This window comes from Lissotriton vulgaris, chromosome 7, assembly GCF_964263255.1.
Source record: "Lissotriton vulgaris chromosome 7, aLisVul1.2, whole genome shotgun sequence".
Taxonomy (NCBI): Eukaryota; Metazoa; Chordata; class Amphibia; order Caudata; family Salamandridae; genus Lissotriton; species Lissotriton vulgaris.
Window position 1 is genome coordinate 182,236,460 of NC_141695.1, and position 144,179 is coordinate 182,380,638.

A 144,179-nucleotide genomic window follows, 5' to 3' on the forward strand; every position below is an offset into this window, starting at 1 on the left:
GGAACAAACATCCAAATGGACACATAGCCTGCATAGTTGCACATACATACCACAGACTAACACAGACACATACACACCCCACATGCCAACAGCAATGGAGCACAACAAATACAAAAGCCAAAGTGGGCTGCACCTAAATGGAAGGCCATGGAGACACACAACAAGCATGTGTACATCACTTGCAAGGCAAGGAACAGAGAACAACACCCTCAGACCATCAAAGCACACATGGCTGATACAGTCAGTGAAGTCAAACCACAGACATCACAGTGCAACAACACAGGGAGACAGCAAGGCAAACCACGTGCAGGCACAAGGATGAAAGGAAGGCCCTGAAGTTAAACTGTGAACAGTCACACGGGTATACAACTACTTCACTGGAGTACACCAGCAGCACAACACACAGGGCCCATTGACACACTCCTTGACGGCCAAACACCAGTAGAAATGTACACACATACCCCCCTCCCACCAGCAGCACACAACACCAGTGGAAAACACACTGAAGCCAGTCTATGCAAAGACAAACAATCACACACCCTGGGGGTAGCCACAAACAGCACACACACACAAGGATGCCAGAGCAAATGTCTGCACAAAAACAACAGACAAACACATAACCCAACAGAAACACACACATAACCACAACAAGTACAGACATGCCCGGTGCAGCTAAACTGTGGAAAGGCAACGGGAGCACAGGCACAACAGGAGTGCACAACCTCATCAAACTGGTACAATGCACAGACAACATACCACAACACACACAAGAAGTGCACCATCACAGAACAACACAGCCACATCAAACAAACAACCGATGCACAGGCAAGAAAATTCATATAGTACACACAGCAGGACATCAGGGGATGCACACCAGGCAACGACAAGGCAACATACACACAAAGCACTGCATGCACAACAAGCAATGTGTGCACACCAAGCATACCAGCCACACACAGAAATGAGTGACAGAACATCAACCCACACAACACCAATCAGCACAGCACAAAGACAACAGCACACCCAGGAAGTAAAGCAATACCACAGCCAACACACATACATCCAACACAACACCAACAGAAAGTATGGGATAAAAAAATGGAAACAACTTGACCAGAGTACTGGGCAGCACACATAGTTGAACTGCATATGAGCAATCAAGACTGCCAAGCATTACAGGAACATCACATACAACCCATTGGGGTAATGCCCTGAGTGACACATTGATCCTGGCCAAAGAACTACACCACACAGCACAGTGTCACAAAGGAAGTGATGGGCAGGCACACACACATGTAAACCAAAGGGACAGTTGAAATCAAAGTGAAGTGTACTGCATGTAAGTAGAGGACATGGCAGGAGTGTACCATACACAAATAGAGGGAGTGCAGACCCACAATGGTTAGGAATCTGAAGCACAGATAGGCAATGGTATGACACCACACACAACTTGTACAACAAAACAAGAAACAGAGGGTCTAAGGGACGTTTATAGACCTGCCCAGGTTATCATCCCCTATTAGCCAAATTGAAAAACCAAATGAACCTGGAGGTCTGCTAAGGAGTAAAATGAAAGACAGGGTTTCGACCCGCAATCACTAATAGACCATGCGTGTGACCACTAAATGGGATGTGTGCAGTGCAAAAAATAATATAAGTGTAGCGGTAGTGATTAAAAATAGAATAGAGGACAAACAGCGAAAATACTTTATTAGCTGTTAGTCTCTTTCCAATTAAAACCAAGAACACCGCAAAAAAACAGTTTCAACAAATAACTGCATAGGGGCCGACATGTTTCTGCCAAAGAGGGGACAAGCTCCCAAGGCTTTCTTCAGGGCCTCTGTTCTAAATAATTGTTGTCACTGCTTGTACGTGCTACATATGAATAACCCATATATTAAACTATGAATAAATCAAACCATAAAGGATATGCGTTACTATTCCTCCATGTCAAATGGCACATTGTTCACCTACAACAAATAAAAATGGTATAAGTGCATTGGGTATAACATTCTTCTAAATTACAAATTAAACATAACTCTCAAAGTTCATTACTCACCCATAATGACAGGGGATAGGACCTCAACTCACCTGTACCAGGCTCAGGATAGAGGAGGCCACGCGCTGTGGAGGCAAGGAATGGGATGCTTGATATAAAGGGAGGACAGCTAGTGCTACACATTTTCACATAAAAAATACACCTCTCATTTTACACCTAGCTTCCACCCCTCTAGTACTACAGCTTTGTATCAGGCTCACCCACGAGCCGTCTGAATTAGCAATTACTCCTTTCCTTTTACTTAAAAAGAGATTCATATGGAAAGTATAAGTATAAGTGTTACCCTACTATTATTACTAGTAGTCGTTACTGTTTCTAGACTCAGCAAGCCCAGACCTTACTCACCTCTCTGTCGTTACCTCAGACTGGACCTGAGTATGGGGGTGGCAACGGGGAGAGGAAGGCAAGTCTTTCTTAAACTTATCTATGTAAAAATGTAAAAATAGATAAGTTTAAGAAAGACTTGGCAAAGTTCCAACTGGATAGGGTTTATCCCTGCACCAGCGATAACTATAAAGCACCGGAGTTCAGAAAAAATGGCAGGGCTTTTGGGTCCAACTATTCTGGCTCTAGTACTGACTCTGGGAGCGACTCTGACACAGCTGGCCCTTCATCATACATGGGTAGAGGACAAGGTCGACCAAACCGATATCAGAATTACAGAGGGCAACAGAATTCACAGGCCCAACCATGGTGGCCACCAGCACCTTGGGGACCGGCTGGCAATTTTCAGTATCCCTTCCAGCCTCCAATGGGCCCATTCCCAGGTTATCAAAACTACAATAATCAACCTTTTTTAGGGTTTGGCCAACGAAGACCCAGAGGCAAAAAAAGAAACATACAAACGCAGGAACACTGGGAAGATTCGGCAGGACCACACACGGGGACACGCAGTCAGACAAGGGGGAACCCACGCTAGTGAGAGAACACATCGAACCCAGCCTAGTAGTTAATCTCAGTAGCAAAACTCTGTCTACTATTGAGGAGGTGGTTCTCAATAAGGGTTTAGGGTATGTTATCACCAACAATGGCGACCCCTTTAGACTACAGGTGGAATTAGCCCAGTTTTTTCGCAAACTACGTTTGCATTACTTTTTCAGAGAGAAAGCTAACATTGACAATGAGGTGAATGATGACAACACGGGGTTGAGGACTAAATCCTCCTTTTTACTTCCAGTACATTCTGTACCGCCACAAGTAGCGACCTTTGAGAAGGCCGTTAAAGATGATGTAGACAAACTTTGGAATACACAGAGTAGTACTTTCAAGAATCTGTCCAGAGTGGAAGAACAGGCCTTACAATCCTTGGCACAAGATCCCCTGATCACTATAAAACCCGCTGACAAAGGTGGATCTATTGTCAGGATCCCGTAGCAGCGCCTACATGATCTTTAAACTACATGCCCCATAATGCCCTGCGTGTTTCCATGTCTTATAAATCGGGGCGGGCTCAGGAGTCCTTGTGCCTGATTTTGAACTGTGTATAGGTTATGGAGTTTTGCCGCTGCTGAAGGAAGAACTCTTTTCTGAGCCCTGCACCCTTTTTGGTTTTCACAGAGATTTCCTCTTTGTTTAGTGCTGTGTAACTGCTCGGGCTTCTCGAGCGAGGTGCTAGCCAAGCACCTTTCCTGTAGACTTTGCTTCCGTGTCCTGGCTCTCTGCGTGTCGCCGAGTCGGCTGGTGAGTAGGCTGTTCACCGGCTGCGACGCGGAGCTGCGGTGACGAGGACGTTGAATACTACATAAGCGTGAGTTATAACGCTGTGCGCCTGAGACCTGCATACTTTTGGGGTTTTCTTGCTTCTGCCTTTTGGAATCATTTATTTAGAGAGCGGAACGTCGTGGCTTCACTGCACATTACCGCTATGAAGTCCTGTTGTGCTGGGAAAAGTTAGGATGTAACCTGTATAAGTGCCAAAGCAGAGAGTGGTAGAAGGATATACACTTTACCGTGTTTGGAGATGGGATTCTTGTTTGTTTACTTACTCTGCTATAAGACATATATCTGTACTTTGCAGCGAAAGATAGTAGTAGGAGGCTACATCTTACCGTTTATTTTCCATTTACTTTACTGTTTTGTTTTGGGTGAAGGAACCCATTTCTACTGCTTTTGGATTTAATTATTCATGGAAAAGAGGAGGAGGATTTCTCTTTCATTCATGAGAATAGTGCTACGGTGCATCTTCACTGTATAAACAATATACTAGGGGGTGCGTTATTGTTCCCATTTAATGTTCTTTCTTTTAGCATTGCACATCCATGTATGAATCTGAGGATTAACTTGTCCTTTCTGTCATCAGGGATCAGGATCATATGTGTGTTTATACCTACTGCAGCAGGAAGGCACCTTTGGGTGTTCTGAATCAGGTGATTAGTGAGGCATTAGCGAGAATGAAACGAGAGTAGCATTTCAGATGGTGATGTTAACCGCAGTGTGTTTTTTCTTTCAGCTATCCCTTCCCTGCTGTTCCCTTCCGTCCCTCCCTGTTTTCTTTATTTCCCTCGCCTGATCACTCGAACACCCTGTGTTCGTACAGTAAAAGTAGTATTACAAAATAATACTGTAAAAGCATCGATATAGTTTCTTAGCCATAAGATGGTTAAAATGAATAAAATATATACATTCATATATACATTGGCTAACGTTCTCAACTGGTGCTTCTAACTACACCTACCCCAGTGTACCTGACCTACGCCTAACACGTGGAAGGGAGTAAGTAACAGTTTAAGTTAAGTTGGTTTTGCCAAGGGTTTGCTTCAAGAATTCTCTCTAAGGATTTAGTCAGCACCATACCTCTGGAATAGAATGTTGGAGGTCTGGTATCTCCTCTCAGGACTCGATATTCCAGTCACCCGCAAGGGTAGGCTGGAAACGCCGGAGCTGGATTTTCTCGGCAGGAGAAAAGACAGCGTCTTTCTCAGCGCGTCAAAGAAGAGGGGCAGCGTCCGTGGGCTTCTCGCATCTGCTGGGATTTCTGCAAGGGGACAGCTGATCTGCTCCAGTATTCACCACCACCGCGTGCTTGCTTAAGGCAACGTGGATATTATTTATACCTGGAAGGTGCCGAGTTTGACGTAAGTTTTTGGACATAAGACGTCAATAAAGATGTCACTAAGACCTGGTCGTTCTTACAATGCTCGCAGGAGTTCTATTACAAATCAAAACAAAGCAAGCAGGGCTTTCCCAGGTTGCTGGAGGTTTGGTGTGTCGAAAGAACTCAGTGTGCTATCTAGGAATCTAAGGAAGTGACTTCTGCTGTGTCATGGACTGTCATGGACTGCAGAGGCGACTTGCTGAAATATGGCTCTGATTATTATGCCAGTATAGGGATATGTATTGATTATAGCCATATAGGGGCATAAGGTCACAATATTGATCGCGGTTCTAGATGAAACACATCACCCACTCCACGAATTTATGTCCATCAAATTACTAAAACTAAAGCAATAAGATGTGCGTGTATTCCTACCCACCCCAAAATACATTTTGCATTTGAAATGGTGTATATGAAATACATGAAAATAGAGGTACTGTACGTTATAAGCAGAGTAAACATTCAAAAAAACTATGCATATATATTCAGTTGAACGATCATGGGAAATGTACACATGAAATATCTCTAAATACAGAAGAGAAGGGCGAGACTATTTCATCACATATAAAAACAAAGTAGTAAAATGTGCTAGATGCTGATGTCTCTTGATCTACTAAAAATAGAAGCTCTGTTCTTTATGAATAGCTCTACTTTAAGCAAAGTATTTGTGCCAGAAAAAAAGGTAAATATTTTGAAAAATGTTAGATTCCACAAAAAAATTAATTTCATGGTGAGCAGGGAAATAGAGTTCCAAACGCTTTTCAGTAGCTTTTGTTTATCAAAGCTGAAGGCCGAATTCAGAGTTCATGGGAACGCTGTGCCCCGGATTGTTTTCCAAAATTCATTGTTTCTGTTCAGCGGAGAACATCATATCAGACAGGCTCTCAAAGAATAGGTCTACATATTCAGGTGACAGTTCGACCAGGTTCGATAGTGCAGTAACCTGGCAGTTGTGAGAGTGATTGCTATCATCGATGTCTGGATCAGCATTGCTCACAGAAGGTCGTATCTGGGTGATGATGCTTTCAAATCTTGCTTCACTGCCACCACCTAATCGTAGCGCAGGAGTCTCAACGAGTGCCGTCATCAGGATTGGTAGCCGTTGGGGACAACACGATGCATGAGCCGTTACAGGACTTAGCAAAGTATCTATATCCATTGGTACTGCTGATGGTAGTGCAAGACAGGTGTCTAACACGCATTCTTCTCCGCATAGCATACATCGAAGCACAGGTAAGATGCAGGTCTGCCATATAGGTCTGAATGAAAGAAACCAGGTCATGTTCAGATCTCTCAGCCGGGCCAATCCAAGGACCTTAGTTATGCGGTCCCGGTAGCGCATTGCTAGGATTGTTTCTTTCATCCTTGCCGGAGTAATGTCTGTGTTTTGGCTTGCCATATCGGAGCAGAAGGGTCAAAAATAAATTGCCTGCTACAAGTCCCAAATGTAGTGGTAGGCCGCCAAAGACTGAATGGACAAAATTGGGAATAATGCCCAAAACTGATTTGAATGGTGTTAACAGTCCCGAAAAAATTGTCTTAAATACGTTTGAGATACCACTGGCATCCAACATATTTAGGATTTGGCTGAGCATTTCTGTGAAATGCACCGGGCAATTTGTTGATAAAAGTTCATGTATCTCCGATGTTGTCCTTGCAACTTGGAGATCATACGTTTCTTTTGATGACGTGATGGGCACTGTTGTCTGCAAAAGCACAGACTTCATTCTGCTTAAAGTATCAATTTGTATAGAAGAGATATTCAAAGGAGGCCAAATCGGAGTCTCGGAGTCTCCAGGGCCGTTTGGAAACAAAGCTTGCATACAGCAAGTGACCATGGAAGTCATGCTGACGAGATATGTTTTCCCAGGCACCAAGCCACAACAGCTGTGGTCCGTTATTAGAATGTAACTCCCGTTAAAAAGCTGCCTAAAGAAAGGCTCTATCTGCGTTGCAGGTGTGACGTGCTGGTGGCATGAAAGGTTGTTTGAAGTCCCTTCACAGGCCCCATGTAAATTAATACCCTGGCACAAAAGTATACCGCTTAGTGAATGTTTGCAATTTTCACCACTAAGAAATACATTTTTGTTGTTGTCACTGTAGCATGTGTGTGTATATGGTAATTTCTATGATGACTTAATGTACCCTTTACCCAACCTTTCATACTGGCCTGCCGGTATATACTCAAGGCAATTTTTAAACCGGAAAGTTGTTATCGGAATTGTGATAATCCAGTGTATTATCCATTCAATGACAGGTCTTTCTGACATTGTCAATGGTAATCTCTCAAGTTTTTCGATGGTCAGGATTGTATAGTCTGCTCCTTTCTGTGCCAAACTGATTTGATTATCAGTGAGGTTAAAGATAGAAAACAATGACGTTGTGTTGATTAAACGCCATGGCACATAGCCTGAACGAAGATTTTGCAACGTCCAGCCTAGCTGTACAATAGAACGTAATTGGGACTGGCCATGTTGTAACATTAGCAAGTCTTGACCTATTATATCGATGGCAGATGATACAATACTGTCCAGTGAATGTATTCTGGAGGACAGAGTCATTAACCCATTGTCCACAACAGAAAGTGATTTTTCCAAATTATTACGATCAATTTCTCGTATTTCTTCTGCTGTTTCAATTTGCATTTGAATTACTTTCCATGCCTCGTTGTATGCCGCATATACACTTGCCGCTATGAAACGTTTTTGACGCTGTTTGCGTGGTCCCATAATAAAATCACGCAAGTCAGCACCGTCTTTCAGTAAAGATAAGTGTTGCTTAATTTCTGCCAGTGTGGATGTTTCTAGCCATTCATGTCACAGTTTCCCTACACTGTATGTTGTTACTATCCCTGGATGTTGTCTCTGGGAGTATCTAGCGTCTGATCTGGTCATTTTCAACCCCTGTGTTTTGTTCAGGAATCTATCTTGACAGTTATTATTGTCTTCTGGCCAGATTAACCACTTTTTCCAATCAGGATGTGTTCTGTTTTGATGTCAAATTTGGTATACGTCTAGTTCAACATCTGTGGTAGCATTATCAGGTATTGGCTTTGAAATAGACGGTTTGTTTAGGTCCTTAATCTTAGCTAGGCCAAGACAGGTTGTCTGTTGAATTGTGTCATTTAAGAACATTATTTGTTCTGGGATCATGCAAACTCGAAATAATGCTTCTAGGCCTTGTACCTGCCAATCTTTTGTACCCCCGATTTTTTTTGTTTCAATGTTGTTTTTCCAGAAGTCAAAACCAAATGTAATCATTTTTTCATAAAATGCTTCTGAATATATCAATTTAGTATTTGTCAGCATGGTTTTTGTCCCTGTTTTATCCAACAGTTTAAATAAAATGTTTCTGCATTACTTGTGTTAAACCCTGAGAAGTATTGGAATTTCTCATAGAAAGTTTTTAAACTGCTTTTAGGTGGAGTAGCACAATGTTCCCATTGGTTATATTTAAAAAAAATTCTAGGTTGAGCAGATTTATGCAAATACTGGTCTGCGTAATGAGTGAAACAGTACGTTTGTTCATAGTTAGATGAACCTTGCAAATAATCATGTTCTGTAAACTTTGCTGACAACACTAAATCCGACATCATATTATTTATACTTTCAAAATCCCAATCATCAGAGAATGTACTTGGTTTTACAAAGTCACTTAATGAAACCTTAAACTGATGAGGATATTTCAACAGTTCGACCGGGCCATATATTTCGTAATCTGTTTTGTCCCAAACTACCCCGCCGGGTATTGGAATGGCTGTGACATTCACTGATGATAGTTCTCTTTTCTCGATGTGAGATGATTTGTGGGGCTTTAGAACTAAGTTGATGTTCTGACTTGCTGTGTCCATTGAACTGTAATAAATTTTCCTAAAATTAAAACCAAAATTAGGCATAGTAGGAGTATAAGTACCCCTGATACATCCAATGCTCAACCAATGGTGCATTCATGAGAAAGTTCATACACTGGACCTGATGTGGACGTCAGTCCCGATGCTAGGCCCTATTACTATATCTCCCTGCATATGGTCGGACCATCACCTGTTACAGGGTAGAATAGTATTTCCAGGACAAAGCGCACCGCACACCGCTGAGTGGCAGGTCGTGAGAAGGTGGAACACAATCAACACCGACACACTTATCTCCACTCTAGAGAGACTACCACCTCACCTTAATAGACAGCCAGAGGATGACACTGAGACAGCCAGTCTCAAACTATCTCAAAAACTGGAAAGCGTCATTGAGGTGGTGGCACCTGCACGAAGTGTTAAAATTGGAGATAAGGAGAAAAGTGCACCATGGTTCAATGAGGCACTAAGGCTATTGAAACGCTCCCTGCGTCGTACAGAGAGAGCCTGGCGCAAGGGGTATGACTCTGACAGTTGAACATTATATGCCAAAGAGCTAACCATATACAAACAAGCTATTAGGGCTAGGAAGGTTGAGTTTTATGAAGATAGAATTGCAACCTCTCCTAATCCCCAGAAAGAAATTTTTAAAGTTCTGTCTGAATTGAGGAAAAAGAAGGAACAGCCCCCCTCCTTCTCACAAGAAGACTGCCAAAAATTTCAGTCTTTTTTTACCACTAAGATTGTTGATCTTCTGTCCGAAATTAAGATGACCCCCAGACTGGACTGTCCCGATACTCCGACCAAAACGACCCCAACAGTCACTCAGCCCCTTACCTCAATACCCTTACTCACTAAGGAAACTATCAGAACAGTGATGGGCCGAGTTAAATCAGGTTCACCGGCGGACCCGTGTCCCCCAAGGGTCTTTAAACAAGCATGGTTAGGGCTAGAGGATGACATACTATCACTCCTGAATAGCTCACTCATAACTGGACAGGTTCCATCCAACTTCAAGGAGGCTCGCCTGATCCCCCTCCTGAAAAAGGCAGGGGCTGATACTAAGATCCTGAAAAACTACAGGCCCATTTCACAGCTACCGTTCCTAGCAAAAATCTTGGAACAACACGTATTGCCCACTCTCTCTCAACATCTAGAAAATAACTCTCTACTAGAGCCCAACCAGGCTGGTTTCAGGGCCCACCATAGCACAGAATTGGTCATGCTTTCCGTGCTGGACGACCTGAGACTTAAAGCGGACAGGAAGGACCCATGTGCCCTGGTGCTGTTAGACCTCTCCGCGGCATTCGATACGGTCAGGCATGACCTATTGTTGTCGCAGATGTGGGATCTCGGTATTCAGGGCACCGCCCATTCCTGGCTGACATCCTTCCTAGAGTCACGGGTCTAGAGAGTGCAATTGGCTAACCTGGTATCAGAGGCAGTAGGTATCACATGCGGAGTCCCTCAGGGCTCGGCATTATCACCTATATTGTTCAATGCCTACCTGCAACCTCTAATCTCAACATTAAATCAGATGGACTGCAGTATATACAACTATGCCGACGATACGCAGATTAATATTCAAATTGACAACTGTCCAATGGCATACCAGAGAATGCAGAACATCCTAAAATTCACTGTGAACTGGATGACGACCAACTCATTAAAAATAAATCCCGATAAGACTGAGGTGTCGGCGATCACAACGGCATCCAGCCCCTGGAACAATCTCCTCTGGCCTACCAAATTAGGGCCATCCCCAATACCAGCTAAAGCAGTGAAAAGCTTGGGCCTGAATATTGATGCAAACCTCACCATGTCTGCCCAAGTCTCAGCCGTAGTGGGTACTTGTGTGTGGCAAATGAGGCAATTGCGCAAACTATCCCCGATCCTGACGGTAGACACGCTTAGAAAAGCAGTATCAGCACTGATCCTGGCACGTCTGGATTATGGCAACGTTCTGTATGACAATATCTCTCAAAAATTGTCGAGTAGACTTCAGATAGTCATGAACGATGCCGCCAGACTGATCTTCAATAAACCTAGGACGACTCAGGCTACTCCCCTCCTCCATAAACTCCATTGGCTGCCGGTGAAACAACGGGCCAAATTCAAGGGCCTATGCATTACGCATAAAGCACTGTACGGACAAGCCCCAAAATATATCAAGAAACGTCTAGTTCCATACGCCCCAAGCAGGAATTTACGATCAGCAGACGCTGCTTTACTGATTTTTCCGCGCTTCAAACTTTCCTCCTTTGGAGGGCGAACTTTCTCCCATACAATCCCCAGTGCATGGAACAAACTGCCAGAGAGCCTGCGCAAAGAATCAAATCTTTTATCTTTCAGAAAAAAGCTAAAAACAGTGTTGTTTCAGGAGGCTTGGGGTACTGCCTAACTCTCTTCCCTCTAGCATGGTGCTCACTCTCTGCAAAGCGCTTAGAGACCCCTGGGTGATAAGGCGCTATAGAAATCTAATATAAAAATACAAATACAAATACAAATTCAGAAATGTTTCCTTGAGTTGATGAAAGAGTTCTGTTGCCTTTTCTTTGAAAGTCTTTGTTTCTGGCGTCACTTCAAGGTCGCTTTGATCTTCAGAAAAGTTATCGAAATTGATGAAGTAGCCAGATGCAGTTCTATCGATTGTAGGAATAGCATTTCCCATTTGCTTTTCATAAGCACATTCTGATGCCACATCATTGTAGACTGGTTTTTCACGACAAACTGATTCAATTTGAGTTCCAAGAGGCACGAGTTCCATGGCATTGTTGCATAGTCCTGCTTTGTGCACTGCAGGCTTATCAAATGTGATTAGTCTTTCAGTTTGAACCTCTTGGATTGTTGCAAATTTGGGTATTCTGTTATTTCTTGGGAGTCCACTTGGCCTACTATTTATTATAGGCCACATGCTTGTGGTTTCACCAGGTCGATGGATACAACTCGGTTCTCCTTTTTACCAGCAAGGGGCGGTAGTACTACTGATCTTGTTCCGTTGATACTTAAGACAGGTACTGCTTTTCTGTAAGAAGGCCCAAATTCCTTCTTCACCGCTATTTTTTCTCTGACCAGATCCCCAATCTTTGGAATCCAGACAGGTCTTGCTGGGACAGGTGGTGTGTCTTCAGTGGTTGTTGGCTGTTGCTTTAACTTTATGTTGCTTAAGGATTTTCTTGTTTCATTTAAGTCCTGTAAAACAGCCAAACGATCTTTGATTTCAAAGTCTTTATTTTCATATTTTACCACTGAAGCCTGACTATCAAGGTCCTGAACATACATTCTAGTTCCGAACAATAGTTTGTACGGGCTGAAACCTTTTAGAGAATTTCTTGGCAAGTTATTAAGACTACGTTGGACACTTGTTAAATGTTTGGCCCACCCATCACCCGAACCCAATACCTTTGCTGTTATAGATTGCTTTATGTCTCTGTTTTTTCTTTCCACTACCCCATTACCCTCAGGATGGAAGAGACAAGAGAACCGCAATCCAATGCCCATGCTGGTCATGGCCTCCTTATAAGCTCGAGAGCTAAAAGCAGGACCCTGGTCAGAATGAAGCATGGCTCTTGCGTATGTGCCGATAAAGACTTGCAAATCTTTTATAACAGTTCTGGCGTCAGCCGAGCGCTGGGGCCACATTTTTTAAGTGAGTTTTAGTCTTAAACATTATGGGGCGCATTCTTGCATATAGACAGCATTACTCTGTCCATAAAGGGTATCTGGGCTACAGGTTGGACCGGTTCACAACTGCGATCTCTGCTGCAGTCTTGGCAATTTTTTGCAAATATTTGATGTTGCAGATCAAATATTTCCCCGGCCACCAGTACTCTGATTGTAATTCAGTCAGAGATTCCTTCATCTGTTTATGCCTAGGACCTTCACCCATGTGTGCGTCACCTATTAATAAGACTCTCCGATTAGTGATTGGAATTACCCTATCCCCCACTCCAGGGATTCGAGCAAAAGGAACGGAGTTTGCATCAATTACGTATGTAAAATCGAGTGGATAGTTCACAGGTAGTGCTGCACAGTCGCCTTTTAAAGACGTTTTGACTGCCAGCATGGTTTCCCCGTCTATGTATTTTTCTGAACGCTTTTTTGTGGCTACGGATGCCGGTTTATTTGTTGAGCTGTGGCTGTATTAGCCAATGAATTCCCTGCAACGTGAACGCTATCACTCTGATGACTCAGTGCGTGTACCACGTGAGTCTTTTGTAGTTCTTTCTGTAAAAGAACTACTTGTTTCCAAAGCATTTTATAATTGATTGTGGCACCTGTGTCGTCTTTGTAATCGTTCTGAACCCAGTTCTGCAATTCATTATTGTAAGAATTGACGCAAGAATTCGAATCGCACACGATTAGTGTCGGGAATTCTCGATCAGCATTTTCAAGCGCCAACTTCAAAGATCTGATTTCAGCTCGTTCAGCTGAACAGTTTCTCAGTGATTCAGTTTTTGTTATTCTCGGTCTGAATTTACCGCAGAGCCAGCGACCTTTAATAATCGCACAGGCTGAATCGTACGTTTTATCTTCTACATTGTAATGCTGTATGAATCTATCTGTATATATTATACAGGAGTACTGTTGGAGAGGCAACATTTCGAATGGCAGAGGATATTCTTTTTCATATTTTAAATCATTCAGGTTTTTCATGTTCCGGACAAAATAGTATGTCACTTTCTCTGTTTCAAGAGAACTTTTCCACTGGATCTATTTTGGATCTAATGCCACTGTTGGCAGGTTGATTGGGCTGAATAGTGCCTCAAAGGCTGATTCTGCTGTAAAAACAGTTATTCTTTTCCCTTGAGCCAGTGCTCGTTCTCTTGCTACAGCAGTCTGTACTGCCTTCACAGTATTTTCTGTGAGACTGAATGTTTTCTCTGTTTTTGTGTACAAATGTGATTTGTAAGCTATTTGTACCGTTTCTCCCTCATTAGAGGTCAGGTACGTGAATCTGCATCTTCCTGGGATGACCCGATTAACAAGGTTTCGTGTATTGTCACATGTTTCTAATTTTGTTTTAGCTAACATGTCTGTTTGCAGTGATCTCAAAATTTCTGTGTGTCTTTGAGTCCAGTTCATTGGTTTAAAATCAGGTTTTATTAATTCGTAGAGAGGTTTAACCCTTTCTGCATAGTTTAATATGTTAGTTCTTTCCAAAATTCAGGAAGCCTAGAATCGATTGTAAGTTCTTCAGCGTTTTTGGTGCTTGGAGTACAGCACACTTCTCCAAAAAGTTGTCTGCCAGGCTTTTGCCTTCACTTGATAATTCGTATCCTAAAAATAGGACTGTTAGATGAGCAATTTGTGACTTTTTAAAGTTGAATTTGTAACCCTCTGCTGCGAACCCAAGTATTATGGTGTTCACCTTTTTCAAGTGAGTATCCAAGTCGTCGTCTGTAAGATAGATGTCATCGACATAAGATAATGCCTCATCATCATACTTTTGTAGTAACTCTGTTACTCTGGCTGAGAATAATCCTGGGCTATTCTTGAACCCCTGTGGGAGCCTACAGAAATTTTTCTGTGACCCCATTATTGAGAAAGCGGTTAAGTACCTGCTTTCTGGTGCAATATTTTGACAAAAGAACCCATTAGATATGTCTAATGCCGTTTTGTATTTTTTACGAACTATGTTATTCATCAGTGCCGCACTGTGCAAATTCTGTACCGCAAATGTTTTGCAACACGAGTTAAGGTGTCTGTAGTCCAAGACTAGACAATATGAATTGTCTGGTTTGGAGACAGGAAACCAAGGGTTGTTCATTTGAGAGGTGCATGTTTCAATCACCCCTTGGTATTCAAGTTGATCTAAAATCTCCCTGACCTGTTTTTTAGCTTCTTGCTTAATTGGATACAGCCTTTGTGCAGTTGGTTGACTTTTTAACTGGATTTTGTGAGGAGGGGAGTCTTCGTCCCATCCTACATGATTCTTGTATAATGCAGGTGCTTGAGCTACTGCCCATTTCCTTGCATATACATATTTAGTGTGAATTGGAAAGGGATTCGAGAAGGCAGGCATAATCATTTCTTCGCCATGAGGGCACTCCCTGACAAACTCTGGGGGCCAATCTTTCTCAGCTAACAGGATGTCATAGCCTTTTGAGAGGTTATCCCAAAATAGACCCCTTATTTTCCTAGTCTTATCTCCCTCTATACGCAGTGTTATTTCGTATATCTTATGAGGTTCGCTAACTCTAGTGTCTGCAGTTTCTACTTGAATGTATTTATTTATTTATTTTATTTATTTATTTAGCTGTTTTATAACGCGCTCTGTTACTACCAGAGTATCCTGGTGCGAAAAAGGAAAAACAAGCAGGTGGCCAAAATGAAACAGAAGAAAATTTAAAAAGTCTAATAAGCAGATCTGAAAAGATGCATCTTCAGTGCCTTCTTAAAAGGAACAAAATTCTGGATCAATCTCAAGGATAAAGGCAGAGTGTTCCAGGCCGAAGCTGCAAGAACGGCAATTGACTTGCCTCCAAGGCGCACTCGCCGAAAGCGGGGTACACTCAGAAAATTGCAATCAGCCGAGCGTAAAGAACGAGTGGGGGTGTAGCGGCTGAATCTTTTCCTCAGATAGGAAGGCCCAAGATCATTGACTGCTTTAAATGCTAGTGTTAGGATTTTAAAAGTAATCCTTTGAGCCACCGGCTCCACTGTCTCCAGATGACTCATCAGGATCTTGCGAGCTATGCTGATTTTGGCTGCACTGTTTAGCATTGTCTATGTCCACTCTCCGTTTTTCAGCTGTGTCCTCAGTATTCTCGGCATGTTCGATTACTCTAATACTGGCTACCTTCTTTCTTGGAAATTGTAACTTTTTACTTTGAGCAGGTTCCTTGTCTTTGGACTTGGTGTGCTCTTCTGGGTCTGACCATCCTCTTCTTTCCGATTTCTGCGAAAAAGATCGAGAGGGACGTGTATCAATACTTTGATATCTATCAGGTTTTTTCAAGTTATCCCTATTTCTAAGGTTATATCTTTTTTCAGAGTTCTCCCTTATGGGGAGACTGGTGTTCTCGATTCAGAGTTCTTTCCCTCCGCTGAGGAGACCTTCCTCTGGACTGGAAAACTTTTTCTTTGGGAGTGGATTGTTTATTTCCATCCCAGCTCTTTTTAGAAGTGTTTAGATTATTTTTAATAAATAATTTTTCAGGATTTTCGAGTAGTTGGAGTTTTACTGGTTTCCCTCCCAAGCTGTCTCTACCTAATTCTTTATAACATTTTTCTATTATTCTGGCAAGCTCAATTGGTTGATCTGTTATATCTGTTTCTTTCAATTTCTGGTGGATCGCCACAGATGCTGCTTCTCCTTTTATGTTGGCTAGTCATATAGCCGAGACCTGCTTGAAGTCTTTCAGTAATTTCATACCCAGAGTTAAAGCCGGTTCTGGACCGTATTCATTCTGAATTTGTTTCAGCACATCAGGTATTACCACCATGGATGGAACACCATGTGTTTTTGTGTAGATGGAAGCAAAGACTGTACCCCAAGTGTCACAGTCCTCCACATGTGGTGCAATCCCCATTGGAAGGCAGATAGTCAGAATTCTGTGTTTCTCAATAGGGGTAGTATTCGGGAATACTGCCTCTATTTGAGTAATTTTCTGTGCTAACCAGAAAGGAATTTGTTCCCGTTTTATTGGTGTTTTACCAAGACATGATTGTATGTTCTGTGGTGTAATTTTATTTTTATTAAATTTATTTTGCTGTGGAATATTAACAGCTGTTTGGACTGTTGCAGTCCGCATTACATATTGGACTAACTGTCTGTGTATTTTAATTAATATTTTTAGCTGTGCTAAAAGTTCTTCTTTTGACATTTTTTCAATGTCTGGATGTGGTGTGTAGCTGGCTAGAACCGGCCACGTTGCTCCTGGTCTACCTAGTGGACCGAGCCTGGTGATGTGATCATTGTGTTTTAGGGCGCCTTTAAACCAGAGCAGGTGCTCTTGGTATTTTAATGGGATTTCAATCTCCTCGAAAGGAGCGTACTCTTCCGGTGGTTCCTCTATTTTGTAATAGTGAAACTCGTGTGTTGTAGCGTTTGCCGCTGGAAAGTTTATCCATGAATAGAATACCTCTGTCTGCCGATATTCGTGTGCCTCTATCACGAAAATGACTGTACCACCTCGTGGTCTCAGTCCGTTTTCTATAAGTTTTAAAGTTATAGTTTTTCTTATGTTTATCGGAATGATGATAGCATCCTGGTCAGTCTGTAGGAAACTCGTGTCTTCCTCTATTAGTCGGCCCGCTAGTCTAGCTGCTTCCCTTTCTTCTTCACTGTCTGACATTTTACTGTCAAAAAGGTCTTTTGTTTGCAGATCAGGTTTCAAGGAGACAAAGATTAGGTGCTCAATATTTTGGAACACTGTATCCTTCAACGTTGAATAAACCAGAAACTCTACATAAGAATCTCTTCCTACTAAGTTCAGGCGGATTTTAACCTTTCACCCACTCCAGACGTCTAATGGAGTATTTACGGGAGAAAGGGTCTGTGTGAAAAAGCACGACTGAGTTACTCTAACGTCTTGCATAAGTTTTATCGCCTTACCAAACGTTGGGCGCCATGTAGTGTACTTCCTATTTTCCCTATAGGCCCTGCGCATTGGAATAACATAAACAGCAGTGTAGACGTAGGACTGCGGTCTTCTAGGTCTCTACTGACTATGTTAGACTTAATTGGGTTTGTACCAGCTAGCTCAGAGGTCACTGGAAACTTTCTTGACTGAATAGGAAGTGATCAGCTTCTTTGGCTCAGACAAGAAGGGATTCAGTTTTCCAACAACCGCATTAACATGACAACTTTGCTCCTCAGAATAAGAGTCAATCTCTAGAGTCGTGTGAAACAATAGACAGCTATTTCACTCAGTCAGTTGTGCAGAATTACTTTCACCAGGATGCAGAGAATAGAGAGACGGGCGTTGTCAATAAAAGGTATTATTTATTGAACAGTCTTCCTTCTCATGCAAGAGAAATGAATTGCCACAATTGCACGACTTGGTATTATAAAAAGTGCGAACAGTAAAAGTAGTATTACGAAATAATACTGTAAAAGCATCAATATGGTTTCTTAGCCATAAAATGGTTAAAATGAATAAAATATATACATTCATATATACATTGGCTAACGTTCTCAACTGGTGCTTCTAACTACGCCTACCCCAGTGTACCTGACCTACGCCTAACACATGGAAGGGAGTAAGTAACAGTTTAAGTTAAGTTGGTTTTGCCAAGGGTTTGCTTCAAGAATTCTCTCTAAGGATTTAGTCAGCACCATAACTCTGGAATAGAATGTTGGAGGTCTGGTATCTCCTCTCAGGACTCGATATTCCAGTCACCCGCAAGGGTAGGCTTGAAACGCCGTAGCTGGATTTTCTCGGCAGGAGAAAAGACAGCGTCTTTCTCAGCGCGTCAAAGAGGAGGGGCAGCGTCCGTGGGCTTCTCGCATTTGCTGGGCTTTCTGCAAGGGGACATCTGATCTGCTCCAGTATTCACCACCACCGCGTGCTTGCTTAAGACAACGTGGGTATTATTTATACCTGGAAGGTGCCGAGTTTGACGTAAGTTTTTGGACATAAGACGTCAATAAAGATGTCACTAAGAACTGGTCGTTCTTACAGTGCTCGCAGGAGTTCTATTACAAATCAAAACAAAGCAAGCAGGGTTTTTCCCACGTTGCTGGAGGTTTGGTGTGTCGAAAGAACTGGGTGTGCTATCTAGGAATCTAAGGAAGTGACTTCTGCTGTGTCATGGACTGTCATGGACTGCAGAGGCGACTTGCTGAAATATGGCTCTGAATATTATGCCAGTATAGGGATATGTATTGATTATAGCCGTATAGGGGCATAAGGTCACAATATTGATTGGGGTTCTAGATGAAACACATCAGTATAAGTGCCAAAGCGGAGAGTGGTAGAAGGATCTACACTTTACCGTGTTTGGAGATGGGATACTTGTTTGTTTACTTACTCTGCTAGAAGACATATATCTGTAGGAGGCTACATCTTACCGTTTGTTTTCCATTTACTTTACTGTTTTGTTTTGGGTGAAGGAACCCATTTCTACTGCTTTTGGATTTAATTCTTCACGGAAAAGAGGAGGAGGATTTCTCTTTCATTCATGAGAATAGTGCTACGGTGCATCTTCACTGTATAAACAATATACTAGGGGGTGCGTTATTGTTCCCATTTAATGTTCTTTTTTTTAGCATTGCACATCCATGTATGAATCTGAGGATTAATTTGTCCTTTCTGTCATCAGGGATCAGGATCATATGTGTGTTTATACCTACTGCAGCAGGAAGGCACCTTTGGGTGTTCTGAATCAGGTGATTAGTGAGGCATTAGCGAGAATGAAACGAGAGTAGCAGATGGTGATGTTAACCGCAGTGTATTTTTTCTTTCAGCTATCCCTTGCCTGCTGTTCCCTTCCGTCCCTCCCTGTTTTCTTTATTTCCCTCGCCTGATCACTCGAACACCCTGTGTATTTCATTATCAGGGTGTGGGGGAGGTCAGGAGGTGGGGCCAGCATTGCTGTGATTGGACCCTGCGGAGTGCATCCTGACATCTATAGTCATCCAAGCCACAGAGACATACAGAGAGGAATGCCTCCGACAGCTAGGCGACACCAGCTCTTATGTTCCCCTTAACATGGATCCTACGGACAGACTGGCAAATGAAATTAAGAACATGGTTGATGAAGCCCTCAATGAAGGGTGGATCACCAACCAAGAGTCACAGTTCCTACAAGCACAGAATCCCATTGTGCTTTATTTTTATACCTTGCCTAAAGTTCTAAGGTCCAAAGACCACCACCGGGCAGACCAATAATATTGGGTCAAGGCTCAATTTTGGAGCCCCTTTCAGCTTTCGTAGACTTCTTTCTAAGGCCACTAGTGCAGACAATGCCCACATACTTGAAAGACACTAAGGACGTCTTATGAGTAATCCCGGAGATCGACTTCAATGCTGAGACAGACCATCTTGTCTCGTTTGATGTCGAATCTCTCTATACCTCCATCCCCCAGGATGAGACCCTTGATACCATCACGTCCATGCTGGAGGGCACCAATTTGTAGTCGATCACGCCAGTCCCTTTCATCATGGCTCTAGCAAGAATTGCCATGAAGGAAAATTTCTTCAAGTACGAAAATACTATCTATTTGCAGGTATCAGGTACCAGCATGGGAAGTATTTTTGCACCCAGCCTGGCGAACCTCTACGTTCACACCTTTGAACAGGAACATGTTTTGACCACCACTAATCCATTCTATCCACACATTCAATGGTGGAAGCGATATATAGATGATATCCTCGTGGTGTGGCGAGGTGATAAGGAATCTATTTTATCGTTTCAGCAGTGGTTAAACACTCGTAACCAGTTCCTGCGGTTTACCGTTGAGAGCAGTAAAGAGAGAATATCCTTTTTAGACTTGTCTATTTATGTGACCCCAACGGGTCTGGAGACTGAGTTGTTCAGAAAATCAATGGCCAGAAACTCGTTACTACTGTACGAGAGCCAACATCCAAAAGCCCTTAGGGACAACCTGCCTTATGGGTAGTTTTTACAAGTACGGCGAAACTGTTCCACACCTGAAACTATTAACAAGCATGATGAGAGGCTCTCTAGCCAACTAATAGCTAGGAACTGCCCGAAACGGTTGATTAAACGCTCCTGGAAGAGAGCAGCAAACAATCATCGTGAGGCACTCTTAGAAGTCGCACCTGCACAGGCCCCCCTCGAGCGTCTAACATTTGTCAGTACGTTCAATATGAAATCTAATCAAGTCCAACGCATTGTACGACCCCACTGGCGAGTTCTAAACTGCAGCAATGATAAAATTGAACCACTGCTGTTTGCTTTTAAACGGTCCAGCAGTCTGCGGGACCGTTTAATACACACCTGACCTAGGGAAACCCCTAGGAGAGCTATAGGAACACTATGTGATTTAGCGGCAGTGACCAGACACCATCCGTATGGAAACTGCTCTGTTTGTCCCCAGACCTCTAAGGTTACCCAGATTGACATAGGGACAGATCGTCCCTGGATCCTGAAAGAGTTTTCAAACTGTAACAGTTCACATGTTATTTATCTACTCACATGCCCATGCCTAGAGAAATACATAGGCATGACTACCAGGAAGGTCCGCACCAGGATGCAAAGCTAACAAAACATTTCATAGAACGAAACCATTGCTAAACTGATTTCAAATGGACGTTTTGGAGAACCCTTACATACCTTCATACATTGGTGATGTATCTAAGTATCTGTTTGCTAAAGAACAGAAATGGATATATAAATTATCTACAGACACCCGTGGCCTGAACAACGAGATACCCTGGACCACGCTCTGAGGGGGCTGTTTACAAACCTCTAGGCGCAGATCCAGTTTATTTCACTCAGTTTTTAATGAAGGAATATCTCTCCTCATGCAGTCTGTGGACTGTTTTGCTCTGAAACTATGTAGATATTGCAAACATGGGTTGAGAGACATTATGGGCCCCTAGGGGTTGTTGAAATGGCTTTTCCACCTTTTGAGCAGCCTAGTTGCATGTGACATATTGCATAAACTCTGTTATCCAACTCTTATTTATAATTATCGCTAGGACTACGACTGGGGACTATATGACGTCATAATGTAGTCTGCGAGATATCGCGAGACTTGGTTTTGAGCCCCTACACTACTTGATGCGGTGCAGATTTAGTGTTAGAAATTAATACACAATATCCCAATCCAGCACAATGCGCACAGGGCACTATCAATATAACTTTGTTTTTAACATATCAGTTGCCAGATATTATGAGCCGAGCAGGCAGCCTCTGATAAATCCTATGGTGACCGATAGTCCTGTGAACTACAATTTCGCCGATTATGACGTCATTATGTAGTTCTATATTTCCCTCGAGATCTTACCAAGACCTGATACATAATAAAGACACTAAGTGCGCATTAACACTAAGGTGCTAGTCATTTAATTTTTATTTCAAATACATCTATCAGATGTCCAGAGTCCAGCAGGCAGCCTCTGATATACACTTTCTATTGATCGTGAGCACGGTGAACTACAATTTCTTCTGGGATGACGTCATTCTGTAGTTTGACTTGTCCCGCGAGATCTTACCAAGATCTTCCTTCTCATTACGAGACTACGCGGTAAAAACACTGATTCCCGAAGATGGAGTAAGCGTATTTTTGCCCGTATTAGACCGCAGGTAATAGGTTCCTTTCTAAACAGAATTAAAACTCGACCTGAACCCCTGTGACCGTGATACAAGATAGTATCTGTTTTGAACAATCGAGTTTAGTACATTCTCATTGGCTGAAGCTTTGGTACAACTCGATCTATAAATAAGACTCGTCTTCCTCTCCACGTTGCCTCCCCCATACTCAGGTCCAGTCTGAGGTAACGACGGAGAGGTGAGTAAGGTCTGGGCTTGCTAAGGCTATGCTTCTGAGTCTAGAAACAGCAACGACTACTAGTAATAATAGCAGGGTTACACTTATACTTATACTTTCCATATGAATCTCTTTTTAAGTAAAAGGAAGGAGTAATTGCTAATTCAGACGGCTCATGGGTGAGCCTGATAGAGAGCTGTAGTACTAAAGGGGTGTAAGCTAGGTGTAAAATGAGAGGTGTATTTTTGATGTGAAAAGGTGTAGCACTAGCTGTCCTCCCTTTATATCAAGCACCCTATTCCTTGCCTCCACAGCGCGTGGCCTCCTCTATCCTGAGCCTGGTCCAGGTGAGGTGAGGTCCTATCCCCTGTCATTATGGGTGAGTAATGAACTTTGAGAATTATGTTTAATTTGTAATTTAGAAGAATGTTATACCCAATGCACTTATACCATTTTTATTTGTTGTAGGTGAACAATATACCATTTGACATGGAGGAATAGTAACGCATATCCTTTATGGTTTGATTTATTCACAGTTTAATATACGGTTTATTCATATGTAGCACGTACAAGCAGTGACAAAAATTATTTAGAACAGAGGCCCTGAAGAAAGCCTTGGGAGCTTGTCCCCTCTTTGGCAGAAACATGTCGGCCCCTATGCAGTTATTTGTTGAAACTGTTTTTTTTGCGCTGGTTTTAATTGGAAAGAGACTAACGGCTATTAAAGTATTTTCGCTGTTTGTCCTCTATTCTATTTTTAATCACTACTACTACACTTATATTATTTTTTGCACTGCACACATCCCATTTTGTGGTCACACACATGGTCCATTAGTGATTGTGGGTCGAAACCCTGTCTTTCATGTTGGGTATGGAAACTGTCTCAATGATCTAGAGACGACCTTCCCAACTTCTGTATGACCATATGATAATATTGATCACTAACAAGACTTTGATGGGAACCAATTTCTGGACATTGGATCTCACCTACTATTACTGGTGGTTGTGTGTGTTGGGTTTGAGTACTTCTCGCAAGACTTTAAGGTATTTTACCTGGCACTTAATCACTTGGCTCTGAGTCTTATTGTTTTTGAGTACATTTTATTCCTTAGCAGACCCCCTGGTTCATTTGGTTTTTCACCACACACAACATGCCACACTGGAGTCAAGAAGGCACCATGTGACAACAAGGCATGAGAAAACACAACCACAATGGCAGTTTGGAGCAGCAGGTCTGCACAGTCACCACAAACAGTAACAAGACACATGGGTGATCAAAAAAACACAACACTGATTTGCCAGTCACACACTCTGCATACTCACACGAGACAAAAACAACAAGTAGGAGTCAGACAGAACTGCACGGACACACCAACACACTGCACAGTGCACAACATACAACTCACACATGTGCATACAACCACATCAACAGGGCTGAACAATCAAAACAACAGGCATACAATATCTGGGTGACACATGTGTAGTTGACAATGCAGTGGCATGCACACATCAACACTTCCGACAAACTCACCCCCTGTACACGTCACACTTCCTGACCATCCAAGAGCACACATGGAAAGTAAGCCATTGGACTAGGATGACTGGTTATCACAAGCTGACCACGCACATACACCACTGGGCACACATAAAGGAAGAATACACATACATGATGACCCTAGCCAGCCTACCTGCAATACTGTGGATATACTCCCACTCTGAGCTGGCAGTGCACCCCAACCTGACATGTGTACAACATAGCCAACATGAACAAATTAAGAAAACGACAACTGATTTCTATTAAAAATTGACATCATTGCCCCACAAGTATCTAAGTCAGGAAGCACTGACATCTGTGTCACCCCTGTACAAAATAGAGTAAGTGAGCCAAAACATAGAATATGTTGAGGTGCCACACAGACTATGTGGCACAGTAAACCACATACACAAAGAAAAATAACTTTATTCAGTAAGGACGCTGACAAAATAGACAATAGGGGCAACTGTCTAGATTCACATATTGAACAGATAGGCACCATGAGAAGAGAAGAGCAAGGCACAAAATGCAGAGTATGTCCATGAGAAGCGGCACAGGCAGGGGCAAAACAGCAGTGAACAACAAGGCCAGTGGCCAGTTCAGGGTGCAGAGTATGTCCATGAGAAGTTGCACAGGCAAGGGCAAAACAGCAGTGAACAACAAGGCCAGTGGCCAGGGCTAAGTGCAGAGTATGTCCATGAGAAGCTGCACAGGAAGGGGCAACACAGCAGTGATCAACAAGACCAGTGGCCAGTTCAGGGTACAGAGTATGTCCATGAGAAGCTGCAAGGGCAACACAGCAGTGAACAACGAGGCCAGTGGCCAGGGCTAAGTGCTGAGTATGCCCATGACAAGCTGTACAGGCAGGGGAAAAACAGCAGTGATCAACAAGGCAAGTTGCCAGCTCTGGGTGCAGGGTATGTCCATGAGTGGCTGCACAGGCAAGGGCAAAACAGCAGTGAACAACGCCAGTGACCAGTTCAGGGTGCAAAGTATGTCCATGAGAAGCTGCATAGGCAGGGGCAAAACAGCAGTGAACAAAAAGGCCAGTGGCCAGTTCAGGGTGCAGAGTATGTCCAAGAGAAGGTGCACAGGGAGGGGCAAAACAGCAGTGAACAACAAGGCCAGTGGCCAGTTCAGGGTGCAGAGTATGTCCATGAGAAGCTGCACAGGCAAGGGCAAAACAGCAGTGAATAACAAGGCCAGTAGCCAGGGCGAAGCACAGAGTATTTCTACGAGAAGCTGCACAGGCAAGGGCAAAACAGCAGTGAACAACAAGGCCAGTGGCGAAGTCTAAGTGCAAAGTATGTCCATGAGAAGCTGCATAGGCAGGGGCAAAACAGCAGTGAACAAAAAGGCCAGTGGCCAGTTTAGGGTGCAGAGTATGTCCATGAGAAGCTGCACAGGGAGGGGCAAAACAGCAGTGAACAATAAGGCCAGTGGCCAGTTCAGGGTGCAGAGTATGTCCATGAGAAGCTGCACAGGCTAGGGCAAAACAGCAGTGAACAACACGGCCAGTGGACAGGGCTAAGTGCAGAGTATGTCCATGACAAGCGGCACAGGCAGGGACAAAACAGCAGTGATCAACAAGGCAAGTGGCCAGCTCAGGATGCAGGGTATGTCCAGGAAAGGTTGCATAGGCAGGGGCAAAACAGCAATGAACAACAAGTCCAGTGGCCAGTTCAGGGTGCAGAGTATGTCCAAGAGAAGGTGCACAGGGAGGGGCAAAACAGCAGTAAACAACAAGGCCAGTGGCCAGTTCAGGGGGCAGAGTATGTCCATGAGAAGCTGCACAGGCAAGGGCAAAACAGCAGTGAACAACAAGGCCAGTAGCCAGGGCGAAGCACAGAGTATGTCTACGAGAAGCTGCACAGGCAAGGGCAAAACAGCAGTGAACAACAAGGCCAGTGGCGAGGTCTATGTGCAGAGTATGTCCACGAGAAGCTGCACAGGCAAGGGCAAAACAGAAGTGAACAACAAGGCCAGTGGCCAGGGCTAAGTGCAGAGTATGTCCACGAGAAGCTGCATAGGCAAGGGGAAAGCAGCAGTGAACAACAAGGCCAGTGGCCAGGGCTAAGTGCAGAGTATGTCCATGAGAAGCTGCACAGGGAATACTTGAACACAGCTAAGAGCAACAAGGCCAGTGGCAGAAATGAAGTGCAGGGTATGTCCAGGAGAGGCTGCACAGGGAATGTGAGTGACTGTACCTTTTCATGGTCAGCAACACAGTCGGGGGTAACAATGTGCAGTACAGGCCCACCTGTGTGAGATACAGGTGTGTGAGGGTGACTACCACTCAGACTTGGCTGTCAGGTGTTATGTTATATAGATATTTGTAGCGCGCGCAACTACTCATGAGTACCCTGGCATGGAGCAATACCACATAGACATCGAGAGAAATGACATTTTAGTAAGCCTGATTGAGTAAGTGGGTTTTAAGGAGATTTTTAAAGCAGCTAAGGTCTCTGGTGTGTCTGAGTGAGAGTGGGAGGGAGTTCCAGAGGGTGGCTGCTTTCACCGAAAACGATTGACCGCCCAGCCTGTTTCGCCGGAAGCGGGGGATTACCACCAGACTTTGGGAGGCCGACCTAAGGCTTCGGCTGGGGATGTGGAAAGCCACTCTTTTCTTAAGATAGGCGGGCCAGTATCATGCAGGGCTCTATGAGTGAGAACCAGAGCCTTGAATTGAACTCTTTGGGCCACCGGCAGCCAGTGGAGTGCGGCCATTTGCGATCTTATGCTGATACGTCTGGGAATTCCCAGCAGAAGTCTTGCAGCCGCATTCTGGATGAGTTGCAGCTTGTTCAACAGAAAGGAGGGAGAGCCCAAATAAAGAGCGTTAGCATAGACTAGGCGGGACAGTATGAGGGCTCTAGCGACCGTCTCTTTGGCCGGCTGGGGCAGTAAAGGAAAGAATCTGCCCTGGGATTTAAGGGCCCCAAAGCAGATACCCATCAGTCTTTTTATGTGCTCTGAGAACCTTATTTCATCGTTAAACCAAATGCCCATATTCTTGGCTGGGCTGCCTTCAGAGAGGGGACGGGGGAAATCAGGAGGCCATATTAATTCTGTAAACTGGGTAGGAAATTGGCCATATAGCATTATCTCAGATTTTCCCTCGTTACATTTAAGTTTGGCTTGGGCCAGCCAGGTAAATGCGGCCGCAAGGCATCTTTGGCCTCATCCGTTTCTACTTTTGAGTTACCCCAGGTGAACAGGAGCTGGGTGTCATTGTCGTAAGCCATAATTTTTGCACCCAGCTCCTCAGCCAGGTAGATCAGCGGGGTCATATAGATGTTGAAAAGAAGTGGGCTCAATGTTGAGCCCTGTGGGACCCCTGTCTGAACTGACCTGGCTGAGGAGGAGTACGGGGGCATCCAGACTTGCTGGGAGCGGGAATCCAAAAAAGACTCCAGCCATCACCACACAGCCCCAGTAAGGCCGATAGAGGCAAGGCGAGCCAGGAGGAGTTGGTGGGGGACCGTATCAAAGGCGGCAGAGAGGTCCAATAAAATTAGCGCCGCTCTGCCACCCTTGTCCATACACTCCCTAATGGCTTCCACCACCTCTACCTAGGCCGTCTCCGTGCTAAAGGAGGCCCTGAAACCAGACTGAGACGGGTGAAGCGCCCCAGAATCTTCCACAAAGGCGTTCAGCTGCTGAAAAACAACCTTTTCGCAGACTTTGGCCAGTGCCGGAAGCAAGGAGATGGGACGATAGTTGGCTACAATGAGGGGATCCGCCAATGGCTTCTTCAAGGGAGGAAGGAGTTTAGCTTGCTTCCACTGCCTAGGCACCACTGCAGATTGCAGTGACCAATTGACCATAGCTGTAACTTCAGACCCAACACAATCTGCTACTCCCGCTAAAACTCTTGCAGGGCAAGGGTCCGAGGGGGAGCCTGATTTGAGAGATCTCAAAAGAGCAAGAATGTCCGACTGATCAACTTTATCAAATTGGGCAAGGCAACTGCTAGAAAAAGGACCGGGCGTCTCAACCAGAGGGCGTGAGGCGGCATCGCTCAAGGCTAGTCCCTCCTCAATGAGCTTGATCTTATTAATGAAAAAGGAGGAGAGCTCCTCACACCAGCCAGCGGATACCGGGATCGTTTTTTGCTCCGCCAGAGGCGACAGAAAAGTTTGGACTATGGCGAAGATCTCCTTGTCATTATTATCTGCCTTCATAATTCTAGTCGCGAAATAGGCACTTTTCGCAGTCTTAACTGCGGTATAGTATTCTCTTTGGGATGAGCGGAGGTCAGCTTTGGCTTGCGGGGAATAGGCAGCCCTCCAAAGCCGCTCAAGCTTCTTACATGTCCTCTTTAGCTCTTTAAGCACTGGCGTGTACCAAGGTTGGGAGGGCAGCACACGCCGGGGGATTTTTGATGCGGGTTTGGAAATGGCCTCAACCCCCAGACTGACCAGGGCGTTGAAGAGGTCAACTTGCCCCTCTAAATTACTAGTGAGAGCCATCTGGGAGTGCGTAAGGGCTTCAACCAACCCAGGAATGTTAATTTTTCATGCTAAGGGACCTGCCAGAGGAGGGGGGTGGCGAGATGGCAGTACCGTGGCCCAAGAGAAGTTGATCACAGTGTGGTCTGACCAGGTGACCGGCTGGGGGTCTTTAATGACCAGTGCAAAATTGGAGCATACCAGATCTAACACATGCCCGCGGGAGTGCGTGGGTTTGGAGATCCACTGTTTCAACTGAGTTATCCCCAGGAGGTCTTGAATGCCCAGTGTTTCCGGGGAATTGGGGGAATCTAAATGTATATTAAAATCTCCAAGAAGGAGAAATTTCGGAAAGCGTAACACCCGTTCCGCCAGTGCATCTCCTAGGGAGCTAAGAAAAGAACCAATCTGCCCCGGCGGTCTATAGATCAGGGTTCCCCCTAAGTCAGAGGTCTTCAATCTGTGGGGCGCGACCCACAGGGGGGTCATGGTGTCCTCGAAAGGGGGTCGCAGATTCTGTAAAGGGCAGTTCCTGGCGTTGGGCTGATCGAGGGTGCTCACGGCGCAGGCCTAATTCACACCGAGGTGTAAAAAACATCCAAGCCTCATTAACAAGTAAAAGGTCTTTTAAAGACCTGTCGAGTACTCGGGTGTGGCTGTGTGTGTGTCCCTGAAGCTGTTTCAGCCGGGCTCACATACACGAGCTGGGCAGGAGGGGGTGGGGGGGGTTGGGGCCTGGGGTGTGCATCATGCAAAGCATTATCCTGTATTTAAAGGTAAGCTTTAACAGTTTGGGATAATCTTTATCCTTCTGTGCTGAATTACTGAATTGTTCAATTAGTCACTCTTCCTCCACATAACCAGGGTTGGTGCCTCAATATAGCGGGGTAGGGCAGCAGACTACAGGCGCTATCTAGTGGTGGTGCCAAATAACAGCAAAAGTCCCCAAAAAAATACGAACACATTTTCCTTGTATTAAAAGGTTTTCAGTGGCAAAACAGAATTTTTCCTCGATTGCTGAAAATTCTTGTATTGTAGCATATTTAAAGTTATAGTAAGGTCAAAGGGTAACTAAAAAAAAAATCAAAGAATGTTGGATCTGAAAAGGATATTCTAAGTAAGTATATTTTGCAGCACGTCTGGTAGATAATAGCAATAGTACGTAATTTCATGGAAAAAATTAATGGACTACAAATTGAGAGGGGGGGGGGGCCTGGGGGAGCAGGCTGTAGTGTAGCCCTTTGAGTTCAATGGATGTTGCGCGCCTGGAGCTGCGGGTCCTGTGACACGTGACACCCGCCCAGCAGGGATGCACAGAGATGCCTTCCCATGAGCGGGAAAGAAGAAGGAAGAAGACGCAGAGAGGTACTGACCCCCCATGAGAGAGGCACAGAAAAGGTAGGTGGATGAATGATGGGTGGATGGATGGATGTAAGGATGAAGGATGGATGGATGTGTGAAAAGGTGGGTGGATGAAAGGGTGGGTGGATGGATGAAAGGATGGATGGATGGATGAAAGAGAGGATGGATGGATGAAAGGATGGATGGATGAAAGGGTGGATGGATGGAAGGGTGGATGGATGGAAGGGTGGATGGATGGAAGAATGAAGGGTGTATGGATGGATAAAAGGTTGCATGGATGAATAATGGATGGATGTGTGAAAAGATGGGTGGATGAATGATGGGTGAATGGATGGATGAAAGGGTGGATGAATGAAGGATGGTTGTATGGATGGAAGGATGAAAGGGTGGATGGGAGATGGATAGATGGATGAAGGATAGATGTAAGGATGTAAGGATGAAAGGGTGGACGGATGAAAGGGTGGATGGATGGATGAAAGGGTGGATGGATGGAAAGATGAAAGGGTAGATGGCTGAAGGATGTATGGATGGATAAAAGGTTGCATGGATGAATGATGACTGGATGGATGTGTAAAAAGATGGGCGGATGAATGATGGATGAATGGATGGATGAAAGGGTGGATGGATGAATGATGGATGTATGGATGGAAGGATGAAAAGGTGGATGGATGAAGGATAGATGGATGAAGGATAGATGTATGGATGGAAGGATGAAAGGGTGGACGGATGAAGGATGGATGGATGGATGGATGGATGGATGAAAGGGTGGATGGATGTATGGATGGATAAAAGGTTGCATGGATGAATGATGCATGGATGGATGTGTGAAAAGGTGGGGGATGAATGATGGGTGAATGGATGGATGAAAGGGTGGGTGGATGGATGTATGGATGAAAGGGTGGATGGATGAAGGATGGATGTATGGATGGGAGGATGAAAGGGTGGATGGATGTATGGATGGATAAAAGGTTGCATGGATGAATGATGGATGGATGTGTGAAAAGGTGGCTGGATGAATGATGGGTGGATGGATGGAAGGGTGGATGGGTAAAGGATGGATGTATGGATGGAAGGATGAAAGGGTGAATGGATGAAGGATGGATGTATGGATGGAAGGATGAACGGGTGGATGGATGGATGTGTGAAATTGTGGGTGGATGAATGATGGACGGATGTGATGAGGTCTAACAGGCGCATTTATGGTTGTCAAAAGTTGATGATGAGGAGTACCAGTTTCTAGAAACTTTTGTTGGAAGGGGGTCCTTACGCCTAAAAAGGTTTTACAAGGGGGTCTCGGCATCACAAAGTTTGAAGACCTCTGCCCTAAGGTAAAATGAGGAGTGAGGATAAGAGAGAAGTCGAAGGCTTCTCCCTCCAGCACACTATTAGATTTGTCACAGGAAAATGCCCACGCTTCCCTGAACACTACTGCGGTGCCGCCCCCTCTACCTGAGGTGCGTTCGGCCCTAGCCAGGCGGTAGCCACGTGGGACCGCCAGTTGTACCACTGGAGCGCAAGATGCACTGAGCCACGTTTCCGTGACAAACAGGATGTCCAGGATGTTATCCCCAATGAGCTCAAAGATGTTATCGTCGTGTTTCACCATCGAGTGGGCATTGATGAGAGCAGCCTTAATTCATAACTCGTTCTGGGCTTTGGACGGTGGACATGTTAATAGGGGAGGGATGTGAAAGTTGCAGTCCAGGCATTCCCACACCATATCAGAGCTCGGAATGCACCTTTTCAGACCCGTATGTGAAACTGGGTTCAGGGAAAGCAGGGCTTCACGACTGTAGACAATGGAGCTCAGGATACTTGCGTCAGAAGAAGCAGCCTGACCGGCCCTGGGCTCGGTCCAGGCGCGGACGGGCGCAGACGGGCTTACCTTAGGCACACCTTCGGCGTGCCATCGTCGTGCCTGCTGCGCCCGAACGCTGCGCCTCGGCCAACACATTGTGATAAATATGGGGGTAGGAGGAGGCGCAGGCTCCTGTCTTCGCCCTCAGGCTTGCTGGGATGTCCCTGATTGGTCCGCCTACCTCCCCATGAGCTCTCCACTCAATCGGCACTCAGCCGTGGTGGACCGGAGCTCGGGATTCGGCGACCAAAGAGCTAGTGGAACAGAGGAGCAGCATGACTCGCTGACGTCCTCGCAGATGTGGCAAATGAACAGAGCGTGTGACAAGGCTCACGATATCTAGCAATTATGCAGTAAAATCACAGCTAAGGGTGAGGGGCAGCCTGGATTTTAAAACTTCTGACTGGACTGGGAGCTGGCTGTGTCTCAGTGACTGTTAGGGCACTTGACCAGGGAGAGAGCGAACTAGCTGAGGTAGAGCTATCAGTGGCTTGGCAAGCCGGAGGGCTTCTTGGATCAGGTGGTGTAGTGGCACGTGGAGGCGGAATTATGTGGCTGGGAGATTGTAGAGGGGTGCCTTTCCACTTCTTGGGGAGTCTAAATGACCTGGCTGACCATGTATCAATGGGAAGTGGTGTGGACACAACAGGAAATCTCACCACCAAAGCTGCATCAGGTGCAGACTCTGGCACCCCCTCTGGTGATGTGCTGGACCCAGCCGTACGCTTTGCCTGGCTTCGTCTCTGCCCCCCCCTTCCCCTGTTTACTAGGTGTCACCCCTACAGTGCCCTCCTTCCCCTGCTTCACTGGGCTTGGAATGGGAGTCAAGGTGGTGGGTGATTCTGCCTTGGAGCCCTTCCTAGGTGTACCCTTGGCATGCACCACCTCCTTGGTGGGCACAGACACTGTATTTTTCTCTTTGCGAGATGCTTTAGGGACAGGAGAGTTCTTGGCTTGGGATGTCTCTGAGGCACATGTGCCTGAGGTCTGCTGCTTTGTTTTTAGCCCCTGGTGTCGCCTGATGGGCTCTTCTCTCTGCGCTCTGGGGTGGCTTTGGTCTTCTGTGGGGATGGTGTCTGCGCCCGGGACTGCTTGGGTTGCTTCTACTGTGTGCTTCGTGTGGCGTATTGTGACTTTGATGTATGTGGACCGTGGTCACTATTGTCAGACGTGGCCACTGCCAGGGGGGGGGGGGTGGACAAAGGAACCAAAGCTGGACTGTGAGTATGTGCCTGTTGAAGGGCATATGTCACTGTGGAGTTTGTTGCAGAGCATCCTAAGTTACAGACACGCGGGACGCTTTATCCGGCAGTGTTAATAGGAGACGCACGTTTGAACTACGGCGGGTTCCAACATTTGAAGGCTCCTATCTTATTTTATCTTCAAGTTTTCACCTACATTGCCCGCATAGGAAGTCAGGAAGTTAAAAACACAGAGACTGCCTTCTGTCGGGTTTACCTAATATTAATACTATCTCTATATATGAGCTATACATACCGCGTGTCAAGATTACAACATTAATTGACTACGACATTTTTTAAACATTGTAAGCGGGAGGATATTTCGCTGGACGAATATCTTCTCGGCGTGAAAGGAGGCTGAATACCCCTTATTCTGACCCTTATGGTTTTATCGAGAATTATTGGGAAACAACTATCTCTACTGTCCTGATGAAGGTGGTTTAACTTTGCACTCACCACCGAAACGCGTCGATGCATAAGGAGTAATACATGGTCAAGAAAGAGAGGAAAATTCAGTATTATTGTATGAATTTAGTCCTCAACCTGTACCTCCTTTGTTTACTGGAATGTTTCATTAATTGACTGTATACGTTTTCCGTCTTGTTTGTTTCCCATTTTTTAACAAATATAGTGTATACCAATAAATTGTTTAGATTAATTTTATTTGAGTGTTTTCACTTGTTTTTAATTTTGTTCACATTGCTTCCTGCTTGTCCATGTGTTATGTATTGATGTACTTTTATTTGTTTGGTCCGTAAGAACTAGCTGTTCTATGTTCATTCGCCCAAAGGGAATCTCCTTTTTGACTTATAACTGTGGAGGACAAAGCCTGGACAGTCCGGTGCAGCCACCCACATCTGAATGTATGCCCTCCATGAAAGCAACCACCTGGGCCAATTTTTTGTTGTAGTCAATGAAGGCATTCAAAAATTGCATCATGCCACCACAATCAAGGTTCCCATTGGCTCTAGGGCATGCTCCATGGTGGTGACACACCACTGGGGCCCGGTGTGCGCTACTGCGAATTAGGTGGCATTTTCCTATGTCTCCATGCCTATCACTACTGCACTTGTGTGAATGGGGGTGCAGGTGACACACCACTATGGCCAGGCAGTACCTACTGTGATTTGAGTGGCGGATGCATGCCCACTGCTATTTGGGCATGTCTCTATGGCTATCACTACCACACTTCTGTATGGACGATTGTTGGTGACACACCACTGGGGCCAGGCGTAGCTACAGGGATGTGGGTAGCGGAGCATGGCAACCTCCATTTTTCCATATATCCATGCCTATCGCTGCCACACTTGTATGAATGGGGGGTGCTAGTGAAACACCGCTGGGGCCAGGCGGTAGCTACCGCGATTTGGGTTGCGGAACATGCCAGCCGCCATTTTCCCATGTCTCCATGCCCATCACTGCCGCACTTGTGTGAATGGGGGGTGCTGGTGACATATTGCTGGGGCCAGGCGGTAGCTACCGTGATTTGGGTGGCGGAGCATGGCAACCTCCATTTTCCCATGTCTCCATGCCTATCGCTACTGCACTTGTGTGAATGGGGGGGTGCTGGTGACACAACGCTGGGGCCAGGCGGTAGCTACCGCAATTTGGGTGACGGAGCATGCCCCACCATTTGGGCATGTCTCTATGTATATCACTACCACACTTGTGCATTGGGGATTGTTGGTGACACACAGCTGGGGCCAGGCATAGGTACCGCGATTAGGGTGGCGGAGCATGGCAACTGCCATTTGGGCATGTCTCTATGGCTATCACTACCGCACTTGTGTATTGGGGATTGTTGGTGACACACCGCTGGGTCAGGCAGTAGCTACCAAGATACAGGTGCCATACAATGGCAATGGCCAACTGGCAAACATCAACAGTGCACAGTGCCCACATGGTCAATGGCACATCATTGTGCACACGATGCCAATGTTGCATTGACTTCACTGGTGACTACACATGCCATGTTTGTGTATGTTTTTTCGTAGATTGGCCTGTACTCCCTCACATGTCACTTATGAATTTGATGGTTTTGTAGGAAGAACAATGTTGTTCTGGACTCTACAATGTGTGCACATGTCAATGTGTTGAGGTGCACTGACAATCACAGCAATGCTCGTCTCAAAAAATGATGTACTTTTTTGCATGGCCTCGTGTCTGCACACGCACACAATCGTCATTTCTGCGCCAACTGTGGTCATTGTGCTGTGGATGTGTGCCAGGTTGATATGACGCATTGAGGTGTGACAGGTACAGCAGCTAGGTATGCGACAGTGGGGTTGATTTGTTTTGCTTGGGACTATGCTCCCAGGCGTGCCCATGTGAAATGTGGCCATATCCCTATGTGCATTCACATTGACCAAGGTGGTGTTTGAGGTACTTGTTTTGTGTAATTTGACAGGTGCCCTTTGTGTAGCTGAAGGTGTCCCTACATGCAAGCTGGTCTGTAGCTCAATTTTGATGGCAGTCATTGTTGTCCAGAATGTGAGATGCTGTACTCATCTCATGATGTATTGCATTGACATGTGTCCACTTTCATCTCAACTAGTAGGAGGCCAAATCTGATTCGTCACTTGACAGTGCAGGACGACATGAAGGATGTGGCGATCATCTGGAAATTCCGTCTGGATAGAGCCACCCTAAAAACCCTTTGTGATTTTTGGAGCCTCACCTGCAGCCTCGCCATACATATCCAACAGCTTTCACCCCAACTTATAAGGTGATGGCAGGCCTGCATTTTTTTGCCGCTGGATCGTTCCAGCAGACAGTGGCCAGCGCTGGTGGGATGTCACAACCAATGTTCAGTATGCTGCTGCAAGATGTTCTGTCGGACATGATGAAATACAAGGACAGATATATCCATTTCCCCAGGGGTGATGAATTGCAAGCTGTGAACAGAGACTTCTATCCCCTTGAGCACATCCTCAATGCTGTTGGTGCCATTGATTGTACCCATGTCGTTCTTGTGCCACCACAGGCAAGTGAGCACATTTACACGATTTGCAAACAATACCACTCCATAAATGTGCAAGTAGTGTGTCTGGCAGAGATGATCATCTCCCACATGTGTACCAGATTCCCAAGCTCAGCCCATGACTCCTACATCTTGTGTAACAGCATTGTGCCCCTGCTGATGGCTAATCTGCTTCCTGTGCATGCATGGATTGTGGATGTGTATGCCTAGTCATATGGCATGCTGGGTGTGGTGACATGCTGTCCTCTGCCTCAGCGACATTGAAATATCTATTTGTGTTTGTCATACATAGATGACTCCGCATATCCAACCGTCCCTGGTTGCTGAGATTACTGCGGAATACCAGGACCCTGGTGAAGTCCGCTACAATGAGGCCCATGGGAGGACACATTGTATGGTGGAGCGTACTTTTGGTCTGCTCAAGTTACGTTTCCGCTGCCTGGACAAGACCGGAGGTGCACTGGCATACACGCCCAGGAAGGTGTGTCAGATTGTAGTTGCATGCTACATGCTCCACAACCTAGTCATTCGCAAGGAGATTCCCCTGCTCCTGGATGATGATGAGGACCCAAGGCCCCCCCCTGTAAACCAACCTGTGTCCAGTGATGAGGACAGTGAAGAGGAGGAAGGTGTTGACCTTGAGTCTAACGACCCCTACCAGTTCATTAAACTTGTCCTCCAACTCTTTAACAGAAGATTTGGAGAGCTCAATGCACTTTTCAGTGTGAATTGTCTTCTTGAGGGAGGGATTTACCATGGATATCATTTTCTGCTGGATAGGCTTGTCGGAACACTTACATATATATTGGTCTCTGACCAATTGCTCTGCTAATGCCTCATACTGACAATCAGCCCCCAATTTACAGAGAGCACACACAAAAGCATAAACATCTTCTCCAGATCACTGATTCCTTTGGAAGAACTTGTGTCTAATGACAACCAAGGTGGGCTGTACGTCAAAATGCAATTTCAATTTCTTTACTGCCTCAATGTATTCATCAATGTCTTCTTCCTCCAGGTCTCGTACTAAAGGTGGCAAATTGTTGAATACTGATGCACCCTCAAAACCTAAGGAGTGAAGCAGGAGCTATTGCTTCCTTGTTGCCCTGTAACAAGATGCTCCAATAGCTCCCAAGTAAGCCACAAATGCATTGTACCAATTTTTCCATTTTCTGGGTGGGTTTCCAGCCACCTCGATAAAGGGGGATGGGGGAGAAACAGACTGCATGGTGAGTAAGTATATGACTTAGCTGACACAATACCACAAGAGGCAATAGAAGTAAAATACAACCACCAGAACGGAGGCATTAGCTATTGTTGAAAACCTAAAAAATCAAATCAAATTTAAAAAAAAACAGAAAAGCGAACAAATTATTTATAAGATGTGCATGCCACCATGAGCTGCATGCACAGGAAATGTAAACAAACAGGAATGTGTCCCAAAATAAGCAAGAACTCACACCATAATTGTTGTCTGAGTAAAAAATCTGCCCTGAGTTAAAGTTCCGGTAGAACAAGCCTGGTGTGCGTGTCACAGTTGTGAAGCTTGCGTTCCATGCACATCCTGAGATAGAAGGACCCAATAAGTGACACAAAGGGTGTGCATGTCGCCGTTGATGAAAATAAGGTGCAGCATGTGGAAGTGCAAAGTATGACATGCCAGGTGTGCGTGTTACCATAGGTGTGGAAAGCTTGCTTTCTGAAGCGCACACAAAGATAAACTGTGATTGACCAAAATAACAAGAGCTCGGCCTGAGGAAACAATGCATCACTGAGGAATCTCCACTGATGCGCAAGGTGTGCACGTCACTGAAATTTGAGGCTGATTAGCAGATGGTAAGCTTGCTGGAATGCAAGCTGACCCACAAGGTGTGCATGTCACCGCTGTAAGCTGTGTCTAATCTGCCAGGCACGGTCGAAAATTGGAGAACCAAAATGGGCACGATACTGGCTATGCTGCAAGCATAACGTGCATAATGACATCACATATTTCCTCGTTCTAGGCTTGATTCCTGCCTGACAAGCACCTGACCAAGAAATGGCACCTTGGGTGACACGAAGTTGCTTTCCAAATACCTGGCCCCAGCTTGAAGGAAGCTGTTGCTTGGACTGCTGCTTAGGGGGAGGACAAGCAGGGAGACAGCTCCTTGGAATGTCCACCTCTGACATGCTACCAAACTTGTGCCGATAGGAAAGCGGAAGGTCGCAAAAACCACAGGAGGGTTGCGAGGTTTTAGAAGTTCCAAAGTGAAATAGACAAAAATGGTTGTCCAGATCTCGAAGGTCTTTATGGGTTCTGCAGTCCACTGCCGCTTGTGGCCACAATAAATGTAGTGAGGAATTCTCTGGAAACAGGCAGGTGCCAGCAAAACAGCTTTATTGGTGACAGGGACTCCGCATCAGCCAACAGAGGAGATAACTCAAAATAACTGACTTCTACATTCAATAAAACGAGTTCAAGTATCTGTTGTGGAATGCACACACGCAAGGGGTGAGTATTCCACAACAGAGAAGAATAAAGTGAGAGAAGCCACTACAAATTGTTAATGAAGACGCCAAATTACAAGCTGGGACACTCAACAAAGCTAAGATGGCTAAAAAAAACACAAATGGATGGTTCTGAAAATCTACGAAGATTGGGGCCCACAACCATACCCCATCAATTCATTATTTTCTGCTTTTATTCTGCCTGGGAGTCTTCCCATCAAAAGAACAGGTTCCAGCCAGGAAACAAACTTGGCTGAACCCTTAGGGGTCCATTAGCATGTCGAGGGGATCGCCACTGTCCGCATGGCGGCGGCGATCCGTCTGACATTTGTGCCCGCCCGCATGCCATTTCCCCCGCCATATTACTATGGCGGGGGACCCCGGTGGACAGAAAGACATTGGGGGCCCATAGCGGGTCCCCAGGGATTCTGGGGGGTGGGGGTGTATATGGGGGTACCTATGGTACCCCCTGCATTTCAAGGTACAACGTGGCAGGCACCGCGCAGTCCGTTATCCGTTACTGATGTTTTACATTTCGCACATTTCTGTCTTTTTTAATGATCCTAATTATTCAGCAATTAAAAATTATTTACATTGGGTGAAAATTCATTTGTTCTGCAAGGTACAGGTGTTTTGCGCCTTCACTGCCTTCTGGACCTTGAACTCAGCTTTCAAGTGACTGATCATCATTTGAAGAGAGTTTTATATAGGGGTGGGCGTAGTACGCGTAGTCCCGCTACGCGAAGCTACGCAAAGACGTTCTCGCACTACGCGAGCTTCGCTAGCATGCGTAGTAGCTTGTTGGACCCGTTCGCAAGATGTTTTTCTTGCTCGGAGTGCGTTGTGCGTGTTCGGGGCGCTGTCGGCGTGCTCCGGGGATTGCAGCGCGCAAGCTTACCCAGGCGGTGGGCTATGGGCGCGGCCATCTTGTTTTTTTCAATTGTCCCGCCCGCTTGCGTTGCCTTATTTCCTGTTCCAGGTCGCGCATAACGTGTTCGCATTTTGCAAGTCATGTTCGGGAACGCATCCACTTGTTTGCGCCGACAAAGTGCATGTTAGCGAGAAATATCGCGCAAACTTACCCTCGTAGTCGCAATGGGCGCAGCCATCTTGTTTTTCACACTCTATGCTATGGTTCTGGGCCTTGTTTTCTGACCAGCTTTTATCTCTGCAATCTTTACTTCTTTTCACAGTTTTTCTGACTTTTTTTTACTTATCATCTATCTCTCTCTGTCCCTAAGTTTATATTTTGCATTTTATTTCTACTTTTATAACTTTTTTTTCACTTTTCTACTGTTTTAGTTTACTTCTTTCTTTAAGGAGCTACTTCTTCCCCCTAAGTTTTTTTCCTTTTGTTCTAACTTTTCTTTTCCGCCTCCACCCCAGAACCATGGCAGAGGGCAGCAGCAGTACCGGCTCGAAGGGCAAGGCGCCTGTGCCCAAGAGCCGGCTGCCTTGCGGCAGAATGCGACCTGCAGGGGTGCAGGCCCGGCAACTTTTCGGGAAAGCAGAGGTGGCCGCCCTTGTTTTTTTCATCCAGTGCCACCTCCCCTTGACCTTGGTAGCAGGCGGCAGGCCAGGCTACCTCACAGTGGAGCGTCACCGCCGGTGGGCGAAGGTGCGCCGGGCAGTCTTCCGCTGCTCGGGTATCCGGCGCACCCACCAGCAGCTGTCCCACCGGTGGGCAGACATTCTTTACCGGGAGCAGGATCTGTTGGACCTGCTAGGTGTCGAGGTCATGGGGCTTGGCTAGCAGTATAAGTATTGTGTATAATTCTTGGACGAATAAGTAATATGATTACTGGTGCACTTAGTTACATTGCAGATCAATTCCGTTTCAAATCTTCTGTGATTGTATGACCCAGGTGCTGCTCGGCACTTCTCTTACTTGTTTGTAACTTTGCGCTAGCTTGGGCTGATTATTGTTGTTAGAGTTTACTTTAAAGAACTGAAGTTAGTTAATGCTTTTGTTAGAGTCTAGTCCTTCCATTGTCCTTCAGTGAAATAGTGGTGGATGGATATAGGTTTACTTAGTATTAGTTCATATTTTTTTACGGTCTGCATGACGCCTCGTCTGTCAATGAATGCTTAGTTAGTTCTTACCCCCAGCCCTCAGTAGAACCTTTTTGTAGTTTGTTTACTAAGTGGTAGGCGTAGTTAGCAGCAATAGCATTGTCAGTCAGTAGCAGAAGAACATATGACGCAACCAACCAACAATTTGTTGTATGCACAAATGTATGCTTGGGTCCTCCATCTCATCTATGCATTTTTGCTGGCAAAAATAACATGGAAATGCCGACTTACTGAACAATTGGACCGTCTGGAATAGGTGGTGTAGGTCAGGTGGTACTGGCTTTGTTAGTTAGTATTCTGCAATCAGAATGATTATGGAACATTTGATTAGTGTTCTATAAGTAGACCGTCCGTGAATCCTGCAAGCTAGTAGTCATTTAGATAGGTCAATTTTATTGCAATTGTTGTTTCCTAAAATGTTTGAGCGTTTTTTTTTAAAGATGTATTTGTTTCACAGCACTCAATGTTTTTCTCTTTCTGTACTATTTCTTACATGATCAGCACCCAGGAGCAAGAAGACGGGGTCCGAGTTGGCGGGACAACCCCAAGAGCGCTCCTCTACCGAGGATCCTGCTGCTGGCCCAAGTAAGTTCTACAGTGCTTCTATTATTAATAATTATATTTCCCTAACTTTTTAACGCACCTTATTTTTTCCAACCTATTAATTAGGCTTCCTTCCTAATTCAATTTTAACAAAAGCTTCTTTGATCTTCATTATGTTTTCCAAATTTGGGGTATCCATCCCTGCCTTTCAGTTCCTTCAAACTGCCTCTGATATGACTCTCTGTGCCTCTACTATTATACTGTCTGTAGCTAAGCTTACCCTGTTGGGCACTCTTTAGTTAAGGTATTCTTTTGAATAAGGCTGTGATAGAATAGGTGTAGCCACTGGGTCCACTCCTGTGTTTTGCATTGTCCTCTGTATTCTCTAGGCTTTGTCAATTCCCATCAACAAAATGCACAACCAGATATTTGTCTAGTATTTTTTGTTAGGTTAGTATACTACTACTACTCTTGAGGGTATTCTCTGCACAGCCACATACAGAACTATACACAAGAAAATAGGATGTTGGAGATAGGGAGGTTGGACCTTACTTACTCCTCAGTCACAGAACTCAGAAGAACCCACAATTCACTGACCGACTACCTATAGTGTCTCAGTCATTAGTCATTTCTCCCACTCCCGAGTACCCACACGAAGATGGTGATACCCAATGATTTTATTACACAAACCAGAACATAAGTAACACTCTTTCACTCACTCACTCACTCTTGTAAGTCCACAACACCACAGACACTCAAGATATACCACTTTATTTTTTTTAATAACAACAAGCTTTGTAAGTTGTTCCATGAAATACATCCAGTTCAACCATGCAAAATAAAGAATATGAAAACTATACATTTGTACAACTAGTGTACGATAGGGAACTGTGGGAATTGTGGGAAACCCCTCACCGTTGAACGTATACGGGTTACACATGCATCTTTCGTAAGCTCTGCAAATCTCTGGTTCGTAGAAGGCCATCTTCTCATCTGCCTATTATGAGAAAAATGGTGCACGTTAGACAGTATGAAATAGAATTATGCAAGCTTTTTGCAGTCATGCCAAAAAGTGTAACATTATGGATAAGAAATAGGGACTAACCAAACTCCATACAAAAACATGCCTTGTTTTTCAACCTCTTCAGTTGTATGCAACACTCACGTGGTTTCAAAGGCATCTTACTGCGCAACAAGCTGCGAGGTAACATGCGCAAAACAGTAGACATGGTTACAGGGCTCAGGCTAACTTTCCAAAGACTAGAGCAGGAGTAGAGATGAGATGAGCCTAGGGACCATATAATAAATTAAAACTAATGTCTGTCTACTGACTCTGCTGTAGTATGCAATTTGGACTAGTGATGATTTATGTTGTACTTAACTGTTTTTTCAATCTTCCTTCCTGGTGAAAAACTAGTAAAATAGGGGGGGGGTGTGCAGGCATCTAAAAAGGTCTACTTGTTTTTATAGGTGCACAACCACTACCAACAACCAGGGCTGATGGGCCCAGCGGCGATGCAAATGTTACCATCCAGGAGGGGACAGGAGCTGCGGCACCTGCAGGAGCACCAGTGGGGGAGGAAACATCAGCGGTGGGCGGTGGTAAGTTATATTCATTACTTATTCGCATTACTAGGTGGAAGGGGAACATTTCCCTCACTGTACTCTGAGACTTATTATGTAAGTATGAACTTGAAGTTGTACTGGAGAATATACAACGGTTGAATGAGACACCCTTTACTTGGCATTACCAATCCATTAGCAATAGCATTACAAGCGTGAGTTGAGTACACAAGGCCTCTTCTATCAAACTTCAACTCAGCTGTGAAAGTTATGGAGAAGACTAAAAGTCAGATCAGATGACCTTGATGGATGTGTTGAACAAAATGGGAAAGAAGTGAACTAGGGTGGAAAGAGGAAGGACGAAAGAGATGTAATACGGATACCATAGAAGGATACTTTGGAAGCAGCATGCAGGTGGCTGATAGGAATCCGTTGCATGGGTTGTTGAAGGATGGGTGGAAGGTGAAAAAAGATGCCTGCCTGGGTGGGCGACACAATATGGGTGGATAGATATAGTGGATAGCAAAAATCATCAGCGGTGTTTGTGTGAAACCCAAAGCCAAGGCAAGGAAGGAGTGGACGCATGGGTGGTTGTTGGTGAAAGTGAAACCAACTAAGGTTTGTAGAGCAATAATAAAGAATGATAGACATTTACTTTTAACCCCTTCCGTGCGGCCGCGATTTTTCCCGTGTGCGGCCGCCGGCCGAACACGGGCGGGCCATGACGAACCCCAGCCGTCATCAGCACACGAGCACTGTAGTGCATGACGGCTGGGGTTCGTCACCAGCATGGAAGGGGTTAATGGATGGATACCCCCTGGATGTGTTGTATTCATCTTCGGTGGAGACTGTCACTGGAAGCAGGGTCTTACTTTGAAAATAATATAAAAGGAGATACGAAAAAGACTGGTGTTATTCTGTGTACTGAAGTCCACCCATAGTACTAGGGCAAGTATAATGCTGGAAAAAACTCCAACAAATGTTACAGGCCGGGGAAGCAGGAGGATAGAGACTTAAAGTGACCATCAATTTTATGTACTGTGCCTGCTAGTGCTACTGTGCCACTGTGTTGAATACATTTTGTATTACTGATTTGCTAAGAGTTTTGGTTACAATTCTGTTTCTTTCTTTATAGATACTCCTTCTCAAAAACCATCCCGGAAGGAGTTGGCAGCCAGGGCCCGGTAAAAGAAACAGCAGGCCATCGTGGAAGAATACCGCCAGCTGGTGGCTCAGGCCGAGGAGGAGGCGGCGGCAGAGCTGCTGCCTCTTTCAATGCCCCGGGCCCCATGCAGGCCCCGCCTGCAGGAGCACGGCACCGTGGTCAGGCAGCCGCCCCTACCGGCATTTATCAACATCAGCCCCGCCCCCACATCATGGATGCAAATGTAGGTGCCCATGCATTTTGGCAACAAATTCTCCTCTGGGTGGCAAAGCTCAAGGATCAATTAGAGGAGCGTGTGAAGATATTAGTGGACAAACACCTCAAAGCCCGCCGATTGTAATGGACCCTAGTCATTTGCCCCTTTTTTATTACTTTTGTAGGTGGGTGGGAATTGGGTGTTGGGATTTTTTCTGGGACATTCTTTGGATTTGGACATTGGTTGGGGTTAGGGAGAGGGGTGGGTGAGGTGTGGGATAGGATATTTTTTATGACATGAATAAATGTTATTTATTTTAAACGTACACATATGATGTTAATGTTTTGTGGTGGGGTTACTGTTTCACGAATTAATGTACGTCACAAGGTTTACTTGCACATGCAGGGCAGCGGCCAGTGTTTGATTTAAATAATTTATTAATTGCCCACATTTGTAACATGCAGACAGATAAATGCGGTACCCCTCACTGTGTTAAATTTGTCCTATTAGTACTACCAGTCTCTCCTCCATTATACCTCCCAGCAATCTTATCTTACCTGTGATTGATGATGATTAAGTTCGGCACTGCAAGGGCTGCATGGTTTCCCAAGACAATGGAGAAGATGCGGTGGTTGTGTGATGGTAGTAGTAGACACTAGCATTAGCATTTGCAAACAAAAACAAAGAGACAGTCATTTGCCTGAGAGACAATGTGGGAGTGGTAGAAAAGTACAGTACATAAAAAGACTGACAAAAAACAATATTGCAACGGCTAAACTAAAAGAAAACAATGTTGTAGGAGAGTTCCAAGTACAAGAAGATAAGAAAGAAGTTCAACTGTAGTTGTGTTGAAGGAGTCACTTAAACACAATCCTAATTCGTAAACTTTAATGCTGCAAAATTAAATTCAAACAATGCCGGCAATTAATGAAATGTATTCGGTGGGTCCCTTTGGAAAATTAATTGGCTTCTACATACACAGAGCTTGGGTGGGCAAGCAGAAGAAGATCCTGGCCCTGCCTCGTTGACATTTAATTAGTGTTGCTTTCACCACATCTGCCCCAGCAAGCGTGTGATCAATTGTTGGTGTAGATTTAATGTAGTCACATCACACCTCAATATAAAACCACACAGCCCGGGAAGAGGGTTAGGGTTTATTGGGTGGATGGGAACGGGGGTTTTGGGAACAGTTAGACAAAGAAAAACAGTACGCATGGAGACAACAAAAGCAAAACAGTGAAGACGATGATTGATGATCCACTACTCAATATATCTAAAGAAAAGGTAGAAAAAGGAAATGCATGCACGATGAAGATAATAACGTGATGGTTAATAATAATGAGTGGTACTTAACTACTACTACACAATTCAACAGTACAAGGAAGTATTTCTTATATATGACATTTGCCTCGGCTCTATACCCTCAGAGAAACCCTGGCCAATACCTGCGGTAGCGGGGTGAAAGCTAGCAAAGAAAATTAGGAAATAGTTTTAGGGAGCAGCCAATTTCCAAACAAAGTCACACAAGCGTAAAATAAATGAAGAGGAAAAAGGAATCAAATAAAATACGAAAATGAAACTAAAGTTACTGTATTATCCAGGTCCAAATGTGTAGTTGTATCTCGTCATTCATCTTGGTCCTCCCTTCCATGGACTCTCTAAATATCATTCTTGGGTGCCACTGGCTGGATGATGAGGATTGGTAAGGTAAGTGTGAGTTGTTGCTCCAAGCATAATAGCACTGGGTAAAAGGCTGGGCTGTAAATGTTGAAGGAAAAAGAAAAGGGGTATTACAAAATAACGGAATGAAAAAATAAAATTCAATTACGGTGTAGTGCAAAAAGACAAGACTCGTGAGAGAGAAGATGTTCAGACTGAGGCAGCTTGGATACATTGTGTCTAACTCTACTCTACTAGTTGCACAGCATTAATCTAGAAGGACAACAAGATAGGAGCCAGCACAGAACATGCCCACGACACCAGGCCGTGAGTCCGTGACCCAAACTCCATTTAACTTAATTTTTCACAGAGCCAGACGAAAGGCATATACAGCAATCTAGTATTTTCCAAATCAAGTGACCAAATCAATGCGCCATTATCAGTCATCAATCATACCGCTATTCTACTCCACCACTGCACACACATGTAGCCTAGGTCTGCTGTGGTTCTTGTTGATTGGTTGTGTTTACCTTGTATTCCACTTCCTGAAACATATTCCATCAATCATCTCAGATCCAACTGACAGACAGGCAGCGTGCAAAAATAGTATGGTGGTCATCATCATCATCAGGTGTGGCACGTGTACGTGTTGTCCAACAGACCAACAGCAACTCAGTCTGTAGTGAGTGACTACGATTAAGTAAGTCCATACTGCACCTGCAGTAGTAGGAGTACAATTGGTTAATACTATTAAACAACATGGAAACATTGACTATCACTTGAGTACCACATGTTCTTGGTTATTATCCAACTAATAGTATACTTCTACTTCATGCACATTTGCTCAGTCAGCAAGCAATGCATGGCAACATTCATTTCATATACCTGACTTGCTCTTCTCTTCGGTTGTCAGATCAAAGATGCTGCCGAGCCTTCTGAAAGTGATGACGAGTTTACTTTAGTTTTGGATGCCTGCTCAAGTTCTGCCATTGAAGAGTTGTGTATGCCCGCAGACAGAGGTGGTAACCTTAAGACAGTGATGAGTTTCAGATTGGAAACAAAACAGAAGATGGCTATTGTCACATACGTTTCACTTGTTATGGAGGGACTGTTAGAGGCTACATTATTGTACTATTCTCCATCTCCATCCAATGTATGGCAAGATGGAAATGCATTTAGGGCGAGTACGGAAGATGGAGCCGGACTCTGAGGAGTGGAGTGGACAGTTAAATGCAGAAACGTGCAATTCCAATAGGTAAATAAAAATAAGAGACGGTGGTGATGAATTTGTTGCGGTTGGATTTGAACCAGAAAGACAGATATACACACAAATAAAGGAAGGGAGAAAGTAACAATTTGAAAGCCTAGTTGTCAGGGAAGAGGAGCTCGTCCTCAAACCCTGTGGTTCGGACAGAAGTAGGTCATGTAACCCACTAGTTATGTCTTCGGACTCGCTCTCCTCTTCCTACTGTGATTAAGGTATTTTGTAGTCTGGTGGTACGAAGTGCTGATTCATTTTGATCATGTTTAACCTCTCCACGCTTTTTTGCGAGAGAATGTTCCTTGTCACAGTTATACCAGCAGCACTGAAAACACGCTCAGAAGAGACACTTGCAACAGGGCAAGCCAGATTCTTTATCGCCAGCCTGCTGAGCACTGGCCATTGGCTTCTTTTCCCAAACCAATACACCAATGGGCTTTGCTCCACGAACATCTCTGTTGTGTCATCCAGATAGGCCTGGACCATCCGCTCAATGTTCTGTGGTGCTCCAATTTGCTTGGCCTCTTTTGGCTTTGCGACAGCAACAGACTTACCCTTCCCTTTCTGTAGAAACCAAGTAGCTATTTTTTTGGTTGTGTCTGATGGATCAGATCCTGTTGGTGCTGTTGTTGTTGTAGTGTTGATAACTGCTGAGAAGCAAACGCACTGCCCTCATGCTCTGACGAAGAACTTGACTCTGGAGGATGCCCTGTAGTACTTGCACTGTCCTCGGCTGGAACTGTCAGGCCTCTAATTGAGAGCCATTCGTTTTCTAAATCAGTGGCTTCCTCAGCTATTAAAGTGTTGTACTTGGCAACAGCCCCTTCTGAAAAAGGAATTACTCCGTTACTGTTCAGAAATAATTTGCACCATGGATCCAAAATTGTGGCAGTAATGTAATGTCGATGCAACCAAATCTTATTTTGACTCCTTGTATTGTCAGATAAGCGGGCGGCTAAGGCGTTTGCCAAATAACATGCGTCAAGTTTTTTTCCCACACCTTCGTATGTTTCAGACACCTCCTTCAGCTCTTGCTCTAGCATGTACAACAATGGGATAGCTTGGCCCATAGTACAGTCCTCCCTGCTGACTGCACGTGTGAAGACTTCAAAAGGAAATAGCATCTCTGTCAGGCATTTATCGAGGTCCCATTGCCACATCTCAACGGTCATGGCTTTAACAGTAGGATCCCCTAATCTTCATGTAATGACATAAGCATTAAGCGGTATGTACTGCTCAAACAGATGATCAAGCATGTAATGAGTTGAGTTCCAACGTGTTGGGACCTCCTGGATGAGTGCTCTGACTGGCATTTTATGCTCACGTTGAATGACCCGTATCTGCTTGCGGGCTTTAAAAGAATGGTTGAAATGCGTGCATGTTCTTCTGCAGGTGGTCAGTAAGTTGCTGACTTTGCTTTCATTTTTCAGAAAGTCTTGAACAACAATGTTAAAGCAGTGTGCCAAACACGGGACCATGAAATAGCCACCATCTTTCATGGCCTTAACTCAATTACTGCCATTGTCGGTGGCAACAAAGCCAATGTTAAGGCTTCTTGGTCGCAGCCATTCAAAGACCTTGCTGTTCAACTCAGCCGAAATGTTTGCAGCAGTATGAGATTTCTCCATTGCAAACATGGCTACAGTTGCATGTCTGCGAGTCTCATTAAAAATCTCAACAGTGTCAACGCCTGCAGATAGCTTCTCTCTAACACCTAAAAAAGCGATCTAGTGTGTAGTGATGCACATGTAATCAGTGGCTTGGTAACTGATCCACATGTCTGTTGTCAGGTGGATACTATGAACCGCACTCTGATGTAAGGCTTTTCCAAGCAATTCCAGCACGTCGTGGTGTAGTGCTGGAACAGCAACTCTGGCAAAATAGTAGCGGCTGGGAACGTTCCATTTTGGGCAGATGGTTGTCACAAATTCCCGAAAACCCACCCCTTCAACAAAAGAAAAAGGGAGAGGGTCCAGTGCTAACATTTTAGCAAGCTTAGCTTTGTACAAACATGCTAATGGGTGGTTGGGCTCGTACTTTCCCTCCTGCCTAAACATGCTAATAATGGTACGCTGCTTGGTATTTCTTTTGCTTATGCTCGATGCAGCACTTTGCATCGCATACTTCACAGTAGTACTCCTTGGTGTCTCCGGCTGACTCTTACTCTGGTGCCACTGAGATGTTGCTGATGCGGAGGATGTGGGCTGTACCACTGCAGTGCTGGGGACAGGGGTACTTTGTGTACCACTACCAGATAGAATGTCTCCCTCTTCTTCCTGTTTGACCGTGAATGGACCTTCTACTACTTCCCCACCAACATTAATGGTTCCTGCTTTTATGCTACGAAGGTGATCCTCCCACTTGATTGCATGGTGTTTTTTCAAACAGGTCATTTGTCTCCGGTACCATAGTTTTAACCAAGCTTACAACGGCTAACAGAGGAATGACAAATGGAGCATATAGCAATGTTTTCCTCATTTGCGCTAACTGTAAAGCAGTCCCACACTGGGGAGCTTAACTTTTGTGTCCTGCTAGAGGTGCCACTTCCAATGCCAGATGAACTGGAGGGTGTGTGTTGAATTTCAATATGTGGCTGCGCAGTAGTATCACTACCTACTTCTGCTGAGGTGGGGCTTGTGCTGGATGTAGGACGCTGCCGGCCCTTTGCTAATGTAAAAATGGAAGCTGGAGGTCGTTTTGGTGTTGCCTGTGTTGGAGGTATGCGTGCTACATCCCTACTAGTTGCAGCCATTCGGGATAGGGTCAAAATGTTGGTCTCCATGTTCTCGGGCCGGGGAGTAATGCTTGTGATGACTGGGTCTGACTCATCATCATCATCATTATCCTAAAACAGCATACTACTACTACCACCACCACAGCTGCCAGCCACATGGGCACTCATCACAGGCACATGGGTAAAGCCCAGAAAACAATAAACTCAAGCAGGTCTATATATCCCTATATGGCCAGAAAAAGGAGGATGTCTTTTCCACATCAGAGCTTAATTCAAAAAAGAAAATCCCCATGGCTAAAAGGTTGGAAACTTACACAACAACAACACATACAAAGGCATTTATTATAACACACACTCCCAAAAAGTTAACTACACCCCAAACACCACATTTGGAAATTCAATTCAATGCCATCCATGCCCTAAATGATGTTAAATTCAACAGACAAAATGGAAACTGCTACATCAAGCACCCCGCTGACTACCTCTGGGACTCTAGGCCTATTGGCAGAATAGTCCACAAGTTTGGAGGGCTATGGCAAAAGCACGAAGGAAGGTCACACAGAATGGCTGCCACCAGATGGCCTGGCCACCCCCAACATGAAAAGACAGAGAAGACAGACAATACATGCCTATGGCAAAAGGACAATGCTTGGCTTCACAAAATGGCCACCCAGCCACTCACATGGTCAGCCCACCCTCAAACAACAAAGTACATAGAGAACAGAAACAGGAAGTGGTCCATGCACCAAAAACTACAACCAAATGACAACCTGAGGAGTTTTTTTAGCAAAATGAACAGAATCAACATTTTCGAGAAGGTTTTATGCAACTCGAGACATATTGCTCGCGAGTCATTATCGCGTGCCCGTGCACACAAATTGAGCCCGCGAAGAAGACAAAAACTGTAAGGTTGTGTTGTCGTACTGTGCAAAGTTACCAAAACTACGCGTGCTGAATTCTTAGGGTTACCTACTGGCAGAAAGTGCCATATTATTTACCACACACCCTAAACCTGAAATTCAACACCAAAAACAGATTTTGAAAATCAATCCAAAGCCATCCATGCCATACATGTTACAAAATAAAGATACACCACAAAAACAGTTGATTCACTTTCATGCACCCATGATGAATCCAGTAGTACCTCTGGGCTACTGCCAGAGTAAGCCACAAGCTTGGAGGCCTATGGTAAAAGCACAGTGGCTGGAAACACAAAATGGCCACCACCAACTGGCCAGGCCACCCACAGAAAGTAAATACAATGAACTCAAGCAGGCCTACACTAACTACATGAACTATTAGGGTTAGCTATTGGCTGAAAAAAGCCAACATTTCATTACACACAAAAACTGAAATTCCACTACAACAGAGTTTGCAATTGAATCCAATGCCATCCATGATGTTGAAAAACTTGAAAATTAACAGACATCACAGAAACATGGTTGGACCCATGGGTACCTCTAGGCCTACCGGATGAAATTTCAAAGAAATACAACTTGGCCCCTCATGAAAGTACAGGCCTCCCTCAATAATAATTTTTAACAAGGATTGAAAAGCCCAGAAAACTGTACTTAAAAGCCAAAAGCAAACAAACATGTTCACCAATTCTCCAACTTACTTCTAAAAGAAAATTTCAAATCCAAAAGTATTAAATAAATGCAATCAAATGTTGTGATGCAGCAGACATACACAAAAAGTGATCCTTCCTGCTCCAAATCCAAATGAAAGTGAACAATACATGGACAAAGCACTGGGAGGAGCCTGGTGGACAGGAACAGGAAGTTGGAGACTCAGGGGCACTTCCTTACTCTTGAAAATAAGAGTAGAAACAAAAAGAGGACTCCTTGCACAAAAAATACAGCTAAATGACAATCTGAGGGGTTTTCCTGAGCAAAATGATAATTTTTGAGAAGGTTTTATCATGCTCGAGAGATAATCTGTGCAAGATTGCATTTTCTGCGTGTTCGGAAACTCGATCTTACCAACATGGCGCCGCAAGGAAGATTGCGCGTCCTAATGACGTGATCGCGCGTCTAAATGACATGATCGCGTTCGCACAGTCGGGCGGGATTGTGCAGCCGCATTCCAAACATCGTGGTGCACGCGACCAGGAGAGAAAATCAAGAAGACAAACACAGAACCACGTTAAGTCATTACTGCACATGCGAGAACGCTAGAGGAAGAAAAACTACTACGCTATGCTGTAGATTGCGAAGTAGGCGACAACTTTGCGCTCACTGCGAAGTGCGAAGTTGTCGCTACTTCGTAGACTCTGCAAACGGAGCGTAGTACATCGTCAAGGGTTAGTTTTATTGTGATCTGCAGGATAGTGGTCACTGGGACCTGTTTCCTTCTGGATAACCCACGGTTCTGCTTGTATCTCAAGTACTCTTGGTGACTTATTTTGTGCTAGAAGTATGAGGCACAGCCACTTTTTTTATGTTACATTTATTTTGCAAAGTGGACCTTGCTATTGTTGGAGAACTCCAGCTTGATCCCGTTACTATGGCCACCATTGATGATTCCGGAGCTGACACCTTCTTTTTGGATGCTCATCTGAAGATAGAATATATCTGATCCATCTGTTTGGTTTTGCCTCCTTGAGAGGGCTGATTGCTGTAGGCCTTTCCTTGTCATTTGTGCTGCTTTTTGACGCTGACTAGTTAGCCCTCGCCAAAGAATCAGTTGTTCCGATGACAAGAGGAGGTCTCTTTGGAGAGGTCTATAGACTCGACCTACTCTGAGGTTGAGGGTCATTCAGTACTATCATTAAATGGTTATCATTGCAATTCATTTGTAGATTTGTGGTTGCACAGTTCCTGGCTAAAGCTGGAGTTGTATTTCATTTAGTACCGCATCTAGTTTGTAGTGTAGTTCCTATATTCCCAATAGGCTCTGCGCATCAAAATAATATATCCGATAGATTAGACTTAGGATTGAGGTCGACTAGGTCTCTATTGAATATATTAGACTTAATTGTGAGTGCCAGCTAGCTCAGAGGTCACTTGAAACATTCTTGAATAAACAAGAAGGGATTCGTTTCTGACAACCGCATAAACATGACAACTTTGTTTCCCCAACATAAAAAGTATCTTCAGAGTCGTGGAAACAATAGATAGATATTTTACTCAGTCAATCGTGCATGCTTCGTTTCACCAGAGGTGCAGAGAAATAGAGAGACGGGCGTTTTCAATAAAAGGTATTTATTGAACAGTCTTCTTTCTCATGCAGAAGAAATGAACTGCTACAATCGTAATACTGGCTGCAAAGTATAATGCGTACAGCAAGAAGAGTATTATAAAATAATACTGTAAAAGCATGGTTTCTAAGCCATAAAATAAATGGAATGCATACATGAATAAATAAAGAATAAAAGTACTCAGCTGGTGCTTCTAAAATATGCCTACCTAACCTAAGTTTAGTATGAGGGAAGTAGTAAGTGAGGTGTAGCATAAATCTAGCATTCTTTTTGCCAAGAATCTATTCAAGATTTCTCTTAGGGTCTAATCAGCTCCGTATCTTGGTTTAGAATGAAGGAGGTCTGGTATCTCTCTGTCTCAGGACTCAATTTCCCAACAACCCGCAAGGGTAGCTTGGAAACACTGGAGCTGGATTTCTCGGCAAGAGAAAAGACAGCGTCTCTCTCAGTGCGTCTGCTGGAGGGTCAGCTTCCTTCGGCACTTGCTGTAGCGAGCTGCGTCGGGCAAGTAGATAGTCGAACTGCTCCAAACCACCGTGTGTTTGCTATAGCAAGTGTGGGCATATTTATACCTTGAAGGTGCCGAGTTTGGCGTAAGGCTGGACATAATAATGTCATCAAATAGTCTCAGTTCTTTGAAAACTCCATGAGTTCTTGGACAAATCAATATTCAAGCAAGGGGAAGTCCCTGACTGCTGAAGGTGATTTTTCCAAAAAATCGTTGTGGATTTTCGGAACTAGTGGAAGTAGCCATGCCGTATTTGGACTGCATGAGCTTTATCTGAATATGGTTATGACTTCTATGCCTATATTAGGATCGGGTGATTTATACCTATATAAGGGCATGAATTGGGAAAATTACACTAGGTTCCTAAAATTCTATAGAACAAGTTATGCATGTAAGGTGGATAAATTGTCAACCAATGTCCTGCAGGTACCAGCCACGGACAAATGTGCTGCATCTGCTTGTGCTCACTGTATCAAATTAATTAAGGCCGTTATTTTGGTATCGATTGCATTGACATAAATTCCCAATGTATTAAGTAAATTGACCCGCAGGTCTACTTTGTTTGACTGATACGTTAGAACGCCTACTGCTACTTGGAATCAATTTAGCAGAACATCCCTAGTCCCCTGCGTTTCAACTATTTGATGCTGCTGTATTGGGGAGTTTTGAGTGTTGTTTACTATTACACTAGTTTCAGCCAGATCTGGAGACGGATCCCAAGAGACATAAGTATGTGCTATTGTACCTGTTTCTACCAGACTAATTTCATGCAATTGGGGACTACCTTCCAAGGGAGAGGCAAATGAAATGGAGGTCGAGGCCAGCCTGCCCAACAACCATCTAGAGTCATTTATAGGTTAGTTAAGTGAATGCACCTGGGCCAAGATGCACCTGTTTGCTTGTCACTTGATCGAATGGAGCGCTAAACTACTCCTATATAGCTGCTGGTAATAATGAAGCATGGTTGACTTTGGCTTTAACTACATGCACTCTCTTTTCAATGGGAAGTGCGACCAAAGTACAATTTTTATTGACCTGATTAATACTGGAGGATTCATTCGATTGCCCCCCAGGTTGTTCATCTGAGTTTCGAATGTGCACACGTGACCTAATCTTGTCACTGGGATTACTGTATATGGGGGCTTGCTTTGAATGTACTTGCTCACTTCTCTTTTGATTTATCACTTCTTACTGCCCATTCTTCCATTTGGAATGATGATGATTTTATTTTGCTTTCCAATTTAATCTTCTGCACTTAGTTACCCTGGTTACCTTTGAAGGAGCGGTTATTTCTTCTGGTAATTTCTCAATGCAAAACCCTCATGCTACCTCTAATTTACCGCTCAAAAGGTGTTGGGCCCTTCACACCATGTATTACCTTCAGGAGACTTTAAATAAAGATGAACAGTCAAAAATGCAATTAATATTTTAAGCCAATAAAGAGAGTTGTTGAGTATTTAAAGGGTTTTATTTTCTAGTCAAAAGTAAATTTTTCCTAGACCCTTTATTCATTAGTAAAATATCAATCAGGTTACAGAATTTGGAAAACAGGAAAAATAGCATTAATACAGAACATATTACAGTCTGCATATAATTATTACATATAGGAAAGAAAATGTAGCACAAAATGTCAATCAAAACTCTTAAAGAGTTTCTAAGAAAATATAGTCTTGCAAGGCTAATCAAAAATCAAATAGTTTGCAAAAATCTCCCATTAAGAGAAAAAAATGCATAAGTCAAATAAATCTTTTCAGACCTAATTAATTAGTCAAAGCATAAACTTAAAGTTTAGCATCTAAATCTAAAAAGCCTTTCTATCTGTTGCTGTTCTTCTGCATCTGTCTGTGTCTAAAGAGCAAGCAGGGAGGGAGACAGTCCGCCCTTCACCAGTCCTCAAAGGAATGTGCCCTGCAGTGCCAAGATATGAAGTGGAAGCAAGAAACCTCCCCCTGACTCTCCTCGGACGCCCATGCACCCATGACGATCTCGTACCTAACCCATAGGATGTCTGGCCTAATCTGTTCCTTCTCTCAAGAGCTCACACACCCCCCTAATGAGCCTAGAAGCCAGCTGAGCAGAGAAAAGCCAACCCCCATCCAGAGAGGTCAATATTTATACTTTAATTTTTGGCAATCCACACAAAAATGTTGCATCTCAGGAAAACCTGTACGTGATTGGTCAGCAATGATGGCATGACGTCTCACTTTCCTGACTCATTCTAAAAACCTGGCCATGCCAGTTTTTAACAAAAGAAGCATACATAATAAATACATTTCATAAGTTTGCAACAATTGTTAGGGAAAATGTTTCCATAGTTTTCCTTCCTTCCTGTCACAGAGCAGCAGGACGGATACTTTTATCAAACTGGTACATTGGCACAATCACAAGAATGTACAGTTCAAGGTGTCCTTGACTTCTTCGTGGTTTGAGGAAAGCTGCCACAGTCTGCGCATGCTCTCTCCTCTTTTAATGCAAGCCATAGCCTTGCTGGATTCACAGGCAGCCATTTAATGGTAGGCCAAAAATAAAACAAACACAAAGATAATATTAATTTCATGTAAATCAGACCATTATGTTTCCCAAATCCATACTAATACCCCTTATAAATGTTTACCTAGCCAAGCTATTAGTTTCAAGCAGCTTTTCTATTATTTATGACAACATGCAAAAATGTGCAATGTGCAAAATAGCATTTTCATGCTGTAGTGTAAATTTTAAAAGCACACACAGTTTATATAGCGCACACAGTTAATACAACACACACAGCAACATGCTTTAGTGTTTTAGATAGCTTTTCATGCAAAAAGCATTTAGCCCCCTGTGTAGTGTTTGGTGCATTATTAATTCACACACATTATAAAAAGAGGTGTTATTAACTGAAAATATTTATCAAAATATGCAACAAGTCAAAGTCTTTTAAGACAGGAATGGTGTATTTATATTAGAAGGGATGAGCTGGGAAGAGAGAAACATATTCTATTAATCTTCAAAGCTAAAAAGAACACTTTTCTCTACATTGCAAAAACACATGTTAATTCAGCAAAAGCATTTTGGACTGAATAGGCCTCACTTTCATGTTTTTCATGTGCCATGGTTTTAACTTGCACCAAAATGTGTGTGGCAATTTAAATGCAGTCTGTCTGAAGCACAAAAAATAAAACAATGCCTGACTGCAGATGAAATCTGCTCCATCACCTTCACATTGTATTTCATAAGAGGGAGTGGGGTGTGGCTGAAGGGGAGCTTGCAGACCTTAGACTTCTTTATTGTATGAAAATTGTTTTTTTTAAAATAACTAAATGCATTTGACAGCCCCCAGCTTAGCTTGATAGGACTGTTCCACTGCAGCAGGTGAAAATAAGGGCCCCTGCTCCTGCTGTAACATTAGCGGCGGAACTTCTGGAATGCTGTTACTTTTAGCCGCATGTGTGCACCTCTGCTTACGCCCAGTGGTTTTCAGTGCCACTAGTGTTTTTCCCCAACCTCATTAGACCATGCCTGGTGGGTTGGGTTTGACCCCACCAAGCACGTTTGAGTATCAAGGGAGCGTGGGAGAGAGGGCCTCTACTCCCAAAGATGCACCTCTCTCCATCCCTCTAATTCTTTAGATGAGGTTTGGCTGTTGCACTTGCATGTATCTTACTGGGATTGCAGAAGGGGGCAACTTTTCTGTTGAGCATGAGTCGTAAGCCATAAATTGCATGCCACTAAATAGATAGGCATGTATAGTTCTTGGCAATAGCCACACTCTATAGTTGAAACTGATACTGTGAGCCTAGAAAAAAGCTTAGGGTGCCTTCATGGAGCAAAGGTCTTGGTTTTAATGGAGCAGCGACTATCTTTGCAATATGCAGTGCTTTGTATGGTTTGGAGTTGGAGACTATTTGGAGTCTACTCTTAGATCTTGTGTGGCACGCCCATAAAGGACATGAGCATATGTGGGCCTTCAACTTCAACTTACAACTATCCTGCTGGCTTGCAGGCGGTGCTCTATCCTGTTGGCAATGAAATTCTAGTTGCCCCCTAGTGGTCCCCAAGAGCCAAAAGGCTGGGGCATGGAGAGGGGCTTGATCGTAAAGTCCCTCCGGCCTCCATGTACTAGCAGTGCTTGTAGTGGCCACGGCTGTGGCATCGCTGGCAGCAGCTTGAGTGGGAGGGACAGTGTAGGCAAAACGTATCCTGCATGTCAGCAATCCATTCATCTGCCTCTGATTTGAAAGTGTAGGTTTACGCCAACGGGCCTTTAAGTGTGGGTAGTCACAACACTTAGTTAAAGTAAAGGCTGCAGACAGATATTTTATTACAAGAAATATCACAGATGAACATTGTTATCTAAGGGTGCAGTTTGGGTACCCCCTTGGACAATCACTTGCAGTTCAAAATTTGCATAGTGATAATCCTTGTTAGGCCGTATTAACTGGGGTTGCCAATTACTTTGCTAAGTGTAAGTTTGTATATATTTGTTCTTCTTCGGCTGTTGATGATTGTTGCTGGCTCATGTGAAAGACAGGAGGCCTCAGTTTATTATTGCGATAACTCAATAATGAACATTGTAGTCTTGATTGGTTCATTGGGAAACAATATGTCAGATGCCGCAGGTCTGATATGTTTATTATTAAACATTACAAAGGGAGTAGGCCTGGCCTACTTATTGTGAAATACATTTATTAACTCCAATAGCCCTTTACAAGTGAATGGTTTTGACCCTGTATTGAAGGCTGTAGACTGACAGGTCCTTGTAAAAAAACGTGCCTTACCTACTTACATAAAGGGCCGTTGGGCCAAACCTCTTCTATCTGTTCAAGTGCCATTCGTATTTTGCTTATCTGCATTACAGCATACTGCATGGGGCAATCATTTTGCCCATTTCTGCAATTGGCAGTGAGTAACAGCATTTGTCCTGATCATATGTTCACATCTATATGAAAATGAGGGCACTTCTTTTTCTGGGTTGGTGACCAATTAGTTAGTTTTCTGTGTTTTTGTTTCATAGGTCAGCTTTCATTTCATTCATTCTTTTTCATGAGCATCCTGCAGCTCACCCACACTCCTAGTGGCTGCTTGCTTGCCCCAAAATTTAATTTGCTGCATCCGCTGTTGTCACTATTTGTAATAAGGTTGCCCATCTTGAAATGGTATTTTCTATAGTGTATCATTGTTTTATAGTTCCAAGATGGTCAACATATTTAGAATTGTTATGTTGGTAAACTTGGCTTACTATGGCGTTAGCATTTTAAGATTGTATTGTGCACCTTGTGTCATTGTGTTTACTGCTCCAGGGTGGCCAACACATTGCTACTTAATGTGGCATCTATGTTTAAAATGTAAAACAGTTGTACACTGTGTACAATACCATTGAAAGATGACCACCTCTTCCTATGTTCAATATTATGTTTGCTTTTTCTCACCAAGTTTAGGAGGTGGTATGTTTTCACTTTTCTACGTGCGCTCTTTTTATTTATCATGTATGTGGGCATTTGTCAGTATGTTTTATTGTGGATGGATAATTGTCTAAATGCAAGAATGACCCATAGGATGGATGAATCCATCTATCGAGTTGAGGAATGAGTGACAGAGTGCATTCATGACGATTTAGTGTGTTCCTAATATACATCAGTGACAGAAGAGAAACTTTCAGTTATAAGCCAGACCTATTAGCAGTGCCAGTATGTGTTTCTTTTTAGCAATCTCCTTCTCACGTCAATTCTTATGGTGCATAAAATATAGAAAATGATTCATCAGCCTTTGGCTCAGCATCAGTTGCGGTTTAATCGAATACCCACATATGTACTACAATGTGTTGTATAGTAGAGCCAGGTTGTGCCTTTGAAAACGTTCTCAGAGCAAACACATATCATAAATATAGGTTTCCGACAAACATGCTGGGCCCAGTAGCAAAATATTTGGATAATGGAAAATCTAACAACACACAAAATCTAACAATATAAACATTCTTTTCTTTTCAGGGAGTTCCCTCATTTGTGAGATGTGCGCAAGCACCAACAAATACAGTTGCTCTGGCGGGTCTTTCCCGTGCCCCCCAGAAGTCACTCACTGCAGCAGTGGCCTGCGGAAAAGATCAGCAGGTACTTGTCCATGGATGCATGGTTGACTTTTGTGTTCATTGCCGACCCAGGCACGTCTTATACATTGTGCCCAGGGGGCTTACCAGGCATGTGCGCCCGCTTCGAGCTCCCCCCAGGCACAATGGTACTACAGAAGGAGGGGCAGACGCTTGTGTGCCCCCTTCGGAAATACAGATAGTGCTGGTGCACAAGTTGCTCCAGTGCTATCATGAGAGGGCATTTTCACATTTGCATGGGGAAGTGGCTCCATGTAAATGAGGGAATCACTTTACCTCTGCGCCAGTGCTGTATTGGGAAGAAATAGGGTCCCATGGACCTCCACAGGCATTACCCTAAATGCGGGTGCAGTTAATAACTGCACACGACTGCTAGGGGATCTCTAATCTCCCCTGCAAGTGTAGGTGGGTGGCTGCCTGCACTGTGAAACTCGGGAAGCTTTTAAACATCCGATCTGTATTTAAATTGAATGTGCTGCATTAGGGCAGCGCAAGTTTGTGGTTGCTCTGGGGGCAGCACATTAATTCTAATATGGCGCACTTTCCTTATTTGCTCAAGGCGCAGTTCAGAACAGCGCGAAAAAAGTAAGAACATGCTCAATTTACTGAAAACTTGTGTAATTTAGGTAATTTTCCATTGTGCATACTTTGCAAAAAGACAGAGGAAACACCATTGTGTAATTTAATACATTTTCTGGCGTGGAAGCTGTTCGAGCATAAAAGGTCTCGTGGGGGACAGATTCTGGCAGGAAATGTGCCATAAGAGAAATTTCCAATATGAACCGTTCTGTTTGTCAGTGACTTTTGAATGTAAAGAATGTTAAGTGTTCACTCAAAATAACCCAAGTGCATTTTGTGTACATAACGTGCTATTTTTCACAATTTTCTGACATTTCACATCGTTTTGGATTTACAATGAAGAGATTTTGTCGCCTTTGGTGTAGAATTTCAGGAAGAGGGACATTTGGCAGGATATTGGTAAAGTACTGGAACATTGTTGAGACAGTCAGGTCAAACTTAAGGATGGGCTTGTCCGTTAACAGCAATTAAACCTAAATGCATTCGAACTTGGTTTAAAGCGCATAGCTGAGAAGATATTCTGGAAATTAGGTTAGAAAGACCATTTACAAAATGCAAGAAGAAGTTGGTGAACAATGCAGTTGGAGACCATCTAAGGGTCTTGTGCTGCGCGTAATGGGGGTGAAAAGTGTGGGTTACTTACCCACACTCTAGTAGCTCAATATTTAGATTAAATTGTATGGCCATTTTTTTGTATTGCACATCAATCAGTTGTTCCTTCTTCTATTTACGACATCATTTTAACCTCTGGAACATTTATAGAACTTTCTTGTCATGCCAGGAGCACATTTTGCTGCTGTTAGAAATCAGAGGAGTAGCTGTTTGTTTCAACAACACACTTTGAACTGAGAGAAGCAAGTGCATAATGTACTGAAGGGCTAGAGAAAGGAATGAAGGGATTCTAATAACAGTCTAAAAATCACCCTGGGTGCCACAGTGTCATTGGAAGATAGAGTGCCTGTGTTTGTGTAGGTGTTAGATCTTTAGCTGTTTGTTTCTGCAATTTCCTTTTCTTTTAACCATAAAATGTGTTCTTTTCACGTAGGGACCAAAGTCGTTTTAACTGCATTCAAGGGTTGCGTGCACCCCGACAAACAGGCCACCTGTGGAAAAGAAATTGTGATCAGGGGTGCTGGCGTTCTTTTGCAGATCACACGAACGTGCTGCGACTCAGAAAAATGTAACAATCAAGAATATAAGGGTAAGGAACATGCCTGATCTGCCATCCAACATGTGACCGGGCTCTTGAAAATTAAAAAGGTTTAAAAATGTTTAAAGGGGACCTCTATTTGTAAAATTTGTACTTATAAAGCCAGCATAGTAGCCTTACCAACACATACTTTTAGATATAAATTGGCTGCTATTTGGAAGCCCAAGGAAAGCAATCCACCTACCATCAATGAAGAATCCAGGAGTGAATTCAATCCATAGACTAATTACTGGATGAATTTGCAGTTATTTGGAAAATCTTAATAGGACTGTCAAAGAAGAACTGCACATGCACAAATTAATGGACAAGTAATCAGCTGAAAGCAGCCTGTGCAGAATGCTGCTGACATTTGCAGGGCTGCATAAGGCAGACTTTTGTGACTGACTTTTTGAGGTGACAGGATTTCCACAATGTGACCAGTGATAGAGTGCTTTGCTCCATGAAAATTCTGGTACAAATTCCGGTTTGACAAGCACTTTCTGATAAATCTTTAGTTCCTACTGAGGCTGGCATCAAACATCAATACAATTCAATAACGTCAAACACTTTTGGCTCCACACGTAAGACAGAGAGTGGTTAAGTTTCAAAAGCATAAAGGTTTATCAAAGGGGTAGCAAAGTTGTAAACTAATAATCAAATTCGTTTTTAATAAATACAGAAATGTGTTAGTCAATATATTCAAAGCAAATCAAAGATCCTGAACAAACACTATTATGTGTCTCGAAGGCAAATTAAGCAAGGCCAGTTCTACCAACAAGAGACCACCCTACCTTGCTAAGTCAGTGAAATGTTCTGCTAGGATGTCAAGAAAAAGGGATCTGCTGTAAAGGCAGGTGAAAGGGCATCTGTTTATGCACCTGAATCTCTGTCTACATTACATTAGTTTAAACCACACAGTTCTAACACTTGGTAGACCTACCCATGATTTATTATTTTCAACAGCTATGCACAATGATCCAACTCTAAACGTACTTTGGACTTACAGCTTACTGCAACATAATGAGATACGGTGCACATACGTGTGTTCTGAACAGATTGTGTAAACACAACTTTTCACATAGAAACAGAAAACAAAAGTGACACCATTTGAGATTAATGGTTCAGTTTCTCCTCAAAAAAAGAAAGCTGCACAACATGGAATAAGATGGCAGCCAGGCACTGCACTAACCCTTTTAAAATGAGATCTACATTAGCAGTGGTCAGTCTAAACATGAATAGTACACACCTAGTACATTTGTGTGTTACATGTTATTATCAGTATGAATTGCAAAACATTAAATAGTGAAAAGATCGTCTTCACAAGCACAGAAACAGCAGTAGGTTTAGTCTTGTCAGATTCTGACCCTCCACACTTGCTAATCCTGGGGCCCTGGTTCCCCCACTGGGCATGGATAGGGCTCCACACTTTGTAAGATAAAGGGAAAGGTGGTTGTTCAAAGAGAGCAAGTGGGATATAGAGTTTCAAATAAATAAGCAGAAGGCTTGCTAGAGAAAATGAAGTAAAGCCACACAGGATAAAACAGAATGAAATCGACAGAGAGACATTAAGTCGAAACAGGAGATACTGGAGATGAAGCTTGCTAATGTTATAGAATTGAGACAGTATGAGCTTCCATCTGCCACTGTAGCTCCTTCCAGGAAGAGATGCACCTCAGACTAGTACCCCTCCATGACCAAGTTCATGGATGATTTTTTTTTAACTGCCACCTTACCTGTGTCCGTTATGTGTAGATGTGCCCAACACTCCAATGTTCTAATCAGTATTGAAACAATATAAAGGTCATAAGAAGATGATGAATGTGTATTGAAAAACATTTATTATTGGAATTTTTAAAGTTTGGGTGGTATGTGAAGAGAAATAAACTGATATTCTTCCATGGATTGCTTAATTTGATGTGCAATTCTGCTAAGTATGCTCAGAAAATCTTTGTCATGATTGATTCACAGAGCAGTGGCATTACATTATTTACAGCACATTTTAATAAGTGAGTTGTGAACAGGGAGGCCAGAAGATGCAACCTTGGTGAAAAGAACATGTGGCAAAAGGCAGAAATGTCAATAATGAAAACAGTAAGATGGACAGCCTTGAAAGTGTATGAAACATATTTGCTAATGGACGCACTGTCAGGTCCTTTGTTTGTCTACTCAATAAAAAGATGTATGAAAAAAGAATGAAAACAGTAATTCTCTTATTTAAGTTTTTAAAAAAATGTGAATGGTGGAGGTAGGAAGGAAGCACGTCAGCTCAAAACGGATAGAAAATTTGTTGTGGGGCACAGGGTCACTTAAATATAATGTCCCAAATATTCCCCCACCTGTATAGATTTCAGACAAGCACATTTATCACAGTTGTGCTAGAAGCCCCTCTGAGGAAATAGAGCTGGCTGTGAATGACTTAGATAGGAGGACAGGTACTAAACCTGAAACCCCAACCAGAAGCCAGGAATACCATGAGCCTATGTTTGTAAAGGGCTCACTTGTAACACCACCACTCCCTGTCCAACTATGTCTATTTCAGAAACAGTAGGCCAGTCAAATAATTTCCTCCTAATCCCTTGGCACATAATCATTGATGAGCTGAAGATGAATGATGAGTTCAGGCCAGCTGCTATTGCCCTAAAATAAGGTCTAGGTCTGGAATGCCTGCTGGGCAAGGGTCTTAGAAGTGGAGGTAGTGCTAACTATAGCACAAGCTGCCATAAGAAGCCACTTGATTTGTGATTCCGCCAAGTGAGGCGGAACTGCCTTGGTAGGTCTGGGCATGACAGGAGCACTACCTCAGGTGCCTTCATATATGGTGAAGGAAGTGAAATGCTAGCAGTAGATCCTACAAGAATGTAAGCCATTGATGTAAGTTGAAAGTCCTGCCAAAGTAGAATTCACGAAAACTTCCCTAGAATGTACCAGCTCAAGCCCAATAGTGGAAGCCTGTGGATTCATAATGGTTACGTATATGGAATACGCTCTAGTGAGATAGCATATCCTAACCTATACCACGCAAAAGCACGTTCTTCTGTGGTCACCAGAGAAGCCTGTGGAGCCCAGACACAATAATGTGATGCACTTCACCCTGACTAAAAAGAGGCTGGCCTATTAAAATAAACGCAAAGCACAGCGGAAAGCCAGGCGCCAGGACTGAGCAGAGGAGTTCTCGAACAGCATTTAAACATAGCGATACCGGACCTGTGTGAAGTCAAGATTTCCTTATTTCTTTGGGGAGTATCACCGAACCAACGCGGTGGTAATTAGTTGCGAACTACCTAATTGCGAGTGCGGACCAAACGTCGCACCGACATTTATGCACCACTAAAGGGTGCCCAAAGAAATTAATTCTTAATCGACGTGCACTTTGAAAGCATACCCCTTCCCCCATCATCACGTCCTGATGAAGACCCGTTGTTGAGGATTTAAAAACCACCCGTTATTTGTTTGGGTCGAAACGTCGACGACATCCCCCCCTTGGGAGCCTGCACCTATTGACCCCTGTCCCGTGCCCCTTTTCCCATAATCCCTTTGCCAATTGTGCAAACTAAGGACTGCGGAATTGTATATATTTTACAAGCGAGTAAAAAAGAAGTACATTTTTTACAAGCATAATCCAGGGCAGGCTCATTCTCATTGTATATAAATGACTCACACTATATTCTTCTGATCACTCTGATCATTCACTTGAGCACATTCTTTACTCTTTCTCTGTGCACGTTTTCCTTTGAAAAAGAACATATCTAATGTTTTATTGCTATTGTAAATATATGTATCAAGATGTGTTGATTTTTGAAATTTTGGTATATTGTACATTAAATAGATTGACCTGATTGGATTGGATTTTTCCTCAGTTCTGAAGGTTTTTCTTTTTGGCACTCACTGTAGGATTTTGTGTATAGATGGGCGATTATCACTTTTTGTTCTAACGATATAGATTCAGTCTTTTCTAAAGAAGAAAGATTCAACGAATACTAGAAATATTTCAATGTTCATAATTGTGTCAAGGACCAACTGTTGTCTATACTATTGAATACCCGGGTCCTTTGACTGTACTGGGTCAACCCCTGTTTTTGTAACAATATTAAAATAAAGAAGCATTTGATGTGTCAAACTTCTTGCCCTGACCACTAAACTACTAAAGGGGGATACAAACTTTAGAGGGCCTCTTATTTGTACATCTTTGCACCAGCTCAAAACAAGTGAATCACTTAGAAACAAACTTCTAGCGAGTTGCTATTTTCCTACCCCCGTTGGGGACACAATGTGTACTCTTAGAACTTGCTTTTCTGGTGTGACCTGTGAGGAGTAGAGAAGCTGACAGAATCTGACTTCCTCTATGAAAGAAATTCCTTTTAAAAAAAATAGAGGTTGTCCTAATAATGGGATGATCTGCACCAGACCCAGCAGGATGGAGAATATGGAGGATGCAAGGCTGGACAGGCCCTATCGGACATCAGTTGTTTCCCCTGGAGGATGGAAGGGTGAGGAGCGGTTTTGTTAGTGGGGGCCAGTTTGAAAAGCACTGCAAGATTCTTGTGTATTCACAGTTTTCAGGCAACAATAAAAGTGTCAATATAACTCTAGTGATTAAAGTACCTGCTGGAGAGATATGAGTGTTTTGTCTAGTGTCAGTATTGACTCATCGATGGAAGTGCACAGGGTTAAAAATGCCTGCTGAAAAGATCAAGTACCATGAATTTTCACAGAACAGTATTTTTTGTGTATAGCTCATTTGGCTACTTCGTTTGTCACAGAGATTCGTTTGTGACTGTGCAGTTCATAAGTTGCAATGGTAATCAAGCACTATGAGCAATGAAGTACCATCAACGAGCTGCATGCAAGCTGCAGGGTATAGTTTGAAAGTTATGTTTTCCCAGTCTTTCTTTATTCTGATAATTCTAAAAAAGGGTTTGGTTGGGTAGAAATGCATTCTTATTAGTAAGGTCAAACAAACCACTCTGTTATGTTCTGAATCTTGGATTTGTGCTTCTCCAGACCAAGCACTCTTAAAACCTGCCTACTAGTATCAGTAGCATGTGAAGCCTACACCCTATAGTCCCCTTGGCCTTATGTAATATTTTCTATACTCCTGTTACACATGTATGATACATTGACTCTGTGTGTGTGTGTGTGTGTGTGTGTGTGAAGTGCACCAACACACTACAATGGTATGAGAGGTGATTTAAAACAAATAAAATACATGTGAGAGAGAGGCTGCACAGAGATGGGAGGCGCTGGTTGTCGTATCCTGTTGCACAGTAAGGTCATCATTTACTATGCTTTAAAGCTAATACAAATGAATATATATCAAGTGAAAAATGTGTTGTATATACACTATTTTTCCCCAAAATTTTCTCGGGCGGAGAACCCTCTCCCAACACCCCCAACACCCCTATTTGTAGTAGTCAGGCTCTCTCAGTGCACACGCTATGCAACGTTTGGGGGCTAGTCTGACAAATTTTGCCAGGGATGCTTTTGTTTCCCATTCCGGCCCTGGGAGGATGCATCAATGAATAGATCCCAACCCAGAGCCATAAACCTCCACTTTCAAGGATGATACAATTTTTGTTTCTGCTGGGTCTCCATCCTAAAGCCCTGTTTTCATGGGGACTGATGGTGTACCTTACAAATAGAAGATTTCAGTTGTGACCAGGAGTGTGATAGCACCATCCGTAATCAATGGAGTACTTCACATTGAGTATTGATCCACTATCACTATCACATCCCTCCATTGCTACAAACTTAAAAAACTTTTACAGCCTTAATAGGTTGTGAACAGTGTTCTGTCTAACAATTGAGTAGCTGCAGCTTCAACCAGCAGACTAGTCCTCTCACACCGGAGCCATTAGAACAGAGTCAGAAATATAAGATGTTTGCAATAATGTAACATTGCATCACATGTGGCAAGTCCCAGAGTTCCCTGGTTCAATGCAACTATAGCCCATTGGGACACCAATGTTATAGCAACCAAGTGCATATGAGTGCTATATGAGTGCTCTATGTTGTTCCTCAACACAAGAAGGTGTTGGGGCCTTTCAGGGTTCTCTGTGTATTTTGTTTAATTTACTCTTTAACACACCTCTAAATAAAAACCCTTTCCATCATGAGTTTATGTGCTTATTTACTTTAGTATGCTATAGCTTAGTCTCCGAAGTTTATACTGTGGCGTCCACGGGCTGCAGTGTTGTGGTCAGAGGTTCTGGGGAAAATGTTAATCCATTCATTTACAAAGATGCTGGGACAGCTTGCATTGCAGGTTCTGCATGTCCAGAGTAAAGGAGATGTACAGATGGACTTGGTTATCCATCCATTCGTTAAGTCAGGAAACTGTATGTTTTTCCACAAGTGCACACTGGGACTCACTTTATATGGGAGATTTGAGAAGTGAGTAGCAACCTCATAGAGGTGGCTAACTGGGACAGTGTTACAGGGAACAATGTGGTCCATGTAAGGACAGGTCCTCGTATCCCGTTGACGTTGGGTCAGAATTCATCACCTTGGTGACATGTTTTATTTCTCAGATGTTGTGTAAACACCCCTGGGATGTATTTTCCTTGTTCCCTTAGAGAATCCTGTAAAAGAGACCACGTTGAACGGATACAAGTGTCCAACTTGCTTCACGGACCAATCCTCTGATGGATGCACACCTGAGGGAAACATTTTCTGTGTAGACAAGGAGGAACACTGTGTCACCTACACTAGATCAGGTTCCAGACCAGGTAATCCTCATGGATGATGCATCATTGTTATCAGTTCTTTAATATGGTTGCTTATTAATAGGTCCCAGTAAAAAGCTGCGCATCATGTTGTAAATTGTACAGCACGCTGATACACATGTGCCTTAGAGCACTAGATAAGAATGCTAAAATAAAATAATTGTTTACTTATTAAATAAAATACAATATCATGATTGCCTACCGGTTGGAAAAGACCTGCAATATGGTGGCAGTGCCTTTCAGACAACACCATCCATATAAGGATGTTGGCAGTTTAATGCCTTTTCATGGCAGAGACCCCGCCATGGAAAGGCATGCAGTGTTTACATTGGGGGTCCGTTGCGAGCCTCGGGGGTTGTGGGGATGCACTTGGGGGATACCCATGGTACCCCCACAATGGCATACACAAGGTGGCAGGCACCATGCGGTGCCTGTCACGTTGTGCATTCCAATGCACAACACGCATTTACAACATTGTGGCGGGTGCTTCTCACAGCCCTGCCCGCCACAATGTTGTATATGTGGGATGCGACCGTCACAGTGGCAGTCACCTCCTAATTGCCGGTGCGGGACCGCGGCAACACTGGCGGCTGGTCCCAGCACTGTTAGGGTGCCGTGCGGACTGTAGTCGACCTGCCATCCTAATGGACCCCAAAGTACATGGGAGTGAAAAAGGGTAGAGTGGAACAAAAGACAAGGTCAATGTTATGTGAGTGCAGTAGAACCTGAAAAATTTGAACAGGTCAGTGTAACTGGCAAATAACTGCTTGCTTGAGGTACATGCAAACAGAACAATTGATGGACAGAATGCAGAACAATGTCATACATTCACCCCAGTACAGAGATCTGGGTCTAAATCGATCATTTTTATGCTCACCATGCCATTCCAGTTTGGACCCATTCATATGCAAATCAGTCTTGACCCTGCACTCAATGGGCACAGTCCAGGTCCTCCCTGGACTTGAAACAAGCATCCTAAGACTGGTTTCAGGCTTTCAGCCCTCATCAGCCAGGATAGCTTGACTCAAGTGGCATGGAGAGCAAGGGACTCAAGTCTGAGCATACTCGTCCCACTCGGGGTGACAAATGCAAAAAACAATTGATGGACAGAATGCAGAACAATGTCATACATTCACCACAGTACAGAGATTTGGGCCTTAATCCGTCATTGTTATGCTCACCATGCCATTCTAGTTTGGACCCAGCCATACGCAAATCAGTCTTGGCCCTGCACCCAATGGGAACAGTCCAGCCAGAACTGCCAGGCCAGGTCCTCCCTGAACACAAGCAACCTAGGACCGGTTTCGGGCTTTCAGCCCTCATCAGCTAGGATAGCTTGACTCCAGTGGCATGGAGAGCATGAGACTCATGTCTGAGCATACCTGTCCCGCTCGGAGTGAAAAATGCAAAAAAAACAATTGATGGACAGAATGCAGAACAATGTCATACATTCACCCCAGTACAGAGATCCGGGCCTAAATCCCTCCTGTTTTTGCTCACCATGCCATTCCAGATGGACCCAGCCATATGCAAATCAGTCTTGACCCTGCGCCCAATGGGAACAGTCCAGCCCGAACTGCCTCACCAGGTCCTACCTGGACAGGAAACAAGCATTCTAGAACCAGTTTCAGATCCTTGTGACTGGGGTGAATGTTTGCATTGTCCAGCATTCCCTCCATCAATTGTTTTTTTTGCATATGTTACAGTAAGTGAGAAGGGTATGCCCAGACATAGGTGCCGTGCTCACTACACCACTGGATTCAAGCTAGCCTTGCTGATGAAGGGTGATGCCCAGAAACCAGTCCCAGGATGCTTGTTTTTAGTCAAAGGGAGGACCTGGCTTGGAAGTTCGGGCTGGACTGTTCCCACAAGGAACAGGGTCAAGACAGATTTGCATATAGCTCGGTCCAAACTGGGGTGGTGTGGTGAGCAAAAGAATGATTGTTTAAACCCAGGGCCATATTATCAAAAAAGGGCGATACATTATATCCGCTTTTATCGACAGGAAACTGCTGCTAAAGCGGAGATAATGGGCTAGATAATATGCCCTTGTGAATTCTCATAGGTTCTGCTGTTACCCTGGACTTCTACGGAAATTCACAAGGGCATATTATCAAGCCCATAATCGCCGCTTTAGTGGCAGTTTCCTGCTGAAAAAAGCAGGGATATTGTATTGCCCTTTCTTGATAATATGGCCCCCAGATCCTTGTGACTGGGGGTGAATGTTTGCATTGTCCAGCATTCTTTCCATCAAATTTTTTTTTTGCTCATGTAACCCTAAGTGGGAAGGGTATGCCCTGACGTGGGTTCCGTGCTCACTACACCACTGGATTCAAGCTAGCCTAGCTGATGAAGGGTGATGCCCAGAAACCGGTCCAAGGATGCTTGTTTCCGGTCCAAGGAGGACATGGCTTGGCAGTTCGGGCTTGACTTTTCCCACAACGAACAGGGTCAAGTCTGATTTGCATATAGCTGGGTCCAAACTGGGATGGTGCGGTGAGCAAAAGAATAATGGATTAAACCCCGATCCTTGTGACTCGGGGTGAATTTTTGCATTGTCCAGCATTTCGTCCATCAATAGTCTTTTTTGCATATGTTACAGTGAGTGAGATGTGTATGCCCAGACGTGGGTTCCTTGCTCACTGTGCCACTGGATTCAAGCTAGCCTGGCTGATGAAGGGTGATGCCCAGAAACCGGTCCCAGGATGCTTGTTTCCGGTCCAGGGAGGACCTGGCTTGGCAGTTCGGGCTGGACTGTTCCCACAAGGAACAGGGTCAAGTCTGATTTGCATATAGCTGGGTCCAAACTCGGATGGTGTGGTGAGCAAAAGAATAATGGATTAAATCCCGCTCCTTGTGACTCGGGGTGAATTTTTGCATTGTCCAGCATTTCGTCCATCAATAGTCTTTTTTGCATATGTTACAGTAAGTGAGATGTGTATGCCCAGACGTGGGTTCCTTGCTCACTGTGCCACTGGATTCAAGCTAGCCTGGCTGATGAAGGGTGATGCCCAGAAACCGGTCCCAGGATGCTTGTTTCCGGTCCAGGGAGGACCTGGCTTGGCAGTTCGGGCTGGACTGTTCCCACAAGGAACAGGGTCGAGACGGATTTGGATATACCTGGGTCCAAACTTGGGTGGTGTGGTGAGCAAAAGAATGGTGGATTAAACACAGATCCTTGTGACTCGGGGTGAATGTTTGCATTATCCAGCATTCCGTCGATTAATTATTTTTTTTGCTCATGTCACCCTAAGTGGGATGGGTATGCCCAGACATGGGTCCTGTGCTCACTACACCATTGGATTCAAGCTAGCCTGGCTGATGAAGGGTGATGCCCAGAAACCGGACCCAGGATGCTTGTTTCCGGAACAGGGAGGACTTGGGTTGGCAGTTCGGGCAGGACTGTTTGAACAAGGAACATGGTCAAGTCTGATTTGCATATAGCTGGGTCCAAACTGGGGTCGTGTGGTGAGCAAAAGAATAATGGATTAAAGCCCGATCCTTGTGACTCGGGTGATTGTTTGCATTGTCCAGCATTTCGTCCATCAATAGTTTCTTTTGCATATGTTACAGTGAGTGAGATGGGTATGCCCAGACGTGGGTTCCTTGCTCACTGTGCCACTGGATTCAAGCTAGCCTGGCTGATGAATGGTGATGGCCAGAAACCGGTCCCAGGATGCTTGTTTCGGGTCCAGGGAGGACCGGCTTGGTAGTTCGGGCAGGACTGTTCCCACAAGGAACAGGGTCAAGACGGATTTGTATATACCTGGGTCCAAACTGGGGTGATGTGGTGAGCAAAAGAATGATGGAATAATCCCAGATCCTTGTGACTGGGGGTGAATGTTTGAATTATCCAGCATTCCATCCAGCAATTAATTTTTTTGCTCATGTCACCCTAAGTGGGATGGGTATGCCCAGACATGGGTCTTGTGTTCACTACACCACTGGATTCAAGCTAGCCTGGCTGATGAAGGGTGATGCCCAGAAACCGGTCCCAGGATGCTTGTTTCCGGAACAGGGAGGACCTGGCTTGGCAGTTCGGGCTGGATTGTTCACACAAGGAACAGGGTCAAGACGGATTTGCATATAGCTGGGTCCAAACTGGAATGGTGTGGTGTGCAAAATAATGATGGACTAAACCCAGATCCTTGTGACTGGGGGTGAATGTTTGCACTGACCAGCATTCCGTCCATCAATTGTTTTTTTGCTTGAAGTACGTAGGCGCAACTGACAGAGCTGTACTCTTGGGAAGAACTGCAAGCAGAGCTCAAATGAGATTAAGAACAATGGATTTAACTAAGATCTATTGACTGGGGGAGAATGTTTGCATTGTCAGCATTACGCCCATCATTTTTTAGCTGTAACATTTTTCACCCTAAGTGGGATGGGTATGCCCAGACTTGTGTCCCTTGCTCACTGTGCAACTAGATTGAAGCTAGCCTGGCTGATGTAGGGTGATGCCCAGAAACCGGTCCCAGGATGCTTTTTTCCGGTCCAGGGAGGACCTGGCTTGGCAGTTCGGGCTGGACTTTTCCCACAAGGAACCGGGTCAAGACTGATTTGCATATAGCTGGGTCCAAACTGGGGTGGTGTGGTGAGCATAATAATGATGAATTAAACCAAGATTCTTGTGACTGGGGGTGAATGTTTGCATTGTCCAGCATTCCGTCCATCAATTGATTTTTTATGCTTGAGGTACATAGGCACAACTGACATAGCTGTGCTCTTAGAAAGAACTGCATGTAGAGCTCAAATGAGATTAAAGGTGGGGGATCTCTGCAAGGTGTTTGGCATTTTCATTGATAGATATGACTTAAATACATACACTTTCTCTGTGTGTTTACCACCCAACCAGTATTTTGGTTTCTTTCTCTCTGAGCTTTCTGTTACTTTATCCCATATAATAACACAACAACATAAGAACACCTAAAACTAGACAAGACTGTTGGCTTTGTCAATGATTGTTTGTGTGGAGAAAAACTAGGCAATTGGTTGACCATGTATTCTGAACATCCTATTGACAGGCATTGTGAGCAACTCACACTACTTTTAGTCTCAAGTACAGAGCTCTCAGTCGCGGCTTTTATAAACACCTGAAGATGGTTTAGTCCAAAGCATGCTCCATATAAGAGCAATATGCTACAAAAAAATACAGAAAACCAACATCCTGGAAATAGCTAATATTAATGGAGTACGAGATTAGGACAAGATGTGAAATATAAACCAGAACTCAATCAATGACATGGATTACCTAAAACTGTATTACATTGTTCAGAAATCCCATGGAAGTCAAGGGCATGAATATATGCCCCTATAGGAACCCATTTCAATGTCTGTTTTAAAATACTATTGAGTCTGAGAGCTGAAGGGACCCAGGCCATTTAAAGCCTAGTTGCTTAAACAGTTAAGCACATGTACTTTGAACTCCTGTCCTGTTGGGTTGGCCCAATGGCCAGTGGAAGAGTGTTCTAGTGTTTTGGTCCCAGAAGGACCGGACCTAGACGTGCATGGGGGAGTCTATTTGCGGTTATGAAGCAATTGTTGTAAATTGGCAGCGATCAGGTTTGCGTTAGCAGAAGCCATCCTGTATTTAGAGGCTATCCTGCCCGTTTTGTGGAATCCATTTTGTATGCCATGTGCTACCTCGTGTTCACCATGTGCTCTGTCTTACCTTTCTGTTAACTGCTCATTAAATCTGCCTTGAGACGAGATATATTTAGCATCTTCCACCTTCGCACATGCTCAGTTGATCTTGCAGCTGTCTTTGCAGCTGCCACTAGAATGTAATTGTCAGGATGTGTTTGCCAAAAACATCCACTGTTGACTGCATTTTCTGTATGACCATATATGTACCTAAAACCAGCATTTTGTACTTGTACCGCCTTCATTTGAGCCCCTGTATGGGTATAAAAGGACCAAGCTCCTTCCATTCAGTGTGCTACTTCATGCATTACCGAAGGGTGCTGTGTGAATGTAGTTCCACCTTATGAGGTTTATTAAATATATATTTTCTATTCCAGTTTCTGTACCAACTTCTCTCCTATTGGTCTAAGGAGTCTGTGCAGAGAAGGGCGAACACCTTGCACTGTTAGGCCTTGCTGAGGCTCACTACTACAAATTGGCGCTCCAACGTGAGGCTCATCGGCGACTCGGATGCCCGAAGGACTGGTCGAAACGAAGCATTGGAATCGCTCTTTGCACAAGATCGCTGCATGAGGAGACCCGAGTCTTGGCAACCACTGCGTTTTTCCTTTCTTTCTGATCTGACCATCCAGGTGGTGCCGGTCCTCAACTGAGATCTCTTCTGTTGATTCACTGTGCAGTGACCATTTGGTCTATTTGAGAACTTGGCAGTTGGAACCTGGAACCATTTGATTGGTAGGAGTCATTCTGCGGCACTTGCTGTTGGTTTTTGATGCCTTGGATTAGTAAGGTAGTTTACTAACACTTAGTGTGGCTTTTGATTTGAAGGATTGGCCAATATTTGTATTTGTTTGTAAGGTATATATAAATTGAAATGTATATAGGCAGGTAATGAGGAGATTTTTCTCTATTAGAATTTGTTTGAACGGCGCAACGTATGAAGAGTACCATAAGCGCTACTTTGATTATAATAGTGCATATTTTGCACTATTTTTGGCATGCCTGTTTCCAGTACACTTCGTAGGATGTGTTGCTTTTGTAGAGGTACCAGTTTGAGACTCGCTGAAGCACAACCGGCCCTCCGAGGGAACGCCTAATAGGGACTTGTATATTAAGTATGGTATTTCTTCTATAATGTACAGCACGTTATGGAATAAATATACTCGTAAGGATCCTGAGTTGCGTTTGCCTATGCATGGGTCATTTGATTTGCGAAAGATTCAGTATGTGGAACAATGTATGTTTAAGTGAAAGTCTAGGCAAGATATGTTTGACTGTGTGCGAATCCAGGAGAAAGAAGAGCGTGAACAAATGAAGCGTGAGCAAGCCTAGATTGAAAAAGAACAACAAAATAATATTTATGCGAAAGCATTAGAGTTAAAAAACAAGGAAACAAAAGAATTAACAGAGAGAGAGGATAGGGAGGGCCATTTACAGGTAACTGGCCAGTACATTGTTCGGCAATCCCTTTATCCTATCCTTAATAAACCTCAAGATGATTGCTTGTTATTAGATCGTTCTCCACCTCATAAGTCCAATGAGGAATCTTCTACAAATCAGGTTAAAGCGCGAGAAACTTGTTCTAAGTTGCCCACTGCGCGTTCTGCTGAGCTTAGATCTGCTGCTCGCAAAGCCAACAAAGCCACAGGTAATACTGCTTCTGCCTCTGAAGTTTTAGATGTCATGAAGAATTGGCAGGAAAGGGAGCAAGTAAATTTTACAGAGGTGTTTGGCGCAGAAGTAGTTGAACGGTTTAGGAAACATTCTGAGGAGTTGGAGCCTTTTGATATAGCAAATGATTGTAAGCAAATGCGCGATGGTCTTTTTCTCTTTTCTCAGGTGGCTGACTTTATCAGGCGTTTGGTTAAATTACGTGTTAAGGCAGTCCGTTTGCGAGAGGAGAAAAAAGCAGCAGACACAGCTGCACAAACATCTCAGACCGGCGTGGCACAAGCTTTTATCTTCGGAACAGATAAGACTATGATAGTTCATGCAAAACCTATGCAGGATGCCGCGCCTTTGTATGTTCCTCCTAGAGGCGAGGGAACAGATGATGATAAAAGTTCTGCCGATTCAAAGGGTTACTTTATTTATAATTGGGTCTATACTCCTTGTAAAAGAGCGGATGTTATGGCCCTTAAAATGCATTGCCTGATTGCGCAAAAATCCAGCAGCTTTTTATGAGGAAGTTGAGGGTGCTATTAGCTCTTGTACCGTGACTTTGCCTGATATGGATTTGTTTTTCGGATTGATATTGCCACCTGATATGTAGAGAACTGTGCGTAAAGTTGATGATCGTGCAACTTTTGGGGCATTATGGAAAGAGTTAGAACAAATGGATGTAGAGCAGGAGCCTGCACAGAAACCGTTTAAATTGATTTTAGATCTTCCTGCAGCTATATTAGTTAAGTTAAAGACGATTATTCCCCCTAAAAAGATAGATTGGACTGTATTTGCATTGTGTAAGCAAAAGGCAGATGAATCGGTATCAGATGTCTTTACACGCTTTGAGGAGGCATTCCACGATTTTAGTGGCCAGTCATTGTGAAGATGACACGGGTAGGCATCTGTTTGTCGATAAATATGTCGCAAACCTTTTGCCAGGAATAGCTAGTCGCCTAAAGGCCAGTGCGAGTTCATGGACTACCTCTTCTCCGGTTTCTCTTTTGACTATGGCTCAGTATTATGAATGCCAGGAATTAGAAGCGAAGGGCAATGAAGATAAAAAGACTTAAGAGTTGAAAATGAAGGTTATGTTGACACAGACTTATGAGCCGCCTTCTAGATAATGATAGAGGTGAACGTGGATCTTATGGTTTGTCCTTTCCTTCCTATACTCGTTCGAATGCGTCTGTTGACCAGTGTGCGTACTGCAAGAAATTTGGACATTGGATTTCTGATTGTCCAGTGCTGCGTGCTCAGCAGTATCCACATGGTCGGGGACAAATGAGAAGTCATTCAGGATATTCAGGGCCTAGAGGAAGCACGCATGATTGCGCTAGAATTGATGCTAATACACGTGGGCAGGATGGGTTTTACACTTTTGATAGAAGGAACCAATATCAAATGCCCGACTATGTGCCATCTGATTTTCAAGATTCTGCTTATGCATAGAATTGTCTAGGATGGGGTAAGGAATCAGTTGAAGTTCCAGTAGAACAGAGGGGTCCCTATGGTACAGCACATGTTTTGGGTTCTACTGATCATTTTCTGGTTGATACAGGAGCTACTCGTAGCGCCTTATCTAAACAATTGGTTCCAAGGTCTCCCCTGTCTGGCTCAACCATTACATCAATAGGGTTCGATGGAACACCTTAACTTAGCGCATTGTCAAAACCACTTGCATTCCATGTTGATACGTTTACTGCTCGATGTCCATTTTTGCTTTCTCCGAACACACTAGACAATATTGTGGGTCTTGATATGCTCAAGTATTTCAGGGCTACGATATGATATTCTCCTGAAGGAATACGTGGTATTTTGAATTACAACTACCCCACAATTGAGAGATGTTGTCTTGTTAAAGAAGATACTGCATTAGCTTCACTCCCTAGTACTTTGTGGGCTACATCAGACACAGATGTAGGACAAATGGTTATCCCACCAGTGCATATTAGTGTCAAGGAGGGCGCTTCATTGCCACGATTGCCTCAATTTAAAGTTTCTCAGGAAGGCGAAGAAGCACTTATACGCATTGTTCATGATTTGATTAAAGTTGGGGGTGTGGAGGTAGTCCCTTACAATCTTTGTAACAGTCCTATTCTGGCCATTTTGAAAAAAGATACTGACACTAGGATTTACAGATTCATTATTGGTTCGTGAGAAGTTAACAAGATTGTCGTACCACAATATCCTTTGGTTTCTGACATAACAACACTACTTACTTTGGTTCCTCCGACAGCAACCACATTCTCCGTGATAGACTTGAAAAACGATTTCTTTTCAATCCCTATTCATCCTGATGGCCGATATTTGTTTGGTTTCTCTTTGAATAATCAATTGTATAGATTTTGTAGAGTTCCTCAAGGGTACACTGAGAGTCCTAGTATCTATAGCCAAGCACTGAAAAGAAAACTTGATTCTTTCGTCTTACCCAAAGGAGTGGCTCTCATTCAATATGTGGATGGCATCTTGTTGGAAGCTGATACGCCTGAACTGTGTGAATAGTGTACTTTGTCTTTGCTTTCTTTTCTTGCTACACACCATCATAAAGTGTCACGAAAGAAAATGCAATATTGTAGACCGAAGTGAACCTACTTAGGTCACCTTCTGTCTAAGGAGGACCGTGCACTTACATCAGATCGTATACAAGCATTTTTAGATACATCAGTACCTTCCACTCAGAAAGATGTCCGTGCATTCATTGGTCTGACCTCGTTTTGTAAGCAATAGATATTAGGGTTTTCTCACATTGTCAAACCCTTACTAGCACTTTTGATGAAGGATACTCCAATGCCCCTTCCATGGACAACTGAATGTGAGAATGCTTTTCAACAGTTAGGTCAAGCTCTTTGTTCTACACCAGTGTTAGACAAAAAAGTGGTTCTGTCGGGTAATATACAATCTCTTAGGGTTAGGCTAAAGATAGCTCTAAAGCACAAACAATCAAAACTCTCTGATATCCAAAGTTTTTATGTATATTAAAAACAAAGACCAATGAAACAGTAAAATGGAATTACTTCATTCCACTACAATACTGACAAATATAAGTGAAGTGACTCTAGTGATTTCAGTGACAATTGTGAAACATATGGTGACACTTATATACAAGAACGTTAAATCAATACACTTTGCAACAAAGGGAAGGGAGAGGGTAGGACGATACGTTGTTTTATCGTTCAGTGGCCAGTTTCATCAAAGTAAAAGTTCCAAGGAAAGCAAGGAATTATTGTCCATATTCCTGGAATTATCTTGGCCAAAAGGAAGAGCGTCGACGTTTCGACCCAAGTTGCGCCCCAATTGGTGGTCGTGGCGGGTCTTTATCAAGACAAAGGGGGATGGGGAATGATCAAATGTTAATGCGTTCCAGAGGGTAGCCCGTTGGTCAACCCTCAGTATGCACAAAGCAGCGTTAATGTCTCCGCGAAGTGGGAACAGCGATCCGAGTGCAACCGCCTGAACCGCGCTCTCTGATTACAAGCGCTCGTAGTGAGTGTTAGGCACTCCACCAGTGTTAGGCACTCCAGATTACACAAATAAGTTTATACTTTATGCACACGAGAAAGATGGATGTGCATTTTCAGTTCTAGTACAGACACACGGTGACAAGCAGCGTCCCTGTGCATATTTTTCAGTTGTCCTTGATCCTATTGCTCGTGCATTGCCTGGTTGTTTTCGTTCAGTTGCAGCAACAGCTGTGTCCATACGTCAGAGTGAAGGGATAGTTTTTTCACATAAACTGTTGGTGCTAGTACCCCATGCAATAGATGCCCTTTTGAATCAGACCAAGACACAACACTTAACTAGTGCCCGTTTGACAGGATATGAATTGACACTGTTAGCACCTCATAGTACCTTGAAGAGATGCGCAAAACTAAACCCAGCCACTTTGTTGCAATATCCTGCGGCTCAGTCTCAGTCAAAGGAGCGTCACGATTGTATATTCCTTACTGAGGAACAGACAAAGGGTTGCATCGGTTTGCAAGATATGCCCCTTCCAGATGTACATAGGGAACTGTGGGTTGATGGGTCCTGTTTGAAGTTTCCAGATGGTACGACCTCATCTGCATATGCAATTACGACACTTCAGACAGTATTGGAAACAGCTCGCATACCACAGAAGTCAGCTCAAGCAGCTGAACTAATAGCTCTGACACGAGTGTGTGAACTTAGCACTGACTTGCGTGTGAACATCTATACAGACAGCCGCTATGCTTTTGGAGTGGCCCATGATTTTGGCCTGCTTTGGAAGGAAAGAGGCTTTCTTACATCCCACGGGATGCAGATAATGCATGGAGAATTAGTGCAATACCTTTTGACTGCACTGACATATCCGAAGAAGATAGCGATTGTGAAGTGTAGCGCACACAAGAAAGTGACTGACAAGATAGGACAAGGTAATGCTTTTGCTGATCCCGTAGCTCATGAAACTGCAATGCAACGAAGCACTACTTCCATGTACGTAGTGAAGTCTCACTCTGAGCGATGGCATGATGTTAGAGCAGAAGTACTACATGTACAGAGATCAGCCTCTGAGGTAGAACTTGAGCAATGGTCTAAAGAAGGAATATTGGACGATGAGGGCTGTTGGCACAACAAAGACATGGATAGATGGAAATTGCCTGCAGCCTATTTACAACCTATGGTTCAAATGGCATATGGGCTGGCACATGTTGGAGCTCTAGCGATAACGACATTGCTTACGCTAGTTTGGGAGCATCCTGAATTGCCAGCACAGCTAAAAGAGTAGTACAGTCTTGTTTAATCTGTTGGCAGTATAATCCTGAAAAGGGACACAAACTCCTACAGGAGGGTTTGCTACACCGACTGCACCTTTTGAAGTCTTGCAGATGGATTACATCCAACTTGAACGCTGCAAAATCTGAAATACGTCTTAGTGGTGGTATGTGCCTTCAGTAAATGGATAGAGGCATATGCTACAAAGGATAATACAGCTCTCACTACAGCGAAGGTGCTTCTTAAGAAGTTTTTCCCTAGATACAGTGTTTGTAAACTTTTGTGGAGTGACAACGGACCTCATGTTATTGGGCAAGTTGTTGAGCATGTCCTGAAAGGATTAGGGATCAAGCAGAAATTCCATGCAGTCTTCCACCCAGAATCAGCAGGATTAGTGGAGAGGTACAATGCCACTTTGAAACTAAAGTTGGCGAAAATACTGGCTTCCACATCTTTGAAGTGGCCGGATGCACTACCCTTGGCATTGTTGTCCATATGATCAGTGCCACATTCACGATCCGGCCTAACGCCCTATGAGGTGGTATTTGGGAGACCGATGAACATTTGGGGAGTTCCAAAGCCACGCCCCATACATGATGTACCTTGTGTTCTGATGAATGATTATTTGGTACAGTTAACCGACCGTTTAATCTCTATTCATCAACAGGTTCGAGAAGCTCTTCCTAACAGATCTACAGGTGAGGCCCACAAGCTCCGACCTGGTGACCATGTTATGATAAAGGTCTTCGACAGATCGAACAGCTTGGAGCCGAGGTGGCGAGGACCAGAGCAAGTGCTCCTTGCGACCAGGACTGCAGTTTGAGTGAAAAACAGAAAGAACTGGATCCATAGCACACACTGCAAATGTGTGTCGCCTACCTTGGTGGAACCTGCTGTGTTGACCGACCATCGAGAGATCCTGGAAATGGAGAAAGGCCAAGCTATTTCACCTGACGAGTCTGAGGGATTATGTCTGGACCACACGGTCGCTGGAGAATCCCGATATCATCTGAGACCAAGGAAAGAATCTGCTTTGCCGAAAAAGACTGTTAAGCTACCGCCCTGGGTTAGTGAAACGGAACACCGATGTGACAAGGGGGGGGGATCAGTCCTGCGTAGTGTAGTGACACCCGTCTTGACCCTCCGTGAAGAAATCAGCGACTGCCCAGGGATAAGAGCTCCAACGATTGTTTCAACGAGTTTGCAGAAAGATCGATTATTGCTGTTGTTAAAATGCATAACAAAAGAATAATTTGTGCTGTAGGGTTTGTTGGTGCTATGGTGGGTTTCGCAGCAATTACGTGGTACATTGAGAAGGTGGCCCCTGCTCGACAGCTTTTTGTTGCCACTACTCCAGTACCGGTGGAGCACCACTACTTTACACTTTCCTACCATGAGCAAAAGCATCGACAATCCTACCTCAATAATACCTTCATCCAGATTTTGCATCATACACATAATGCCACGAATACCACCAACTGTTGGGTATGTGGGATGATTCCTGCCCACCAGAAGAAGGGAGGAACACCTTTCATTCCTCTTCCCTTCTCTCACAATGGTTCTTGTCACCTAGGTATGCGCTTTTGTTTGCATCTGGAAAGCCTTCAGTAGGTGGGATTAACTTCCACCTTAATAAAGTATGCTACCAAGATAAAGAAGGTTATCCACAAGCTAAGGGGACTAAATGGGAATGGGAAGAGTATCGACCTGACAATAGCTCAGCACCATATGTCTTCACGAATATGAGAGCTATTAAGACCAATGGACTATTTGTGATTTCTGTTACTAGATCTAAAGCAGATTTGTGTATTAGTAGTGTTGGGAGAATTCCAGTAGGAAGAAGTGACTGTACAGTGGTACTGACTATTGAAGGTGCCAATAATTGCAGTTTTACAGCCTCGCATAATACTTACTTCATGTGTGGCAATAAGGGATATTATCAACTACCTGTTGGGTGGTCAGGGATTTGCTAGGTATCCTTTCTATTGCCCCCTGTGTTTCTGGCACCTGCATCTTATCACAGAGACTATAAACTTTATAATGATATCTCTAAGAACTGGAATAAGAGAACAATAGGTATGGACAAATTCGATCAAACTGACACTGCTCTAAAACAATACGTTTATTTTAACTTAGGATTGTTCTTCTTTGTGGGTGCTGCATTGAACAGCAGAAAGATAGGGTGATTGACTCATTTTGTGGAAGCTGTTACCAATCAGACAGCTATGGCACTTGGAAACATTACAGAGGAGCTACAAGTTGCGAGGATTGTGGCACTCAAGAATCGCATGGTATTAGATGTGATTCTGGCTGATCGAGGTGGTGCATGCCGCATCATTGGCAGCAGCTGTTGTGTCTTCATTCCGGATCACTCGCCTTCAGTATATGATGGAATCTCTAAACTGCACAAGATTGCTGTAGAAATTCACCCAGAGACTGGTACATGGACCTTTTCGAACTGGATATGGACACTCTTTATCATTTAAGGCTGGAAGCTACTGACTGTTTGTTATGACCGGATTTTCTGATTAGATGGGATCAGCCCCTAGGGGCCCCTCCAACCCAGCCAGAACGTAATCACATCCCTCCTCAGGACCAACTATCCAGGCACCTGGGTACCTACCTGAGGATGGGGAACTCGCAATATACAAGCTCATATTATTAAAAACACCACTAAATCTATAGGGATACTAAGAATACTCACTGATTACTAAGGATATCCATACCCTACACCACACTCATACATCAGTTAGTCTCGCGGCCACTCAGACCCAGACTGATCTACCCTAGGGCAGATATGACACACAATCCGGTGCGTCTACACATGGGCCTGCAGAACCCAATGCTCCCTTTTCCAAACGGTTCGCAATCCTGCAAACCTACACGCCAGTCTCCCACCTGGCGCTCTCACTTACGCAAGCCACAATCTTGTGGGTATCCACGCTGGTCTCCTACCCAACGTTCTCACTAACGCCGCATATCAACGACGACCACATTCCTATGAACACCTATATATATATATATTGGGAAGTCTATTCTAAAAGGCATTACTTCAGACTCCAGCTATTCACACCTCCTCCTGATAAGTAACTGCTTCTGACTGCTTCCTTCAGTTCCAGCTCACTATTCAACTCAGCTCTCTCTCCAGCCAGAACCCTCTCTCTCTGCCAACTCCACTCCACTGCTTTCCACTCCTCCACCTCAACACGACTGACTGGCACCGCCACCTCCACTCGACTCTCCTCGACTCACTGACTCCGCCTCTGCACTTCACTGATATAGAATGCTGTTTCCTCATGAAAAGTTCCAGCCATCAGCCTGCCGCCCACCAGGTCTCTGCATCACCTCGCATCAAGGACACACACCCAGCCGGCCGGCCTTTTGTTGTGTCTTCCACACAGAGAATAATACAGCCTACCGATAAGGGCTGGCCCAGACCGGTTCTCTCCAAGTGAAAAACAGCCTTAACTATAAACTTTGCCTTTACCCTGAAAAGCCTCCCAGCTTCATCAAGATGGAGTCCCTCTAGCTCTAGGCCTGTAGGCCTGAAAGGGATGAAATGCCCCTTAGCTCTGTCAGAATATCTACATAAACCATACCAATGTTTCTAATATGTCAAAGCCAATAGGCAATAGACAGGTTAGAGTCAAGAATAAAGGATCTATTATCATATTAAGCAGCTATCCTCTTCTAGGTCTGGAAAAAAGGGCTTAAAAGGGCCAACACAGGCTAAGAATACCTGTACTAGATGTGAGCAAGACTAAGGTCTATATCACTGCTAAATAGAGCCCAAAAACTCTGCCATTACATTCCACCCTTAGATCCTTATCTTGCGAACATCAATAAACAACAACATCCATATAAACAAACATCAACACAATCTATCCAACACAGGCTAAAAATACCTATCCTAGATGTGAGCAAGACTAAGATCTATATCACTGCTAAATAGAGCCAAAAACTCTGCCATCCACCCTTAGATCCTTATCTTGCGAACATCTTATAAACAATACCATCCATATAGACAAACATCAACACAATCTATCAACAAATCAAAAACTAAAAAACTCTCTAAAAAGAATGACAACATAAGGAAATTCCACCTGAAACCCAATTGTAGGGAATACAAACCTAACAACCAACTGAAAACAAATCAAAGCACCCTTGACTTAAATGCTGTAACATATCTAAGATTGGATCTGATAACAACAGAAACTAACCAAAGCATCCTCAAACTAAATGTGCCTCAACTTCTAATGATAACTGGTGAAATCTAGTGATGTAGGGACTTATGTGTTGAATGAAAACAGCAAGGGGCCTAAATGGGGCCTACCTACTTCGGACAACTTAAGCCTAAATGAGGCCTACCTACTTCGGACAACTTAAGAACTAAATGTGTTTCAACTTCTAATGAGAAAACAACAAAGGGCCTAAATGAGGCCTACCTACTATAGTCAACTTAAGCTAATGATGACACATGAAATCTAGTGGTGTAGGGGCTTGTTTGTGGGATGAAAATGACAATGGGCCTAAATGAGGCCTACTGACATTTGTCAATTTAAGAAAACATTTTGGTGAAATCTGAGAAGTAGACATGACAAATTATTTTCAAGGTTTGGGCAAACATTAATACATAATCATACTAAAAGACACACCTCCCAGAACAATCCAAAGTCTAAGGTAACCACCCTTTGATCAATCAAGGTGAGAATGTAAGAACAGTAAAAAACAACCCCATTTCTACAAGACAGCTGGTGTATATATATATCACTTAGTTTCTTCACACTGTGGAACACATGTGTGCACCACCATTCAAAAAAAAAGAAAGTCCTTCATTGGCAACCATGATGACATGTATTTGCTTTTAAAAGTGGGGCCTGCTTGTAATGATTGAAAACATGGGAATAATGCAGGCCAAGGGATTATAGAAGAAAATCCTTTTGGGAAATTCACGATGATGGAGTCTGTCACAAATTAAAAAAAAGTGTAATTGTGTTCTTCAAAAAAAAAAAAAGTCCAATGTCAATTTTGTTGATCAGTGTAGGTCACCACCCTGCATCTTCGGTATCCGGACACTTCCTCCGATGCGGCCATCCACCACCCTTCCGGTCTGGTCTGGTCTGGTTCCATCTTCCAAAAATAATAAACTAACATAAAAACATGAAAGTAAAAAACTAAAATAAGAAAAGGAAGTGGGGGGGGGCGACCCACACCAACACCACAACCCAGCAACCTAGGACAAGAAAACAAGTATCATTATTCTTGAAAAATAAAATTTTAATTTAAAAAGCACCCCGGGTGCCTTTTATTATTGAAAAGAAAATATCCTAATTAATTAAAAACATTCAAAATCTAACTTTTAAGTAAATTTAGCAGGGCCTAACATACCCTAATCCTTACTAAGACAGCCCCTCCCTTCAGAGCAGGAGCCAGGCTACAGTGTGAAGTAATTTGAATCACTGCCAAATGATGATCTCACAGCAGGAGCAGGGCACTGCAAGCCTCCCATTTCCCTGATCAGAGAAGCCCGCCCAGGCCCACTGCAACTAACTAACTCCAAGGGCAAGAGTCTGCAAGAGTCCCTTATCAGCAGGCAATGAAGCTGCCTGCGTCAACAGCCAGGAAGAGCGAGTTAACCCCACCCTTAAATAAACAAGCCGTCCGCAGAACAAAATTGGATTATAGCCAATCATAACGAGACACGGCCGTGTTCGGAGCCTGCAGAGGAAGAAAAAAAAAAAACTCGTCTTCACAAACCAGCTGGTCTGCCAAGGTCGACAAACAAATTCTTTGCAAGCTTGTTCCCAGGCCTGATTGCACTAACTAACGAAAGCCAGCATTCTAAAAAAAAAACAATTCTGTTACAGTGTACTGCTACTTAAAAGCTCCAGTTTCTAAAAAGACTTTTGTCTAACTAATTCAGCTAAAGGCAAGATAATTAAAATAAGGGCACTTATTTAGAAAGGGGCAACTAAGTTTTGCACATACAGTCTATATTTAAAAAACGAATTAACATGGACCATTGTCAGCTGTTGAAAGAGAAATAATTTTAAAACAACACAAAATGCAGACATATTTCACCATTGTGTTTTGTTCAACCAGGGACAACATGTAATTATGCGTTACAGTGTAATTTATAGCACAAACTTTTCATATAGACACATTTTTAAAAAAAGTTTCATTTTGCATTTGGGAAAATAATAATAAGAATACATATCATTTTTTTTCTTCAAAAGCACACTGTTGCCTTTCACTAATTAAAAGCACATGTTACCATGCACTGTCGGGCAAGATTGATTATTCTCAACCTGTGATCATTGCAACCAGCACATTCCTTTCTAGATGGAAAACCCTCAAAGAAATAATTAATGAAAACAGCCCGTAGCATGCATTCTAACGGGCCACCTCCTTAACATTTCACTCATTTTAAATCATGCATTCAAAAATAATACTCCACACGTCTATGGATGCATATTAAGAAGCGTATTTAAAAGAACACAGCTCTCTCCGTGCAAACCCTTATCTCAATCCGACTGGTTGATTTATAACTTACAGTTCCAAGGCAAACCCACACAAATTCGTAGACGCAGTTCAAAAAGAATGTGAAATGAACAGAACCCTTCGCAAAGCACAAGATGTTACCTTTCCGTCAAGAAGCTGACAAAGCACGTAGGCAGACCAAGGAATCAAAAAAAAAAAAAAAGTCAAAATCAAACCATCAATCCTTAAAATAATCCACTGACTTTTATAGTCAGGTCAAATAACCATGCATGTTGACAGCATGTTAAAAATAAAGACTGCCATCTCAATTCAAGATATTAACTCGTTGGCAGCTCAAGCACAATCAATTCCCAATGACTGCAGATACATGGGAAAATCATGAGCACATCTCTTCACGTTTACAGATAACACGTACACACATTTTCAAAACGTTATCCCCAAGCACCCGAGAGAGATCCAGCTCTCTCCTGCCTAACGTAATGATAACATGCCCTGTCCAAGCCATGACCACATGGCGCTATTTACAAGCCATATTTACAAGACAAGCTCTTCACAAACAATATATCCAAGGCGCAATTCACAAGGAGAACATGCACCTCACAAGCCACATTAACATGGCGCTATTCACAAGCCATATTTACAAGACAAGCTTTTCACAAACAATATATCCAAGGCGCAATGCACAAGGAACACAACAGATCAACATGAGAACATGCACCTCACAAGCCACATTAACATGGCGCTATTCACAAGCCATATTTACAAGGAGCTATATTCAAAGAACTCCACAAATCATATAAAAATGAACACATTTCACATTGCACAGCATAAGCAGATGCAGCAAGCAATTTAATGGACAATTTAAAAGCTTTTTTTACACACATTTATACAATTGGACCATCACAAAGATGTAACTGGCTCCCTCATGTAATGCCAACCTTCAACCCTGACAGTTTAAACACCAAGATGATAACCATTCCTTCCACCCTGAATAAGCCAAATGCCATGATGTAATGCAATCTCCTCACGCTGCAACTGTTCAAGCCCATAGGTCACACATGCTACATAAACTGCAACATTACGCCAGATGGAACCGGCGCTCAGGGCACTCCCTCAGAACACATGGGAAACTCTCTAAGCACATGGCCAGGACACACAGGATTCGTAAGATGCCGACTACGCCAAATGTTATGAGCGGATTTTCTGATTAGATGGGATCAGCCCCTAGGGGCCCCTCCAACCCAGCCAGAACGTAATCACATCCCTCCTCAGGACCAACTATCCAGGCACCTGGGTACCTACCTGAGGATGGGGAACTCGCAATATACAAGCTCATATTATTAAAAACACCACTAAATCTATAGGGATACTAAGAATACTCACTGACTACTAAGGATATCCATACCCTACACCACACTCATACATCAGTTAGTCTCGCGGCCACTCAGACCCAGACTGATCTACCCTAGGGCAGATATGACACACAATCCGGTGCGTCTACACATGGGCCTGCAGAACCCAATGCTCCCTTTTCCAAACGGTTCGCAATCCTGCAAACCTACACGCCAGTCTCCCACCTGACGCTCTCACTTACGCAAGCCACAATCTTGTGGGTATCCACGCTGGTCTCCTACCCAACGTTCTCACTAACGGCGCATATCAACAACGACCACATTCCTATGAACACCTATATATATATATATTGGGAAGTCTCTTCTAAAAGGCATTACTTCAGACTCCAGCTATTCACACCTCCTCCTGATAAGTAACTGCTTCTGACTGCTTCCTTCAGTTCCAGCTCACTATTCAACTCAGCTCTCTCTCCAGCCAGAACCCTCTCTCTCTGCCAACTCCACTCCACTGCTTTCCACTCCTCCACCTCAACACGACTGACTGGCACCGCCACCTCCACTCGACTCTCCTCGACTCACTGACTCCGCCTCTGCACTTCACTGATAAAGAATGCTGTTTCCTCATGGAAAGTTCCAGCCATCAGCCTGCCGCCCACCAGGTCTCTGCATCACCTCGCATCAAGGACACACACCCAGCCGGCCGGCCTTTTGTTGTGTCTTCCACACAGAGAATAATACAGCCTACCGATAAGGGCTGGCCCAGACCGGTTCTCTCCAAGTGAAAAACAGCCTTAACTATAAACTTTGCCTTTACCCTGAAAAGCCTCTCAGCTTCATCAAGATGGAGTCCCTCTAGCTCTAGGCCTGTAGGCCTGAAAGGGATGAAATGCCCCTTAGCTCTGTCAGAATACCTACATAAACCATACCAATGTGTCTAATATGTCAAAGCCAATAGGCAATAGACAGGTTAGAGTCAAGAATAAAGGATCTATTATCATATTAAGCAGCTATCCTCTTCTAGGTCTGGAAAAAAGGGCTTAAAAGGGCCAACACAGGCTAAGAATACCTATACTAGATGTGAGCAAGACTAAGGTATATATCACTGCTAAATAGAGCCCAAAAACTCTGCCATTACACTGTTCTATGTATACTATTGGTGATACTATTTACATGCTGTTTATGTATACAATATGGTCCCATGCTTTGCTCTATTTGCATTACTGCTTGTACACCTGCCAAAATAAATGTTGCAGAAAGGAAAGCCCAACAAATGCTAACTAAAGAGATCACTGAACTAATGAGCATCGATGTACAGGAAGATAAACAAATGTCTTCAGCTAACGCTAAAAGTGCCGTCTGTTGGAAATTGGCATCAATCGGGTTAGCGTTAGCAGAAGCCATCCTGTATTTAGAGGCTATCTTGTCCTTTTTGTGGAATCCATTTTGTATTTCTGTCAGCCATTTTGTATGCCATGTGCTACCTTGTGTTCACCATGTGCTCTATCCTACCTTTCTGTTAACTGCTCTTGAAATCTGCCTAGAGACGAGATATATTTAGCATCTTCCACCTTCGCACATGCTCAGTTGATCTTGCAGCTGTCTTTGCAGCTGCCACTAGAATGTAACTGTCAGGATGTGTTTGCCAAAAACAGCCACTGTTAGCTCCTCCCACTTGTTGACTGTGCATTTTCTGTATTCCAGTTTCTGGGCCAACTTCTCTCCTATTGGTCTGAGGACTCTGTGCAGAGAAGGGCGAACCCCTTGCACTGGTAGGCCTTGCTTGCTGAGGCTCACTACTACACAATGATGAGTTTATATTAAGTTGCAGGAAGAGATATATTTGGCAGCAGAAAGAACATTTTGGGATTACCATAAAAGACTTTGAGAACATTGCAAGTAGAGGGAGGGCCCTGATCTGAATGAAGAGCCTGTCAGCTTGGCAATAGTGTGAAGGTAGAGGTGTCCGATTCACAACGATGTTGATGTGATTATACTTGTTGCACTCCTTAATTCCAGGAAAATGCCAGGGGTAATTTTGGTTCTCTTGTGAAATTCATGAGTAAGCTGGAGGTCTACAAAAGTAAGTCACACAAACTTATACATCAATCTTTGTGAATCCAGCCTGGGGTGTTCACAGCAGAGGGTAGAGTGCTCTAGTGGTGAGTAAGTGATATGGAAGAGTCACTAAAGTTCTAATGCAGTAGCCCAATTTCCTGATAATGAATGAGTTAATTACAACCTTAACTTGCAGAAAGGAGCTATTGTGCAGAAGCAAATCTCTCTGGGAAGCGGAATTAGAATGCATTTTACATAGATTTAGGATTTTATTTAGTGATAAAATTGTGGTGGTGCTAAATGCTGTTGTATCAGAAGGAAACTATATATATACCTAGGAGCAGGGGTAACAGTAGAAGAGAATTACTGCTGTGGGTGGGGGTTCCTGGAAGGAACCTTCAGTCCCTGAGATGCCTGAGTTGTCAGAGTGACAAAGCTCATAAAGGGGTACAAAAGGGGGTGGTGATGGACGGAGCATCTGAATCAATCAAGCACTCACACCCAGTCAAAAGATCTGGGTTTAATCCATCACCGTTCTTTAGCCCACTCTGCCACCCCAGTTCAGACATGGCTATGTGCAACTCAGTCCGACCCTGTACCTCATGGGAACAGTCCAGCCCTAACTGCCAAGCCATGTCTTCCCAGGACCGGAAACAAGCTTCTAAGGACCGGTTTCTGGCATTCCAGCCGTCTTCAGCCCGGCTTGCTTGAATCCAGTGGCAAAGTGAGCAAGGGACTCACGTCTGAGCATACCCTGCCACACTTATGGCGGCCAAAAGCGGTACAAAAGGGGGTGGTGATGGACAGAGCATCTGAATCAATCAAGCACTCACACCCAGTCAAAAGATTTGGGTTTAATCCATCACCGTTCTTTAGCCCACTCTGCCACCCCAGTTCAGACATGGCTATATGAAAATCAGTCTGACCCTGTGCCTCATGGGAACAGTCCAGCCCGAACTGCCGAACCATGTCTTCCCTGGACCGGAAACAAGCTTCCGAGGACCGGTTTCTGGCATTCCAGCCGTCTACAGCCCGGCTTGCTTAAATCCAGTGGCAAAGTGAGCAAGGGACTCACGTCTGAGCATACCCTGCCACACTTATGGTGGCCAAAAGCGGTACAAAAGGCGGTATTTTTGCATTTGGGATGCATCATCCCAAATGCATAAATCGTAATGTAAGTAATCGCAAACATTTTGATTTCTTAATTTACGATTGCATTTAAGGAATGACAAATTTCGATTCCTTAAATGCCATGCATGAAGCAAATTGAAATTGCGATTATGCTATTAGGGGGTCGCAAATTACTATCACATGACACTGGACGGTATTTTGCAAAATCTTTGAAAAATTCACTAAAGTGCATTTTTCAAAGTTACATGTTACACACAAACACATGGCCTTGTGGCATATGTGTGTGCAACATGTGGTCACATGGCAATTTCAGGGGTTCAACAGGGTGTTCTTTTGTCATTCATGCACCCTACAAATTGCATGCACAATTTGCGGGTACCTATTTGGTACTCGCAAATTGCACATTCAATTTCTGTTGATTCCTATCAGCCTCTAGGCCCATATGAATGCATGGGTAGCAATTCCTTTATTGCGAGTCGCAATTTGCGTGCCGCAATTAAGGGATGTTTAGAAATCCCAATTTTTTTGTGATTCCTACATTCATAGGCAATTGCGATTCTTGAATTGCGATTCTTTAAAAATCTAAATTAAAGAATCGCAATTGCCTATTTTGATTCAAGTGCGCATTCATGGTTTAAGGCAGTCTCGGAGGAGGGGGATTTGATGCTGCCTCCAGATTACGCTGCTCATCATATCCCCCACCAGAAACTCCTTAGCTATAATTTCATTTAAAGTTTCCATGACTATGTAGACATGGGCCAGTGGGGGTTGGACATAATGCTAAACATTTTGTCACTGCACCAGTTTGGAATGGGACTAGTTCCCCCAGACATTCCAGTTCAAGGCAGGCCCGGGAGCAGGGGAGTCTCATAGCGAAAGAAGAGACCAGGCCAATTTTCTTTCATTTGTAGATTGCTGACCCTCCGCTTTTTGCTGTGTAGTGCCATGGCTTTGCTATCTCTAGGTGGTGTTGGGTCCTGTGTGCTTAGCACCTTCATTTCACTCCAACTTTAAATTCTCTTGAGGTCCTTGCATAGCGGGGAAAGAATAATGGGCAAAAAGAAAATTGTAAGGGACATGATCCTTACTTCTGGAGTCTTTTTTTGATTTGTGTTGTCAATGTTGTTTCAAAGGAAATATAACTGACAGAAAGGCATCTCTCCACAGGTCCCATCATTCTACCTGGATTAATGGTGGATATGGCTACAGACCAGATGACCCACTCCATGTTTCTGCAATCCAGACATTATGCAAATCAGTGACAGTGAACCTAGCTCCAAAAGGAAGCATAAAATGAAGGATGGGGGCGTGCTAAATTGCAATGCAGTTTCAGTTATATTATGTTATGTTATGTTATGTTATGTTATGAGCATTTATTACGCGCACAGCTGCTCCAGCAAAGAAGCGTCCTGGCGCCTGACAAGGTAACAACATAACACAGCCTAAAAGGTGGCAAACTAAGGATAAAACGATTTAAGGAAATAAAAAGGTCTTAACGGCCCTACGAAATGAGAAAAGATCATCAAGGGTACGAATCTTTAAAGGAAGGGAATTCCACAGGGCCGCAGCACGTACTCGAAATGAGAGGCCACCAGCATGGCTACGCTTGAACCGGGGGACTACTGCAAGTTCAAGGTCCGACGAACGTATAGGGCGGGCCGGAACATAGGGAGACAAGAGATTCAGAAGAATCTGGGTAGGAGAGCCCTTGAGGATCTTGTGGGACAAACAGAGCACTTTAAATTGAATCCTCTGCTTAATCGGCAGCCAATGAAGAGAGCGCAGAGTGTTGGCAGCGGAGCAGAACCTGGGTAAGCCCACGACTGCTCTAGCGGCCGCGTTTTGCACACGTTGTAGATGAGTGATTTTGGCCTGGTTTATCCCTACCAAGAGGAAGCTGGCATAATCGAGCTGAGAAATCACCATCGCCTGCACCACAAGCTGCCTGGTCGAGGCGTCAAAATGTTTTAACACAGGTCTTAAGCCACGCAGGATACCGAAACAGCGAGCAGCAGTTCTCTTTGTGTGGCAGACAAAGCTAAGGGCAGGATCTAACCACACCCCGAGGTTTTTTATCTCCGAGACCCGAGTCGGGGTGGGACCAAGCTCTGAAGGCCACTACATATCGCCCCAGAGTTCCGCTTGCTTGCAGATGATCATGATTTCTGTCTTTTTTGCGTTCAACTGGAGACAGTTGGAGTTCATCCAGCTGGCAACCGCCCAAAGTCCATTCTGGAATCTTGGGGCATCCAAACAAGAATCCCTGCTGAGCGTGACCGTCAGCTGAGTGTCGTCAGCGTATGACACCATAGTCATACCCCACTGCTTGACGACATCAGCCAGCGGCCTCACGTAAAGATTGAACAACGTGGGGCTCAGCGACAATCCCTGAGGGACCCCAAGATCCAGAGGGTAAAATTTAGACTGATGGGGCGGGACGGCCACGCAAAAAGATCGGTCAGCAAGAAAAGAGCGGAACAACTGGAGAGCAGGGCCAACGACGCCAGCTTCCTCCAGGCGCTGCAAAAGAATCCTGTGCGAGAGGGTGTCAAAGGCGGCGCTAAGATCTAATAAAACAAGCACCGCCGTTTGACCCGAATCTAGCACAGTGCGCAGGTGTTCCACCATGAAGAGGAGGGCGGAATCCGTTCTGCGTGGCGTCCGATATGTTGGCCTGCGTGAGATGGTCTGAAAGAGCAATGTTCACATGCGCCTCCGCTAATTTTGCCGGCCACGGAAGAAGCGATATTGGACGATAGTTCTCAGGTTTGCTAGAGTCTAGAGACGGCTTCTTCAAAATAGGCGTGACCACTGCCTGTTTCCACTTGACGGGAACCAAACCAGATGCAAGCAAGATATTAATCAAGGAACAGACCGGCAAGAGGTCGAGAGATGCCGGGTCTCTAAACAAAGCCGGCCTTAAAGGGTCTGCCGGAGACCCAGACTTAACTTGCTGAGCCAGTTTCTTGAAGCTTTCAGGTGGTAGGCAGGGAAGAGAGTGTAAGACATCCTGCACTGGAGGGCTAAGAAGCCCTCCGCCATGGGGCATAGCCGTGGGAAAGGCTCGATAGATGGCTTGGACTTTTTCAAGAAAAAAGGCCGCCAAGGTTTCGCAATGTGAAGTGGAACAAGTTTCATTCACAGAGGCCTTTTTTGCCACCAGATCTTTGAGAGCCTTAAAGATGGTTTTAGATGGATTAGTGCTGTTGCGGAATTCAAGAGCATAGAATGCAGCACGAGCTCTGCAGACAGCTCGATGGTAGGATTTGATGGTGGCCAGATACAGGGCTTTTTTACTGGTGTCATAAGTTTTCCGCCATTCTCTCTCAGCGCGTCTACACGTACTTTTAAGCGCACGCAAAGATCCATCATACCAAGGACTGGGGTCCCTTAATCCGCATTTGCTCAACGCCACCGGAATAAGGGAATCAAGGGCCCGAGTGACCCATTCACAGAAACGGTCATAGACCGTTTCCACAGTGTCTAACGGGCCCAGCGGGTCCTCAGACAAAAGGCAATGAAAATCCTCGAGTTATAGTTTATTCCAATGTCGTTTAGGGACAACTCGGACCGTGGATTTAAGAGGGTGCTCATACAGTGGGCACTGGATCGTCACCAAGAAATGATCCGTCCAGGCCAAGGGGGAAGGGGTTGAGACCCTTGCCTTTGCGAGATGTAATGTAATGTAAAAAATTCTTATAAAGCGCGGCTTACACCGGACGGTTTCTTGGTGCTGTTTACTTATTCGGTAAGAGGCATAAGGGGGAGGTGAGAAGTGCTTATGTGTAGATGCTGCGGAAGTTTTGAGGAGAGACCTAAAGTGAGAGTAGGAAGGAGAGAGTCTAAGTTTCAGCGGGAGAGAGTTCCAGAATGAGGGGGCCAGGAAAGAGAATCTGAGACCTCCGTGTTTTTTGCGCCTGAACCTAGGCGTCTGGAGGAGCGCATGGTGAGAAGATCGGAGGTGCCTGGAGGGGGTGTAGGGGTGCAGAAGGGAGGAGATGAAGGAGGGACCGATGCCGGCTAGAGATTTGTGGGTCAAGCAGCCTAGTTTGAACTTGCAACGCTCCGATACAGGAAGCCAATGAAGGGCTTTGAGCAGAGGGCGGACGTGGTGATGTTTAGGTTGATGGTAGATCAGGTGAGCTGCCTGATTCTGTATCAGCTGTAATCTTTTGATTTGATATTGTGGGATGCCTGCATACAGGGCGTTGGCATAGTCGATCCGGGAGATGACTAATGCCAGCAGTGCCAAGGTGAGGGCTTCGGTGGTCAGAAAATGGGCTATTTTCCGGATCTTTCTAAGCTGGAAAAAGCAGGAGGACACAGTGGCACTGACCTGGTGCTTCATTGAGAGATTCACCTTGTCAGTAGGGCAAGGAGAGGGGCCGAGGGAAAGGGGCCAGAAGGTGGAATTTCAGGGGTTGGATGGGCCTCCGACAAGAACAAGCTCCGTCTTGTCGGGGTTAAGTTTGAGATGGTGAGCGCCCATCCAATTACTGATATGGCAAAGGGTGGACTGAAAGTCTTGGGCCGCTTCATCCGAGGAGTCGAGATTGAAGACAAGCTGAATGTGATCTGCATAATTAAATGCAGTGACATTCCTTCCCCGGAGGGAGCGGATCAGGGAGGTGAGGTACAAGTTAAAAAGGAGTGGGGTCAAGGACAAGCCCTGCGGGACGCCGCAGGTGAGCTTCATCCTGTCAGCCGGAAACTGGAAGAGTCGGACGGATTGGTGGCGGTTCGTCAGGAAGGAGCAGACCCAGTTAAGGGCCGTCCCACTGATGCCCGCCTCTTTGACACGGTCGACCAAGATGGTGTGGTCGACCGTGTCAAAGGCCGCCGACAGATCCAGGAGAATCAAGGCTTGGCTAATGTTGGAATCGGCGCCTCTACGGAGTTCCTCCATGACAGAGAGGATGACCGCCTCTGTGGAATGGGCAGGTCTAAACCCGGCTTGCTGGGAGTCTAGGAAGTTGGAGTCTTCAATAAAGGAACTGAGGACGCTGGTCACATGTGTCTCAAGTACCGTACTCAGGTAAGGGAGAAGGGAGATGGGGCGGAAGTTACCCATAACCGCGGGGTCAGCGTTGGTTTTTTTTAGTATGGGAACCACCTCAGCGTTCTTGAACTGGCTGGGGACCTCACCGAGCAGGGGAGAATTGTTCAGGAGGGCCAGCGGAGGGGTGGGGCAAGCCGAAAAGGCGGCCCGGAGAATCGCAGGAGGGCAGCAATCTGTGGGGGAGCCAGATGAAACTTTATTAAGCAGGGAGAGAAAGTCTTCTTCTAGTATGGGGGGAAGCTGGGTCAAGGAATGGGAATTAAAAGAGGGAGTAGCCTCTGTGAGGGACGTCGCCGGGGATCCAGAGGAAATACTGTTTTTAATTTTGCTGATTTTATCTATAAAGAAACGGTTAAGGGAATCACAATGCCTGAGATGGGAGGGGTTTGATGGTCACCCTATCCGGGTGTGAGAGCTCCTCCACAATGGCAAAGATTTCTTTAGATTTTTGCGCGGAGTTAAGAATTTTTGTGGAGAAGTAGGCAGTTTTGGTGGCTGAAATTGCCTGTTTGTATTCTCCAGATAGTTTTAAAAAGTGTAATTTTTTTGAGGGGTCATAGTTTCTGCGCCAGCGACGCTCGGCTTGGCGGAGTCCTAGTTTTAAAGATTTAAGGCTATCTGAGAACCATCAATGTGCGTCATGGGGACGCTTAGTTCTAATTAACTTAAGGGGGGGCGACCTTGTCGCTAGCGGACTCTAGCCATTTGACAAGTGCGGCTTCCTGGGAGTCTATGGAGCCTGGGCTGGGCGGAACCGAAGATGTTAAAGAGGTAAGAAATAGGTTGAGGTCTGCTTTGTTCCAGTTACGGGCCAGGAGGCTAGGGCCTCGGCTACGGGGGGCGGGGGAGGGACCAGGAGAAGAAAGGAGATTAAGAAGTGGTCCGACCACTTCCGAGATTCGTGAAGAAGGGGTCCAGGGTATGTCCACCTACATGTGTGGGATACGTGATCAGTTGAGACAGTTGAAAGGCCTCAAGATCGGCCAAAGTGCTACTCACTGCAGGCGCGGTCAGATTGTCAAAATGGAGATTTAAATCCCCGAGAATAGAGAAATTGGCACACCCTACAGCGAGCGTACTAATAGCGTCTGGGAGTGCCTCCCTGAATACCACGTCGCTGCCTGGGGGGCGATAAATCAATATGCCAGAAAAGGAGAAATGGGGGGTGATGGAGATCTTAAACGAGGCACTTTCGCAGCCTGCGATTTTAGGACCTCTACAATCACAGGGGTAGCAGGATCTGACAGCAAGCGCTATTCCCCCACCTCTAGTGGAGCGATTAAGCGTGTAAACCGAGTACTCAGAGGGGAAGGCCAAATTAAGTATAGCCGTGTCAGTCTCCTGTAGCCAGGTCTCAGTCAAACAGAAGATATCAGGTGACTCATTCTCAGTGAGATCATAGATATCTTGGTAATGTTTCACCAGCGACCTAACGTTCAAGTTCCAAATACTAAGCTCATGCAGGGAGCGTTTACTTCCAGAAACAGAATCCTCACTGATACAATGAGGGAGGGCGGGGGCACCAAGCGACCATAGTACTGGTCGCAAGGAGGCTGTACACCCCCCCTCTTGCTAGTGTCTCAGGCTTCAATTAGACCTACTGCTGTGGATAGTGTACCACCACCTATCGACTGGGTTGACATTTTGGACAGATGTTCTTCTTCTCTGCATGCATGTATTTCTCCCTTGTTTGATGAGATTTGTTACGGTGAACATACTGTTAGCCTGTTGATTTCTTCTTTAAACGTTGCCTCATGTTGACAGTTTTTGGCACAGCTACAGTTGACTACCTCTGTTGATAATAGCACTCCTCAGTTGTCCTCTCAAGGTTACTGGATAGCGTAGGCCCTGACCAGTCCTCCAAGTTCGAGGTGTTTTGTGAAGCAAGAGGGGCAGATGGTTCAGGGGTTCAAACTTTAGGATTGGGTGCCCTGTACAGGGCACATCGATAAGGGCCTACATCGCAGATTCAAGCTACTCCCTTAAGCCTCAGTCCTGCCTGAGCCTCCCCCTTAACTGCTGTCTCTATGTGGTCATTCTAAATGGAGATCCCCCACCCCAGGGATGCTGTGAAGAGTCTTATGGGTACTATAAAAATAAGGTATGTCACTGTTTGATCAATCATATGGATTGTAAAATCCCGGAGTCTTATGACATCCTATTGGTATGGAGGGTGGGCCCATCACCCAGGTTTGGATGGGCCCATCACCCAAAAACATTAGAGAGGATTGTGTTGGTATCAATTGTAGGAACTGTGGTCTGGCTCAGCGGTTGGTCAAGAGTGGGTCTAGGGCCCATTTAGTGGGAGACAACATTAGCTTGTCCACTTGGCGTTTTTTTATAAGCATTTGTCACCCAGCAAAAGGGTGGAATACGAGCCCTTGCCCTCCAGGGATGCTGCTGGGGATGGGTTTTCAGTCTCAACCTCCAACAGATTTTTTCATCCCTCTAACCTGGATAGTTTAGAATGACACCCTGGTCTGTCTACCAGCAATAGCGATATTCTGGCTACTAGTCTCTGAATTCCTTCCCACCAAGGTGCAGCCGTCCCTCACTAATCCAACATGTTCTTCCCCTACTCCATTTGGAGTGTGCATGCTCTCCCTTAGTTATGTTGGGCCTCCTCTTTTATCCCATGTAGCCTGGGAGTCTCATGTTTTGGGCGAAACTGCTCTGCTCCTCCATTATAAGATCGTCACCTAGAATGTTGCTCGCTTGGTGTCAAAACTTGAGTCCCCCGATTTGGGTTTTTCGACGGATACCTTTGACATTTGCCTGTTCCAAGAGACTTTGGGCCAGCTTGACCAATTCCTCATGCAGCGCAGTGCAGCATCCGCAAGTTCTGTGCTAAGTGAGAAGGAGAGAGCAGGAGAGAACTACATTTACTGAAATATGGCACTCTCATACCCTGAAATTGGCTGCCATACACCACGGAGACGCCTTTGCTTTATAGTGCAAAGGTGTCTCCGTGAGTCAAGCATAGGTTTTGAACTGGAAGGATACCCTTCCAGTTAAGAAAATTATGCTTAGACTAACTTTAAACATTCTTCCACTTTATATGTGTGCTATAAAATGTAGTACACATGCAAAGTCGGAAAATAAAGGAGAAAAAATAATTTCTTCTTCCTATGGCTTGGTTGAAGGGTGAGCTATTTTCTGATACCAAACTCTGTCTACTTTATTTAGGAAATTGGGTTTAGTGTCAGAAACCTTCGATGGCTGCATAGGAATGCCCATATTACTAAGTAATTCAAAGCAGTGCCATGCACTGCTTCGAGAAACGTTCACATTGTTTCCAGCGCAAAACAAGTTTAGCACTGGAAAGAAAATTGGAAAAAAAGATTTGGCGCCAATATGTTTGACTTTTGTGACACAAACACAGCATAAAATCTGCCTCTTTATTATTTGCCCCAGGCGTCTAGCAGGGTGTGTAAATTTTAACCTGACTGCTGCCCCCACAGGGAAGGGGAGACCCTCAGGAGCGTTGTCAGTTTGGATCAAAACTACTGTTTGCTGCATGACCAGAGAGTTTGCATTGGGTAGTACTGACGTACAGTGTGTTTCTGTTTCCTACAGATAGTGTATACTACTAATATAATAAGGGGATTTTGGTGCTGAGCTTTAAGTAACTGTTATTTTTTTTTTGTTGGAGTTTTATATAGCGCAAACTACACCCGAAGATATCAGGTATCAGAGCTCTTTACATGAGTGCCAGTTTTGGTATAGATGGACACATTAATTTTTGGTAGGAACTGGGAGATTAAGTGATTTGCCCAGAATCACAGTATGTTGAGCATCTTTGCTGAGACTCGAACCCGCTTCCCCAGCTTCAAGGTCGACCGCTCTAGCTTTAAGGCTACATCCCCTCCCTTGAACAGATTGGTACACATATGGCTGATCTGGCTCCAGATTCTTTTAAAATAGCAGCAGACACTATTTAATTGGAAATTTGAGCCATTGTCTGTCCTGCTAGAAGATCCTAACAGTTATATGGATGAAGCCTGGGGTGTTCCTGGCCTCTCACTTCCTCTCTTCAAGAGGAGTTCTGCTGCTGTGTTACAACTAAATACATTTACATATAGCAATTGTCTACGGGCATGCAATGGGAGGACCAATTCTGACCAGGAGGGGAGCCACATGTATCATCATCGTCCATAGTCCACCAGCCTATTGACTATATCTTATTAGACATTAGGATGTGGAAATCCCTCGTAGACATGGCAGCAGTCCCCAGGCACGATAGTGATAATAATGCTCTGGGGCTGATATTGGGTGCTCTGGGCAACACCCTTCTAAATACTTTTTATGAGGCACTAGACAGAAGGTTGGATCCAACCAATAATCGGAATAGGCTCAAGTAGAGCTTTCTGATGGAATCTGAAATAGCAGTGGGAAAGGTGTTTGAGGTAGTGTCTGTTAGTTTGGATGACTCAGATTCCCTGTTGAGATTGAGTGAAATTTATAAGCTTATGCTTTCCTTACTAAGGAACATATTCTTGATAAAAAGTAAGCCCATTCCCCTGAGGAAGAAAGAAGCCCCCTGCTACACCTGCTGAGTGGCTAGGTGTTGCATTTCCGGATCCATCAAAACTGGGTGTAGAGTCCCCATCTGGATGGACAGGTCACTCCACAAAAATCGATTGTTGATTATAAAAGAGATTAGGAACCTTCTAAATGGGACACTATTCTGCCATCAAATGCAAGTATTATAATTTTTTGGGGTGCATCATCCCCAATGAGGTCTCTGGCATCCATGCCCCATTGGGTAGTAACATTTCTGCTACTGCTTGAGTTGAGCTTTTCCCCCAGTTATATTCGTGATCTGTTGACTAGGGTTTGTCCCAGGCTGCCTTTCATACTCAAGTTACCAGCGTGGCAAGTATTAACCCCTTCCATAATTTTATGGCTGAGCATTCCATTGAGTCATTGACGCAAACAGCCCACAGTATTTCCAACATTGTGATCTCTAAATCATTAGATTGGATTCTAACAAATAAAGGCCCAGGTTTGGATTAGATGCCAGGTGATCTTTTCAAGACTAATAGAGATGAATGGGGTCCTTATTTTTTCTCAGTTTTTTTGTGCTATAGTGATCGGTTCATCCATGCCTTCCACTTGGGCGGGGTGAAATTATCGAAACTAACTGCAGACCAATCAGCCTAATTGATAGTTCATAAAATTTGTTTAGTCAGATCATTTTAAAAAGGTTAAATGAGTGGATGTCCGATTCTAATGTACTAAGTTCCTTGCAGGTGGGTTTCACGGATGGCTTAAGAACAATTGACCAAGTGTTCTGCCTGCAATTGCTATACTGGAATTACCTTCACGTGAGGGGGGGGGGGGGTCTTCAGTCTGCTTTTGATTTAGCCCTCAAAGAATCTCTGTGGAAGGTATTGGCAGAGATGGGGATCCCTGAGTCTCTAATAGAAGTTTGAACTCGACTACAATTGACCAATTATGCCCAGGTCATATGCGGGGCTCAGGGTGAATTAATACATTCCATCCAATATAATCATTGAGTAAGGCAGTGGTGTGTGCTATCTCCAACCCTCTTTCTCTTATATGTTAATGATTTAGTATCACAGCTTTGGAAATGTGAGAGTGATACGTATGTCTTACCGGGGTTAAGATCCCAACACTATTTTATTCAGGCAATACCCATTTATTATTGAATTTCCCTATAGGGTCTAGAGTCTTCTGGATTGTTTTGGGTCTTTTTGCATGCAGCTGAGGCTGCAGATTAACCTCGGCAAGACAAAATACATGGTGTTCAACCCCTGTCCAACTAACTATGCAAGCCCAACTCTCAGTGGAGTGGCTCTTGAAAGATTTCAGATTTTCTATTATCTGGTGGTTACGGTCACCATAGATTTGATTGGTTACGCCATATTCCAATGCGAGTGCTCAAAATACATTGTTGGGGTATTTTGAGGGCTCACCACAGCTCCTTTTTTCACCCAGTGACTCCAGCCTTTGAAATCTACAAAAGACAAGCACTAAGAGCCATTCTGTACAGTGGAGAGCTTTTGGGTTTCCAAGAAACCATACCCTTAGAGATTATAGAAAATATTTTTTTATGAGGAACCTAAGTGGTTTACCAGCTAGCACCCACTTGTACCCCTGCATCTAGATTATGGTGTTAGATGCATCAATAACACAGCTGGTTTAAGACAGCTTTTGTGCTGGTTGAGACTCTGAGGGGCATATTACCAACAAGTAGCGATATTTATCGCAAAATAGGCTGAGCGACAATTTTTTTATCGCTGCCTATCGCTGGATATGTCAGCCGAGAAAACATGCTATTAGGAACGTTTTTCTCCATTGTGCTAAAATATCCAGCGATAGCGGCGAAATGCGTGAATATCTCTGAGAATACAGCGATATTCACGTATTAGCGACAAAATGCTCTTAGCCATGTTATCCACCTCCCATTGGATAACATGGCTAAGAACTGGTCTGGGCAGGTGTTAGTATTTGGAGATATTCGCGCTTAGCGCGAATATTTCCAATGCTACGCCTGCCTTGCTAATAGGCGATAGCGACCATAGCGACTTCTTTCAGTCGCTAACTAGTTGGGTACGCCCACTTTGCATGTCATTAGCGATAAACATCGTTGACATGCAAAGCGGGCCCCAAACCGCGCGCTATCACCTAAAAGCTGTTGCAAACATCAGTTAGCGACAGCTTGCTAATTGGGCTAATAGAATTATCGCCGCTTAGCGGCCGAAAACGAAATCTAAAGCTAAATCGGCGATAATTGCCTATCGCCCTTCTTGGTAATATGCCCCTGAGTTACCCCAGAGCTCGTGACATTTCATATGGCCATAGATGACCTGTAGGATTGCCTAGCTTTGGATAACGAAGTATAGGCTGGGTATAGATGGGGTACAAGAATCTTTGGTTTTCCCCTGCAGATGCTGAGTTCATTTTAAATCTGAGCTAAAAGGCACCTATTGGCATTATACTGACAACCAAGTAGATTACTTATTGTATTTTTTTTTTAGAGTTCAAGTAGATTACCATCTGGAAGCATTCTTGGATAAGATTGAACCCCCCTTGTAAAGCCTTTCTGTGTTAAATTCACAAGGGGATCTTGCCTATTTGCTCTTTTACAGTCCAATGGAATTGTCATAGTGATTGTGACAGATTCTGCCTGTTCTTCTCTCAAGTGGCCAAATCGCCTGAGCATGTTACATTTTGCTGTTCAACATACCAAAGCATAAAAAGGAAGTATATTTGTTGCAACCTGGGGATTAGGAATTTTAGAACCTCATACAGAATTTTAAGAAGTGTTACCAGACAATGCATTGTGATTTCTTTCTTTTTTTTTGCTGTACGCATGGAGGCTATTTCTGTATGTGCTGCCTAATGCAACACACATAGGAAAAAAGGAAAAACGAGGAGAAATAAAAATATATCTCCTCGTTTCTCTATTCTAATGCCTTCTCTTGAATGGCATTAGTTTTTGGCTCAACCTCAGATTTACACCTCCTTGTAAATCTGGGGCAGCGTCTAAAGCAATGGATGTTGCAGTAGAATGCCCAGAGATACACCCATTGAATTCCCCTTTCATGCTAAGTGATTTGTGTAAAGGGACCTTATTTACAAGGTGGCGTTAAGCCGTAAAAAGTGGCTTAATGCCTGTTGGGCATGGCCCTTTTTGCAGGGTCATCCCTGAACTTTTTTTCTTCCTCCTTTATTTTCTCTGAACTGTTTATGTTGGTTATTGGCACTTTACCACTCCTGATCAGTGCTAAAGTGCATATGCTCTCCCTATGATAAATGAATGTATGGATTAGTGACTCCATAATTGGCTTATTTGATTTACTGTCAGACCCTAGTACAGTTTACCACATGTGTGCCCTGGCAATGTAAATCAAATGCTGATGGCGGGTTTGCAGCACTGGTTGTGCCACCCAATGGAGCAGCATGTAAAGTGTGTCTCAGGCCTGCCACTGCAGAGCCTGTGTGCAGTCCGGTAATGCCATGTTGACTTGGTAAGTGCACCCACTTACCTACATCTTCCCTTTCTTCATATCAGACACCCCTAATGAAGGCATTGTAAGTATAAGGTAGGACAAGCCCTGCTGTGTGTGGCATATCCTAATAGTGAATTACAGCCATTTTTGTTTTTCACTATTGCAATTCCCCATAGGCCAGAATGAGCAGTTTGATTATAACACCTTATAATCCTAACTGACCCAGGGAACATGGTAGAAATTTGAGTTTAGTATGTCTGAACTCAGAGTGACACAATAGTTCTTTTAGTTAAGATGGTTTTACCATTCTGTGTTTGAAAATACCACTTTTAGAAAGTAGATATTTTCTTGCCTAACTATCCAAGCCTGCCTCTGCTAAGTTGTGTATTCTATGTCTGGAGTTAGAGTGACAGGGGATGTGGGATTCCAGGAGAGAGGGTGAGTCAGCACAAGGCTGAATAAAGTGAGGGGAGGGGTGGCACCTGGGTCTGAATAGGGATGTCCCTACCTTCCACAATGCTGGCTCCACCTCCTGTGATGCGTCTGATGTCCCTGGCCAAAGGAAAGAAGGAGCCCTGTAAACAAAGTGCTCCAGCACTGAAAAGAACTGGTTTGGACTAGGTACAAACACTCTCTGCCTTCAGAGACATAGGATTTTGGTGTATAAAAAGGGGGACCCAGAACCCAGAACTTTAGATCACTTCTGGGAAACAAGAAGAACCTTTGCTGAGGAGAGGAACCAGAGAGAAACTGAAGGAGGAGACTATCCCTAAGGTGAGTGCTGGTTGGGGGATTGGCCTGCAGTGGTTGCCTGGCTGCCAAAGAAATAAGAAAGGAACTGTGTGCTACTATCATAATCTTGTAAAGGATCTCCAAGGGCTTGACGATTGAGCTTGCCTCCTGCTGAAGCTCAGGGATAACAGACTTTACCAACCAGCTCGCCTGAATTCCCTTGCTGGGAATTTGAAGTGCCTGCTGTTGTGCTGGGCCATCGGAGAGACTGCTTGTCGCTGGGAGCAGAAAGCGCGACTCACGGAGAAGAAGCGTTACGCCGCCTCAGCTACTGTCGTCGCATCACTTAGTAAGAGTGCCACTGCTACCGCTGTCGCCATCGCATCACCGAAGCACATCGCATCACCAGAGAAGAGTGTCGCAGGGCCTGACATGGCTCAGAAGATTCACTGAGTCGCTGCACGATCATTGGGCGTGCACGCATCGCCTCTTCGTTGTCGCCTCAAGAATAAGGTGCCATTTTGTTTTATTACACCGGATCGTCATTGCATCTCGGTGCTACTGATCGCCATCGCCACAGAAACCCAGTAAGAAACCGACTCATCACCTCCCCACGCGGAGAAGAACTGACGCATCACCATTTTTGGGTGTAAGGAGCCGACGCATCACCTTCCCTGCAACTCTTTTGTTTGTATAGTGTTACGCATTCAAAGGTATATTGAATGTAAAGTGTTGCATTTACCATCTAAGGACAACTAAGCTATTTCTACCATTTTAAAGTACAGTATTATGGATTTTTGTCGTTTGTTGTCTTGTGTTAAGTCTATATAAAAATACTTATTTTTATAATACAACCTGTGTGATGTCCATCTGTAGTGTTGTCACTGTATCACTGTAAGTGTTCACAAATGCTTTACACACTGCCTCTGAGATAAGCCTGGCTGCTCGTGCCAAGCTGCCAAGGGTGTGAGCAGGGATTATTTTAGGAGTGACGCAAGGGTCCCTATTTGGTCAGAGGTACCTACCTCTGCCAACTAGAGACCCCCGGATCTAACAATGCCACTTTGTAAATATGGAGAAGGGCATATCACTACCAGAACATCGCTAAAAGTGTTGTTCTGGTTGCGATATCTGCTTGTAAATATGCCCCTCTGTGTTTTGTGGACTAAAAAGGTACGATGGAGCTCAAGAAGGGTGAGCAGACATAAATAACTGAGATAGTGTCTGATGAAACAACCAAGTACTTAGTGTAGTACAGGGTGGCTGAACATAGGTGGGAAGGTTAATAGGTGTAAGGGAAATGTTATGTCCAATTGTTTTGGTTTTATAGAGATGCAAAACAGAAAATATACTGCAGAAAGTAATGGAAGTAGTTCACCTAAGAAGATTTCAGATAGTGTGTACAGTTTTTGAAGGTTGCCTATTGTGTGTTCAGTTTTTGGAGGTTGCCTATTGTGTCTGCTGTTTTGTGCAGTTTTTATAGATGTGGTGGAGGTGAATTATTTAGGTTTTGAAAGTAGACTATTGGACCCGAATGCTGATGTACATGACATATTGTGTATAAAATTCATGAGCACTGTATCACATTAATAATAAGTCATTTGGGTGCAAACACATATGCTGTTTACCATTTAAGTGAAGGAGAATATTGGAGATGTGATGTTTTGTGATAAATGAATTAAAAAAATACCTGGTCTAGTTTAACACTACAGCACTTACAGCCAATTGAAATAAAAAACATATATTTCCACTAAATTGTCTGAAATTGTGATGAATGTACTGCCTTCAATAACAATGCAGTATTTGTATCTCTCCAGAATCTAGTTGACTATATTGTACAGCTGGGAGATTATAGGCATGGTGATTTGTTTTGAGGGTCTACCAAATTATTGTCCTCAGGCAAGTTGTTGTCTAATAATTCTTTGCATTATTTTTGGTGACAAACTCTTTTGTGGCACATATTGAGCATGTGTTGGTTATTGAAGAGCTTATGTTTCTGGGCCATATACATCCTCACCACTGATAGTAATTTCTCTTTTCTTTTCTCAACCTATCCTGCAACTAGATACCTTCAATCAAGATCTTTACATTATGCTTCCATACAAGACAAAAATATATATGTAACATAGTCTGGTTCTCTTGTGGAACCCTCCATGTGAACCAAGATCACGATGTATAAAACTGCAAAAAATATGCCATAAGAGCAGGCTAGCGAAAGGCAGAAGATGCTTTTGAACCCAAACAGAGAAAACCACTAGCAGCCAGATCAGAATGTTCTTAACTGTATGACATATCTTCTAATTGGTTGAAAGCATGCCCAATCAAAACTTTTGAAAGATCATGTTATTGAAGAATCAGTTTGACAAAGCATTCATCCAATCAGAAGAATGCCTTCCACTCACACCATTTTCAATGGCTATATGGTATTCAGTAGGAACAGCTGTGGCATGGGGAGATGGTAAACATGTCAAATCTGTAGACTGGAGTGAGATGCTCTTCCTATTATTTTTAATTGCCTGGTAAGCCAAAGTGGGTCTCCCCAAGATTTGCTTCTTCGTACCGTGAACTAAAAAAGATAAAAAGTTGTTGAGCTCCCATATTTACAATGGGGGTAGCAGTCAGAACAACACACAATGGTTCAGTGATATCTACCCTGAACACCCACAGCAGCTAAGGTATTACAAAACATTATGCTTTGATAACCATGTACCAAGTAATTACCCATCTAAGTGCACCTGCTGTCTTTCCACTAAAATATACATCACTGATATCCTTATAGATCGGTGTCCTGGCTGTTGGGTACCCTTACTAATTTATTGCTATGGAAGGTTACGCTCTTAAAATTTATTGTTAGTCAAGCACATGAGGACTCTAATATACTTACTGCATACCTAAGAAATTATAAGATTAATTTAGGAATGAGGTTCTTTATCTGTTTCAACTTTTGTTTTCTTGTTTTATTGCCCAATTCAGCCTTGAGAAAGCTTATTCAATAAATCCAAATACCAAGTGAAACATGTGTCAGCTTAAAGATTTTAAGAAGGTAGAATGCAGTACAATGAAAAAATAAAATAATCCTGAAGTGCTTTATTGCAGCAAAAGTGTTCATTCTAGAAATGTGTTATTTTTGCCCATATAAAATTACCTATCTGTGTATGAGGTTCCCACCAAGAGCAGTCAATGGCACAATATGTTCTCTTATTAAGTTCTTAGTATCATGACTGAATTGATTGGTGCCTTCTTTTTGTAGAAACAAAAGTCTTAGTTCAATCATGAAACATGCAGGTTTATGTGACGTACATCCTTTCGTACTCACACACTATTTCACCCAGTCAAACAATGCATGTTATGGAGAGTTCTACAGTTTTACCAATTTACAAAGTACACTAGAGGATGGGAAACTGAGGTGTGCTGTCTTTGTGTTTCAGGTAAGCCGGAGAAAACGTATAGCATGAAAGGGTGTGCTACCAAGGATGCCTGTGAAGTCGGACTTCTCAGCATGGTGTCACCTAAAACATATCATTATGAGTTAAAGTGTATTTCTTCCAATAAAGGTTAAAATCCAACATTTTCTCAGCCTTGTTAATCATAGGTAGCATCATCAATAATTCACTGTTGCCATTGGAACCATCTGATGCTGAGAGTCAGGTTTTATGAAAAGGAACACAATTTGAATTAACCACATCTTTGCATCACCATCCTGGCAACAAATAATTAGGCCTAAGTGATGCACATTGTAAAGACACTATGCTGTTTAAGGGCCAATCCCACTTCCACTGGGCAAGCTTTGTTTGTAGATTGGGTTCCACCTGTAGGCACATTGAAGCCTAGAGCATTTATTATATGGAAGTATATATGTAAGTCACTCAAAGAGAGGAAATGGAGTGATATGGATAGTAGATTTTGACAGCACAGAGCGGGCAGACAAAGAGGATATGGATTTTTGGAGCAAGGATACAGCCCTGAGTGAAATTTGAAGAGCCTACTTTGAAGAGCCATCTTGAGCATTATAGTGAACATGCATATTATTAGTCAAAACCTATTTTAGCATTGTACAAAATTTGTGATGTACTTGGTCCAAGAGGTGTCAGTGGGAGCTGCTGGGTGCATGGGGCAGGTTTGACCAATTAATTAGATTAGGGTTTAACTTCCAACTACATTGTATCATGGCTGATCCTTATTAATTTACCTGATAAATCTTGAAATATGCTGCAGGCTGCATCGCTAGCTAACCGGATCCCTTTCTTCCCAGTATCATCTCAAACTTGAGCAGCTCCTTCCCAGGAATAGCAAGAAAATGCCCACTCACCTCTGACAGAGTAGTCTAAAATGTGCAGATGATCAAACTCTGTAGCTGATAATCCCCGTGTTCTACTCCACCTCCGGCCAATGTCCCCAACACCAATTTTACACACTTTTGCAACACAGAATGCACTTATATTTGTGGAACTTTCCTGTGTGTTCCCATATTCATCCTGCTCTGCCACATGAACAAGTAAACACAGGGAAAGCGGCCTAGGCAAACAAATCTGTCATTAAATTGACCTTGATACTTTTCATACTTTTGCACCTGGCTACTGTGGTGATGGCAACTTGACACGTTTTTTAGGTCTCGCCTGTCGATGCGCATGCGCATCGAGCAAGGCGAGAGTATTGGGACTTATCCGCTCTTTATCTACACTGCAAGGAATCGTGGCGATTCCTTGCAGTGCCCGTGACTTTTAAGCTCAATGCGCATGCGCATTGAGCTTAAAAGCGCGTGCACAAGCCCCAGCCGCCTGCCTTGCCTACTCTCCCGCCCCCTCACTTCTTGATTGCACGGCCGCTAGGCCGTGCCTCCCCTACTCCTCCTCCTACTCTCCTCCCCTCCCGTCTGTTCCCGCACTCCTCCCACACCCCCGCTCCGCCCCCTCACTCTCTCTGCCCGCCCGCTCTCCACTCTATCAGGCAGCCCTGCTGCTTAACACCCTCTCCCCCGCTCCGGACAGGTCATGTCTCTACCCCGCGGTTGATAAATGCATTGCTATAGAAACATCTGCGTCCACAACGACCCTTCTTACTGCATATTGCGGAGAAACCAGGGTGCCACTATGTAGGAAAAGGGCTGCTTATTCACAGAAGGACTTGGTAAAACTGCATATTTCAGCGCGCTGAGCAGCTTAATTACCTCCTGTCTTGCCCCAGTATTTTAGGCGAGATATCGCTCTACGCATAGACTTCAGATCATGACACGCTGGTGTTAAATGCCTTTCCTGTTTGGATGCCTTTCCTGTCTTTGCTGCAACACGCGAAAGACGAAAACAGGGAAACTTCGTCCCCACCCCCCTCGTTATTCTTTGATGCCTGCAGACTGTTACCCCCGCTGAAATACGACATCGTAAGATAGATATTCTTGAGTTTTGATAGTGGCGATGTGATGCAGACCGGTTCTTCTCCTCAATGTAGCAGCAGTTAGATCTGACAGTGCTTGGAGTATTTTACAGAAAGGGAATACTCGATGTCCTTCTTTATGCAATTATTACCCACAGACTTTTCTCGGCATCAGAGATTTGTGATTGTTGGTATCTGATTGATGTACATATTCCCTGCTCTTTCGTACACACTTTACAGCCCAGTTGATTTAGTCAACAATAGAGATTGTTGGGCTGTGTAGCCCATTGCATATATTACTGCCGGGCTGTACACAACGCGTCGCCCACGGACTGATACTTACTGATCTGTATTACCCACTGCAGATTGAGTACTTTCCCGGTATAAGGACCACCCAGCGATAAAAAACTACCCCGTTACTTAACCCATACGCAGTGATTGAAATTGAACAATAAAACTGCAGGTTCTTACTGTCCCTGGCTGCTATTGAGTACTGGCAGTGCTTAATTTGTGTACGGGGGAGTGCCGGTGCCCGAAACTGTGGTCACAAGTTGGCGTCCGGTGCACTTAAACGTCGACGCATACACAGGCTGGTAGTCTTAACTCGACTACCAGACGTTCACTGCTTTCTCGCTCTTGTAGGTACCTGCTTTGTACCTTTGCAGGTTTTTGTTTTGTACCTTTGTGACGGGTTTGCCGTTAAATTCTGTACAGTAGTTAAACATTATACGTATTACATCCGTGATGAAACGTGCAAGTACTCTCCCTTCCAAATTAAATAAGTGCCGGCACTTTGACCTGCCTGTATGTAGTGGACATCCAGACAAAGCGCCAGGAGCCGGTGAGTTGGAAAGGGCTTAGTGTTCATTAAACGCCACGGTTTGTTTACACATCATAGCAGTGAAGGGGTTCTGGCCTGAACTTGTGGTGCATTCGAGAGTGATTGGCTTGGTAAAATTACTAATGCTAAATGCTTCGTCAGTTCGTCCTGAGACATGCCTACACCCTTGTATGCGAGAGACGCCCTTGGTGTTTCGAGCCAAGTACTTTGCTTTCTCCACTTTACCCTTGATCCAAGGGAGATACCAGCAGAGCAGACATATGGCAGAATGCCCAGCGTCATTCTCCGTCGCTGACAATTATTTCCCCAGGGATCTGTGGGTTACGGGAAGTAAAGTGTTTGGCTCCAGCGAAGAACACTCCTTCAGAGGTCATGTCCGCCGGAAAGCGACCTAAGGCTACTGCTAGATGTACCTAGAAGTGGCAGGCATGTTAGACACGTTAAAAAAGCACACTAGGGTTATTTACAAAGTATGTGAGGAGTCACCGGTTCAGACTGTGCTTTTTAACTTGCATTGCTTTGGTAAACTTCGAGAAAAGGTATCCATGCTTAAACCATTTTACGTTGTATGTTTATACATTTTTTAAACGCATTATTCACTCAGATAGTGATTTATGTTGGGTAAAATAACCCCCCCCCCCCCACCCCTACTCTCCCAGCTGGTGCCGCTCCACCCCCTGCGGCATCAAAGGCTTTCACGGCCGGCCGGCCATGCTTTCAGTTTCACGACCGGCCGGCCGTGTGAAGTGCATTTCACAGCCCGCTCTCCCTGCTACGCCCCCTGCTCCGGCCGAGACGCATTTCTCCTCCCCCCTCCCCATGCACCCTCAGTGGTGACACGCTCAGGCACTGCATGTGTTTAAAAAAAAAACTGATTTCCGAGTTGTACTCGAGCATTTGGCAGCCGAGACGGTTTAGCTTTGCCAGTGATTGTAACGCTCAGGCACTGCATGTGTTTAAAAAAAAAAACTGATTTCCGAGTTGTACTCGAGCATTTGGCAGCCGAGACAGTTTAGCTTTGCCAGTGATTGTCTTGCAGTAGTCCTAGGATTCTTCTACATATCCATCTTTGCCTTCCCTGCCACCGCTTTGCTATGCTCTATTTACACAACCCCCCCTAAACACCTGAATGCACCCTATTTTCGTTACCTTCAGCGTCTGACAGCAGCGCGTTTAACGTGTAGCATACTATTGGCATAGTTCCAGTCAAGCCCTTTACATCCCCGCCATCTCTTTGCTATACCCGATTGCAAAATCCCCCCCCCCCTTTCTGAACACCCGAAAGCAGGCTATTTTATTATTATTACCTACAGCGTCTGCCGATGCCTCGGGCAAACTGTGGCGGAATATTGGTACTAGGAACTCACCCTCACTCACCCTCACTCACCCTCACTCACCCTCACTCACCCTCACTCACCCTCACTCACCCTCACTCACCCTCACTCACCCTCACTCACCCTCACTCACCCTCAACCCCTCACCCTCACCCTCAACCCCTCACCCTCACCCACCCTCAACCCCTCACCCTCACCCACCCTCAACCCCTCACCCTAACTCACACTCACCCTCACTCGCCCTCACTCGCCCTCACTCACCCTCACCCACCCTCAGCCTCACTCACCCTCACTCACCCTCACCCTCACACAGTGCAATAGGTCTCGGAGCATTTGAGTTAGAGCTTTTAGAATTGTTTATGGCTTTTTTTATTTGTAATTCTTTAGCATTGGCTACAGGAAACAAAAATGCTAAAGATTTACAAAAAAAACCCATAAACAATTCTAAAAGCACTAACTCTAATGCTGCGAGACCTATTGCATTTCCAATGCTTGTTTGGTTTGGAAATTGGAATCAGCCATCTTCATGTATATTTGAGCCTTCGTCACTGTTGGCAATGATCATCTTTTGTGTGGTTTTCCCCCAGATTTTTGCCTTCTTTTCCTGTATTTTGTTTTTCCTGCTCATTGGACTGTGTACACCTTACTACTGCTGACCAGTGGCAAAGTGCTTGTGATCTCCTCTTTAAAAATGTTAGAATTGGTATACCACTAAGAAGCATATTTGATTTATTTGTGAAGTCCCTAGTAGAGCACCACATGTGTCCAGTTTTGTGCAATGACTTACCCCAAGAGGGATGAGGCATGCGTTTTTGGGTCTGATGACAAAGGTTGTATGACTTTACAAAGCATACAATTACAACGCATGCTTTTTCAACGCAATTTTTACATCGCAAGTACTTCTACAACGCAAGTTTTTACAACGCATACCATTACCAAGCAAATATATGTAATACATTAAGGGGTTGGTTCCGATTCAGGAAACGAATCCGTACATCGATTCGTATTCATAGCTGTTTCCGCATGAATCGTAGTAATCTGTCGAATCGCTTAGTACGATCCGTTGCCTCGAAATACGTACGAATTGTCGCGAACCGTACGAAAGTCAAGGGTGTGTCTGTACGACATAGACCTGCACAGTAAACCGTATGAATCGTAAACATGCCGTACGACCCGCCAAGTACGATTCGGACCGGGGAATGGGGACGCGATTCGTACAGATACGTCGGGTATGAGCAATTCGTACGGAGATCTACACTATCGCATAAGCACCATACCCTGAATTCAAGGGGAGTACGCAAGAGGTATACGCACCGTACACGTACGACCTTGGGGTATAGAGACCGTACCCCTACGTACCACACACCTACATTCATGGGGGGTATGCACAGAGACATACGCACCGTACCGTAAAATCCTGGATATTATTTGGGTTTGCAAAAACAACAATTGATGGACAGAATGCAGAACAATGTCATACATTCACCCCAGTACAGAGGTCTGGGCCTAAATCCACCGTTTTTTGCACTCCACACCACCCCAGTTCAGACATGGCCATATGCAAATCAGCCTTGACCCTGTGCCTCATGGGAACAGTCCAGCCCAAACTGCAAGCCATGTCTTTCCTGGACCGGAATCAAGCATCCTAGGGCCGGTTTCTGGCTATCAGCCGTGTTCAGCCAGGATAGTTTGACTCCAGTGGTGTGGAGAGCATGGGACTCACGTCTGAGCATTTTCAATTACTATTCCAACACCAAAGGGGTGCTTGCATCTTTGAAAATGCTGAAAAATGGTGGGCTTTTAAATTACAATTCCAACTCTAAACATTTGCTTGCCTCAGGGAAAATGCTGAATAGGGGTGCTCTCTTTAAAATTACTATTCCAACTCCAAAGGGGTGCTTGACTCAGGGAAAATGGTGGATAGTGGTGGTGTTTTAAATTACTATTCTAACACCAAATGGGTACATGCCAAAGGGAAAATGCTGTACAGTGCTGGTGTTTAAAATTACTATTCCAACTCCAAAGGGGTGCTTTCCTCATGGAAAAGGCTGGATAGTGGTAGTGTTTTAAATTACTATTCTAACACCAAATGGGTGCATGCCAAAGGGAAAATGCTGTATAGTGCTGGTGTTTAAAATTACTATTCCAAGTCTTAAGGGGTGCTTGATTCATGGAAAAGGCTGGATAGTGGCGCTGTTTAAAATTACCATTCTAACTCCAAAGGGGTGCTTGCCTCAGGGAAAATGCTGGATAGTGGTGGACTTTTAAATTTCTATTCCAACACCAAAGGGGTGCTTGCCTCAGGGAAAATGCGGGATAGTGGAGGGCAATTAAATTACAATTCCAACTCCAGAGGGGTGCTTGCCTCAGGGAAAATGCTGGACAGTGGTGGACTTTCAAATTACTGTTCCAAAACCAAAGGGGTTCTTGCCTCAGAAAAAATGCTGGATAGTGCTGCTGTTTAAAATTACTATTCTAACTCCTCAAGGGTGCTTGCCTCAAGGAAAATGCTGGATAGTGGTGCTGTTTTAAATTACTATTCCAACTTTAAAGGGGTGCTTGCCTCATGGAAATTGCTGGACATTGTTTGGGTTTTAAATTACTATTCTACCTCCAAAGGGGTGCTTGCCTCAGGAAAAATGCTGGATAGTGGAGGGCATTTACATTACTATTCCAACTCCAAAGGGGTGCTTGCCTCAGGGAAAATGCTGGAAGTGGTGGGCTTTTAAATGACTATTCCAACACCAAAGGGGTGCTTGCCTCAGGGAAAATGCTGGACTTTTAAATTACTATTCCAACACCAAAGGGATGCTTGCCTCAGGGAAAATGCTGGATAGTGGTGGTGTTTAAAATTACTATTCCAACTCCAAAGGGGTGCGTGCCTCACGGAAAATGCTGGATAGTGGTGGGCTTTTAAATTACAATTCCAACTCAAATGGGTTGCTTGCATCATTGAAAATGCTGGATAGTGGTGGGATTTTAATTTACTGTTCCAACTCAAATGGGGTGCTTGCCTCATTGAAAATGCTGGATCGTGGTGGGGTTTTAATTTACTTTTCTAAATATTTTTAATTCTCTACATATAACACTACGAAAAACAAGATGAACGTTCCTTTTTAAAATCATCTCATTGTCACTATCAACATCAAGACATCTCTAATACAGGTACATGATTATGCAAAAACCTGAATGAAACATGCAATTAAAAATGTAAACATACAAAGCAAAAGCATAACATTTTCTAAACATTTGTTTGCAGCACATTCTTATATCCAAACAAAACGAAGAACCTTATAAGTACTTCAAAACAAACTTAGAAGGTGAGTTTATTTTGCAAATAAGCAAAAGCAACCAAAAAACCCTTTATTCAACCTTGCAACAAACGTTTGTTTAAAAATGTCATTAAAATATATTCCTATTCTTTTATTCTTCCAGATACAAATGTAAGAGCAACAAAAAACTTTAATACAGGAGACAAAGCACCCAGAGACCATCCACAACAATTATTCCAAATCTGAATACAACTAGAAGCAACAAAAGTCTTCAAAAAAGGTAAATAGAATGCAACCTGATTGCAACATTCATTTATTCATTTTTTCTTTCTTTCCAGTCCCCTAATCCTTTTTTCTCATTGAAATAGTCCATGGAAAATAAATCTCACAATTGTTAAAACCTTCATTTATTCGACTAATTTCAGTTTCTCCAGACATTCAACTAGCTATAAAAATACTAACCAGCAGTTACTCTTGGTAAAAACCACAGAACCTAACCACTCTGCCTCTGCAACGGAGATTGAGGTTAGAGAAACAATTTATAAAATTAAAGATATTGCATCCCCCTCTACCGACAACTGTGGTTCTATTTTGAGGGAGGTAGCACAACACGTTCCAAGACATATTGCCAGCAGTATGTCCATTATTCCTATCCTGAGACGTATTGTACAACGAAAAATACAGGCAAGTAACCTTCAAAGATTAACACCCCAAACCTTTTCTGATATAATTATTACTCCTGAACTCTGTGTTTCTGTTTCTAATGAACCTTTCCTATTGCAGGACAAAATAAAACCCTCAGAAAAGAATCCTAATCTTTAGCATGCCCCATAATCTTGTTAGGTTGGAGAATAGTGATATTTGGATGATGGATGGGACGTTTAAAAGCACACCCCATCCATTCAACCAAATATACACTATTCAAGCACAAATTAACAACACAGTAGTCCCCTTGGTTTTCAGTTTGCTACCAGATAAACAAGCCTGCCCTCAACATACACTGAACTTTTAACAGGGGTAAAATCTAAAACATCTAACAAAAGTCCTAGAAAAGTAATAATTGATTTTGAAATTGCAATGATTAATACTATTACCAAAATGTACATGGATAACCAAATAGAAGGAGGTTTTTTTCCACTTTTAACCCGCATTTTGGCTTGAAATACAAAAAACATCCTTATTTGAGGATTACATGTCCGATAGCAAACTTCAGTTTGAACTCTAAAAACTAACTGCCCTTTGCTTTGTTACTCCTGACAGTGTAGACAAGTTCTACACTTCCATTACTGAATCTGACTACTTTACTACAAATGAGAAAAAATTGGCACCGCTACTAAATTATTTTGAAGACACATGGATTGACCATCTAAGAATGTCGGGTCGAAGGAGGAAGCCACGTTTCCATGTGGAGTGGTGCAACTGCTACTCGACCTGCTTAGAAGAAGGAGCCAAAACAAACAATGCCATAGATGGATGGCACAACTCCTACAATCATACAATTTACAAACATCATCCTAATTTCTAAAATTTTTGGGAAATTTTGAGGAAGGAGACAAGTTTCCAAGAAATGAGACAGGTAGACTGAATCCATGTATTTCCAAAGGTCAAAGGAAATGTCGGGAAGTCTATTGGTTGCACAACAACAGTTTACGTAGTGTGTGGCTTCAGACTACCTCGATAATCTTGCCCATATCCTGCATTACTAACTCGCACAACCCTATTACTTGCCCTAAAAAAAATCCCTTTACAATTTGCCATTCCTTTGAAAATTTAAATTTAAAGTCGGGTCACCTTACCTTGTGATGTTTTCATTTTTCAACTCTTGGTCTTTTCTTCTTTTCATCTCTTCACCAAGAGTCCTTTCTCAAAATGTGTAAACCATAAACAATAATCCACCAGGATTTGTGTAAATCCAAAGCCTTTTAAAAAAAAAAAATCTAATTACGCAAAGTTATTACTTCAAAACATGTGCACTCACTAAAAAAAAAAATAGTAAAAAGGAAAATCTTTGTTCTAAAATAACACATTCAAATCGACCGTTGCAATCCAGTCCGATACTTGAACTATCTGAATTCTTTTTCCCAAAGTGTTTTTTTTTTCAAAAGTTACCAAATTTTGAAAACCAAAAATATAGGCATCCAATTGAAAATTCCCGAAAAAATCATTATCGTTTCTAAAAAAGGCAAAAAAAAAAAGCACGATCCCAATTCCATAAACGCTACGATCCTCAATTTTTAACAATTCTCAATGAAAATGAGACATACATATCAAACTATACTGTTTATTTAATACATACATCTGGTTATTAATCTAAACATTAATAGTTTTGAAAACAGGTGACCCAACGAGGGCCTACTCTGGCAACATTGTTGATTTTCTCACTTACAAATCATCTCAAACACATTTTCTATTTCTAAACACCCCCCTCATCACTCCTTACAAAACATTTTACCCCTACAGTATGCATTTCATATAATATAAATGATCTTAACTTTATGCTGATCTCCCATGAAAAGGGACATTTTTTCCAATTCACTTCAATGTAAAAGCGTGGGAAAGTTTACAAAAACATCTTCTCTATATACTTCTTGTACATATTATCTTATATATTTATTTTTAAAATATGTTTATATTTTGCCCCTTTTTTGTAAAGATATTTTATTTGTATTTTTAAATGCTGTTCTTTTTTTTAAATGTAAACATAAAACATATATTTACTATCATTTATAGTTACAACATTTACTATTTCTTTAAATAAGCTGTACTTTTAACATTTAGATGCATCCTATTTTAAAATATTTAAATAATTCCTGAGGAAAACATTAAGTTCTATTTTTAAAATTAATACCTGAGTAATATTTTAATTATGCATTTGTTTTAATATATGTATTAATATTTTAATTATAATAGGTAACATATACATTTTTTTTATAAACGAGTATTTTATTATAATATTACTATATATTGCAGAGCAATACTTTAGTAGTATTTATTAAAAGTATTTGCACATATCATATGCAGTATATTATAAAAGTAATAACAAATATCTTTAACAGTTTATTTTATACTAAATTTAAATTGTATTTTTTTTAAATAATACCTCAGTAATACATTAAATTATTTGTTTTAATTAATAACTGAAAAATAATGTAATTATTCATTCGGTTATATATATTTATAATTTTTTTATATATTAGGTAACTTTTTCTTTTTTTTATAAAAGGGTATTTAGTTAGAATATGACTTTATATTACAGAGAAATACATTAGTAGTATTTATTAAAAGTATTTAAATCATATTTAAACTAAAATATATTTTTAAAATATTACCTGAGTAAAACATTACTTTTTATTTTTAAATGAATGTCTGAGTAATATTTAATACCTGAGTAATAATTTAATTTATATATATTAAAAAAAAATATGTTCTAATAGGTAACTGTTTCATTTTTTATTATGAAAGGGTATTTAATTAGAATAATAATATATATTACAGAGTAATACTTTAGAAGTATTTATTAAAAGTATTTGCACATATCAGAAACAGTTTAAAAAATAAACATATATCTTTTACTCTTTATTTTACACTAAAATGAAACAGTATCACATAATTATAGAATTTGTAAAGAATAAACTTACCATGCTATGCGTTGTGATTATATTCGTTGTGATAGCATTTGCCTTGAATTAGCATTCGTTGTAATGGGATGTGTTGTGATAACATTGACGTAGTAAAAGTTGCTTTGTAAAGGCATTACATTGTAATGCCCGTGTTATAATGGCTGCTTCCCAGTGAAATATATCAATAAGGTGTGGTGTTGGTCCACTGCCTTCATTACTTTGATGTAGACACACACAGACTCCCCAGACTGTTAGATCATTGTGATTGATAGGGAAGCAGTCATGTGTTCCTTTCAGGAGGGCAGATGATAACATTTGAGTCTTAATACACAGTCAGTTTGATATTTGGAAGTGTTTGCCCTGCTGAGGTGCAGGGGAAGAAGACTCCTGCTTCTAAGTGAATGTCTGCCTTATACATGGCAGAGCAAGGTTCCAGGGTGTGGCCCTAGAACATCATCACCTGAATATTGATGGACATGAGTATTGTATCTTAAATTTAATTTGCAAAAATAATGCTCCATTTGTGTTGAATAAAGAAAAGCTTCACCCAATGAGGCTATATGTGACCAAATTCATGTTTTTTACTTTGAGCCGATACTTGCAAAAATTATATTCTGACATACAACTGTTTCCAGAGTAGACCCACAGGGGAGGTTAGAGCTCACAAACTGTTGGCTATTGAAGGAAGAACTTGATCCAGAGAGAAGCCAAGGGGTAGTGGTCCAGCAGGTTTCCACCTTTCTGAAATTCTGACATAGGTGTTATTTAGGGGCCGATTCCGATCTCGGTTGGAAAGCACTCCGACCGAGCTGCATCCGGGGTGTTTTCTGACCGATCCGGACTCCTGCTGTCCGACCGAGCGAGTATGATGCGGCCGTATGTTTTCGGACTGGGTTCGATCGGACTCCCTTAGAAGTCAATGGGAGCTGATCGTACGACGCATACATGGTCTCCCATTGACTGAATGTGTATGTGCAGACAAGTGCACCCCCTACAGTTGGTATGCGTTGGTGTCATCCGCACCGTGCATCCCTGTGTTGGGGAGACCCATGGGTCTCCCCCTTTGTCCGAGTCGTAAGGCTGCAGGTAACTGGGGGTCTGATGCGGACCCCCAAAGCTCAACTCTGAGCGCTGTTGCGAGCCGGAAGCTCCAACTCGATCCGGCTGTTCGAATAGAGCATCGTACTGCCTCGGTTGGAATTCACCTGCATTGCACACCACGGTTAGCTTACGGCCGAGAGGTACGGAGCGGTTCGGACCCCGAAATGATTCGGTCAGAGATTTTGTGCTTGTTCGCATCGTACTTTCATGTCCGGACCCGTGTATGAACCAGATGGAAATTCAGCCTCTGAATCCGATATGCTAATGCCGAACCCCATTCGATGCCCTTCTGACTGAGATCGGAATCACCCCCTAAGTGTTGACTGAAGGTAAAAATAAATATAAATACGACTATGAGGTTTTTTAGAATGTTCCAAAATTACTGGGTGCACTATCCTGTAATCCGCATGAGTAGTAACAAATGATAGTAATCAGTTGGGCAATGAGGCGAGCGGAAAATACCTCTGAACCGCTCAGCGTGGACTAACAAGGTAGTCTACTGGACAAAAACAAACTCTGTTGCCTCTGCACTACAACAAGTTAAAGATAGCTATATAACAGCAGTGTAAATTTTACTATAAGACAAATAATGTATGCATCATTCTTTAAGCAGGTTAAGAAACTCTTTGAGAAAATTACAGATCATTCCGTCGACTGTGCGACAATTAGGAAAGTCTTTTCTTGAAGTCGCACTTCTGTTTATTTGTTCCAAATATCAGCCGACACGTGTTTCATCGCAGGGAACACACACACAATTCGAATCTTCAGGGCTTGTTCTAGGATGAGTATCTAACTTTCAATCGTTAGTAGGTCTATTGTCTATCGATCACAACAGATAACTTGCATAACATCCGGTTAGTGGCACTGTGAGGTCTTGTGCCCTCGTTGCTGAAATGTATCAAATAATGATAATGATAGGACACGACCCAGCCGGGTTCGTGTAGTTAGGAGCTCTGCAAGTCACAATCAAGGCGTAAGAGAATCTTCTTACTCTTGTTAGTAAGTCTTTACCGGGAGGAGAAAGAGTAATGGAAACGGCGTGTGCGCTGTATCCAAAACTCAAACCAACTGTGCCTAAAGCTTGAAATTCCCCCTCCGTTATTTCCCGGTCGCCGTTTTCCAAGGTACGGACAGAATGATCTGTGATTTTCTCAAAGAGTTTCTTAACCTGCTTAAAGAATGATGCATACATTATTTGTCTTATAGTAAAATTTACACTGCTGTTATATAGCTATCTTTAACTTGTTGTGTTGACTGGAGGTGTCAGCAACACTAGGCATTTTGTTACCATTTAGTTGTTTGCATCTATGGTGTCTAGAAGATAAGCAGCTTCCAAGAGGAAACCAATCGGCATTGAGTTGAGAGTGTTGTATAGCAAGCTGAATGGCATGATTATCATTGTGCCACTGAGCTAGTGTGTACCCAATTAGTTTCCTCAAGGCTCAGATTAATATGAAATAGTATTTTGATGAGATGGGACAGTAAAATAAAGTTGGTGTATGTTCAACAAATAATGCATCTGGCTGGATCACTAACCAGGGTATTTTCAGTCTAAAAAGAGTTAAAGCTTTTTCTCACCAGTGTATGCAACATCTAAGAGTTTCTTGGGCAGACTAGGGGACTAATTTATGAGGAAATAACATAGGGCAGCACCTCAACTCTTCTTGCTGTGCTTCCCTACACCAATGTGAAAGGGCAGGAATGCACTGTATTTTTGAAGTAAGGTGCATTCCTGTCCTTTTACCCCTGCTGTGGCAAACACTTTGCTGCCTAGCACCAATGTAGGCACCCTTTCACCATGGTGCAAGGGTGCCTCCATTTCATGCAGGATTGTTTTTGAGCTGGAAAGGATACCTCCTCACTCAAAACATACCAAGAGGTTTTTTACTCATTCTATGTGTGTTGCACAACACATGGAAAGCAGAAAAAATGAGAAGTAAAAATATTTCTCCTTGTTATGCCTGTTCTGGGGAGCTGTTATGTTTTTGGCTCTGCCCGAGGTTTACATGATTAAGCAAATCTGGGGCAGTGTCAAAATCCAAGGATGTTGCATGGGAAACCCCACATCAATGCCCATGGAATGCCTCCTTGATGTTGAGTACGGCTTGGGAGGGACTTGCGCTGCTTTGTCTTACTCCATATCTATGAGGCCATGCAAAGGCATGCAGAGTGGCTTTGCTTCACCTCATAGGTGTGATTTAAGGACTTGCGCTGATGTAGCATCAAACAAAGTGACTCAACAACGGTGCAGCCCTCTTGTAAGTGACATCCTGGGTCTTTCGTATGAGGCTTAGAACTGAGAATCAAAGATCAACATGAAGCCAGCAATTCCTCAGAAGTCTCATGTGGTACCTGTTTTGGAACAGATGACCATTTTTAGATTGTGACTACTGAGATGGTAGAGGGGACACTGGGATGTGACACCGTTGAGGTAAGACACAGCAGATGAAGTCCTCTGCATGATGTTCAGGACCAACACCCAGAGATCAACAGGAATCCTGTGGTGCCTTAGCACCGAGTCTTGGGACCTACAAAACTGCCAATGTTTCAGATTGTTTATGATTGGCATTTTCATAATTTCAGTGTAATTATGAGTGACAGTCAGCAACTATGGTTTACACTTTTTTGTGAGCCTAACCAAGCAATGTACAGGAGAGAAACATATAAATATCAGAGGTTACACCCATTTGAACAAAGAAGAATCTTTAAGAAGATCTTAAAACTGCTGCAAAGCACTAGAAATGAAAAGGTGCTAACCTAGTGCCCCACTGTAATTTTTTCAAAAACACTCAACTTAGGCTCATGGTGACATGCTCTAAGTTAGTAAATTAAATTAGGATTCAGCTATTATTCACCTATTAAAATAGCAGGATGGAAAACAGGCACTGGAGACAGTTGCAACCGATGTGATGAGACCGGGGCTGATTCTATTCACATGTTTTTCAAATGTATGAAACTCTCCCGTTTTATTGCTGATATAGAATCTTTCCTTAATAACAGCCTAGGAATTGATGCAAGCTAACCCCTGAATTAGTAATCCTAGGCATTCAAACGGATCACATCGGTACCAGATCTACAGCTGTAGAAGCCTTTTTGTTTATTTGCATGTCAATTTTTTGTTTTTGTATTACTTCTAGATGGATTGATACTGAACCCCCAAACTTTCATCACTGGCAATCTAAATTGCTCTCTATATATCGATTAGAAATGGCAATGTATAAACTTAAAGGGATAAGAAAAAGGACTCAAGGTAAAAAAATATGGGATCCTATAGCCAATTGGATTTAATATGATTTAATTACCCTATGTGATGTTGTTTGCCCTCTAAGAAGTATTATATATCATGTGATGTCTTTTCTTTTTCTTGGTCATTGATATTTTTTTGTAATCGTTGTTTGATTCTGATATCTATTTTGCTCACTGTCCGGCTGATTGTTGAAATAAAAGGTAAATAAATAAAAAATAAAAAAATAAAGGATTCAGTAGAGAAGATCATAGCTGCCAAGTTTGTCTGTATATGTGTGAAATTTCCGTGTGTGCATTGTGATTGTATGGGACACTTCATTGCCTTATGACCCTCTGAGTGACACCTTTATGCATGTAAAACTAAAAAGTTATGCCCAGTTAGATATATCAATTTCAGATGTGACTCATCTGTTTACAAAACCCATGTGCTGTTGGATATCCTGAGCTTTTGAACTGCGGTTATTGTTTCTGCTTTAATGTAACGTTTTGAGATATGATCCTAGGTGTATGTAATGTGTGTCAAAGTCTTACAGCTGGACAGGAGCTCATACACTTTTCCAGTGAAAAGGAAGTGAAAAACATAGTTCCTGGACAGGGGCACCTTTGAAACTTGGAGCCCCTCATGGTGAGAGATGCTTCTAAGAGCAGCCCCATCCCAAGGTACAGTATCTCACTGAACCTCAACTGCCTCTGAGAGCTCTTAATATCCAGAAATGCTGTATTTTTACCTCTGGAAACGCTAGTGATAGGATAGAATCTTTAGTGCATTACAGTGATGAGAGAGGGCCCCAACCACTGAACACCCATGAAAAGCTTTGCATAGCTGAGACTACTGCTGTTAGCTTCATCTGTGACACTGCAAGTACAATGCGTCGGCGAAGCTGTCAAATGAGGTTAAGCTGTGAAGTCTCCAATGGGGTAAGTTGGCAGAGCAGCTCAAAATGTGTTTATTTCGGGTGACATCACTAAATCACTTCCGAAGGATGAAAGTTAATTTGTTACTGTTCAGCTCCACTTTGGGGGGAAATTGGCTCGTTTGAATGAAACTTTAAGTCCACTGCTTTTAACTGCCTAATGCCTGTTGCTTTGAAGAGTTAGGCAGCTGCATAAACTCCGAGCAAGACGTCTCATCTAAGAATTGGCCTTACAGCATCAGTAGTAATCCAAAGGGGTAATGAGTGCTCTCCCACTACACACTAAGGGCCAGATGTAGGTAATCCCTGATTACCGATTCTTAAATACCGAATCATAGCGATTCGTTTTTAAGAACTGGCAATCGGGATGTAGGTATATTTACCGAATCAATTACCAAATCGGTAAGATTCGGTAATTACCGAATCGGTATTTACCGATTCGGTAATTGCCATTGATTCCTATGAGCCTTGAGACTTGAGGCCCATAGGAATCAATGTCAATTACCGAATCGGTAAATACTGATTCGGTAAAATTACCGAATTTACAAGGGGGACAGGGTGTCACTTTGACACCCTGTTGCACCCCTGATTCTGGCTTGTGTGCAATGTGACACACATACATGGCCTTAGGGCATGTATGTGTGCCACATGGCACAGGTGTACATGCACAGATGTGCATGTACACAGGAATTCGTTATTTACCATGAGATAGTATTTCATGGTAAATAACAAACTATTTTAAGTGCCACCTACATCTGGAATTACCGATTCTGTAAATATACCGAGTCGATATTTTACCGAATCTGTAAAGTTACCGAATCGGTAAATTTACAGATTCTGTAAAATTCGGGACCCCTACATCTCAAAAACCAATTATCGGTCGGTAACGGCCGAAATCGGCCGTTACCGACGGGTAATTGGCGACCTACATCTGGCCCTAAATATCTGCTTGTCACAGTGGAGTCAATTATATACTACTGTTTCTTTCCTGTATATCTAATGAGGTTTATTGACAATTTCTATTGCATTTGGTGATTTTTATTTTTAAATAAAACCTAAGATATGCATTAGACTTGCCAAATAATATAAAGGAATGATAAGGTGATCAACACTCAAGAGCCAACCTCTTAAACTTAAACACTACCTGTAAGATTAAAAGACCGCTGAATTTTAAATTAATAATGAAGAAAATCATGACCCCAGCTAAAATACAGGGAAAGATGGTTTTACAATGTATGTTTTGTGGAAACGAATATTCTTAATCAAAAATGTGTTAAAAGATTTCATTTTGCATATGGGGAAAATAACAATCAGAAGAAGTATTTTCTTGAAACTGAGTGAGAAATCTGTTTTTAACATTCAGAGGAGCTGATGAATCCCAATTAAAATAATATGTCTGCTTTGTTGATTTACCTGCCACAGTGCTGGGAAAGATTCAGTAAGGTGAGGGGTCTATCATCCTCAGTTTTCCTAACCTGAGTTATGGCCGCCATCCTCAGACTCAGCAAGCTACGATAGAGTGCTTGCAGTGATCAGGCCGCTTCAACAGCATGTCTGGTATGGGTGAACAGGGTTTGGCATCAGCATGCCTGGTTCAAAGCTAGTTCGACCCACAATGACGACTTCCCCCTGCACGGTCCGGGCTTTGGACTGTGGCCGCTGTCCAGGACTTGATGACTCATGCAAGCTGCCTGCTGAAATTGGCAGTGACCACAGTCTGAGTTGGGTCACGGCTGTCACCACATTACGGTCGCATGGCATGACAATGCGTGGTGCCTGCTGGCACATTTATACTAACTGTTGTACTGCCTGCTCATGCCGCGGGTGCCAGGGCATGCCTATTGATGTGTGTAGTCAGTGCCTGTCGGAAGAAACCATTGGGCTGGGCAAATCAGGCAGACACTGATTCACTTGAGTCATCATGCGACATAAGTGAATCCGAATGATGTGCGGCGGATGAAGCAGTTATACAGTAGCCCCTAAATCCAGCCCAGAGCGAGCTGAACTAGCCCCCAAGAATGCTGCAAGCAGTGTGGACCGCGCTCTGCCAGCTTCCTGTCAGTGGTGCTAATTAGCAGCTAGTGCTCGGCTTGACAGCTGAAGGAGGTGCTATAAATGCGTTACAATGCATTTCAGTGCGGTGATGGCGACCACCACACAACAATGCTTTAGTCTAACCCTTGATGTGTGGTAATTGGCAAGGCTGTATCCAATTCAGGAGCAGTGTCCTGATGGTTGTACTATCCAAAGGTGAGCAGAAATACCTTCAGTGAAACACGTTTATCTGTGAGGATTGGGCAAAAAGGAAACCAGCTGCAGCTCAACAGACGGTGACTTCTCTCCTGCACAGTCTGCCAAGGCAATTTTCACCATAGACTGTGAAAGGAAAATGTATTCTCTTGAGAGAATTAATTCAATTTAACCACCAGGGGGCACCAAAGCACTATATCTTCAATGCTCTTCCATTGGTGAAGAACAACTCTTGCTTGTCTGTATGTTTTTTTTTTTACTGCAAATAGGGGCTTATTTATGAGAGGTTTGCATCATGTTTGCACCATACAACCTGTTACATGTGTGACGCAAACCTCTAAGACTTAGAGTCTAAGTCATATTTTTAAAGCCATGCAAAACCACTTTGTGTGGCTCTGAGGGGCTTAACAAATCAGGAGTAAAGCAAAACAGGGCAAATTGATGTGTTGTGTTATTCTAATTTGGGAAGACGTTCCATGGGAGTTGCCTGGGTATTCCCATGCCACGTCCATGGATTGTGCCACATACTTACAAGATGTAGTGAGATCTAGTAAGTCATACTTACAAGATCTAGTAAACCTGGGAATGTGCCAAAAACATACACCTTCCCAAGTAGGCATAACAAAGAGAAATATCTTTATTTCTCCTCATTACTTCCTCTTTCTATGGGTGCTGCATCATACAGCATACATAGGGGCTTATTAGTATGGGGTCCGCCCCAATAGCCCTGGGAAATGGGACCTGTGGCGGTCCTGCACCTACAATTAGGATACGCCCGCCACTCTGGCGGGCGCATCCCTCATTTGTAACATGCTACAAATGTAAGTTTTGCATTTCAATGCACAATGTGACAGGCACCGCACGGTACCTGCCATGTTGTACATTGAAATGCAGGGGGGTACCATAAGTATCCCCCATGTGCACCCCTCACCCCCCAGAATCGCTAGGGGCCCGCTATGGGCCTCCAATGTAAGACCGCATGCCTTTCCATGGCGGTGTTTTAGCCACGGAAAGGCATGTCCTCACATGCATTCTAATATGGATGGCAGTGTCTACCATACACCGCCACCATATTAACAGCCTTTGCCACCTGGTCGACTCATCAACCGGGCGGAAAACCTGCAGACGGAAAGTCCCCCTGCCATAGTAATGTGGCGGGGGAATATGCATGCGGGGGGGGGGGGAATATGTCGGGCGGATCGCCACCGCCATGTGGGCGGTGGCAATCCGCCCGACATAATAATGGGCATCATAGAAAGAGGAATATGCCTCACAGGATTGTTCTTGTGAAGGAAGTTGCAAGGCTGCCTGCACTAGGCTGCCAAAAAGGCACCGGCACAAGAGTACGGACAGGAATGTGCTATATTGACTGAAATACGGGGCATTCTTGCCCTTTCACTGTCATGCTGCGCAGCAAGGTGAGTTGCTGCCCTGGACAGCATGACTTTCTCATAAATGAGGCCCATTGTAATTACAATACATCAACTTTTGGCTTTGCTATTCTCTGACTATTAGGGACAAGTAGGGACTCTATACAAGTCTCTAATATTGTAATAACGAGGAACTCTAACCCATCTCCCCCCATAAACATTATCCACCCATCAAACACTCTAAAACCACCTTCCCTTCTTTTACAGGTGAAAAACCAAAGAGATCAACATGACATCCTCTTAATTCTTATTTCTTGCTCATTCCTGATCTTATACCTCCATCGACTGTAGGCATATTTTGTGCATTGTCCATAAACTGGAAATGTTCCCATTCCCATTCACAATGGAGTGTAATTCCGGTCCATAACCATCCCTGAAAGCATAACTTATATCAAGATATATTTGAGCTGTCAGTAACAAGCAGAAAGGTCGTATTTATAGCAACATGTTTATTTTTTCACTCCTTAGTTAATTATAGGAAAGTTGAAATCTTTCTGCATGTTTCTACACATTGTGATCAACTGCAGATTTTTTTTATTTACTCAATTGATATAAACAGATTCTAATCATTTTTTACAAACCATATCTAATATTTTTTTTTTAAATCTTTAATGTTGTACTAGAAATTCCATTTGTATTCTTCATATCCGCAAACATGTTCTTTCTTTCATATGAATTTGCCATGCACGACGAGCTAAATGTATCATTTTCCCACGCAATGCAATGCAACGCAGCAAGACACATTGGGGCATATTCTCAAGGACTTATCGCCAAGTTAGCTGAACTTTATCGCAGCCAAAGTGCCCATATCTCCAGTTTTCCTGCGATAGCAGCAGCAAAAAACATCGCCACGGATGACACCAGCAACTAACGCTAATGATATGCAGAGTAATCATTCCTGTGCAAAAAGCTGTGACAACACCACTTTGCAACATTGTCAATGACCATCTAGATTGACTATAAGATCACAAAACATGTGATAAGGCACGTTAGCAGCAGGGATTTAACACCTTCTGCCACATGGTGTTAAGTCAGACAATTACCTGCAGTATGATAGGGAGCCCGGCCCAGAGCCACACCTGAAGAACAACGGATGCCATGGAGCTACTGATCATGCAGCTCGGACACCCATGAGGGACACAACACCCACTGCCACCCCCTAGGGCCACACCCCGGCCCCCCCGGGCAAAGACATTTCGCATCAAATTTACGAAAACATGAACAAAACAATTCGCCTGATGTTGCACAATTACAACAATTAACATTCATGTGTGGTCAGAAAAAGAAGAATCATTCATTCATCTTTGAATTTCCAAACACATTTTTATTTAAATAAAACTCAAACAACTATTTGGATGAGCATGGTGGAGCTTCTCAAGACAATCTGTAAGTCACCGCCCGCAAGACAAAATTCAAGATAAGAAGTTGTGTCATGCGCTCATCAAAGGACAGAGAGAGAGAAAGGGAGACAGCAAGAAAGGGAGAGAGTCAGAGAGAAAGGAAGAGAGGGAGAGAGAGTAAAAGAGAAAGAGAGAGACAGTGTGAGAAAGAGAGGGAGAGGGAGAGGGAGAGACAGTGAAAGTAAGAGAGGGAGAGAGAGTTCCGACACTGCGCACCCAGGCCTCACTGCTCACCTGCTGCCACTAGTGTGTCTCCAACCACATGCCAGTATACACTTCAGTCCACCAGGTCCATTATCTTAATCAGAGTCCAGATTCACCAATGGCAGAGTTGATGTCATTGCACACTCCATCATCGCTTGCCCGCCCCTGTGCACACATGCTGCTTCACCCTAGCCCCTCCTGCCACCCAGCTGTGATTTCCCGCCCCTGCGCACCCAGGCCTCACTGCTCACCTCTCGCCACTGGCATGTCTCCCAGAGGGCCCACCAAGTGTTGGTGCAAGCTCCAAGCCCGGGGCCCAAGACCGTGGCTGTCTCCCCATCATGCAGCCTCGCACAGCGGGCCACAGGGTCACGCACGCGATTATGGGTCTTGATTTCACAATGGCAGAGATCACATAAATGCACACAGCAACATCGCAGGCTACACACCCACCCATCTCTTTAGGTGCCAATAACTCTGTGAACCTTGAGGCAATGCCACGTGTCAAAAGGCCCCCACTACCTGCTGGCTCATGCCTACAGTGCGCACACAAAGCCTCACCAGTCCGGCCCTCCAGGACGGCGCATCATTGCGGGCTGAACACCCACTCAGCACTTGAGGTGCCCCTACCTAAGTGCACCGAAAGTCACCTTCCCATGGCGGTAGGCCCGTGCCTGCCGCAGTATATCCGGTGCCACAAAGTCTGTGCAACACAAGTCATGGACCCTCTATGACTGAGTCTCGTGACACGCCAGGCGGCGTCAGCCATGTCACCTCCGGCAGTGGGGAAGAACTGGGATATGTAGTGTCATCCCTCCCCCCCTTTATACATAAGCTCAGCACCAGCCCCCCTGCCCGTAAGACCTCAGGGAGAACTATACCTCTTACATATTCCAGCAGTGCCCTGACCAACTTTGCAGTATTTATCTACCTGAACACGGGCTCTCTCACATCTTGAAGCACTGCTCAGGCTGCAATGTTAAGATTCCTGAGTTGACATCACTTCCTGTGGCAGGGCTGATAGGAAGCAGGTAGTCTTTATCCAAGGCACTGTCTGGAACTGTGTCCTGATCAATGCAAGATCGCTGGCCAAGCACAGTATTGAATGTGCCTCCTTTTTGGAAAATGAAGGTATAAAGTTAGCTTTTGTTACTAAGACCTGGACGGATGACGCCCCAGGGCCTGACCTGGTGAAAGCCACACCGCCTGACTATATCTGCTATTCACTTAGCAGAGCTCCGAAAAAAGGAGGCGGTCTAGCAGTCATACATCACAACACCATTACATCATCCTTCAATCCGCTAATAAATGAGGAATGTGAAGCGCTGGATTTCTGCCTTCAGATTTCTCATTAATATTCCTTTAGAGGCTCCCTTACCTACAGGCCACCAGGCCCAAGAAAACCTTTTACAACCCATGTAGGCAACATTTTTTAAATCGGGCTTAACATTCCCTCATTTACAATATTAGGCGATTTTAATTTCCATCTAGAGGCAGACCTTGGCCCAGATACAGCCAACCTCCTGGATCTCATGTCAGGTAGAAATCTAGAACAATTGGTCTACGGAGCCACGCACCAAGCAGGTCACACTTTAGATGGGATCTTTTACAATAACCCCCTTCTTTCTTTCACAAATGTACTCGCTCTTACATGGACCGATCACTCAGCAGTACTCTTTAAGCTTACCATACCCAATTGGTCAGGTACTAAACCCTCTAATAAATACGTTGAATCTAGAGCCTGGAAAAGCATAGCAGGGGGGATTTACACAGCCTCCTTATAACTACCGACACCCCATATCCCATGAACCTGGATCACGCTACCAAAGCCTACTCAAAATGGGTAGAAGAGGCAGGGAAGAAGCTAGCCCCATTAAAAACAGTTTGCCTCCATAGAACACAACCTTCTGCACCTTGATACTCACAGGAGCTCAAAGACCAGAAACTTATATGTTAACATCTTGAAAGAAATTGGAGAAAGGGTTATAAGGACAAAAACAAAAAGGAATATAAAGTAAGTCTAGCGCACTATAAACAGCTGTTGCAAAACACTAAACAAAAATACTATACTATGCGGACAAAATACATGAGGCCAAACACTCACCCAAAACACTCTTCAAAACTGTTAATTCCCTGGCCCACCCCAGAGCCCTAGCTATCCCACCAAGCCAAGACCTATGCAATAAAATAGCTAAGTTCTTCTATGACAAAGATAACGTAATTTTCTCAACATTTTCAGATTCACCTAAGGGAATGACAGCCGACCCAGTCACCTGCACTAGTACAAGCTCAAATAAAACTCTAATCTCTGACTTACCAGTTTCAGCCCTCTCTCTGAAGGGGACACTTAGGGGCATATTAACAATAACTGGCGCATCCCTGCAAATCAGCAGGGATGCGCCAGTTATTGTGCGCCACAGCTCCGCCATCATGGATGCGCCGCATTTACAATGCGGCGCACCATGGTGCAAAAACGGCACAGATGCGTGACGCATCTGTGCCGTAAAAGTGATGCATTGCTGGAGTTGCGTCGCAAGCGCGATGCAGCTCCAGCAATGCTCTGGGCCCTATCTAGTTCATCCTGCGTCAATCCTTACGCCTGCTTCATGCAGGCGCAGGGTTTTGATGCAGCATGGGCCTAAAAGTGACTGAGTGAAATCTTGTAGATTTCACTCAGCCACTTTTAGGAGGCGTTCCTGCGCCCGAACGCCCCCCTCCCCCCTGCACAGGAACGTCTACATGTGGTGTAGGGCATTACAACGTGACTCATCTCCCAGATGCGTCACGTTGCACCATGGAGCAGGATTTGCGCCGCCGCTGTGTCACAAAAGTGACACAACAACAGCGTAAATGAGGCGCAAGGGGCTTGTAAATCTGCCCCTTACAATCTTCTGGTTAAAACTAAATCAGGTTCCCCCTATGACCCTTGCCCGATAGAGGTATTAAAACTAGCTGGTTACACTGTGGCATGCAAACTCACTTCCATCTTTAACCTCATGTATAAAGAAGGATACTTTCCTAGGGAATGGAAACAGGTCTCCATTCTGCCGCTACTAAAAAAAAAACAATTTGGACTCTAACGATCCAAAAAACTTCAGGCCTATCCAGACTTCCTCTCCCAACAAAATTAATAGAGAAAGATATGAATAATCAAGTAAACCAGTTTCTTAATCATGCTCAGGCCCTTGACCCCACACAATACGGATTTAGAGAAGGCCATAGCACGGAAACGGCTCTTATCAAGACCACGGAATAAATCAGAGCTACTCTAGATCAAGGAGGCAGGGCCACCCTGATCATGGACCTGCGGCATTTGATACGGTCCCCCATGCAGTACTGGTGGGCCGATTAGATGAGAAAGGAGTTAAGGGCAATGCCCAAAAACTTCTAAAATCCTTTCTCTTGGAAAGAACCCAAACTGTCAAACTAGACAAATTTGAGGCAGATACCTTCTCACTACCATGTGGAGTCCTGCAGGGGTCTTCATTGAGCCCGACACTCTTAAACGTTTATGTGTCCTCTCTTGCGCCCTTCATTGAATCCTACGGTTTTAATTTAACATCATACGCTGACGACACCCAAATCGTAGTAACCATTCAACAAGAAAGACCACAAAACACTGCGGCCAAATTTCATGGCTGTATGTACGCTGTAGGAAACTGGATGGCACAAAACTGCTTGCAGTTAAATGCCAGTAAGACCAAAGTTGTGCTATTCTGGAACAATCCAGCTTTCTGGACACACAACTGCTGGCCAAACTCACTAGGACTACTGCCAGTCCCGACCAGGAAGGAGAAAAACCTGGGTATTTGGATCGATGACACTCTTAGTTTCAAGGACCAGGTGAACTCCGTGACATCCTCTACCTCGTCCACCCTTAGACCCTGCAAAGAAATTATGCCACTAATTCCAAAAGAAGCACAACAAACAGTAGTAACTGCATTAGTGATGTCTAAATTAGACTATTGTAACAGTCTCTATCATAAGTTACAAGAAGGCCTAATGAATAAATTACAGATTCTCCAGAACGCAGCCGCCAGACTTCTTTCGGGAACGCCTAAATATGCATCAATCACAGGTGCAATCAGAGGGCTACACTGGCTGCCGATGAGGAAGCGTACCAAGTTTAAGGCCTTGTGTCTGGTCAAAGCATTGCATGGAATTGGACCAAAATTCCTAAAACTACACTTCCAATGGTACTCACCTAAAAGAACACTCCATTCTTCGGATACCAAATTGGTTGTTACATCCTGGACAAAGAAAGCCAATTGGGCGGCAGAAGCTTTATCACTAATGCAGCCATAGTCTGGAACTCCCTCCCTCTGCACCTAAGACATTTGACCAACCTGATGGCATTCAGAAAGGCCTTAAAAACATGGCTTTTTACCAATTAGGTTGAATTTAGTATACAAATCATTCTCCTAGTGTCCGTCAGTAGGCACTTCACCCTAGCGCCAGGACACCTTTTTGGTAACAGCAGCGTTTTACAAATGCAATTAACATTAACATAAGCCGATTGGGCTGGCTCGGCGTACGCCAGGCCAGTGTAGGGGTGTGAATAATTATCTCTGGGCTCTGGGCATGGTTCATTTCTGGTCTGGACAGGAACCAACTGATGCATGTGTCCCTGTCGCAGTGTCTGCGTCACACGGCCCACAATCGACAATGTTGCAATGACTCATGCACTATGAGGGCGGCCGCGCATGAAGGGACTGTACAAGGAGCGCAAGACTGCTCGGGCTCCTGGCTCATACATGCCAACTGTTGTGTGTGTATCGCTATTGGTGCACCATAAGCCTAAGGCTTAGCCTCAATTGTAGCGAGAAAGCCACATCACATTTCCAGAATGCAAGCAGTAGTCAGAGTAACATTAGGGATGAAAGCACCTTTGTCTCAATACACAAGTCAGAAGGACATCTGCAACTCCCTTCTTGGTCTTGCATGCGGCAGGCACGGGAAACATCCTTTACAACGCAACTTTTACCACGCAGTGCCTTTACGACGCAACTTTTACAACGCAAACCATTACAACGCATTGTGCTGGGGGGCGCTCTAGGAGAGGGAATAGGTTTAATTTACTATCCAACACCTTCCCTACTATCCACGGGGACTGGAGTTGGAATAGTAAATTAAACTATTCACTATCCAGCGCCACAAAGCACTATGCGTTGTAAAGGCTTGCATTGTAAAAACCGCGTTGTAAGGGCATGCGTGGTAAAAGCATGCGTTGTAACGTCATACATCCGGCAGGCACCCTCTGAGAGAGATACCATGGCAGATGATGATGACTCCCACTGTAGTGAAGATACGATATTGCCTGCAGACATTGCTATGTTAGCATAAGTGAACTATATGCTTAGACAACATTTTGGCGCTTTTGCACCTATCACTACATGCCTCTGTTCTCGTAAATAAAACTGCTTGCTTTTCTTCACATGAGAATTGTCTGTTTTTCACACATCTTACACTGTGACCTCAGTCTGCAGAGAGTGTTCAAGGGCCAATAACAATGTATGCTGTTAATTCATGTTGATCAGTCCCACGCACTAAGACATAACAGGAACGAAGCTGCAAATAACTGAAATTCTGGTGCTTTTAATATTGCATTGCATGCATGAAGGGAGCACTTGGAGAAAACCTTTCCATCTACAGAGAGCTATGCTTGTCATGGGATGTGATTTTCTGCATCTGATCTTGGAGGTATGGGTTTCCCCATTCAAGCCTAGAGGTCTTCTATTATTATAAAAGCTAGCTCCTAGCCATGGGAGGGTGGTACAAGGCGCAATAGACCTGGTTCCACTGTCATTTTAATATGATCTCCACCTTTGTGTTTTATGGAACTGTAACAATGCTGCTTGTATTATTATTGTGCATCTTTTTATTAGTATTCGCAAAAGTACTGCATTTTAGAGCATGTACTTAAAATAAACATTTTAAACTATATTCTGTCTCTGATTATTCACTTTGTGGACTGGTATTACTGTAAAAACAAATGAGTGTTCTTGATTCCCACTATTCCTGAGAGTTTCCTAAGTCGCTTGTTCTGAGTTGTCTAATCATTGGTAGCTTTGCTGTAGCATGGAGAATGAATGAGACACTGATGCTTGTCGGATTGGGTTTCTGGGCGCTGAGGTGGGTTTTTGGTACACCACAATACACTGAGGTCCTGGTTTCCTGCGCATAGTTCTGTGCATGAGCAGAATCCCTGCAACAAGGCGCACCTAACATTTGGTCTTATATTCGAGACACTTTACTAGTGCTTATACTTGTCCACAACACCCTCACTTCTGTTTCCGGATAACAGTTGTGACGGCATAACTTACCTATATAGATGAATTATAGGTTTAATCAAGCTTGAGATTTAGAGAAGGTTCATGTTTTGAATTGCTAACCCTTTTTGTGCTACCATTCATATGAATTGTTTTCCTCTTCCTTGTCCTTATGGCTGCAATTGAAATTGCTCCACATAGTCGTACGGCACTCCAACGTCATTTGACGCAATATGGAGTGCCTGACGCAGGTATGGCACTTATTTTTGTGGTTGGTGCAACCGCAGAGTACTAATTTGAGATTTTCTACTCTTCGGTTACCTTTGGGGCATTAGATGGGGATGATAACTTATTCCATGCATTTACTCCCATCGCAATATCGGCGAATTATCCGCCAAATACGACACAAGAAGTTCCGATTTCAGCATGCAACACCTATTTGGTTTAATGGGTCCTCCCCACTCCGTGACTCTGGTCTGGTTAGGCCTTTTGTCAATCCCTGGGGCCACTTGGCCAGTTTTGGCCAGGTACACACCACATCCACGTTATTTTCAAGTCCCTGTAGATGATTTATTTGTCTTCCATACCTTTTTAATTGGGGTACTTCGGGCTCTAGTACAATACGTTTCTCGCAATCTCCAGGTGGGGGCACCTGAGGTTGCGCTGCACCCAGTTGAACGGACCGGGATGTTGATTAGTCCTTTCATGGTTAATTCGGTTTTGGGCAAGCGCCCACAGAATAAGGACGATTTACCTTACTGTCTTGCTGAGAAATTTGACCAACTGGAAGCAGTATTTCCTAATACCACACCTGTGGCAAAACACAGGATACTCACAATTAGTTTGCAGAAAGACTTAGTACCAGAGGTGACCAATTGTGAAAATTGGGGTAATGTATTCACAGCAGTATATGTGAAGTGCTTCGGCACAGCATCTATGACTGTTCTGCCCTCCATGATCAAGCGTGTACAGGATGAGCACGGTCTGGAGGCGGCAGTTGAGTTGGGAATGAGGCTTGTTGGAGTGTTTGATGTAGTTGCTGATCTCATCCTTGCGAATGTAAAGGGATATGCAGTTAACTTTCAGGTGTCTAATGCTTTGCGCCTTGTCCCAGATGCCGCAAAACCCTGTGAGCTACCGAAAATTACTGCCGAGGCTTATAAGACCATTGGCCGCAATAGTTTGGGTTTTAAACCTTTTGCTAAATCAGCAGCACAACTGCAAACTCAAACGGCGCAGTCTAATAAAGACAACCGTCCAGTTTTTCCTAAAAAGAATTGGAAGAATAAAAAACAGTGAAAGCAACAACAGAAGCAATGGTCGCATGCTGCGTCACTGATACCAGAGTCTATTAAGCGCACTTATAATTTGCGCAACCGCGTGAGACTTAGGTCTCCTGATTGATTTCAGGTCCCTGATCAACGATGTCCTCGTTCTTCACAGGAAACATCGTGCTCACAAGCCAGTGAAGGTGAATGTGGCAGAGCTCGAGGTCGAAGTGCCCCGCAAGGACGCAAGCAGCCCCGTGGGACTTATGGTAAAGGCAAGCATGACGAATTTCCTCATCAACGCCCTCTGTTTCAGAAAAAGAAAGTTTCTGCATTAATAGCCGGGTATGCCACAGATGGTGGGAATGCAACTTCGGAACCTAACATGGACAGTAACGCTGCTAGACATCGCAGCAGAGGTTACAATAGTGCGGCAAGCACTGCGTCCATTTCTGAAGGCAACAGCGACTGACGTTTTCATCACAGTACTCATGTAGGGTGGGATAAGCTTTCACCCCCTCATGAGATACCATTGCAGTCTATGCCACAGCCACAATCTCAAAATCCCCTACGGCGGGGGCGAAAGCTCCCATTGCTGAAATCCTTGAACAATTGGAATATCAAGGTGTGATTGAGACATGTGTGTCACCAATGAATAACCCACTGTTTACTGTAACCAGTGGGTTGTACTGCCTAGTTTTGGATTATCGACATTTGAACTCCCATTGTCGAGCCTGTGCAGTTCAGAACACCCATAGTTAAGCCCTCGTGAAATTTACGGATATTTTCGCTTTGTGTATCAGATATGTACCTACCTCAGAATATAGTGAAAATCACGATAACAATGCAGGACTACAACTACCTCATGTAATGTGAAGCGCTCTGATACCCAAGGGTCTTGTTCGCGCTATACAAAACTCTTAATAAATAAATAAATAAATAAATAAATAAATAAAAAACCACACCTGACATTTCTAATGGCTTTTTTAGTCATAACCTGTCCTCTGTAAGTAGTGAATGGACAGCATTTACTTCCGCCGGCAAATTAAACTGTTTAAAAGATAAGCCATGGGCTGTAGGAACCGCACAGGCGTATTTGCCGCTTGTGTCATCTCTTTAATAGACGAGATTAATCTTCATGCATACTCATACGTTGATGATATTTATCTCACGAACGACAACTTATGGCCGCATCTCAGTCGCGTTGACCACATCATGGCATGGTGTGTGGACTTCGGATACAAATGTAACTTTGCAAAATCACACATTGCAGAGTACACAGTGTTGTTTCTGGGCTATGAGCTCAGCAATAAAGGTCGAGGTCTGGCACCTCACTTCCTGGAGAAATGAGTACGTTTGCATTCTCCTACAACTCTGAAAAAATTACAATCTTTGCTGGGTTCATAAACGAAAAGCCTGACAGTGGAACCCTCAGAACCACAGCAGCTGAACTGCTATCCCTCTAATATTCTGACCCCTCTATACTTCATGGGGTTTGTGTGCACTGGAATGCACCCTGAATTGTTCGATACTGAGTTTAAGTATCAATCAGTTTGCAGGTTCCTAGTAAAAGAGGAACGGTATCAACAATATAGATGGAATCCCAACGCAAAGGTACGCATATGTACTTAGATCTTGCAAGCCTGCTTGTAATCACCTGGTTGAATCACATAAGCACCATATCATTAGCCCCAATACCGTATGCAGCAGACCCAAACTATGTCAGTTCAAATGCAAGCTGTGTGGGCAAGATCAAATGTCAACAGCCGATATTAAACTGTCATCAAGTCTCCAAGAGCCCAACATTACGGCAGGAAGGACGGAGACGTGCATACAGTATTGGGCTCTTGCAGCAGTGACGAAAGCCAGTGTATCAAATGCAAAAGCTTTGCATCCTCTTTAGATACAATGAGCTACTTCATTGACATCTCCTGATGTCACATTAATCTTCGACAACTCCTTGCAAGCTCAGGAGTTCTTACAGTATGAATTTGTTCATCCTGCTCCTCTGTCAATGCGCCCACTGGAAGGGTACAGTTGTATCATTTGCACCAACATTTCTGCGCAACCAGCGACTGGCTCTAAACATTCTTATTCAGCAGCCTGCGCAAAAGTGGCAGCCACCATAGTGAACGGAGAGTGCAAGTCCAATGCAGTGCACAAGTAGGCACTGGGGGACTGTACCACCCAGTTGGTAGACCTGCTTGCTCTGGTGCATGCACTGGAGTTTGCTGGTCCTGATGTGACACCTTTGATTGTAAGTGACTCTTACTGCTGTGTTCAGTCCTTCAACGACAATGTATTCTTTTGGACTCAGAATGACTATTGTGATTCTAAAGGTAGCATAATTAAGCATACAATGCTATTGGTTCCTGTCGCAGAACTTAAAGAACATCTGCCTCTCACACAAGTAATTCACACTCTTTGTCACCAGCGCGAAGTACAGGCTGTTGGCAACAGTTTAGCTGATGAAGCAGCAAAAACGATTCAGAAAAGGGGGTGGTGATGAACAGAGTGTCTGAATTAAGCAGACCACTCTTACCCAGTCCAAAGATCAGGGCTTGATCCATCACCGTTATTTATCTCACTGCACCATCCCAGCTCAGAACCTGGCTATATGCAAATCAGTCTGTCCCTGGCCAAGTGCATCATGGGAACAGGGCAGACTAAACTACCAAGCCAATTCTTCACCAGAAAGGAGACAAGCTACCGGGGACCGGTTTCTGGCTTTTCAGACGTCTTCAGCCCGGCTTGCTTGAATCCTGATGGTGCAGTGAGAAAGGGACTCATGTGTGAGTATACCCTGCCACACCTATAGTGGCCAAAAACGATTCAGAAAAGGGGGTGGTGGTGAACAGAGTGTCTGAATTAAGCAGACCACTCTTACCCAGTCCAAAGATCAGGGCTTGATCCATCACCGTTATTTATCTCACTGCACCATCCCAGCTCAGAACCAGGCTATATGCAAATCAGTCTGTCCCTGGCCCAGTGCATCATGGGAACAGGGCAGACTAAACTACCAAGCCAATTCTTCACCAGAAAGGAGACAAGCTACCGGGGACCGGTTTCTGGCATTTCAGCCGTCTGCGGCCCGACTTGCTTGAATCCTGATGGTGCAGTGAGAAAGGGACTCATGTCTGAGTATACCCTGCCACACCTATAGTGGCCAAAAACGATTCAGAAAAGGGGGTGGTGATGAACAGAGTGTCTGAATTAAGCAGACCACTCTTACCCAGTCCAAACATCAGGGCTTGATCCATCACCGTTATTTATCTCACTGCACCATCCCAGCTCAGAACCTGGCTATATGCAAATCAGTCTGTCCCTGGCCCAGTGCATCATGGGAACAGGGCAGACTAAACTACCAAGCCAATTCTTCACCAGAAAGGAGACAAGCTACCGGGGACCGGTTTCTGGCATTTCAGCCGTCTTCGGCCGGCTTGCTTAAATCCTGATGGTGCAGTGAGAAAGGGACTCATGTCTGAGTATACCCTGCCACACCTATAGTGGCCAAAAACGATTCAGAAAAGGGGGTGGTGATGAACAGAGTGTCTGAATTAAGCAGACCACTCTTACCCAGTCCAAAGATCAAGGCTTGATCCATCACCATTATTTATCTCACTGCACCATCCCAGTTCAGAACCTGGCTATGTGCAAATAAGTCTGTCCCTGGCCCAGTGCATCATGGGAACAGGGCAGACTAAACTACCAAGCCAATTCCTCACCAGAAAGGAGACAAGCTACCGGGGACCGGTTTCTGGCATTTCAGCCGTCTTCGGCCCGGCTTGCTTGAATCCTGATGGTGCAGTGAGAAAGGGACTCATGTCTGAGTATACCCTGCCACACCTATAGTGGCCAAAAACGATTCAGAAAAGGGGGTGGTGATGAACAGAGTGTCTGAGTTAAGCAGACCACTCTTACCCAGTCCAAAGATCAGGGCTTGATCCATCACCGTTATTTATCTCACTGCACCATCCCAGCTCAGAACCTGGCTATATGCAAATCAGTCTGTCCCTGGCCCAGTGCATCATAGGAACAGGGCAGACTAAACTACCAAGCCAATTCTTTACCAGAAAGGAGACAAGCTACCGGGGACCGGTTTCTGGCATTTCAGCCATCTTCGGCCCGGGTTGCTTGAATCCTGATGGTGCAGTGAGAAAGGGACTCATGTCTGAGTATACCCTGCCACACCTATAGTGGCCAAAAACGATTCAGAAAAGGGGGTGGTGATGAACAGAGTGTCTGAATTAAGCAGACCACTCTTACCCAGTCCAAAGATCAGGGCTTGATCCATCACCGTTATTTATCTCACTGCACCATCCCAGCTCAGAACCTGGCTATATGCAAATCAGCCTGTCCCTGGCCCAGTGCATCATGGGAACTGGGCAGACTAAACTACCAAGCCAATTCTTCACCAGAAAGGAGACAAGCTACCGGGGACCGGTTTCTGGCATTCCAGCCGTCTTCGGCCCGGCTTGCTTGAATCCTGATGGTGCAGTGAGAAAGGGACTCATGTCTGAGTATACCCTGCCACACCTATAGTGGCCAAAAACGATTCAGAAAAGGGGGTGGTGATGAACAGAGTGTCTGAATTAAGCAGACCACTCTTACCCAGTCCAAAGATCAGGGTTTGATCCATCACCGTTATTTATTTCACTGCACCATCCCAGCTCAGAACCTGGCTATATGCAAATCAGTCTGTCCCTGGCCCAGTGCATCATGGGAACAGGGCAGACTAAACTACCAAGCCAATTCTTCACCAAAAAGGAGACAAGCTTCCGGGGACCAGTTTCTGGCATTTCAGCCGTCTTCGGCCCGGCTTGCTTGAATCCTGATGGTGCAGTGAGAAAGGGACTCATGTCTGAGTATACCCTGCCACACCTATAGTGGCCAAAAACGATTCAGAAAAGGGGGTGGTGATGAACAGAGTGTCTGAATTAAGCAGACCACTCTTACCCAGTCCAAAGATCAGGGCTTGATCCATCACCGTTATTTATCTCACTGCACCATCCCAGTTCAGAACCTGGCTATGTGCAAATAAGTCTGTCCCTGGCCCAGTGCATCATGGGAACAGGGCAGACTAAACTACCAAGCCAATTCTTCACCAGAAAGGAGACAAGCTACCGGGGACTGGTTTCTGGCATTTCAGCCGTCTTCGGCCCGACTTGCTTGAATCCTGATGGTGCAGTGAGAAAGGGACTCATGTCTGAGTATACCCTGCCACACCTATAGTGGCCAAAAACGATTCAGAAAAGGGGGTGGTGATGAACAGAGTGTCTGAGTTAAGCAGACCACTCTTACCCAGTCCAAAGATCAGGGTTTGATCCATCACCGTTATTTATCTCACTGCACCATCCCAGCTCAGAACCTGGCTATATGCAAATCAGTCTGTCCCTGGCCCAGTGCATCATGGGAACAGGGCAGACTAAACTACCAAGCCAATTCTTTACCAGAAAGGAGACAAGCTACCGGGGACCGGTTTCTGGCATTTCAGCCATCTTCGGCCCGGGTTGCTTGAATCCTGATGGTGCAGTGAGAAAGGGACTCATGTCTGAGTATACCCTGCCACACCTATAGTGGCCAAAAACGATTCAGAAAAGGGGGTGGTGATGAACAGAGTGTCTGAATTAAGCAGACCACTCTTACCCAGTCCAAAGATCAAGGCTTGAACCATCACCGTTATTTATCTCACTGCACCATCCCAGCTCAGAACCTGGCTATATGCAAATCAGCCTGTCCCTGGCCCAGTGCATCATGGGAACAGGGCAGACTAAACTACCAAGCCAATTCTTCACCAGAAAGGAGACAAGCTCCTGGGGACCGGTTTCTGGCATTTCAGCCGTCTTCGGGCCGGCTTGCTTGAATCCTGATGGTGCAGTGAGAAAGGGACTCATGTCTGAGTATACCCTGCCACACCTATAGTGGCCAAAAACGATTCAGAAAAGTGGGTGGTGATGAACAGAGTGTCTGAATTAAGCAGACCACTCTTACCCAGTCCAAAGATCAGGGCTTGATCCATCACCGTTATTTATCTCACTGCACCATCCCAGCTCAGAACCTGGCTATATGCAAATCAGCCTGTCCCTGGCCCAGTGCATCATGGGAACTGGGCAGACTAAACTACCAAGCCAATTCTTCACCAGAAAGGAGACAAGCTACCGGGGACCGGTTTCTGGCATTTCAGCCGTCTTCGGCCCGGCTTGCTTGAATCCTGATGGTGCAGTGAGAAAGGGACTCATGTCTGAGTATACCCTGCCACACCTATAGTGGCCAAAAACGATTCAGAAAAGGGGGTGGTGATGAACAGAGTGTCTGAATTAAGCAGACCACTCTTACCCAGTCCAAAGATCAGGGTCTGATCCATCACCGTTATTTATCTCACTGCACCATCCCAGCTCAGAACCTGGCTATATGCAAATCAGTCTGTCCCTGGCCCAGTGCATCATGGGAACAGGGCAGACTAAACTACCAAGCCAATTCTTCACCAAAAAGGAGACAAGCTTCCGGGGACCGGTTTCTGGCATTTCAGCCGTCTTCGGCCCGGCTTGCTTGAATCCTGATGGTGCAGTGAGAAAGGGACTCATGTCTGAGTATACCCTGCCACACCTATAGTGGCCAAAAACGATTCAGAAAAGGGGGTGGTGATGAACAGAGTGTCTGAATTAAGCAGACCACTCTTACCCAGTCCAAAGATCAGGGCTTGATCCATCACCGTTATTTATCTCACTGCACCATCCCAGTTCAGAACCTGGCTATGTGCAAATAAGTCTGTCCCTGGCCCAGTGCATCATGGGAACAGGGCAGACTAAACTACCAAGCCAATTCTTCACCAGAAAGGAGACAAGCTACCGGGGACTGGTTTCTGGCATTTCAGCCGTCTTCGGCCCGACTTGCTTGAATCCTGATGGTGCAGTGAGAAAGGGACTCATGTCTGAGTATACCCTGCCACACCTATAGTGGCCAAAAACGATTCAGAAAAGGGGGTGGTGATGAACAGAGTGTCTGAGTTAAGCAGACCACT

The 144,179-nt window shown here is 44.0% G+C and overlaps 1 protein-coding gene across 1 annotated transcript; it reads left to right on the top strand.

Annotated features, from left to right (window-relative positions):
- The first annotated feature begins 35,642 nt into the window (after positions 1-35,642).
- LOC147701145 (urokinase plasminogen activator surface receptor-like) lies at positions 35,643-108,198 on the top strand. The gene is made up of 5 exons (XM_086929311.1): positions 35,643-35,838; positions 59,186-59,305; positions 60,926-61,081; positions 67,642-67,794; positions 108,068-108,198. The coding sequence occupies exons 1-5, from the start codon at positions 35,643-35,645 to the stop codon at positions 108,196-108,198; spliced, it is 756 nt and encodes a 251-aa protein (XP_086785437.1).
- Positions 108,199-144,179: the final 35,981 nt, after the last annotated feature.

What these genes read in the sequence shown, in the direction of transcription:
- LOC147701145 (XM_086929311.1), top strand. Translation starts at nt 35,643, where the DNA reads ATGTCACAACCAATGTTCAGTATGCTGCTGCAAGATGTTCTGTCGGAC. An exon ending in TCTTGTGCCACCACAGGCAA is followed by an intron (nt 35,839 to 59,185) that starts GTGAGCACATTT and finishes TTTTCTTTTCAG; the next exon opens with GGAGTTCCCTCATTTGTGAG. An exon ending in TAGATCAGGTTCCAGACCAG is followed by an intron (nt 67,795 to 108,067) that starts GTAATCCTCATG and finishes TTTGTGTTTCAG; the next exon opens with GTAAGCCGGAGAAAACGTAT.